The sequence below is a fragment of the Falco punctatus genome, assembly GCF_963210335.1.
Source record: "Falco punctatus genome assembly, chromosome: 2".
Lineage (NCBI taxonomy): Eukaryota > Metazoa > Chordata > Aves > Falconiformes > Falconidae > Falco > Falco punctatus.
Window position 1 is genome coordinate 2,173,688 of NC_137581.1, and position 140,313 is coordinate 2,314,000.

At 49.2% G+C, this 140,313-nt stretch overlaps 2 protein-coding genes across 4 annotated transcripts; one reads left to right on the plus strand and one right to left on the minus strand.

Moving 5' to 3' along the window:
• Nucleotides 1–46,840: 46,840 nt before the first annotated feature.
• On the minus strand, nucleotides 46,841–116,854 carry SLCO2B1 (solute carrier organic anion transporter family member 2B1). Of its 3 annotated transcripts, XM_080376114.1 has the most exons (15): nucleotides 116,317–116,854; nucleotides 102,334–102,436; nucleotides 90,787–90,924; nucleotides 90,524–90,686; nucleotides 88,785–89,012; nucleotides 87,623–87,721; nucleotides 84,503–84,633; nucleotides 74,585–74,693; nucleotides 67,786–67,950; nucleotides 66,000–66,192; nucleotides 64,992–65,148; nucleotides 59,732–59,901; nucleotides 57,834–57,898; nucleotides 57,037–57,157; nucleotides 46,841–55,981 (listed from the first exon to the last, which is right to left on the minus strand). In XM_080376114.1, exons 1-15 carry the CDS (start codon nucleotides 116,688–116,690, stop codon nucleotides 55,807–55,809), a joined length of 2,391 nt encoding a protein of 796 aa, XP_080232240.1. In that variant the 5' UTR covers nucleotides 116,691–116,854; the 3' UTR covers nucleotides 46,841–55,806. The 3 variants fall into 3 exon arrangements, with proteins under 3 accessions (XP_080232240.1, XP_080232241.1, XP_080232242.1); XM_080376115.1 differs by lacking the exon at nucleotides 116,317–116,854; XM_080376116.1 differs by lacking the exons at nucleotides 90,524–90,686; nucleotides 90,787–90,924; nucleotides 102,334–102,436; nucleotides 116,317–116,854 and adding an exon at nucleotides 89,548–90,495.
• A 15,114-nt stretch (nucleotides 116,855–131,968) lies between these two features.
• OR2AT4 (olfactory receptor family 2 subfamily AT member 4) lies at nucleotides 131,969–136,882 on the plus strand (the record flags this gene model as incomplete). Its single annotated transcript, XM_080376074.1, is given in 3 exon segments — nucleotides 131,969–131,986; nucleotides 134,441–135,261; nucleotides 135,263–136,882. Coding segments are annotated over 3 exon segments (1,014 nt in total). The 3' UTR covers nucleotides 135,438–136,882.
• Between the last annotated feature and the right edge of the window lie 3,431 nt (nucleotides 136,883–140,313).

Below are 140,313 nucleotides of genomic sequence, written 5' to 3' on the forward strand. Positions count from 1 at the left end.
CAGGGACCCCGATGGAAACATCACAGAATCACTGAATAATTGAGGGCAAGGAAGGTCTGGCTGGTTGTTCAGGACCTTGTGCTTCCCCGGTCTGAGCATTTCCAGGGATGGAGAGTCCACAGGCTCAGACTGCTTGGACTCCCACTGCTCCTGCTCTGCCAGCACAGCTGTCTCTTTCCTGTCCCAAGAACATGCTTTCCTGGGAGCATCTGGGAGATGCACCTCCCTTTTTATTTAAGAAAAACAAAGGCATCATTTGTTTTGGTTAAATTTGAATTGTTGCAGACCTGCAGGCTGGAAGTAGAGCTATCAGCAGACAGCCCTACTGCTGAGGGGCACAGGAGAGCTCAGTGCCAGTGGCAGAGCTGAGAGCAAAACCCTAACTCCATCGTTCCTTGTGTCTTTTTAACCATGAGAACATTTTTCCTTAAAAAATGTTTGAAAGCATCAGATGAACTATTTGATCCATCAGTAAGCAGGGTAGAAAGGGGGGTCCCTGTGTCTCCAAATCTGTGGACACAGCAGAGGGATGCGTTGGGGTCCTGCTTTGTCTTTAGCACATTTGTATCATTTGGAGCCTGTTTTCTGGGGACATCGCTCTCCTCCTCTTTTCCTCTTTCAGAAAGCAGAGCAGAGAGTACAATCTACCTTGTAAATACCTTCCAAATTCAGCTTAAAAAAAAAAAAAAAAGGGATAGTGTCCATCCTGAGAATGCTCCAGGCTCTGAATATTCACTTAAAAGCCTGGCAAAGGAGGAGAGTTCAACTTTCAGCCTCATTAACTAACGAAGCTCCCCACAGCTCTGCTGTCGCTCGCCAGCCACCACTGCCCAAGAGGGGCAGGTCCTCGCCGAGGCGTCGGAGAGGGCTATTTTTGAGCTGTGCTCCTTGTGCATGTTAATGAAGCTCAGCAGGGGATGTGAGCTATTTATTCTCTCTTTGGTGGAAATGCAGCCAGCCTGTGGACTGGATGCACTTGGGCGGATGAATGCTGGGAGCACATTGGAGAGGTGAATGGATGCACCAGAGCTCATTTCTCTCCCCTGCCCCGTGGGGAGAAAGCCAGCACTGCTCCATCTACCAACACTCCACCATGAGTCTACCCTACCCTTGGTGAACTGTCCTCCAGGTGGGAAGGTCTCAAGGGTCACCCTTCTGGAGAAGCCGAAGAGGTGCATGTAGACATCATGACCTATGTCCACCAACAGCCTTGGAGACGCTTGGCAGCTCAGCATGCAACGCCCCTTGGCCATGGTGCCCCCAGAGATGTTTCTGATGGGAAGCATCCCATCCATCCCTGTGGAGTTTTGTGATGTGCTGAAATGTTTTCGCTTTTAGCACAGAACGAGAAGTGAGGTTTTTTATTGCAGGCTGAGGTGACCCAAACTGAGTCACTTCTGTTTGCTGAATCACACTCCTTTGTTTTTAAGTCAGTTTGACATTCATCATCAGCAACATTTGCTGTGAGGATGTCAGAGGAGATGAGGAACTTGGCGCTCCTCTTTACCTCCTCTTGTAGACCAGGATGGGGACCTGGCTGGTCTGCAGTGAGCTCTGTGTGATGATGTGGTGCACTCTAAAAAATAGAGAAAAGCCCAGAAAAGTTATGAAGCACCTGAGCTTCTACTCCTGTGACTTGCTGGAGCAATCAGAACAGTTTCATTCAGGACCAAATAAGCAAAACTCAGACTTTCTGATATTGCTTAATATTTCATCCTTGTCCTTCTGCTCCATGGGGAGTTTCTGTATTTTGACATTTTCATTAGGTAGGAAGGTGGGTTGGAATGAAGGTCGGAATTTCCCAAGGGACAGAAATTCTCATTTTCTCTCAGGCCAGCCCAAATAATAAATCTGCAACCAATTAAACCTCCCACTTATCCCTATTCCATGAACCATGGCCTCTTGGAAGTTCATGGCCTCAGCTGAGGTGAAGCCCCTCTATTCCTTTCACTCCAATGGCAGAAGCTGTTGACCCTAGGAGACACCATTTTCCTGTCTTTTGGTGATTTCATTCCAGGCGTTCACCTGGTCTGCTTGTACTAGCTGTAGTTTCTAGCCCATGGCTGCTCTGGTTTGTCTTTACAAGGCTGCCAGCAAGCACTCTGGATTATTCACACATATTTTGATTGCAAACATCAATTAGTTTGGTCACAGCCAGGCCCTTGTAATCATTATTCTTGCAAGGACCAGAAGCTTTTAGCCTGCTTTGTTTGTTTTTTAAATGTCAGAATCAATGGAGTTTGCAAACATGGAGAGGGAAAGCGATACACATGGCCCGTCCTGATGTCAAAGTCAGGAACTAGAAGTAAATTTAGAGACTTACAGGTTCAGAAAAAGGGTTGTGGGTGAGAAGAGGACAAGAGAGAGGAGAAATGGTGGTAGTATCTGACAGAGACATGGAGAAAATTTCCTATAGCAGAATACAGTGCAGATAATTGCTAGGCCCACCAGTAAATCCCCTGGCACTTTGAGAACGATCCTTACGATCTTTGCACTTAACGAGGGATTTTCCTCTTAACAAGTTCTCAGCAAGTTCACACTCGGCAGGTACCAGTGCTCTGCCCCTGGGCAATGGCGAGGTGCAACGTGTCAAAAATGCCCCAGAGCATCAGATGACTGAGCTGGAACACAGAAGCATATATGCTGATGGCAAATATAGAGGCATAGTGCTGAGTCCCCCAGTGCTTGAGGTGTCAGCAACTGGGATGGAGGTTAGGGCAGAGCAGGGAGAGCTATTGATAAAAAAAAGAGGCATGAACAAATGGAGAAATACTACTTGAAAAATGGGGCTGTAAGGTGCTATTGATGAGCCCCTGAGACACTCAACGCTCTGCATTTATAAGTGATTGCTTGAAGACATCTCTGTCAGAATCGAGTGTGGAGATGGAGCGCACCCGCAGTCGGTTTGCAGATGACACCGAGCTGGGGGCAGTGTGACCTGCTGGGGGGCAGGGGGCTCTGCAGGGGGTCTGGGCAGGCCGGGCCGAGGGGCCGAGGCCAGTTGTATGAGGCCCAACGGGGCTGAGTGCCGGGCCCTGCCCGTGGGTCACACCAGCCCCCCACAGCGCTGCGGGCTGGGGGCAGGGGGCTGGGAACTGCCCGGCGGGGAAGGGCCTGGGGGGGCTGGTCGGCAGCCGGCTGGGCACGAGCCCCCCGTGTGCCCAGGTGGCCACGGCGGCCAGCAGCGCCCTGGCCGGTGTCAGCAGCAGCGTGGCCAGCAGGGCCAGGCAGTGCCCGTCCCCCTGTGCTGGGCCCTGGTGCGGCCGCCCCTCGAGCCCTGGGCTCAGCGTTGGGCCCCTCACCCCCAGACAGACCCGGAGGGGCTGGAGCGTGTCCAGAGCCGGGCAGGGGCTGGGGAAGGGGCTGGGGGAGCTGGGGGGGCTCAGCCCGGAGAACAGGGGGCTCAGGGGGGCCCTTCTGGCTCCCTACAGCTGCCTGGCAGGAGGCTGCAGCGAGGGGGGTCGGTCTCTGCTCCCAAGGAACCAGCGGCAGGACAGGAGGGAACGGCCTCCAGCCGCACCAGGGCAGGCTCAGGGTGGGCACGGGGAGAAATGTCTTCCCCGACAGGGTGGCCAAGCGCTGGCACAGGCTGCCCGGGGACGGGGTGCAGGCACCGTCCATGGGGGGTGTCAGAAGAAGTGTGGATGTGGCGCTTGGGGACATGGGTTAGTGATGGACTTGGCAGTGCTTGACTTAAAGGTCTTTCCCAACCTAAATGAATCTGTGATTCTATGATTCTGTGTAATCCTGCTAGCAAATACCTCTGCATATGCATATCCTCTGCAGGTAAGCCTAAGAGACCCCTCTCAGGACCGAAGCAGCAGCTGGGGCTCATCCTGGGTTGATATCTTGTCTTAGGGTCATCACCGGGAGAAGACAAGCCATACCTCCTTTTTGCAGAGAATCAGGAATTGAGATGGATCCCTATAGGGAACTGTCATCGATTCTGGGGCTGTGTCATACCAGAGGGAGAACAGCAGTGTGTGGCTGTAGTCCTGTAGCAAGTGCGGGAGGAAGGAGATGAACCTGACTCATGCACTGCTGCTTCTGCTTGCAAATGGGAGTTCACGGAGGATGCTCAGGAACTCAAAGAATTTGTCGAGGCAGGCAGCTTGGACCTGGGTTGTTAAGAAGATGGATGGGGACCATATGCTTTACTAACATCAGGGACACAGATGAGCAGGTTTGAGGCAATGGATGGCTGTCAGCTCTGTCACAGTGTCAGGCAGTCTCACGTTTGAAGGATTTCAAACCCATCCTTTATTTCCAAGTAAATAGTAACACCAGATGGGTACCCTGGCTTCCAAATCATCCACCTCCCCAGCTCTTTCTGGGTGTTCATGGACGTATTGTACAAGCTGTCCCCTTGTGAGATGACTGCAGGTGCCTTCAGACCTTTCTGATGTTTGCACAGGGTGAGGATAGGAAAGGACCTCCAGGAACAATAAGGGAAAGAAAGAAATCCGGCAAGGGAAACAACTGCAGGGACAGGAATCAGCCCAGGAACATGGGAAACAAGAAGAACCTAGATTGCTTTAGAAATTATGGAAGAAGCTTTGCCTGTGCAGAAGAAGGGGTGCTGGTGGGGAGCTAGGTGGGCTGGGGAAGTGGGCAGAGATGCTGAGAACCCGTCTGTTGTGGGATCAAAGTCTGCAGCATGGGCTGTAGGGGATAGGTGGGTGCTTGCCTTTAGATCCATTTTTTCCCTTTGAAACTATATTCCTGCTGTGGAAGGTCTCAAGGGCCGATTACTGCTATGGCTTGAATTCACTTAGACTTCACGGACTTGCTGTGCCCAGGGTGGGAAAACATGAGACCTGGAGACCTCCAAGGCAGCTGAAGAGTAGAAAATGGTGCAGCTGGTCCTGCTAGGAGAGGGAACCTATCCCAGGGAACAGACAGCTACGGAGATGGGGATGTTACCAGCACCATTCACCTCACAAGATGGCACTGGGCTACAGCGGGCTGCTGGATGAGGGAGATCTTGGGTGATTTTATGAAGAACCTTGTCACCGTGGAGAAGGAGGAACATGTGCCCCTTGCATATACCTCCAGCGTTGACTTTAGTCAACAACAACAAGCATCAGTAGCCTCTGAACAAAGTTACCACCAAGAAGTCTCATTACCTCAAATACAAGCCTTGCCATTCAGCCCCCATTAAACTACACTATGAAATGTGGCTGCCCTGATTCCCAGCAGTGCTGCATGGTGGAGCGAGCGCTGCGGGGTCTCCTAGAGCTTCCTGACATTTGATTTATCAGCCCAAAATGCTGCGTCACCATGAGCAACTTGCGGTTAATAACTGATGCAGCAGAGCACTCGGGGATGTGCAGGTGATAGGTGTCATGAATGTGCAAAATGGGACTTTGGCTCCAAGGTCAGGGCTAAGTAAGGCTGCGAGATGTACTGGGGAGCTAAAGGGCAGAGGGACAACTCCTTTGCCCTCTCTCTATTGCATTTTGCAAGATGTAGGCGGGAGTGTGACTCTGCTCAGCACAGGTTGACTCTAAGCCATGTCTCTAAGGTTGCAGCAGTTCTGCAGAACCTGCAAAACATCCAAGACAGTTTGGGGAAGGGCAGAGGGATGGAGGGAGATGACAGCTGAGAAATCACAGCGAGAAGATCAGGACTCTCAAGACACAATGGCTCCAAGACTCGTGTGGAGTGCCCAACTCACACCCCACCCTGCAGGCAGGGTGACCCCCAGCTGTGAGCTGCCTGCAGGGGTAGGAATTCATCGCACCCCAAAAGTCACCAGTCCCAGGCTTGTTTACACAGGCAGGACCCAAAGGAATGGATTTGGGCCTCAGAAAATTGAAATTAAGGTTGTAGAGTGTTCTCATTTTTTTATAGCCTTTCCCTCCCAATCTTTAATCAAATGTTTCTTCAGCTTTTTATATAGTTCCTATCAAAAAAACCCATCTGTAGAACAAAATTTCCTTCATTTCTAGTTTATTTTTTTTTTTTCTGCGAGTAGCAAAATGTTCTTGTCTGAAAAATATTTAATGAATTTTCCACTGTCGCTTGCATTTATTAGCTGTGATTTCCTATTTCTGGCAACATGCTCTGCCATTCCCATCTTCCAGAGCCCACTAAATTATTCAACCCATTTATTTCTGACTTTGGGTATTGTTCTGATCTGCCAGTATGCACTAGTCAGATGGTAATGGGGAAGCTTTTCTTCCTCAAGCTGGGGAATCAGCCCAGGCAGCACCCGATGTGAGTGCGCAGGGACACTTCTCCCCGTCGCACTGATTTTTAGCAGCTCCACTGCAAAAGTCTCTACCATGCTCAAGTCCCTCCTATGCAAGAAACTGTCCTGGAGTGGCAAGCAACGACCCTGCCCCCTCACTCTCCCTGATCCCACTACCCCATGGTCGGAGAAAGCTTATCCTGTACGCGGGGACTTACCCAAGGCATGGATATTTGTGGGAACAGGCTGGCTTTAATGACCTCCTGTATGGGAAAAGCTCCTCCAGGACAACTCTGCCTTGTGCTATGGAGAAATCCACTCTGTCTCCAGTTTCCCACAAACACAATGTCGTACCTGCTCCGAAAGTGGACTGACCTGTTAGTATTTATCTGGTGCAAGGGCAGGGGGGGTTAACGGGGAAAGCAGCCCACATGTGGGAAAACTGTATTTTCACACAGTGCCTTTCTAACATTTGTTTGCCAGAAAAGAAATATACCTCCAGGCATGAAACAAATTGGTGCTATTTATGCACCCTCCACCCATAAAGCAATCATTTCCTGCCTAAAAGCTCCGTGCTGTTGGAGAAAAGGACCTTATTATTTTGGAAAGCAGGGCTTCTGGGGGGAGATCATTATCACAGTTTAAAAGCTGGATAGAGACTTATCCATTGCTAAAAGTCTGGTATTAAATGTACTTCTGTTTACTGATATTCATGCTTTCCACCTGGCAAAAAAATCCCCCACCAAAAATCAAAACCAAAAATCTCGATTTAGTAAAGGATATTGGTATATAAAGTATAAACCCATCAAAAAGATTTTAGCTGCATGCTCCTTTTGATTGCCCAGTACCCAGCTTTTCACCAAACATACATTACTGCAAGCAGGTGACTGAGGGGGGATATGCTGAGAGAAACTGGGAAACAAGAGGTCACTGGTCCTGTTTTTCCCTAAAACAAGGAAGTCAAGAACTACGTTAATAATTGAAGATGTAATTCAGAGAAAGTGTCACCCCTTGCTTAGGGGTTTGTGGCCCCAGACCACAGAACAGTGGAGTCTTCTCTGCCAGGAGTGCCTTGCTCTCACACAGTCATTCTCTGCAGCATCTTTCCTGCCATTTGGAGATATATCAAGGTCTATTCATCTTGCACTGCTTCACAACAGCAATTAGCATGTGTCACACCTCAGCCATCCCATAACGCTGCTGCACCATTTCCCAAAGCTCTGATTTGACTACTCTGCCTCTCCAAAACACTGTGAGCTGCTCCTCCTTGGTTTAAGCCCCTTTGTTGTCTGTCTCTGCACTCCATACCATTGCTTCTCCAGCATGGGAAGACTGGCTCAGCTTGACCTGGGAGATGGCAGGCATGGATGAGTTTCTGGAGAATGTCTTTTTAGGTTGTCTTCCATTCTTTCCTTTACTTTGCTGGATAAACTTCAGTACAGCCACATCCTTGGTGTCTCCTAAGTCCCTCCTCGGCTAAGTCCCAAGCTCTGATGCCTCCTGAAGTTCTAACAGCATTTAGGTTCACAGGGTTTTATGACCAATGCTCCCACCAATGACCAAAACTGACTTTTTGTAGTTCCCCCTGGCTGAAGATGCCATTTCCATCCATCCAGGACATTAGCTGCCCATTAAAACAATACTGCTTTTCTATCCAGCATTTGCACAGCACCTGGCGATGGCATCGAGTCCCCAGGGCAGCTCCTCAGCACTGCAGCAACAGTAATAACTGCACCCTCTGTTGTCCATGGGCAGCTCATCTTGCTTGAGGCTAAACCCTGCCACAGGTGAAGAGAAGTGCATGCTATTTTGAACGCAGGAGGGCTGATTTTCTCTGCCCACAGGGCTGTTCTGCCTGGGACATGCTCAGGTCTGGCTACGGTGCAGGCCCAGCCTGGAGAGGCTCCCAGAGGTTCTGCATGGCTTTGGAGGCTTCCGTGGCCAGACCACCTGGAGATCTATGCACGAGGTCCTAGGAGGGCTACAAAACTGCACACACTCATCAGTGACTCAGATAAGTTTTTATTTTTGAACCTGAGCATCTTCTTGTGTTTGCATGATGCAATATTTGAGATAATAAATCCTCTAGGAGCAGGGTTGTACTGCAGAATACACCAGTGAATGACCAGGCTGGGTCTGGAAGCAGCAGAGCTTGTATTACCTACATTTTTCCTCTTATTTGCAGAATTCAGTCTCCTGTTACCCTGGATGAAAGAGAAGCTATTGCAATCATAATTAAATGTCACATACATTTAACAGAGTGCAAGTCTCTATTCCACAGTCCCTCTTCCATCTGGCTCCAGCACAGCTGAGATCAGACTCTTCACAGCCTGTGAAATGATATTAGGGCAGTTTCTGTTTATCACAGCCATGATTGATGCCTGCAGTCAGCTCATGATATAATGAAGGGAGTTCAGGCAGTACAATGGGGGTGTATATTTAGAAGATTAAATAGTACCTTGTGAGCCATTAAGTATCATAACATTAGCACTGAGGAGGTAAATAAGAAGCGTAACATAAGGGTTGGTGAGTCACCGTATCAGGGAGTTGCTCTCCGTTCAATAAAGTACCTATTCTTTTTTAAGAGAGAAGAGTTGGAGCTGGATGACACTTACTGTGAGCCCTTTCATACCACTGCCTTTCCTTCTGCAAGCTCTGCAGATGGCTCGAACGAGTGAGTCTTTCATTTCCCTGCACCAGATGGGGGCACAAGCTTGTGAGGGTGGCTGGTGAGTGGTTTGGCCCCCAAAGCTACAAGCTTGCCAGTGGCAATGTTCTCCAAACACTGCCAAGCCTATCTGCCAAGGGGAAGAGAGCACATCTCCACAAACAGAGCCTTCCTGGGATGCCCCATCTCCTGCTGGATGGCTGTTTGCTGATACAAGCCATCATGCCAGACAGAGATGGATGGGGGTTTCAAGCCGTATGAGAAATGGGCATCTTTTCAGTATGGGGCCAAGGAAAGTGCTATGCAGCCTGGCAGTGCCATGGGCAGCAGCTAGTTCTGGTAGGACCTATATCCAGGGATGAAAACAAGCTTGAGCGAGAAGCCCAGGGAAGTTTACCTTCTGCAGGAAGATGAAAACGATAGCAAGGAAAAAAGATTTGGCTGTTTTCATCATGGTTATTTAAGTAAGGAGTTGTGCAGCCAGGCTGACATGGTAGGACATCTCAGATGTGTGATGACCTTTTTGGCTGAAGCTCTGCTCTTCCTCATGCGTGTCCGCTTCTCTACAAGCACTTGTCTGCTGCCAGGGTGACTTGTGCAGCTGTGGCTACTTTTTTGGTTGAGACCTCTCCTAATGATGGTATCATGATTATGGTATCATGATGGCCTGCATCTTTGTTTTGGAAGTAGTGCCAAAGGCTCACACTTGGTATTGAGTCAAACATCTGCAGAAGAAAGCAGAAATGATAGCACAGCACATCAGGTGTTCAGAAGGGTATAGTGTTTTTGTGAACATCATAGGCCACCCCTGGGATCATGGCGGGGAACCACAGCCCTGTGCTTCACCCAACATCCCAGATGCATGCTGAGCCCACACTATAGATATTTCCAGGACAAAAGTGGAACCAAGCTTTACTTCATTTCTGATTTGCAGTTGCCCTGGATGGATAACAGACAAGAAGAGGAAATCTCTCAGGATCCTGAGCTTCTGCTGAGCTTGCAGCAATCCCCTTGTGTTGCCAACTCAAAGCCACCAGTGCTGGTTCAGCCCTGTGTTTGCCCGGGACCGGACACCCTCCATAGGTCCTCCCGCAGTCCTCAGAAACCTGGCATCCCCTAATCCCGGAGAGTCTCCTGGCACTTCTGTGCAACCACCTGTGTCCTTGTTCCTGCCAACAGCCTTGTTCAAAACTTGTTAGATCAGGTCTGCAATTAAGTTCAGCAGGGGCTGGTTTATGACAGGTAATCACTGGGCTGTTGCTCATAGGTAGTGACAGACCTCACCGATCACAAATAATTTTGATGTCTACCTTGCCGCATGCCAGTTTGTATCTTCATTTCAGCTGCAGTTTCCCTATTTGAGCTGACAGCAGCTCTCACCATCTGGAGAGAGGTGTGCTTCTCCTTGGACGAGCTGTTTAGCATGGAGCTGCCGGAGTATTAGCAGGCATCAGAAACTGGAAAGCGTCAGGTGTTTATTTCTCCACAAGCTGTTCTGGGATGTCTATAAATAGAAAGTGTGCTCCAAAGTGACCTGAGAGCAAAAGCATGTTAGATGTCTGTGTCTGGGTGACCTGAGAGCAAAAAGATGCTAAAGATCCATGGTTTGGTGGTCCAAGAACACAAAGCATGCTAGATGTCCATGATGGTGGCTCTCTGACTAAAATGAGGCTAATGCTGACAGCGTGGTCCAAAACCACCTGTTCAAGGGAAGTCCTTTCACTGGTTGAGGTGAGCTTTGCAACAAGTCCTTAATTTCTACGGGTGATGTTTCACAGTGAGCTTGAGCATAATGGTAGCAGTGTGTGGAGAGTAACGGGCTCTGCCTTCGGAAAATCTCCTACCCCGCCATGCCCTGGCCATGCCTCCCAGACAGTCCCTGGTCTGGTGCAGGGGTTTGGTTGGTTGCATGACCCAGTTTGGCCAGAGACCATTTTTCCAACACTGTTCGTTCAGACAAGGTCTGGGGGACAGGTCCCTGGGCAGCCCCATGGAGAGGAGAGGGGTACAGCAGAGGGCAAGTGGGATTCCACTTTTGGGGTATCAGGTTGTCTTGGATATAGCAACCTGGAGAGCCCATGCACAGAGTCTGCCTTGGAGTGTCATGGACCCAGAGGAACCTTCTGCTTGGCTCTCCACCTGGGACAAAGGCTATTGACTTGTCCAAGCCCACTGGGCTTTAGAAGAGGTCTTTGCCTTGCAAATGTCTTGGTCAGAGTGAAGATATCCCCTATAAACCACCTTGTAGCTGGAAAAAAGCAATACTGTATGTCTGCCCACCAAGAGACTGCAGAATCCAAACGTCCATGGATTTCCTCTGGGGCGGAAGACAAGGTACCGAAAGATGGAGGTGGAGACAAGGTGACCCGTTGGATCTTTGCCATCTGTGATAGGAGATGTTGCAGAGCCTATTTCCATGATAATGCTGGCTCCATCTAAATACGGCTATGTGAAAAAGCTAATCAGAAATGTTCATAATGATCTCGTGTCTGTAGGGGAATTTGGGCTCGTTCAATGAGCAACATTTCACAAATATGTTTAATTTCAACAAACAGTTGAAAAATCCCCAGAGTGGAGTGTTCTTGTAAAGTTGAAATGGAGCGGGCTCATTTTCCCTTTTGGAACTGTTTTCAGGGGTTTTAATTTAAGCATGTTATAATTAAAAAAAGTCCCAAACCAGGCCAGAGTATCATCCTCTTTAAATCAAAAGCAAAACAAGACCATTTGCCTTCGCAGGAATTTTTTTTTAAATTATTCTGAACAGGGAAAACTACAGATATATAGAATTTCATAAAATAAAATAAAACAGGCTTTGTCCACATCTGGGGTTGGGTAAGACCTGTGGGCTGGGGGATTAACTAAGTGATTTTCCAGCATCAACCATGAGACCACACAGAGATTTCCACAGTGTGGATTGCTACTCAATTCAGTGCAGAAAAGTGAATTATCCCAATCATCAGTGTCCTTCTGGCTTTATTAAAGGCATCAAACAAGGAACCAGCATTTCTGAACTACTTTGTCAGAGAGAAGAAAACCTCCTAGAGCAGGAATATCGACAGAGTTTATAAACTCTGTCCTGACCTCACCTCCTTCACATAAACTTGCTGGCTGAGTCAGGACGATAAATCTGCTGCATCTCATTCAGGAAGGGAAATGATTATCCATCCCTCCGTAATGAAAGAGATTTTATTCTGAAGCCTGCTGTGTTGGTGATTTGCAGACCTTCCACGCTATGGGAAGGGATTTACACAGCAATAATGCAGCCGTGCATCGGTGTGCGGCTGTGTGGCACTTCCATGTCCCCCAAAAGTCATCCAGATGATTGTGCATTAATGCTGGCCACGGGAAGGAGAAAAAGAAGCAGGAAGAAAGATCTCAGCTGAAATCTAGAAGCAGATGGGATAAGGATGAGGCATGGAGGGATAAAGTGCACAGCATGCTGGCTCCAGGGCTGGGAACAGGGATTTTGCACCAATACACAATGATCAAACACAAGGGCAGACAAAGGGAAGAGCAGCGGGATCTGTTTGGAGATTACCAACACTAGTTCATTGAATAAGATGGTTTTGCACCTTTTGCAAAGGTCTCTCGCAGGGCCTTTGAGGAGTGCAGCAGAAAATGGAAGATGTGCTCACTCAGCCTGGCAAAGCCGAGGTTATACACAAGGGCTTGAACCAAGGAGCTCTTCCCATGCTGGACGCAGCCTTCCTGGACTAGGGAGGCAGAAGGGTTAATTTTCTCCTTGACAGCAAGAACCAAGAGCTTATTTATGATGGACAGCAGCTTAGTGAGGCCATGTTTAAACAGCCTTATAAAGAGCAGAAGTGGTTTGAAAGCTCTGAATGGAAGCCAGTCAATTTTATTATTTTTTTTTTAAAGGCTCAGCAGGCTCTAAGCAGAGTTTGGCTTTGGTGCATGGCAGATGGCTCAGGAGATGTTTCTCTGCTCTATACATAGTAATTTTTGACCTAAATCTACTTTTGCCTCTTCTACAGAAAGCACACGTATTTTTGCCGGTATGGGAGATTTCCAGACCCCTTCCAGGCCAGGTCTTCTGGGAAAGGAGAGGGCAAAGCTCACTTCCATCGAACCCTGGCAGGACAACAGCCCATCCCAGAGACCACACCAGGTGCTCTGAGTTAGTAGGGCCAACAGCTTTCCCCTCTTGAGGACATGGGTGCAACTGGGCCAAATTCATTGCACCACTTGAACATCTTTCTCCATGTTTTGGAAGCCATTTCTAGGGTACAGTTCAAGGCTGTGGGATCAAAACAAGCTTGGAGTCTGGCTCAGCAGAAATACCTGAAGTGAAGCTGCATTGCCTCTGCATGTGCACCTCCATAGCAGTGTCAATGATGGATATGTCGTGATGCAAGAGTGCCTTTGCTTTGGCCACAGAGAAGCTCAGACCAACACCTGGCAAAATGTCTGATTAAAAGCAAGATATGTATGAAGAAGACGAATACTGGACTTCAGTGCAGCTGTATGCAAGATGAGTAAATCCATGATCTCAGGAGGAATTTTAAAACCTATTAAAATGTAATGCTTCTTTCTGCTAGCAATGCCTTTTGGGCTGGTACTGCCACGGGTTTATTTCCAGTCCTAGTTGCTCATCCATGAGGAGCCCTTAGAGATGAGACAGGATCTGAGGCCACCTTCCTCAGGCACAGATGATGTAGGGTTTATTTGAACCATCAATCCCCAGACCCCAAAGCAGGAGGGTGTTACAGGGCTACCTGCAGTGCTCCTGGCAGGAGATCAGGACCGGTGGCCAAGGCTCACCCTGCCACACCACTGCTTTGCAGCCAGCAGCTATGTGCTTCCACTCTGCAGGTTTTCATTCCCCTACTTTTGCCAGTGTTTAAAGAAGGAAGAAGAAATGAAGTCATCAGGGATTCTGTAACACAGGAATCCTTCCAATGTGCTAATGCACTTGCATTAGCGCTAATGGGCACCACCACCAGCAGGCTCTTGGGAGGAGGGAGGGTACAGAGCCGAACTGCGCTGAATTCCTCTAATGCCTCCTTAATCCAACTGTTCTTTAAAAGTGTAATGAAAAGAGCTCCTGTTTACAAATAACCAGGGTATCGCAGAGGTTTGTAGCCATCTTTGGACTGTCTCGCTCTTTGCTGAGACAACAGCCCTGGGCTGCGGGTTTGTCCTTGCATTGCATTACCAAAGCCCACCCCTAAAATCAGAAATCAGAAGTGTGTCCAGTTATATGACCAGGCTGCCTAAGCTTGGTCTGATGTACAACAACAACAACATTTGCAAAGTGCAAATCGCGCTGATGGTTACGTAACTGAATTATCCTTCCATATGCCAGACAGCAATTCTACAGTTAATTGATTTTAATCTAATCATTTGTAGCCAGCCGCTAGTTTTAATCAACCCTGCCCACCCCCAGCCCATCGTTTTGCATGAGCCATCTTTCCAGCAATTACTGTATTTAATTATATGAAAGTCTGGTTACGTTTCATTAATTCTTGTCACATTACCACAACCCTCTATTTCCACATCCAGAGTCCAGCCACCTCATCATCATCATCCATTACAGCATACAAGCAAAGGCAGATCCTGGTTCCAGTTTCATTAGATTTTGAAAGCTAATTAGCAAGATTCAGAGGAGGCAAAACATGGTTACTCACCCCTTTTCCTCTTCCTCCTCTTCCCACAGCTGGAGCAAAGCCACAGCCTGGCTCCAGCATTGAAGACCTGCTGCTTGCCTGGGGGCATCTGGTGTGGAGGCATCTGAAGCAGGGCAGAGCCCAAAGCAGTCTCTATTTTCCAATATGCTTCATTTTCCCTTGAGGAAAGGCACTTGGGACCTCCCAGGTGAGGGGGATTATCCTGTTCATGTATGCTATTCTAATTCCAGCTCTTATTAACAAGCATTAAATGCATCCTTGAGGATGGGCAAAGGGAAAGGCACAAAACCTTGTACTGGTTTGGGTGCAAACACAGCTGCGAGTCGCTGTGCAACAAGGTGGATGGTCTCTATAGGTGGTGAGTGATGGAAAGCAGGGGCAGGGGAAGAAGGAGGAAGAGGAGGGAGAGTGGGAACTGACCTCCAGGAGGATCTGAGGGCAAATTACACACCACAGACCAGGCAGCACCTGCAAGTGCAGGCAAGAGCTTGGATTTGGTGCAAGGCCGGAGAAGTGACTGTAATTGGGGTCAGTGGGATGTATTTGGCTAGCACTCAGGATGTGATCTGTGCCAGGGCAAGAGGCAAGAGAGACAAAATTCCCCGTTCAGCCTGGTTTGGCTGACTCCGGAGGCTCAGAAATGGTGGCCCAGCACATGGCCCAATTTGAATGGCCAGGGTGTCCGTGATCCATTAAGAAAAGCCAGATTTGGCCAGGAAAATCGCAAGCAGAGCCAGATTTTTAAGCAAGTGTGAAGTTCAGGGTCTCTTGGATGTTCAGAGATGTTGCTGGAGTGACGTCTGCTCCAACCTGAGCCCAGACTCAGGTCCTGACTTTGCATGATTTCAATACATTGGATTATGAAATGTGATGCCCCTCAAAAAGCAGGCACTGGATCCCAGATGCACAAGCGGCCAGTGCCTGTACAGGAGACCCCAGCCTCCTCTTCCCTCCACAGAGTTCCATACTTGTCCCTTTCCAACAGGGACACAACCCCACTGGCCGATGGGGTGGGCCAGGTAGATCACCAGAGGTCAGACCTGTCACTGCTCCTGTGGCAGGGAACCCTCTTCCTGCTCCCATCAGTGACAAATGACTAAGTGATGCTGGGATGGAGAAACAGGAATCTTCCCGAGACTGGGGTTTGAGGAACATGCAAAGGCATGGGAGGATTTTGGCTTTGGAAACGCTCTACCTACAGGCTGCCCATTTGTCTGGGTGAGTCACCCCAGACATGGGGTCCAGTTTGTTTCTATTTAAACAAAAAAATACCTAATAAAAATGAAGGATTGTTCCATGTCTAGTTGAAAACCACAGCAAGCCCTGCTATTCACGTAGGAATGTGGATATTTCCTTCTCCTAAAGCATTTTTGTGAGAATCCACCTGCTGCAGCCTGCCTGGAATTACATGTGGGGGAAAGGAGATGCCAGGGGGTGTCACAGGGGGTGTCCCTGCATCCTTCTTGCCATCCTCCTGCCGATGCTGGGGAGATGTGGGCTCTGGAAGTGTCCGGGCCATGGGGCTGGAGCATCTCTGCCCTGTCCTGTGTCTCTCCGGACATAGAAGGGCAACCCCTCAATCCAAGGAGCAAACCCAGCTCAGGGGGACAGAAACCCCACGCACCCAAAATGGGTCAGAAAAAGAAGACAATCACTCCAAATAAGGAGATGTCACATATAAATAATGTATTACCAGCAGAATTGTATAATGAGGTTTTTATGGACTACTAATAAAACAAACCGTAAAAGTCTCATTGCTGTCTGAGGTAACACAGCCAGCATGAGCAAGTAATTTTGGCTCTGGGGACAATTTTGTGTTTAATCCTTTGTCTCACCATTTAGGCCAGCTTTAGACAGATATGAATTATTGAATCCAGCCAGACCTGTCCTGCACTCCAGCTAGCCGTGATCTCAGTTGCTGAAGAGTTGTAGTAACACTGGTACAACCACAGCAACAGTACTCTCATAGGGGCTTCTGTGTGATGAGCTCATGAGCTAAATGAGAGAAAATTATATGTATCATAGAATCACAGAGTGGTTTAGTTTGGAAGGGACCTTCAAGACCACCCGGTCCCACCCCCTGTTCAACGGCAGAGCCCCCTCCCCCTAGCCCAGGCTGCTCCCAGCCCCGTCCAGCCTGGCCTTGAGCCCTGCCAGGGATGGGGCACCCACAGCTGCTCTGGGCAGCCTGGGCCAGCGCCTCGCCGCCCTCACGGGGAAGGGTTTCTTCCTCACGTCCAACCTAAATCTCCCCTCTCTCAGCTTCAAGCCATTCCTCCCTGTCCCACCGCTCCCTGCCCTTGCCCAAAGCCCCTCCCCAGCTTTCCTGTCGGCCCCTCCAGGCACTGGGAGCTGCTCTAAGGTCTCCCCGGAGCCTTCTCCTCCCCAGGCTGCACAGCCCCAGCTCTCCCAGCCTGTCCCCACAGCAGAGGGGCTCCAGCCCTCTGACCAGCTCCGTGGCCTCCGACGGGCCCGCTCCGACAGGTCCGTGTCCTTCTGATGCTGAGGACCCCCGAGCTGGACGCAGCGCTGTGGGGGGTCTCAGCAGAGGGGAGCAGAGGGGCAGAGCCCCCTCCCTCGCCCTGCCGGCCACGCTGCTGGGGATGCACCCAGGGCACGGGCGGCTTTCTGGGTGTGAGAGCACATTGCTGGGTCATGCTGAGCTATATGATAACTAGAATGATATTACAACCTTGATGCTGGTAATTGCATAGATTTTCATATCACCTCTACATGTAATATGAGCATTTTATACACATCTATGATGCTATAGATACACTTGGTATTAATTACTCATAATTTCTATGATTATCCAACATAAGGCAAAATAGAGAGTACTCCAGCTGAGAGCTGACATGGGAGGCAGACCCCCAGCCATGTGGCTGGGGCAAGGTGGGGAGCACAGAAGCATTCTTGTGTTCCAGAGGGAGCTTTCTGCACATCCAAAGGAAAATGCATTATGGTGTCTGCCAAGCCCAGGATGATCTTGATTGCTCGGAGAGGCTTGTCAGCTCTTTGTTGCAGAGAATCTGGCATGACTGGAGTGTAGAGTGTTGCAGATGATTAGTGATGGAGACTGACTGGGTATGAGGGAACATGTTTGTGCAGGAGAAAGAACCACCTATACCTCTGTGTCTTTGGAGGGTTTTGTGTTGGACAGCAGAAAGCCCCATCAGTCTCCTTCCCTGCCTTTGCCAGACCCTCAGATGTACTGAAGCCACATGAACCCATTTTTAAAGCAGAACTGCTGGGGATCCAGTGATTCTCTCCTAGCACACTGATCTCCACCGACTGTGTCCACCTCAGACTTTCAGTCTTAGGTTCTGGAGAGGTGGCCAGAGCTGGTGAGGAGCAACAAGCCCTCATCCCCATGTGCTGTAAGTCCGCGGGGCTGGATGGGTGGACAGCAGAGGGCTCTCAAGCCTTCAGCAAGAACAGTCGCCCAGCTGGGAGGATGCCCCATGTTCGCTTGGCCGCTCTGTGAAACTCATTTGGGCAGGCTGCAATGAATCAGCTGCTGGAGATAGCGATGGTGTTAATAGGAATTTACTTCTGCTGTGGAGGAAGCTTGTTCCTTGATGAAATGCTGCCCCTGTCGCTGCCAAAACAGAATGGTGTGATTAAGTACGGCCAGGTTTCCCTGCTGGCTCCACTTTTGCCTGGCTGTATTGCTAAAGCTTTTCTTGATAACTACCCGAGGAATTAAGCATCTTTTGGAGATAAAAGGGGGGTGAGGGGGTGGAGAGAAAAATAAAAAGCTCTGTTTTCTAGTGCAGAGAACCTGTCTCTGCAGAGCAGTGCTGTGGGTGATGAAGCGCTGGGAAACTCTTTGAGATCGGGCATGCTGGGTCCTCCTCTTCCCACCCCGCAGGGACTTGTCATCAATCTGCCTTTGGCACGAATCTGAGCAGGGGAAGGAGAAAACCCCCTCTCTCCAGATGGGTCGGGAAGAACCTGGAAGGTTATTTTGGTATTTTGAGTGGGAGTTGGGATGGGGGAGGATACCAGGCTGGGTTTTTCATCTTTCCCACATTCCCCATTGGAAAAAAAATGGAGTTTGCCCCCCTCCCCCCCCCCCCCCCCCCCCGCCCCCCGAGGCAGGAAGGATGTACAAAAGAAGCAGTGGTGGGTTTTCCATACCGGGCTTGGGATTGCTAACCCGCCAGGGATTCACATTGCCATTGTCATCCACATCCCTTGTGACCCTGCATCTTCACCATGCACCGGGTCCCATCTATGCAATGAGGACAAGGATACATTTGTTTGTTTTTATTTTTGAATGGCAATGGCTATTTAGGAACCCAGACCAGAATTAGGCACTGTTCTGTGCAGGCTCTGCCCCGTGAGATGCTCAGGGATGTCGGCCAGTCCCTTGAACCCACAGCACAGGCAGCACCAAGGCTCTGCCATATTCTCTGTGCACATCCCAGTCCCAGAATAAAGCTGTCCCGTGCAATGGGACTGCAGAGATCGTGTAGGTTCATGCCATTTCCCAGGGCCACATTCCCTGCCTTGGTGGGGTGAGAGTGGGAGAAGCTGAGGGTTATCTCAGCCTTTGCAAGGCTGGGAAGGAAACTGCCAATAACACCTTGCCCCTTGCCACTGCTGGCATCTATTGTGGAGATCTGCCTTTTTCATTTATGTGTAAATAAGCCCTTTTCTTTCTGACACCGAGCAGTTCTGCAAGTAACTCAGGGTAGAAGCTCATCCTGTGCCTGGGCTGACTCTGAATGTGCAGGGGGAGTTCAGAAGAACAAAAGGCTTTCAAAAAACCCTCCTGTCTGGCTAATCCCATATGACCTGACATCATCCTCAGTGTGGAGAACAAGGTGGTGAGCTTGGCTGCCTCTGAGCACACCTATTAAATTGTGTCCGCTCCGTCATGAATTATGTATCTTTACATTTCCATTTCACCACTGCCGCTTGTTTGATGAAATTCTTCTCTGTTGATAAAGATTAAGCCACCTTCTTCAAAGTACAACGTTGAAGCAGCCCTGTGTTTAATAAACCGGAGGGAGAGGGAATTGCGTTCCCGGGGCAGGGTTTGCACTGCAGCACTCCAAGTTTGCAGCATCATCCTCTGGTGCCTCCTAGAAGCTGGGAGAAGAGGCGAATGCAAACCAAGGGTGGGTACCCAAGTGTGAAAGGTTTAACAGAGGTGATGGGGTTGTTTTATACAGTATGCAATGCGTGGAGGTGGGCTGAGGGCTGGCAGACTTCATCCTGAGTCTTCCTTGTCTAAACACCAGTGCTTGATGTTGCTTGAGACGCCCTGTAGCAGCCAGCCCACTCCCCAGCAGACACACCAGGAGCAGAGAGGCTTCCCCTGAGCTACCTGCAGCCCTGCATGGTGAACAGAGGTGATGATTAGCTGCCTGCTTTCTCATCAAACCTTGCATGCAGGAGGGAAGTGATTTACTCAGATATCATAACCTGAGAGGCTGACACAAATCCCATCACCATCTCTGCCTCCATCTTGTCTTTTGTCTTTTCCCTGGGGAACAGCCCAGAGCCCTTACAAAAACCATGGCTCTGATTCAGGCAGGGGGCAAGCCTGCCTCTAAACCACCATGAGATACAGCACCGACTGCAACAGCTCATGGGTTAAACAGCTGAGATGTCATGCAGCCATTTGCAAATATTGGTCACAGTCAAATACAAACAGCAGAGCGCATGTGGACCTGCTGCTCCCTGTAGTGACACAAGCTGGGGATGGTTTGTCCTGGTTAAACACTGTCAGGAATGCAGGAAGGTGTGTGCATGTCTGGCTTGGACATATTTGTAAGGTATGTGGTGTCCTAAAAGGGGATCAAGGATGGTCCAGACGCCAGTCCTCAGGAGTTTCCCCTGGATACTTTGAGATCCCAGTGTGCAAAGGCAGGAGCATTTCTATAGCAGATACTACCAAGAAAGCTCTCTACCGGGTCAGGGGCTGGAAAGTACTCAGAGAAAGAAGAAAACAGGGTCAGAGTCAGGGAACACTAGCAAAAGCAGTAGTATTTTTGTGGAAAAAGGTGATCACTTGTGAAATTAAGAGATCAGGAGGGTTAAGTTCGTGATGTTAAAGCAGCAAGTGCATACGTCATCTGGTAGGTCAGCACTGTGCATCCTCAGAGCAGCATGCACTGGCAGGGATGGGGGTGTCCACTCACTTCTGCAAGGAGTCATGCAGTCTTTTCCATCAGCTTGGCAGCTTCCATCCCAAAAGCTTAACAGGCTTTTTCTTTGGGTTTTGTCCTAATACTCTATCTGGAGTATAAGAAGAAGCTACCACCTGCCATGAGTGGTTTTACAGAAGGTAAGAGTGGAGAAGAAACATGTAAATGAGATACAAACCAAACCAGGTTTGGCATCACCCTTCAGGGCAGCGGTAGCCCAGGAGGAGAGGACACATCTCCTGCCTCCTCATTCCCCTCAGAGCATATATTCCCAATGAACAGCCAGGGTCCACAGCAGGCTCACAACTCTGGAGGTGCAAGTGGAAGTGGGAATCTCTGGGAATGGCTGCCTTGAGCCATGTCCACACCACAGCATTAACTTCTTCAGGATAGATAATTATTCCTTCATCGAGCATGCATCTTCCCTGCTCCCCACCAGCTGAGTTCCCCTGCCTATCCCCTCTCAAGACCTCTCACACGTCGACCCAGGCCTATCTGAAATGCTCCTGCTTTATTTCTGCCTTTCTCTGATGGCATCATGACATAACTCTTTACAAAATACAACACAAACAGGAGCGATACACCCAGACAGCCCCATTCTCCATTTGACCAGTGAGCCAATATTTGCTTTGCTGTTTCATTTTCTGAGAGGAGGGAAGATTGATGGGACAGCAGGCATACAGCAGACATAACTCCCTTTGTCTGCAAAGCCCATCTTCTTCCTCTGCACAGGTGTGAGACACACGCAGTTTTTCCTGGGCTGGTTAGAGCAGAACACCCCTGCACCCCCACCTCACGAGTCTGCTGCTGACCCAATAAACCTTTCAGGGTGTCATACCCGCCTTAGGGTTATTTTCCTGCTGAAAAACAGGTTACTGAGGCTGGATTTCTCTTAACCCGGATCATTTTGTTTCCCTGGTCTAACCAGCTGCCATGAGAGGTGAGCTGCAAAGAAAGGGTGAGCAAGAAGAGCCAAGCAGAGGACAGCCTCCTAAATAACCTTTGCTTTCAGCTTAAATATTGAAGGCATAGTCCTTGCACGGTATTCATTACTAGCAAGTCATGAATCCCCAAAGCTCTCCAGGGTGTGCTATAAGTGGTTATTTTGGCTGTTCTTAGCTTTTGAGTGCCTTGCAGCCTTGCTCACACCTACTCAGCCTCCGTGGCTGCTTTCAGTCCCCAGCAAAACTTGTCCTTCACCTCTCCATGAAGCTTTTCTCTCCTGGCTGCTATTATTTGTGGACTTGCCTCCTCCTTTTTTTTTTTTTTTTTTTTTTTTTTTGTACCAGAAAGAAGCATAACTCCTTTGTACACTGTTTCTGAAGATTATAATCTGTACTAGCTTGAGCCCACAGAGTAAGAATATGGACGCCTGCATAGTTGTCAAGTGCATGGTCAGTAGTCTCATTCACATGGATAACATCTGCATGAACATATCCTCTCATATTCATCAAAGGGTAAAAGGTTTGGAATGAGGGTAGGGATTTTACAAGGACATGTGGACATGCTGTCAGATGTTTCTGTAATTGCTTGCCAGCTAGCTAGCCATTAAATCAGCCACCAAACTCTCTCTCTTCAACAAAGTATGGGCAGTTTTCCTTAATGAACCCACTAGAAGATGAGGATGCTGTGTTTCTGGTGGTGTCTCTCCCTGTCAGCATCTTGTCAAGCTATGCACAGCTCTGGTTCACCCCAGGAACTGGCTGGAGCATCTGCCCAACCCTGCCCTGAATCTCACCTGCTGTCCTAGGGCCCTCACTGGGACTGGAAATGCAGAGCCTGGAGACAGACCCAGGACCTGCCTGATGATCCTTTGCTCACGTGGGCAGGGAGACTGTGGGTGGATGGCAAACTGGAAGGAGCCTGGGGAGGGACTTTGGCAAAGCATGGGATGTGGATGCTGGAGACACACCAGGGAAAGCTATGGATTTCCATCTGTATCTTGGAGCTGGTGGTGGCCACCATAAACAACCCTGTAACAAGCATCCTGTATTCCAAAGCATAAAAGCATTTGGTGCAGCCACAACAACCCTGATGCACAAAACTGCCCTGCTTATCTCCTTCCACTGCCCCATCCTGCCAGATACCAGGCACCAAGCAATCTGAGGCCAGATCCACAGCATTTAGATCACTGTGGACAACCGCGTGGTGCAAAGGTGAGGAGCAAGCTCACCCACAGCCTCCTCACTGTGCTGTGGCTCCAACTGCAGAGCATAAGCGCCTCTTTGCCCAGCTGCACCTTGCAAGAGGGAAGGCAGGGCTGAGTCAGGCCACGGTGCTGCTGCCCAGAAGCTCAAGCAAGGACTGTCCTTGCAGCCAAGGGGCTTCTAACAGAGCTGTGCCCTGAAGGTCCTGATGCAAGTGAGGCTGCTTGGATGATTTACACTGAAGGTTATGAAGCTCTGTAGCCTCCAGAGGACCTACCCATACGGGATAGCTGGATGAATTGGCTTCCTTTATCTCTGCTTTCTTTCCCCCAGCAGTTTGTCAGTAAATCAGAGAGATGTCAGATGTTATCAGCACTTGCAACTCTTTTTTTGGCAGTGATACAGAAGTGCATAGGTGACTTTCAGAGTGCTGAAAAAAGGAAACAAGAGGTTAATAAATCTCCTTCTTAGAAGTATCCATTCTAATGTCCTTACCCCATTCCTGGACTTGCACAGAGATGTGACACCCCCTTATTCCTTGGCCACGTTGCAAAGCCCTCTTTGAGCTCCCCTCTCTTGCTGAAGGAAGGAGAGGTGAGCATGTCTTGGGAGAAGGGAATCACTCCAGGGATGAGTTATTGCAGGGGAAATCTGATCAGGCTCCCAGTTCTGACCCTCTGCTCCCTGTGCTCAGCGCAGCCCCACACTGCTTTTGATGGCACCATGTGGATGTACAGCAGCTCAGCTCCAGGGAGGTGAGGGCAGTTCCCCAGAGCAAGCCAGAATTAACCTGTCAGGGCATCTGAGACAGTAGCAGGGAAAGAGGGGAGATGGGACAGACTCTGCAGGGCCAGGAGTGATGCTGGGTACCTGGCTTAGGCAGCTGCATCCCACCTGGGGCTGGCAGTCAGCTCCCAGCGACAGATGCCCCAAACAGGAGATGTCCTCCTGCATTCCATCTGGCCTCCAGCCAATCTAGCTAGCATGGCTCATGTCCTCATCGGTCCTGTGTCCTCTCTGCCACCCCTGTATGGAGGGAAGGCTGAGATACCTCAAGGGGTCTCACATGGTTTCAGGTGCTCATATACAGGCAGCTGGGCTGAGCTAAGGGATTTAATGGCGTATATGAGTGTCTGGAGCTGTGTTGGAGATGCCCCAGGTGTGGAGGAGACCTGGAGGCAAGGAAGGATGCTACTGGCGGCTGAACTGAGTCCAGTGGAGGATTGGGTTGCTGGTGCGTAGGTGCTTACTTTAGGGTGAGCAGAATTGCTCTCCAGACTCCACCAACAGCAAAGACTACATCTGCACTGAGTATAACAGGAGGTTAGACGCTGAGCACACACACAGGCGTTTCTGCCTAGACTTCTCCATTCATGTGTCTACATGCTGGACACAAACTCTATCCACATTTTCCACCAAAATGAGATTCCCCAAGACTACCCCATGCCATAAAAAGCTTTGAGTGGTGTTATAGTTGATTCCACTAAAAAGCTCTCTCTACTACCTCTGCACCACAGGTCTGACCTGCAATATATGGGGCTGCCCCAGGTCCACAGAGCCCATATCCAGACGTGTGCTGGCATGAAGCCTACGGCCCCTTTGCTCTTGCCACTTCCAAGATCAATGCAGGCTTCTCTTCCACTTGCTCCTCAGCTTCTCCTCTCGAGACAGACATGGCTGCCCCATCCAACAGTCAAACCTGATCTTCTCTCTCCTTTGCACTTTTCAGGTTGTTCTCCAGAAGTGCAGCTTGGCACTGGAAGAGATCTGCCACCTATTAATTAACTCGGTACCCGATGGGTGTCATCATGCTGAAGGGATTTTTGAGGACAGCATTGAAAATGATTAAGAGTTAGAAGGGAGTGATTTATTGGCGGAAGATTAGAAGAGTTAAATATATAAAGCCCAAGTGAATGATGACAAAGGAGACTCTGATGCCTGTGCAGAGTGGTTTGAAGGGTATAAACACCCGAAAAGAAGTGGCATTGCTGAGATGGGGCATTTCACCAAAAGCCTCTGGGGAAGGCTCAGGGCAAGGAAAGGGAACTGCTCTCTGCAAGCCTTCAGTTATCAGGGGCCACACTTCCAAATTCACTCCTTTAATTTAAATGCAGTGAAGGATAATTGGCTCTAATGCACCAGAGACGTTGTTAGAAAGCCAGAAGCTCAGTTTCTCCTCCCTCTTCCCCAGCAGAGGCTCCTCAGTGCCTCAGATCGCTCTGTGTTCAGCACTGCTGCATCCTCAGAGCTCTGGGGAAGCAAAGACCAGCCCAGGACCTGACAGGCTTGTCCTGCTGCCGGCACATATTGCAGATGCCGGTCAACGCGGAGGCACAGAGAGCAAAAACTGCTTTCCTCTGAAGCACTGGATTTTGCTATCATAGACTTGCTTGATCAGAAACGTCAATCTGTATGTGTTGGGCAGATGCTGTCTCTGCAGAGCGAGGTAAATGCGGTGCTGGGAAGCCATAAGTTATCCATGCTGGAAAAAGCCTCTCATGCAGGGTTGTGAATAGCAAGATCCGTCCAAAGGTGCTATGGATGGGCTGTGTTTCCTTCCTGTTCACCATGAATGCCTGGGGTATATGCACATGGGAATACTTGTTCCCAGCAATACTGGTTTTCTTGCCTTCCTTCTAGCAGAGTTCACCTCTGTGTCTTAAAGGGCTGCAAAATGTTCATGCACTGTTCTGATCACAGTTAAATGATAACCCAGCTAATGAGTTCCTTGGTGCCAGCTGATGTAGCTGAGAGGTCACTGCCAAACTATTCCAGTGTCTGTGCAATTAAACATTAGGGTCTTCTCCCCAGTTTATCTGACCTCACTCTTGCATAGAGCTGCAGCAATTACCCAAAGCTTCCAGAAGGCAAAAAAAACCCAACATAAAAATAATTGTGTTGCAGTTAGTCTAGTTCTTAATAATTTTTTCTTTTAAAAGTTTGTACCTCTTAAACGAATGCTAATTATACTTTTCTTATGGGCAGCATTTTATCAATACAGCCAACTGGGACTGGAACACCAATTAAAATCAGAGAGAGGAGAACTACAGCTGTAGCAGAGCACCTGATTTTTTCAAAATTATGACATCAACTTAATTGCAACTTTCCAATCCATTTTCCCCCCAATTAATCTAAAGTGCTCTATTCTTAGGAGAATTTCGGAGCCGTGATAAAGCAAGTCAATGACCTGTTTTCTGACCCTCTGCTAAACTGCTAATGACTTTTTTGGCGGGTTTCATCTCCATTTTAATTGATGATGGACACAGTCAAAACCTAGTTAGGAAGTTGTAAGCAAAGCTGAGCTCTGCCTTTTGTGGCAGGGCCATCCAGTTTGGCTTTGGATGTGGAGAAAGAGAGTGGCTAGAAGACTCAAAACTGAGATGTCAGCTGTAAAAAAGATGAGGAAGCAGTGCAGTTAACGCTGAAAAAAGAGCCCAGCTGAACAGATTGTTCCTCTCCACCTAACTTGCATCAGGACTTTGCTGTGTGGCTCCTTAATCCACTGTGTTGGAGCAAGGCTGCTCTGTTTCCAAAGGAAAGAAGACAGGAGGTGGTGTTGGCAGCAGGGAGACGGGAAAGCCAGAGCCTTGTACATGTCCATGACCAGCTGATGATCTCTGCTGGGTAGGAAGCCATCTGCCAATACTCTGTACCTCTCCTACCTGAACCCCCACCAAGGCTGCAGCCCACAGCTCTTCTCTGTCCTGCCCCAGAGCTCAAATCCCACAGTGTCTCACCTGTTCCTCATTTCCCATTGCTCTGCCCTGCAGCCCTGGGCCTCTGTCCAAGCTCCTTCTTTATCCCAGGATATCCCCATCTCCACCAGGCTCCTCTCTCTCACCTTGCCCCGTAGCCATGACTGCTTGGTTGAGACCAAAGGTGTTCTCAGCCCAATGTCCCATGTCTAAAGCAGATGCCAGGTGAAGAAGAGGGAAGGATGCACAGTACTGCCCCCAGACAGACTGCCCGTTCCCTGCCCCTTTGCCTCTTGATTCTTCTCTGGCTTTACATGAAGAGGCAAATGCCACCTCCTCCATGGGGGATTTCCATCTTTTGCAGCTTCCAGCATCTCTTCTTACAAAAGCACACTTGAGAAGGATCCTCAGGGCAGAAGGGAGGACATGTGTAGGTCTGTAACTGAAAAAACGCTGAAAGATCCAATTCCTTTGGCATTAGTGAGTGCTTACAGGCGTCTCAGGAACGCAGCCTGCAATTATCTGCACTGCTTAATTGCTAACTCTCCTTCAGCCTGTGCCAGCCAGGTCTTAGAATCATAGAATGGTTTGGGTCGGAAGGGACCATAAAGATCATCTCATTCCAATACCTTTCACTAGACTTTCATCTTCTTCAAACAATGCCCAGACATGAAGCAGGGCAGCACAGACCAGGGATTGCTCCCAGGCAGCAAAGTGGACAAACCCTCCAGGTTTTGTGGAGGAGAGGACTCAGTGGCGTGGGCACCGCTGTGCCACACTGCCTGCCCTTGGGGCTGGTGAGCATCTCCCTGGGTTTAGCATGGGAGAGGCAGCGAGGGGGGTTCCCTCCTCCCATCTCAAGGTGCTCACGGACTTGGTGATTTTCATAAGACCATTATGATCAAGGAGGGAGGCTGTGGCATTTTGACAGCAATGCATAATTCTTCAAAGCAGTGGAAAATCTCCACATCCTTCCATAATCTGTTGCAGTGGGTAATTACCCTCAGCGTTAAAAACATGTGGCTTCTTTGCAGTTTGAACCTGCAGTGTTTGGCCCTTATCTGATAGCCATTAGCTGGCTGGAGGTAAGCCTCCCGTCCTTTCAGGCATCCTCTGCCTTCATTGGGAAACACAGAGAGCAATTTAACAGCCTCTTAACCTTTGCTGTAATAATCTCCATAGCCAGGACTTCTTTCATCTCTTGCGGTAGCGCGTGCTTTTCTAGCTCCTGAATCATTCGTATAACTGTTCCCTGCAGCCTCTCCCATTTATTTCTCTGCTCTTTTAGAGCTTGGACACAGGAACAGATCCATCATTTCAAAATGACTTCCCAAAGAGTGCAGCTACAGCTAACAATACCTCCTGGCTCCTGCACAACTTTCTCCTCTGAGCGGATCCCAGAGCTGGGTCACCCCAAAATACATGGTGCTCAGCTCACGGCCTGCTCGTAGCAAACATAGTGCAAACCATTACGGGTGTTTGGGGGGTGTGAGACTGGATTAGTAGAAAAGAAGACTGAGAAGGGACTGGCAGAGCTCAACTAGACACTCACTGTCCCCAAAAGAGGGTCAATGCAATTAAACCCCTCTTGGCTGACACCTGGCTCAACCCCAGCCTCCCTCCCTCCACAAGCACTCAGCCCCATGCGGTGTTCTCCCTCTTAGCCTGATTCTCTCTCACTGTAATTTCAGTCCATGACTTCTTGTCCTGCCCCTGGAAGAACTGTTTATTCTCCCCATCTTTGAAACGACCTTTTACATAATTGAAGACTGCTATTGTGTCTCCTCACAGCCGTCCTTCCTCCAGATTAAGTGACACCAGCTGCTTCCCAATAGCTCATGTTTTCCCGGCCCCTAATTATTCTTTTTACTGTCACATGAACTCTCCCTGGGTTGCCCTTGAACTGCAATGTTGAAACTGGACCCAACTTACAGTGGTCTGTAAGTCGAGAAGAGGCAAAGCACCACTTCTGCTGTCACCTCCTCACTGTGTCAGCCCTGGAGAGATCACCCAGACATCTGTACATGCCTGAAAAGGGTAAATAAAGCCTGATGGATGCCATGGGTTGGTATTGCTCCTGCGCTCCAGGAGCTGGCTTGGAAGAATCATAGAATCACAGAAGGGTTTGGGTTGAAAGGACCTTAAAAAGTCATCTAGTTCCACTCCCCTGCCAGGGGCAGGGCCCCCTCCCCCCAGCCCAGGCTGCTCCCAGCCCCGTCCAGCCTGGCCTTGAGCCCTGCCAGGGATGGGGCACCCACAGCTGCTCTGGGCAGCCTGGGCCAGTGCCTGGCCACCCTCAGCATAAAAAGTTTCTTCTTTCTATCTACTCTGAATCTCCCCGTTTCTTGGTTTAAAACTATTCCCCCTTGTCCTATTGCTACATATCCTGCTAAAAAGTCTCCGTCCCCATCTTTCTCATAAGCCCCTTTTAAATATTGAAAGGCCAAGAGGACGCTGCGTCTGGAATTGCAGCATACCAAGTTTCCTAGCAAGCCTTAATGCTGCAAGATCATGGAGATAAATAGGTTGTGGTTCTCCAGAACCAGTTTTGCTCGGGGAGCCATGGTGACAGTCCTGAAATTACTGAGGACATTGCTGTCACAGAAAGGAAGACTGAGGATGTATGACAAGAAGGCGGCAATTAAGATGCTCCCGAGGTATTCAAAAGTGTGATGTGCCATTCATCTGTGCCAGAAGCCCTCCCATTTGTCAAAGCTTAAAGAGAATGAGACATAACTGACGTGGAGGAAAAAAACCATCAGTGAGAAGCAATTGACAGTCATACAAACGAAGCAGGTCATATTCAATTCTCTGTTCACAAAGGAAACCATGAGAAATCACTGAACCCAGGTTTTGTTGGTGATGATAGAAGGAACTAATGAGTCTGGAACTTTTACGAGCAACTGCTTGTGCTGCTGGAGCAGGCTGATTACTGGGGAGGGTATACTATTTGTCATGATAACCATACTGTATATTTGAAGGTTTCTAAAGGGGGAAAAAACCCCACTACTTACAAGCTACACCAAATTTTATCATCTTCTGTCTGTTTTCACTCCAGACAAAGATTTCTAAGGGTCAGAATTTACATACAAGCTAAGCTCTTTGTGGTACATTCACAGTATGTTAAAAGCCCCAGTGTCGTTCGGCGCCAAGCAGTCATCTCACAGGTCTCTTGAAGATTTTGGCTCCAACTGAAATTGTTTGTGCAATTATTTCTGGAAAACCCCACTGTAATAGCTGACATGCTGGCCCCAACATGGGCCAGTGCCCAGGCACAAAAGTCCCTACAAGTCTCTTCTGCACCAAGATTTCTCCTTCTTCTCTCTTTCCACTAATCTGTAACAGGGATATTATTTGCATTCAGAGAACAGAGGTGCTTAGAGCTGACTGGAGACATGACAGAGAGAAGCCAGGAAGGTAATGAAAGCAGGTGGAAATGCTGGCTGAAGAAACGGAGTGTTTTTATTCTTGCAGTGTCTCATAACCTCTAACTTCCACCTGGAAGCAACGAGGTTGGTCTTAAGGATGTCATACAAAGACAAAAAGGTCATCTGAGTTGGAAAAATATGTGCAAGACTGAGGATGTAGCTAGACTAGCCTTGACCTTAGAGCCTCTAGCATCATTGCCATTCCTGCTCACGCCCATCCAACCATGAGCACCACAGCCAGGTTGCTACTTCATCTGATTCACTTGGAAACAAAGAAAATGATGAAAAAGAAGAAAGTAAAGTATGAGGACAGTGCATGTATCTTGTAGCAACCTCTCTCTTCTTAAGGCCAGACACAGAAATTTTCCCATTTCACATCAGCTGAGACAAATACCATGCCCAACTGGCAGGAAGAAGAGCTGTACCTTCTCCCAGATCACCCAGCACAGTGGGAAGGACATCCCTGTGACCAGAGCACCACATGCCTGTAGAGCTGGCGGTACCACAGAAGATTGCCTAGCCGAAAATCTGCACCAAAGAGTGGTGGAAAGTGGTGGAACTCCCCTCCCTTCAACTCTTAGGTTGGGAGAAGGGCTTTTTCAACAGCCCTGCTCACCATAACACCTTGTTTTGCCTTGCAAACAGAAAGCAGCAAGCAACTGCATGTTGGCAAAGAACATCACGCTTCAATGTGAGTGAAACACATCCCAAGAAGGAAGGGCACAAATTTCTTCTATACCCTCCAAAAAGGGAACCTTTGCCCATTTGTTTTGTGCTTTTTTCTTCTCCGTGCTTATTATTGCCCTGGGGACCATTGGCTTGGATTTCCCCATGAACGCCTCTCAGATGTTAGGCATGTCCCTGGAAGATAGCTTAGGGTAGGAGAACCAGCTCCCATCCCATGGCTGTCTCCTTGGCCTTGGATGCAGTCCTTCAGTCTGGAGCTGCAGGACCGGGACACACACATGGGACTCACAAAAGGTGCCCTGGGCTGCAGGCTCATGGCTTTTTGGAGCATGAACCCCTTAGCTGTGCAGCCACGTAAGTTCTAATGAAAGGTTTTCCTACTTCTCTGGGGTTTTATTTCAACAAGGAAGCAATTTCCCAGTCAGTTTTAGTTCTTCTTGATACGCTGCCTTAATCTTTGGTACTTTATGGTATTAAATAGCTGCCAGGTTTCATTGCAGGAGAGCGCAAATCCCTGTACTTCTGCCCCAAAAGGGCAGAAATAAACACAAATGTATTCACAAGTGAAATCACTCTTTTTTTTTTCTGTCTCACTTATCTCTGGTACTTGAGCAAGACTGCTCCTGCGGCTTTCTTCTCCTTGATCTGGTGTTTTTTCTGTTCCCATCATCTTCTTATCCTCTTTTTTTTTCCCTTCCTTGGATCGCTGGAGGCTCTACCTTTTATGCACAAACCCAGCAGCTTGCTTTAATCAAACATAGCAATTAACAAACTCTCAATTACAAGTGTCACCCATGTCATGATTTGTTCCTTCAGGACTGTGAGGCTTCAGGATTTTGAGTTCACTCTATTATTTCTGTGTCTGAAAAAGTCTGAGGGGAATTAAGCACAGAGGATTGGATCACAAAGAGTATCAGGCCCTCTCTCCAGCATCCCCAGACTGTTCTTTCTGGGGATTCACCAGTTTTATCCTGATGCTTTTGCAAGCTGACAGGCACCAGATACTTAACAGCTTGATGGGAAGTCTTCCCTGCCCTCCCCATGGTACATGAGGAGACTCTAAGCAAAAAAGAGGATGACTCTTTCCTGGGGTTTTTCATACACCCATTTTAGTATAGAGAAAAAAGATGATGATGGAAGTCATGAAGAGAAGAGACTGTTTCATCCAGGGATGAAAACCATGAAAACCAGACCAGGCAGACATGCCAAAGCTGTCTTGGCTGAGTCAGACTGTCTTCAGCACTGCCTGTTCTCTCTATGTGCACTCCAACCCTCCTCCTCTCCAGGCTGCAATGATGGGGCATGAATAGATGTGCCAGGAAACACTCCCTTCTCTGAATTCTTGGATGGCTGATGGTTAAGGATGTGGAAAGGTTGCCCAGGGGCAGAGAGGGCCACTCACATTTCCTATGTGCTGGGAAAATCCATTAAGACAACAGGTCAGCTTCTCATCTGGGTCCCCGTGGTCAGGACGGACAGGGCTGTCTGGGGTTTCAGCCATCATTTGAGACTCATGCTCTGGAAGGATGCTAATCCCAGCCTAGAAATGCCCATGTTCTCTCTGACTGTAGGCTGGCCCATGGGTAGCTTCTCTGACAGAGATGTTTTCATGCTGTATTTGGACAGATGAATCTCCCTGCAACGCTGGAGCCATGCTGTCTGATCCCACCTGCATCTGATGGTTGTTTTGACAAAAAGATTTAATTTTGGTTGATTTGGAGGGGGACTGTAGCTTACTTTTGGGAAGGAGGTGATTCCCAGAGGAACCAATGCTGCATTCTAGAAGACTGAAAGACACGCAGTAGTTTCAGGACACAACAGGAGCACCTCCTTTCTTCTTCTTGCCCTACCTCCTTAGAAATTCGGTATCCTTAATCTAGCGTCTTCCCTTTGTGGAAGGCAAATGTACAAGTGAAACATACTATCTCCAAACCTGTAGCTCCCTCTGCACTAGAAATCAGCCAGGGATGAGCCACAGGCTCCAGGCTTTGCTCATTATCTCCTAGATTGCTTCATTATTAGCTGATTCCTGGAATGCTGTTGTCCAACCATGCCTAAGTGTGGTTTGGAGGACAACAGGGGCCAGAGGTCTGATCCAGATAAGCAGTTTGGATGCATCAGCCAGGGAAGGGAGCAAGTTCATCTCTGCAGATGTGCGGAGGCTGTACTTTTCACCTTCCTCCCATTTACTAACAGACCCAGCCTTTAGCAGTGAGTTGCACAAGGTTTTACCACAGATGTAACAGCTAGCTGTGTGATTTAGTTCAGGCAACAATTCCTGAGCAGTGAAGTGAGTGAGTTGCAGTGAAAAAGACCTGCAGAAAGATCATGAATCTATGGGCTGAGAGGCAGAGGGCTGCAGAGAGACTTCCAATGCTGGGGTTTGGGTTGCAACTACCAAGCATGTGCTTTTATCCCCTGGGGACTCAGGTTCCCCTGCATAAATGGTACTGGTCGAGTTGCCTACCAGAGGTGTCCAGAGCAGTTTGAGATGCCCTTGGGCATCCTGGCAAGACCTGAGCTGCTAGCCACCAAGGGCAGAGGTTTCTTGTAGGTCCCGTCTCCTGGCTGCTCACCCCATTCAAGAGGATTCACACTTGATCCAAGCTGCTCTGCACTTACTTAAAGGTTTTCATGCACACTCATGTTCACGTCGGACTTTTCATTCATACACATGCATAAACCACAGCACCAAGGAGTTCTTTGCAGCCACAGAACTTCAGCAATTCCCTGCACTCAGAGTGAGGGCTGGCCATGGCTGAAACTTGGGGAAGGGGGAGAAAGAAAGGTCACTGGACTTCTGGCTGGGTTATATGATGGAAAAGGCTGTTTCCTCCTTCATAGGAAATGTGCACCTTTACATTATCTCTTATAAATATGCCCTTTCTCAGGAGCTTGATGCAGCACACTGGCACTTTTATTTGCATTTTGTGCCTCTGGGCAAGAAAGAATAAAATAACCATTAAGAAATGCCAGCTGAGGAAAGAAAATAATCTCATGGCAGAATGACAGCTCTTTAGGCATGAGCTTCCCCCAGCCAAGGTCGAGGATGGATGTCTGCAGCCCTGCCTACTCCTACCTATTGCACCAAGGTGGCAATGGGATCTGTGGAGCAGGGAGGCTGGGATATGGGTTTCATTCCTAGAAGATGAGCCTTGGGGGCTTGCATGGTTCCTGACAGAGCAGGGCTCCAGATGTCTCTGGATAGTGCGTTTGCAGGTGCCCAGCACTGCAGCTGGAGTGACAGAAGTGGTTAGTCAAGAGCAACGGGGTCCAGTTCCCTGCTAGTTAAGCTCAATCAGTCTCACTAAAGTTGCAGTGAGGTATTTTGGTCCCTAAAGGCTCCTGTGGATTTTGCTGCTTGCAAGGCAGCATATGTGATACCCCTGGGAGATGGGGAAAGCGTCTGTCAGGTGCCCACCTTCACACAGACCAGGACACAGGGGGAAAGAGTGAAGCCGGTGGGACTGGGATCCCCAGCCCTGAGGATATATTTTCATGAGGATGATCAAGTTTTCAGAAAGCCTGGATTAGCTAGCTCACCCGGAAGGTGCCGCAGGACTGAGAAAGACCTGTTATCTCCATAGTTATGTGGGACGTGGGATGCTCTGGAGCTGTCAGGGATGAAGTGACTTACCCAATGACAAGGTGACAATGATGGGACAGAGTCCCAGCCCACCCTTAACTCGAGTCCCTCCAGTCCCACAGAGCCCTTGCCCTTGGCCTATGTAGTGCTGTGACCCACTATGCTGTGACTGCAGAGCCGTTATCAGTATTTCCCTGAGAGTTTAATATCTCATTGCCATCTGTAAAGAAATCTGGGTACAATTAATATTACCCCGGGTCCTTTCTTGCCTTCTCTGCTGAGTTCTCGCGCAAGCTGCTTGTCTGGTCTGCTCTCACAGCCATTTCAGTTTACTACAGCCCTTTCACTTGACAGATGCTGAGGCTTGATGATGACTTGTATATGACTGATAGACTGGGAAGCAGCTAGGAGCACTCACTTCTAGATGGAGCCCGAAATCTTCTTTCAGCTGAGTGCTGGAAAGGAGCAGGGAAACTGTAAATAAAGCTCTGGAATTATTTTCTCAGGGAATTTCTGGATATTTCACATTTTGGGTCACTCAAACCTGTCCAGGCAAAATATAGCCCATGGAGATGTTGCTCTATGAACATCCAGTGAGATCTGCGCCGCCTCACTGCTGGCATCTTGACTCATCTGGATCCTTCTGCTGGGCATGGAGAGGGGCAGATAGGTCTGGAGGACATCTCGTCCTGCCTTAGGATCATGTGTGTAGACCATCCTCTGCTTATCCCTTCCTGCAGAACCAGTTTATCAGGTACTGAACATGCAGACAGGTACATCACTGAGCTTGAGGCTGTATTGGCTGAGGCATCCACCCAAGCACAATCCCTTTCCATGCAGTTTTTCTATCCTGCTGTATAAACGCCGTATTTGCACTAGCCTAGAAGAACTGGGAAGGGTTATTTTCACTGACATGATCTATAGGCATGAAAAGCTTTATCTGGCTCTCCTCTGGATCAGGGGTCATATAAGAAAGAAGCAATAAGACCATCAACAGGAAGACTTTATTGCTTGAGTGTTTTGGGGTTGTTAGCTTTTTTTTGCTTGTATCTGAATGTCCTCACTCTTGAGGTCTGAAGCGATTGAGAAGAGCGAGCAGCAATCCTTGCGTGGTGGTATGGGTGATGAGAGAGGATGGACCAGGGTCTGGTGGAGGTGGGGAAGGCCCATGGCTGTCAGGAGCTGCAGCAGACCCATCCCACCATTCATGCTATAAGATGATCAGACACAAAGGAAGCAGCCCAGGTGCTGCTGGGAGTGAAGGGACACCAGGGTGGTCAGCAGGAAAGTGGCAGGCTCTTCTCCTGGCTATGGAGACAACCCCATCAGGGATTTTTCACAGAATCACAGAAGGGATTCATTTTTAACTAACTTCCCATGTGGACATTAAACCCACATTCCTTATCCTGAGAGGTGCTGCTAACAGGCAGAGAAATCTTCTGTAGATCTGCCTGGGTTTCACTTGGCTTGCTCCTTCTGTCATCCATGCAACGTTTAAATTGTGGCCTTTATCTGATCAAACTACATTTCTGCCTGCTTCATCTAGTAGAAAGTAAAGAGGTATTTTTTGCCCTGGCCTCAAAGCCTCTGACTGTTGCCCCATTAACAGTCAAACACAGGCGGCCCAGAGCATGGTGGTTTCCACCAGCTGCTCTTCATAGAAAATCTGCAATTGAAGTGCGGAGCGCTCCAGCCTGCCCTCGGCAAACAAGAGTTCACAGGGCCCTCAACCACCAGGAGCAACTTCTGGGAAGCTCCAAGCTAGAGTCCTAAGTCCTCTATTGGATATTTAATACGGGTGAAGCCTTGCACAGCACAGTAAAATTCAGACTTCTCTTTGTTTTCAAAGAGTTCGGTTTTTACAGTGTCAGGATGAAGACCTCAGCTTTTGGCTGCTGAAGCTTACTGGGACCCATGGATACTCATCAGATTCCCAGCATCCCTCAGAAGCTCCATGCATGTTCCACTCCTTCTCTGAAAGATCCTGGGTTCTCCAGACATGCGGAGGATGATGCTCATGAGCTTGAAAGAAAAAATCCTTCCTCCTAGGATCCTTCAGCTTATAGGGCCAGGATTCACTGTAAAGTGTACTGTTTTGCTCAGAGTTTTGGATCATCTTGAAGACCCTGTTATGCCTCCCTGCTGATGTATGTGACTATTTCCCTTGGTCCAGAGGGCAAGGTCACCCTGACAAGCCATTGCAATGCTCAGCCCATCACTTGGCTCAAGGCCACCTCATCTATACTGTTTCTCTTACAGAGTAGCCCCAGGATTCCCACTGTGCCTTCTCTGCATATGTCCAAGGGACCTTAAACCCCTTTGTCTACCATAGGTATGGGTTTAGAGGTGGTACAGCAATCAGGCAGCCTAGGAGGGCACAGAGGTCATTTGCTGAGGACTGTGACAAAAGCTTGGCTGAAAAGAACAAAGAAGGCACAGTGGCATCCCTCCTCCTCTCAATGTCCTTCTCAGGCTCATGCAGTGCCTTTCTCCAAAGCTGGAGTGGTTCTGAAGACGCATAACTGGGGTCTGGGAGGGGAAGAGGGTGTCGTCAGCATGTGAAGAGGGATTACACACAGACACACAACACAGTTCGCGCTCGTCTGAGTTCTTGTGCAAATCAGCCGCTTGCTCTCTTTTATCCCCTGGCACTTCTGCTGCTCCCTCCGATCCATCTCCACTGAACAAAGGGTTCCATGATACATCGATGCCATATTGTACTCCTTCCCAAGCTCCTCCTGTTCTGCGCCTGGGATTTCCCTGAAGGTTTGTGTTTCTCCTTGGCTTGATTTATACAGCCACATTAGATAAATGACACTCGCAACATCTATCCTTGTTATGACAGTTGCACGACATGCACCCTGCACTCATTTCTCTCCCACTGATCTCGTCGATCTTCACTGGAGTGCGCTCGGATGAAATGCAGAGGGGGAGAGCTGCAAGTACTCTCTGCATTGATCAGGGGAATATTGAAAAACGGCATGGGATCATAAGCAATGCATGTGCCTTGGTGATGGGTTGCTGTTCCTGCAGCTAATTTAAAAAAGAAAAAAAGTAAAAGGGGACAGACTTCTTAACAGGGTCTGTAGCAACGGGACAGTGGTTTTAAACTAAAAGAGGGAAAATTCAGACTAGATAGAAGGGAGAAATGTTTTATCATAAGGGTGGTGAGACATTGGCATGGGTTGCCCAGAGAGGTGGTAGATGCCCCATACCTAGAAACATTCAAGGTCAGGTTGGATGGGGCTGTGAGCAACCTGGTCTAGTTGGAGATGTCCCTGCCTGTGGCAGAGGGGTTGGACTAGATGGTCTTTAAATGTCCCTTCCAACCCAAACTGTTCTATGGTTCTACGATTATCCATTCACTGCAGAAGCCCTGAGTTTTAGGATCATAGAATAGAATCACAGCATGGTTTGGGTTGGAAGGGACCCTAAAGACCACCCGGTCCCACCCCCGTGCCCTGGGCAGGGCCCCCTCCCCCCAGCCCAGGCTGCTCCCAGCCCCGTCCAGCCTGGCCTTGAGCCCTGCCAGGGATGGGGCACCCACAGCTGCTCTGGGCAGCCTGGGCCAGCGCCTCGCCGCCCTCACGGGGAAGGGTTTCTTCCTCACGTCCAACCTAAATCTCCCCTCTCTCAGCTTCAAGCCATTCCCCCCTGTCCCACCGCTCCCTGCCCTTGCCCAAAGCCCCTCCCCAGCTTTCCTGTCGGCCCCTCCAGGCACTGGGAGCTGCTCTAAGGTCTCCCCGGAGCCTTCTCCTCCCCAGGCTGCACAGCCCCAGCAAGAAGGGGGAAGTTGAGCAGCGTTTCCTTCCACAGCATAGATAAATAGTTGTGTGGTTTCCTTTTTTCCCTTTTCTTTCTTGAGTTATAGAGAGTGACAGAGAATCTCCTCTTGCCCAGAAATGCAGTTTTGAGTATTTGCACATGCTGTTTTCTTCCTGCTGTGACTTTGATGCTGTGCTGCACAGGTGCTCTGGGTAGTTAGCGGCTTTTTCAGAGTCCTGAATCCCCACCCAAGGCAGTGGGGCATGCTGGCTCACAGAGGCACAGCCAGGACAATGGTTTCTCTTCCCAGCCTTTTCCCCTCCAACCTTTCCAATCCAAATCCCTGCTCCCTGTGTCCCCCTCTGATGTACAACACTGATGCCCCATGGCCCAGGCTCACTTATACGCATGGATTGTCCTGTGATAGGGATTATCACTCTGCTACCCCACTAAACCATTAGGTTTTGGTTTTTTAAATGCAGAAAGCACCAACGGTGTGGAGTCAGGAGGGCTGCTTTGCCCTGTGTTTGCAGTGCATGTTTCAGCAGCAGTTTCAGCTGTTCCTGATGCTTTGGCACTGATGGAGGTGGATGCTGAGCATGCTGTGGTCATCCCAGGGCTGGTGCTGCTGCAACCCAGCTGAGGTCCAGTGGGCGGTCCCAGTATGACATAGGTATCTGGGACTCTGATGACTTAAATTTCTGCCCTGCTGTGTAAGACAGAGAGCTCTGCCTTGCAGGGAGGAGCACAATTTGCTGGCCAGCAGTGTATGGAGGTTATTAATGGACGGTGTTAAAAACACTTGTACAAAGTGGAAAACTTCGTAGTCATCCTGCAGCTGTGGAGGGACATTGGATTTAAAAGCCAGATGAGGCTTTCCCAGCTCTTACTCCCCAGGTTGCTCCATCTCATGCAAGGAGTCCTCACGGGGTAACGTGCATGGTGCCATGTTGCACCTGACCCCAAATCAAGCCAGTAACCCTCTGGTTCATGACAGAGCCCCAGTAGGTGAAGCCAAGGGGAACCTCGAGCCTTCTCCTCCACAGCTGGTTGTGGTGTCCTGGATGCCATTCCACTTCATGTTTCATCTGTTCATTTCACTCTTGCCTTTGCTTTTGTTCAGTTATTTCTCCTTCCCTATTCATTATTAATATATACATTTGCTGCCTAATTTCTCCCTCCTTTTCTATTATTTAAGTATGCTCAGGTTATGGGTAGGGTCCTCTGGCTCAAAAGATGCTTTCAAATTAAAGCTGCAGCTGTGTGTGGACCAGAAGAGATTAGAGGTGTGCTTGAAAGCCTCCATCATCTTCCAGGACTCAGACCAGCCCCAGCGTGTGCTGCTTTCCAGCATCCCCAACCCGACAGGATCTGAGGGTGTTCAGGACCTGCTGCGTACTTTAAGACCAGTCCATTTGGTCGGTATGTGCCAGACTAAATCTTAACAATTACAGCAGGGCTGTTATATTTGAAAGCGTTTAATCCTGCAGCCTGCAGGGATATTGTGTTCTTCTGAATAGTTTACGTCCTGCATGATCTGGCGGAAAGAGGAGTACAGAAGAGGGACACGTGTTGGAGAGGTGGGCTGGGGACCCCGCAGCAGGATGTGCTCCAGGTCCCAAAGGGATGTGCTGGGGAATGGCCCCTTCCCATGCATTTCCCAGCACCTGCACAGACTTCTCACTCCTCAGTCCAGAAACAAGCAAAAGGACCTCTTTCCCTCTGGGAACCCAGAAAACATTTATTATTTTACATTTCTGGAGAAAAAACAAACATAAAATTTCTTTGTGGAAGGAGGCAGGGCAGGCTCCACATTAACCCTTGTTCATCCTCCTCCCCTTGTCCTCTCTCAGAGAGGCTTTGTAGGCAAAAAACATCTTGGTGCTGTGTGACCTGGTCCATCACAACTTCTCGGGCCTCTGCTTGGTGGCCCTGCAGCAATGGCAGGTCACATGCATCCATCGTTATGTGCCAGCCTGTGGGATGCTCTTGCTGGATGGGGTATGCAGGAACATATTTTAAACATTTAGGACCCCAGTGTCTTAAATGACGCTACACGGCTGTGTTTGTATAGCCGAATCTCAGCTGTAGTGGGAGCTGAAATACTCAGTACACACGGAGGCATGCGGATGTCTACGTTTAGGGGATTTAATGTGCAAGCTGAATTGCATCTGTATGGGGGGAAGGGTGTGAGGAAAGATGCTTGTGCCTGGAAAATTGTCATGGGCCTCATCAGTCACTGGCTTATTTCTCTGCTCTGCGCACAGCTTGCACTTTCAGTGTCTCCCAGCCTCAGGAAAACAGGTGTGTGAGACCCGTGAGTACCCTAGGGGCAGGTCCAGGGGGGTGCGAATGGGATGGTGGAGACCACACAGGCGATCAGGCATTGCGTTGTTGAGAGGTCTTGTTGCTTTGCAGCATGCTCCCTGCAGCTGAGACCTTGCTTGAGCTGCCATGACTCCTGGCTTTTTTTGGATACCATTGACTCCTGCAGCCTCTGTTCCCAGAACATCCTCTACAACTGTTCCCTTGAGGTATGAGGAATCCAGGAGACTTTGCAGCTGGGATTTCAGGGAACAACATTGGCAAGCCAGGCTGTTAATCACAGCTTTTCCCCAATTTCCTGAAACCTAAAGCTGTCATTTCCTCTGGGCTTGCGGGTCATTATCCCCAGGGTCCAAGAGCAGCATGTTGCCTTATATTCCTAAACTTCTTCAGTCCAGGATGAGCCCCAACTCAGACCTGGGACCACCTGGCTGTGTCACATCTCTGCTGGAGGGGACAGTCACAAGAGCTATGCCCCTTCCAACTCCAGGTGTAGGAGGTCAATGCAAAAAGACTCAATGTGAGACCTTCTGGAAGGGACAGTGATACTTGTTTCGATCCAGATGAGTTTCAGGCTTTTGCTCCTAGGTTTCACCCACTCCCCATCTGCTTTGCACATATCTGCCAGCACCAAGGTGTGTGTGCCTCAGTCGGCTCGGGATCGTCTACATGCAATGAGGTAGATCAAGACTCCAAAATGTCTGGTCCTTCCTATCGCTCATGGATTCCTCTTCATTGGAAATGACAAGCTTTCTTGGGAAAGGGGTCTGCAGCAGGTCTCTTTTGAGTCAATATCTTGCTTATTTTGACTTTTGTGAATCTTAGGCAAAGCTGCTGCATCTCCTTGCTTTGGGGCTAGGCATAGCTCCTGTCTGTCTCCTAGTGGAACAGCAGGATGAGGGCAGCTCATGGGGCATGGGCTGGCACTTCCTTGTCACCCTCACATTGCCAGAACTGGTCTGCACCAAAGAGGGTGGCTGGAAGGAGCTGTACAGGAGAGTGGGTGTTGGGCAGGCTGGGAGTAAAGTTTACGCAGTGTTCCCAGTTTGTTCATTGTTGATGGTGTCCCCGTTTGTCAGTGCCTCATCCTTATCTGCCTGGCTTTAGTGTTTCTACAGGAACTCTCACACACAGGCATTTCCCATCACCCTCCACCCAGACCACCCTCAGCATCTCTGTCACAGACCTCTGGCAAGCACAGGGTGGGATGCACCCAAAGGCACAAAGTCTGGGGTCTCCTGCCCCCGTGCTGGAAACAGAGGATGAAGAGAGAAGATCTTTCTCCATGACTTCCTTCTCTGGAGGCAGCAAGCCACAGTCACAGAATCATAGAACCACAGAATCATTTAGGTTGGAAAAGACCTTTAAGATCATCGAGTCCAACCATTAACCCAGCACTGCCAAGTCCATCACTAACCCATGTCCCCAAGCGCCACATCCACACTTCTTCTGCCCCCCCCAAGGACGGTGCCTGCACCCCGTCCCCGGGCAGCCTGTGCCAGCGCTTGGCCACCCTGTCGGGGAAGACATTTCTCCCCGTGCCCACCCTGAGCCTCCCCTGGTGCGGCTGGAGGCCGTTCCCTCCTGTCCTGCCGCTGGTTCCTTGGGAGCAGAGACCGACCCCCCTCGCTGCAGCCTCCTGCCAGGCAGCTGTAGGGAGCCAGAAGGGCCCCCCTGAGCCCCCTGTTCTCCAGGCTGAGCCCCCCCAACTCCCCCAGCCCCTTCCCCAGCCCCTGCCCGGCTCTGGACACGCTCCAGCCCCTCCGGGTCTGTCTGGGGGTGAGGGGCCCAACGCTGAGCCCAGGGCTCGAGGGGCGGCCGCACCAGGGCCCAGCACAGGGGGACGGGCACTGCCTGGCCCTGCTGGCCACGCTGCTGCTGACACCGGCCAGGGCGCTGCTGGCCGCCGTGGCCACCTGGGCACACGGGGGGCTCGTGCCCAGCCGGCTGCCGACCAGCCCCCCCAGGCCCTTCCCCGCCGGGCAGTTCCCAGCCCCCTGCCCCCAGCCCGCAGCATGCAGCCGCATGGGCTGCTAAGATGTGTCCTTGGCTATCTGACTCATTCCTCTCCAGCACTCCTCCTCCTTCTTTTCATCTCTGGAGGTCTCCATAGGCTCTGACATGGTTATCTTTCTCTCTGTGCCTCTGCCTACTCCATCCCTGGAGGTCTAGTTTGTGTCTCTATGCTAACAATGCTCTTCACATTGTCTTCTTGCTCACCATGGCAGTCTCTCACCCCCAAGTAACCACTTTATCCATGTATCTGTTTTCTCCAGGGTCACCTGATGGGAAACCCATCTGCAGATACCTGTCTCCATCTCACTTGCCTCCCTCACGTCCCACCTTCAAGGGCTCCCTTTAGACCTGTCTACGAACAGAGCTGAGGCTGAAGGACTGGGTGATGTGCAAACCCACCATGTCTCAGCCCGCCCAGACCCATGTCCTCCCTATGTGGTCACTCGTCCTCCTGCTTGCGAAGATTTCTGAATATCTCTTTATTTGTGCCCAGCCTCTGCTCCAGAGCACTCCTGCAGTCACAAGAAATCAGGAGCTGGGGAAAAAAAAAATGAGCACCGGTTCCCCAAAAACTTCCTGAGTGCAATTTGGATACATCTCGTGTCCAATGTGTAGCTAGGTCATGGCACTGGGAGAAGCAGAAGATGGGGAGGGTGGAAAGGGAAACCTCTTTTAATAGCAGGTGTAACAGCAAGGTTTCGGTAGCAAATTTAGCTGGGGAACATTTGTTCTTTTTTCACTGAAGTTTGCTCAGAAAGTTTTAACAGTGTGCACAGCTTGGAACCATCTCAGGTTCTCGTCTCTTTAGCAAATGACATTTTAACTAGAAAAGTGAGGTGAGAGGGATTAAACTGTTATGGCAGCCTTTATCAGTGCCGTCTGAAAGCACTTCTGTCCTTCAGCTCCCTGAAAGCAACAGATTAGGGTGAAGCTGGGAATATGCTCAATGACGCAGTGTCAGTTCTTATCAGATGTGGAGGATAAAGGATGTTGTTCCCTCACCACAATAATTTCAGAGCCTTCAACAACAAGCTCCCGCACAACTTTGTTATAAGTACATTAAACCCCAAAGATGAATTTCATATTTCATGAGTAATCATTACTCAACCTGTCTCTAAACACAGAAGAGACTGCCTGATTTATTCTGCTCTGTTTCTCTTGGACCTTCAAGTAAGAACAACTGGAAGAGAAGGAGGGAGGGCACTTAGCAATAAGTAGGAAAACACATTCAGTTTAGCAACAGGGGGAGTTAATTTTATGCCTCAAAGTGCAAGGGGTTGTACCTTCTCCGCATAGGACAGCAAGTGAATTCTGGTGAATGCCAATTTCATTTGAAGGAATCATATGAGCTTAAAACTCTTATAATGAAGGCCCAGCAACCTGGCCAAATCCCAGCAAATTCTGCCTTTTCTGCATTCAGGCAGCCGCCGTCAACCCCATGTCCTGCTGTGCTCTTGGCCAAGGGACACAGAGGTCACCCTAGAGAAGGTTGCATTCCATGGATAGGGCGGTCATTCTTCAATGAACAGCTTGTTAATTCTGGGGGTTTTTTTTGTTTGTTTTTTTTTCTTTCTGGAAGTATTTTTTCTTTGAGATTCAGCTGAATGAAGAAAGGTTTGTAAATGGCAGGTCCTCGGGGTTCTTTGGTGTCACAGCTCTGTAAGGAAATGTTGACCCAAGTAACTAAGGCTGCAATGCAAAAAACTGTTTGAAAGGACAGTCAAATGCCACACAGCACTTCAGAGCAGGCGACAAAGAAGGGAGTCGTTGGATAAATAGCTGTCAGGTGATTTTCTTGGTCTTGGTCTGATGGTACAATTACTGCCTACAAGAAAAGGCCACCCAAGCCATCAGTAGCATTTCATGGGGTTTGACATATTTATTTCTTGGTTCTTGTTGTCTATAAAAACAAAGCACTATTTTGGAAAGCATGGCTGTGTCCTACCTCTCCCTGCCATGCACCAGGCAGACCCCAAATGGCAGTGGGTTGTTGATCAAACCCAAGAGCAAAGCCAGCCGTTGGACACCAGCAATGTTCTCTGCAGGACACAGTCCTTTCCCCATGATCTCCTGTCCAAATAGTGGTGTTGTCCCTGCTCTACTGGTGAGCTCTCCTAGAGTCAGAGCATGGCTCTAGCTGTTTGTACAGCTGCAGTTTGCTTGGAAAAATGAAACTCTAAATTTAGAGACTCTGTAGAAAGTGAAAAATTGGGGGTGATACTTGCTATGCAGTGGAGAAGCATTTGTGCCACTTCTTTAAGTGGTGCACCAAGATATGGTTGCAGCACAGAGAAGCAGAGGAGCAGCTCAGATCCTTCCAGAAGCTGTGACTTCTTCAGCTTTTCCCCTTCCTCCTTTCACTTGGCATGATGGAAAAGGCAGGTGGCCCTTTCTTTGCAATACTTCCATCGGGCTGCAGCTGCATCAGTGTGAGACCTGGAAAGCAGCATCAGATCAGGCCACACAGGTGTGATTCAGTGATTCTCTACCTGCCACAGGACCACAGGGCCTATAAGCCCTCATACTGCCTTCTTCATGGACAGCCTCTGTCAACCAGGACACTGCAGGGTCTGTGCTGCTGGAGTGGCAGATCCCAAAATCTCCTCCCACCTCTCCCCTGGTGCTGGGGTGAGGAGCCTGGCTGAAACCCTGGAGTCCATGGGCTTGCAGCCCCCCCGGGATGCTGCCTTTCTTCCTATCCCTGGACCCAGATGTGTGCTCAGAACCCACAAAGCAAGGAAGAAATCCAACTGACAGCTGTGCCAGAGGCTGTTTTCATGCTTGCCTGCACCACGCAGTGACCTCAGCAAGAAGCATGGATTTCTCTTACACATTTCTGTGTCAGGGTCTGTTTTCTTTCTTGTCACTAGCTGGAGAACAAGCCACAAGACCAAGGCACATGTTGTTGGACATGGGTGCTGCCAGATAAAATCACAGCAGCATTTTGCATTTCCTTTATAACTTGTCTCAGATGCTGGACCACAGCAGAAACCCCAAAATCAAGCTCTCCTGCTCCCCATCTGACAGAAGATGCTTTGAAGTATGAGATTTTCTTCCCTTTTACATTTGCAACCATGCCTGATGTCATTCTGGGCTTTGCCAAGACCTATATGAATTTTACAACCTTTTAACACCCAAATAAGTCTTGGCTTTAGCTCTCCCACCTCCCAGGGAGATGTGCAGGTGAAAAAAGTCATTCTTTGGGAAAACGTTTCCTGTGACCATACTGAACATGTCACCTGTCAGGTTCATTCACTGTCACACAGCTGGCAGCACCGACATGGCGGTGATGCCGCCAGCGTTGCCAGCTCCTGAGCAGTACCAGCATGCACAGCATCCCTGCGGGGTCCCAGGACATCCCCTCCATTTTGCTGCTCTTCAGCACTTCGGTATAGTGCGGGAGGGCAGATTGGAAGGGGCTCAACAGCTTCATATATATTTTGGTCTAAGAAAAGAGTGTTCCTTTATTATAGTCACCCTTTGACTTTGGATTAGACAGATGGATACTTGCATCTCCCATTCCTAAAATCTTCCACCAAGGTGCCCAGGGCTTTACGATCTGCTCAGGCACCTCACTGCAGCTGAAGCTTTTTCCTGATCCTCCACCTACATTTTTTCCCTATCTGATAGGATTTTTTCCTAGAAATAACTAATCTTCCCTCCTCCTTACAGCTACTCTGTATCAGAGGTGGCTGCCATATCCCTTTTCTCACAGGGCAGATTTTGCACCCGAGCTCTCCTTCCTCGGCACCGCCGTTTTGCTCTTGATGTTGAATCCCAGCATTATTGATTTCAGGCCATTTCTCCAATCTGCCATGAATGATCTGAATCCTAATCCTGCCGCTGGCAGCACTTGCGACCACAGGCAGGAATTATATTAGCTCCTCTTTCTCTTATCGTCCAAGTCATTAATTAAAATATTGATTAGTGTCGGAGACAGAACAGACCTTAGTGAGATCCTGCTAGATAAAACCTTTTGGCTAGGCTAGGCAGTAAACTACCCGTAACCCCTGGAAGTGAAGCTTTCCAATTAAGCATGCTCTTTCCCCTTCTTTCTTCTCCTCTCTGCATGTTAATTTCATATGGCGGATGATCAGTTTATGACAATACAGTGGGGTAGTGTCAAAATCCTTACTTAAGTCAAGAGGTTGCGCTGCTTCCCCAGATGGGCCAGTTACCTGCCCAAAGGAGAAATTAAATGTTTGATGTGACAATTCATTACATTATTATCCAGGAGATTGTACATGCATTAGCAATTCACCGTCTTTCTGGTGCTCAGCGTTAAGCTGGATCTGGATCTGCCCAATTCCTTCGTTTTCCCTTTCCAAGATCCTCCATAAACCCCCAGCCTCTGTGAACTGTGGGGTTAATTAGCAGCGGTTCAGGGCTCCCTTGGCTCATCTTTTCAGCATCCCAGTGGGAACTTCCTGGACCTTCCTAAACTGAGTATTTCTACCTTTTTTTATATACATATTTGAATGATTTACCTTCCTCTTCCCCAGCTTGGGGACTGGATGCCTTTCGTGGCTCTGCCTCAGTCCTAGGCTGGGCCAGGCACAGCGATTCTTCGTGGTTTTGCTTCAAACTGGGTCTCTTCAACAAGCATTTTCTGGGAACGGATTTCAAGCTGCTGGAGGCAGTCTGAGCAAATTTTAACAGAAACATCCAGCGGGTTTTGATACACATTTTTTGTTGGCATTCTGCAGTCACCAAATCCACATGGGACCATCCCTATCCCCTCTGCTGAAAAACCTGCTCCTTCGACAGCAGCAGATGACCAGAAGAAACCATCTGGGCTTTGACTGCAGTAGAGCGGTGGCCAGGAGCACCATGGGGAGATATCTAGCTGAGATAAATAGACCAAGGGGATGCTAGTCTATTTAAAAGCTTTAGCTTTTCTCTTTTCCAGAGGAATGAGCATTGTGCTTGGCTATAAAGTAGCTCTCAGCTCCATAAATGCCTTGGAACCCTCCTCACTCAGACAGACAGCGAGGAATCAGGTTCATTGAATCTTTGGCAAACTCTGCTGATGTTTTTCTTCTCTAGCCTGCAAAGATTTGAACCAATTGTGAATATTCATGGGTTGAGCTGCAGCCCAGAAGATAGGCTGTTTAGTGGGAAGGGGTTAAAATGCCAGGAACGGCACCAATACAGACATCTACAAGATGCGACACATTGAAAACCCTCATGAAGATGGAGGGTTGGAGTCTGGGTTCCTCTGCCCCAAGCAAGGGCTCTAATCATGGGGCAATCAGACAAAAAAGAGAGGTGCTGTGGCTTTTCAGACAGAGATCTCCATCACACCTCCCTGGTATTTACCTCTGCTGGGTTCAAGCGGCTCCCAGTACTACATCTCAGCTTTCGCGAACCCTATTTTGAGGTGGTGGTCCCCATCCCTGTCTTGTGTAAGAGACTGTGGGGAGGGCTATCCCAGCCGTGAGTGGGTCCTCACCATGTCAAGCACTGGAGATGTAGCTGTGCCCCTTTTTGAACCTTCATCTGTGCACGGTGGTACTTGAAGGCAACCAGCTCCTGCTCTACTGCTGGATGGATGGAGTCTGGGTGCTGGCCAGGGACACCTGAAGAACTGCTGTGTTAAGCTGTCTCAATTTAATACAGTTGACAAGAGCAATTACTGAATTTGCTGCTCTCACCATTTGCACTGCCGTTTGTCACTCCTCGATAATGAAATAGGCATCTTTCTCGGCTGGGACAGTGACGATCTTCTGCCTGAGTAATTGCTGGCCTCTGGCAAGGGGCTGCTAGGAAGGACTGGGTTATCTTTCATCAGGGATGGAGAAGGTGGCCTTGGCCCTGCTTTGAGGAAAACAGACAAACCTGGGAAACTTCTCAAATTCCTCCCTATCCTCTTTTCTTTGAGTGCAAGTCTCTGTTGAGTGTTGTGCTGATCCCCACACCCTCTCTCATGCCATCTCTGCCATTTCCCAGATCCCTTGCAGCCGAGAAGTGCTTTGGGCATGCAGACCCTGTACTGGATGCAGCCATGCTCCAATATTGTGGGTTCTCCCAGCTGATGGGAACTTGGGGGATGAAACCACACTCCAGAGGTTCTGGCACTGAGTATCATCACTTTTATGCTCTGGCCCGTGCTGAGGAAGTCCCATCTGTGCCTAGCCAAGTGCTGCACTTTTGGAGGTGTGTGAAGGAATTAGAGAGACTGGAGGAGGCAGTGATGGATTTATTAAGGGTTTAGAAAACACAAGCTAGGAGGGAGAGGCTGAATCTGTTGGGTTTGTTTACTCCGTAAAAGGGAAGGTCAAATGGTAATGGGTACTTAAAAAAAAAAAGTTGCTATCAAGAGGATAACTATCAGGTTTTCCCCTGTGTCTCCCGAGAAAAGACGAGGAAGTGTGTTAATTTTGCAGTGGAGAAGATTTGAGCTGTCTGCTCTGAAGGGCTTCCCAGTGCACTGACCACTGGGCTGAGCGGCATGGGCAAAAGGGGAAAGCCAGCTCTGAGAGGGCTGGTCCAGCTTTATTTTGGTGCCTCAGCTTCTTCTGGTTTGAGGATGACAGATGGCAAATTGTTGAGATACTTTGGTGTGGTGCCACTTGGGTACCGCTGCTCTACCAGCACCGTGCTGCCTTGGCTACTGAGGGATGCTGTGCCACTGTTGGCACAGAAAGCTGGTTGGGACTGGATGAAAAATGCATGGATCTGGGTTAGATCTGCCAAGAAAATGAGTTCAGGGCTGGTAACAGGAGGAGGAATTGGATCCATCAGGGGAAGGTTATGGGCTTGAAACCTTGGGCTGTTAGAGACCTCGGGTCACTACAGCAGCCGTGCTGGTGGTTGGAGACTGCTCTGCAGGACAGAAGCACCTACCTACTGGACCGACCTGCCATTTAGGGAGGTTTGCTGCTTGCCTGGAGCCCAGATTCAGGATGTTATAGAAAAATTGCTAAGGCTCATCCAAATTTCCAGCTTTCCATGGCAGTTAACTGCATGGACATCAATCACTAACTCAGCCAGGGGACACCATCAGCAGATAAAGACAAATACAGCACCCAGGGTGTGAGACAGTGGGGATCCATGTGTGATCTCCATCATGCCAGCCAAAGGAAAAACCCCAGACAGGTAACAATTTCCCAGTGCAGATGCTAGAGGGGCTGAGTAAGGTGATGCTCTATCATGGAGAAACACTGAAAGCAAATGTGGCCACAGAGGCAGTTGGGGCTGCTGCCATCATGAGGCAGGCAAGGTCTGGAGGAAGGCAGGGAAGGTGAACAGCAGTTATGCCTCAGGGTTTCAGGAAAGCAGACTTTTGTTTGGAGACTCACTAGGCAGAATCCTCCAGGAGCAGCCATGGAAGGCTGGGGTTCCCAGCAGAGTGGGGCTGTTTGTCAAGAAAACTTTGACGAACGCAGGATAAGCCCTCATCTTGGGCAGGAAGAACAGTAATTTCAAGGGAAGACCATTAATAAGGATCTTATCAATGAGGTAAAACACAAGAAGAGAGCATACCATGGGAGTGAGGACAGGCAACAGAGGAGGAGTACAAATACATTGCCTGGGCTTTTAGGGACACAATCCCGAACACCAAAGCCCCGCTGGAGATAAAGCCAATGTGGCAACAAGAAAGGATCCTATGGGTATTCTACTAGTCAAAAAAGGATCAATGAAAATGTGATTTCATTGATGGAAGTGGAAAACAGCTGGTGTCAGATGCTGTGGAAAAGACTGAAGTTCTCAACACACCCTTTTAGCCCCTGTGTTTACATGCATATCCATCTCCTAGACCTTTGTGTCCCCCAGGATGGTTGGGGAAGTAAATGGAGAGCCCAGGGAGCAGGACGACTGCTCAGAGAAGTTGGAGCATTCACATCCACGGAGTCAGATGGATTTCACCAGAGAGTGATGAAGGAACTGGCCAACATGTTTGCAAGGTCACCCTCTATCATCTCTGGAAAACTGATGATCTGAGTCCCAGACAACCAGAAAAGGCTGAGAAGGTGTTGGCTTGTAGGCAAAGGAATGTTAGATGGGCTGAAAACTGGTGGGACTATCAGGCTTAGAGGCTAGTGATCAGTGGCTCTACATCCAGCCAATGGCTGGTAGGAAGGGGAATTGTTGATCCTCAGGGATCAGTACTGGGGCTGATATTGTCCAGTAGCTTCATCCATGACATATATGATGAGAGAAAATGTATCTCAGCAAGTCTGAAAGGGTTACTAAATTGGAAGAGGTGACATGATGAATGGGACAGCTTCAGTCCAAAGGGACCTTGAGAAACGTGGTGGTTGGGTCAACAGAAGCCTCTGGAAAGCTCATCAAGAAGTGTGAGGTAATTTGCGCATGGGTCAAAATAAACCCACTCACAAGTGCAGGCTGGGAACTGCCTGGTCGAGTAGGAACCCACTGAAAAGGATTACAGTGCACACCCAGTTGAATTTAGGCCAGCAGACCACTCTCACTGTAAGCCAAACCACACGCTGGCCAGCACCAGAGGGACCTTGAGGAACGTTTTTATCCCCTACACTCAGTCCTGGTGATCCCACATGTGGGATATAGTGTGAAGTTTGGGTTCCCCAGTTCAAGAGGGATGGGGCTAAAACAGAGAGGGCCTGGGGGGGACCTGGGGCACATGGTCAGTGGGAAGAGGCTGGGGGATCTGGTTTGTTTAGTCTACCCAAAAGGATGCTAAGGGTGATCTAATGCCACCCTACAGCTACCTAAAGGGTAGAGAGGACAGATCTAAACTGTTTTCGGCCACAAAAGAAAGCATAACAAGGGGCAACAGCCCCAACGTGATTTGGGCAGCTCATGCTGGACACTAGGAAAGGCATTTGTCACCAGAAATGTGGTGCAGCCCTGGCACCAGGGAGGCTGTGGCATCTCCATCCTTGGAGGTTTTTCTAGGTCAGGTCAAAGTCATGGCTACCTTCATCTAGTGCTGGTGATGATCTTGCTGACTAGATGACCTACAGAGGTCTCTTAGAACATTTCTGTGATACTGACCTTTAAGGCAGGACATCTGAGATCTTGAGGGGCTCCTACAATGCTACATTTAGTGACTGGTTAAACTGGAGGCTGCAATGCACTGGAGACCAGCCACCACGACCACATTAACAACATATGTACAAAGAGTGCCAGCATATGATGAAAAGATGTTGCAGACCACAGAGGAATTTGAAGGGGTTGATATGAACAGGGTGACCTGACAGCGGTAACCGCACAAAAGCGGCTCCCAGCCTTGGAGCTATTTTCCTGCAGAGCTGTCTGTTAACCAGCTTGCTGCCTCTGCTGGAACTGGTGCCACCCACCTAACCTCCTCACAACTTGAAAAGCTCTCTTGTAGTTTGGGAAATAGCCTTTGCTCCTGTTTTAATACATCCTTTTGATCCTGTGCAATTCTCGGCAGCCCTAAAAGCACTCTTCCGTCTTCAGGTCTGTGACCCCTGGTATTACAAAGTGCTGCACGGAAACATCCAGTGCATCCAGTTCCTGAGCCGGACATCTTTCCTGTACCTGCCTCACCATAGGTTATCTCCTTTAGCCTTCCTGGAGCACAAAGGAGCAAGACTGAAGAAAGTCAATGGAGTTATGGCCCAGCTGGAATGACTGATGTTAACCTCCCCTGTGCGATTTATGGCTGTTGCCTAAGACATACCCTTAAGTGCTTTGTAAAATCTATTTTAAGCTATCTCCAGGGGAATATCTCCTCTGGGGAAAACCTGGCAAAGCATAACAGCACCGGGTGGATTTTGCTGACGCTACACCTTCCTTTGCTTTCTTTTTTGTAATCCTCCTACCTGCCTGCCCCTTGCTCTCCATCAAACACTCCTCCTCTTCCCTTGGTGCTGACAACCTTTTCATATTTCCTGGGGTTTATGTCCCTCCCTGCTGACAGCAGGAACTAGCCTTTTTAATCTTCTCTTGCAAGTCAGTCCCTTTCAACAGTGTTCTAGAATAGGAGGGGAAAGGGAAAAAGTGATTTTATTTCTCTTTATAGAAACTCCAGCCCAAATTAATGGAAATTACCATGGCAAAAGCATAATAACAGGCTTATAGTTGACCACAAAGCTAAAATACACAGTTTGCAATTGCCTTGGATGCTTACCCACAGGGAACCCTCCTTTGCTGGATGGGTAATGAGAAAAGGAAGAATTCAGGCTGAACCAGTTTGTGCATTGCCTGAGAAAAATCTCTATATGATGTGATAGGAGTTTTCCAAGTGGAAAATGGATGTGGAGTCCCAAGCCCAGCAGTGACAACACGCCATGCTGGGAGTGAACTGGGCAGGCCATCCTGCGGGTTGCTCCTGCATCCATCGTGAGCCCAGCAGACCTGGCCATCGCTCCAGTCAGACGGCCGAGGGACGGTGCAGCCTGCCTGTCACCTGAAATAGCACCGCGAATCCAAGGGACATCATTGAACTTGCTGTTCATTTTTGCATGGTGCTGTTTGTGAACAAACTTATAAGACAAATTGCTGGTAAGGGTGGGTTTTCTCCCCCTTTTCCTCCCTCCTTTCTACAAGCAACACCACTGCTTTGGTAATCATGAGGATTAAGAAACAGCTGATGCAATCTGGGGGGCTTTCAGAAAGGCTGCACAGTTGTCCTTTGAGGGTGTTTTGTAGTTTAACCCCAGCTGGCAACTAAGCTCCACACAGCCGCTAGCTCCTTCCCCCTCCCCGGTGGGATGGGGGATAGAATCAGAAAGGTAAAAGTTGGAAAACTCTAGTGTTGAGGCAAAGACACTTTAGTAGGTAAAGCAAAAGCCACGCATGCAAGCAGAACAAGGAATTAATTCATCTCTTCCCATGGGCGGGCAGGCAGGCACTCAGCCATCCCCAGGGCAGCAGGGCTCCATCACGCCTAACGGGGACTTGGGAAGACAAACACCATCACTCCAAATGTTCCGCTCTTCCTTCTTCTTCCCCCAGCTTGATATGCTGAGCATGATGCCATATGCTATGGCATATCCCTTGGGTCAGCTGATGTTCCCTCCGACCTCCTCGTGCCCCCCCAGCCTGCTCACTGGTGGGGTGAAGAGCAGAGACCTTGACTCTGAGTAAGCACTGCTCAGCGGTAACTAGAACATCCCTGAATTACCAACCCTGTTTCCAGCACAAATCCAAACACGTGGCCCCATATCAGCTACTGTGAAGAAAATTACCCCAGCCAAAACCAGCATGGTCCCGCTCTGATTGATAACAGAAGTCTAAGTGCTAGGCTCTGCAAGAGCACAGCTACGCCCTGTGCCTGTCCCCACCACTGTCCAACAGCCCGGCATGGCAAACCCAGCAGCACAGGATGAGCAAAGGGTCGGCAGCAATTTTGCAGAAGGATTGCACCAGCCGATCAAAACTCAGAGCCCAGGACTCCTTGGATCTCTGCAGTGGCCACCGACCAGGCTGTGCTGCTCTGGTGCTCAGGGATGGTCTGGTCCCCATCTGAACTCCGATGTCCTAATGGTAGGGAGGTGCAACTTTTCTGACTTTATAAAGTCATCCTGCAACCCTATCCAGGCGTGTTGCTGGCAAAGCACACTGCAGCTCTTGACTTTCCTCACCGTAATATGAAATGAATTGTGATGTTATTAGTTTGTTGTGGTTTGGAAAGTACCTTGGAGTGACTTGAGTTGTGCTGAACAAGGCAGGAAACTGCCAGCGAGCCAAGGGCTTGTGCTTAGCCAGGAAAGAACCTTCTTCCCCGCCAGATGCAGGGAGGATGCCACAAATTCATGGGCTGCCGAGAGCTGGAGGGACCACTGTGAACATCGTGGACTGTCTCTTCCCTGCTTTTTCCCAAAGAACCTCATTCTTATTCCACACCTGGTAACAGTCTGGTCTAGAAACAGATGCTACCTAGTCATGGCTTGAAAACTGAGAAGAGTGCAAACCCCCCCCAGATCTGGCCTTCCAATGCTCATGGTTAGGACACGCTACTCATCCTTCCTTGAATAGGTCCACCTACACCTCCTCAGCATCCACTCACACGTCTGTCTTCTAACACCTTCTTATAAGCCAAAAGTCACTTCTGTGTGTAGGTACCCATGAACAGGGTTGTAGAATCTCTTAACCAGCTCATCAATGAACAAAAGGCAATGGACAAAAATATGTTAAAAAAGCCTAATAAAATAAAATAAAATAAAATAAAATTAGCCTCCTACTCTGAAGGATCTTAATTGGGTCTCTCAAAACAGCTGGGCAAACAGTGGTGAAATATCTAAACCAGCCACTTAACCACTGCACCTTCCACCTTCTACCACCTTACTTCTCTGCGCACCCCAGACCTTATGGTAGGACTACTCACCAGGGTGTGAGGAATTAATGAATTTTCTCCACCATGTATCTCTTTTCTTTTGCGCATATTTGGGCTGAACTTAGAATTTTTGGTTTCTCTACTGGATTCCATTCTGCAGCCAAAAAATACAAGTTACCCAATGTTCTGTGGTTTCACACTGATGGTATGAGACCAGAAACACAATTTGTGCTTGGGTGCAAAGGAGCCTTAAGATGGGAAGAATGCAGAAAATAGAGGCAGCTGCACCAAAATAAAACCAGACTTGACTTTCACCCCATAATTACAGCTGCATCTGTAACCCCTTCAAAGAGCACAGCATGGCTGCCTGGCTCTGTGGTCAAACAACTTCGCTGCAAGTTCTGCCCAGTCTGCAAGAGGGCTGGATTCAACCTCCCTCTATGGTCCTGCATTCCTGAGAAAAGTTCTCCTTTTGTCAAACTGGAAAATGGGAGGGAGCCTTAACACTCACATGCTTCAATAAGTTCCTGTGATAAGTACTGATGATGCAAAAATAAAAATTATTGTTATTACTGCAAAATGTGGCCATGCTGCCAAAGCTCTACGAGTCTGTGGGGGCTGGAGTTTCTCTCCCAGGCGAGATCTGCAGTTCCTTCTGATGTCCTCCCTGCCCAGCACCCTCATCCCTCCTCGCCACCAAAGCAGCATCTACACAGCAGCTGGGCAAAGCATGTGAGTTGATCCTTGCAAAAATCCCATCAATGTCAGCTGGTACTGGATGAAGCCTTCAAGGAAGAAAGGCCATGTAAGACTGCAAGAACAAAAGGAAGGAGTTAACTGACATGTTGGGGGCTACAGACAGACCATCATTTATGGAGATGTATGGGTTCACTAAAAAAAATTTTCTTAAAAATTATTTATTTTAAAAAATCCAAACACAAACCCTTTCAGCTATATGGTTAACACCCAGAGCTGGCATCACGGAGACCGTCAGCAGGAACAAATGCTTTGGAGGACATAAATCCAGAAGACTGCAGTGTCCAAAGGTTAATAAGTGTGGACGAATCCATGTGAAGGAGCAAGCTGCATCATGGAGGTGGAGAAGGCAGGCATAGAACAGTACATGGCAGTACAGGAATAATGCACCCCACCCAGAAGGTTAGGAAGCAGCCCCATCGTCCACATCCTTCACAGTTCAGGTGTGGAGTGATTCACATGGCTTCACCTCCCCAGACATGGATTGTAATTCACATTTTCGGTGTCACACTTTGGATTCTGGGCTCTTTCTGGAGTTTCCTGCCAGTTTCTCCTTCTCTGGGTCTGCCTTTGTCTCTGCTGCATTGCTGGCTTCCCTCTCCTGCCGTCTGAGGATCACATACACGGTCACGAAGCACAGAAAAGCACCCACCTCAAAGAAAAACTGGAGACCAAGGTACCTGTGAGGTGAAAACACAGTAAATCAGGGTATCAACATTCCTATGTGCACCAAGCACCAACACCTGATGTCCCAGGCACCCAGCAAACACTGAAGATGGGGGAACATGGGGACGGGCTCCTTGGGCACATTCAGCACTGGGCAAGCGACTGCTGCAAGCCTGGGTCCCAAGAAGGGTGGGAAGAGGAGGCAGAGGAGCTATCAAGATGCATTTGTCCTTGGTGTTACATTAAGACACCGTATCTCCTGGTAAGCAGGAGGCATATAAAAACATATCTTGGGGTTGAGGGTGAATAGGACTTGCTGCAGCTACTGGTCAGTGAGTCATTCAACAACAGTGAACTTACAATGGGGATGGAAGACCACCTACAACTCCCTTCCAGCCTCCCCACAGCGCATGGGCTGGATTTGGTGTCTTCTGCATGTTGGGCTGGGCTGTTCTGGTGGAAGATGAACCCCAGGGTGCAAGGCACCCTGCACAGACCCTGCACCACCTCACAGGCATCTTTGAGGCTGGGGTCACCCCTGCTGCTGCATTACCTCCATGGAGGAGGTGTCAGGACAGGCTGCTTGTATCAATGCTGGTAAAATGAGTAATTAGAGCATCACACAACAGCCCAGCTTGGAAGAGACCTCAGGAGATCATCTGGTCCAAGATTTTGTGGGAAAGGGAGCCTAGACGAGGTTATCTAGCACTTTGTCCACTTGCTTCTTGAAAACCTCCAGTGATGAGGACTCTACCACATCCCTGGGGAGGTTGTTCCAGCAAACGGTTGTTCTCATTTTAGTGCAGGGAGTGCTTCTGGAAGTGGACCTCTGTGGTCTGTAGCAGTAAATTAGCATCATCCTTGGGAGGGTTTTGGCCTGTACTGATGACTGTCCAAACCATTCCTGGGCACTGCTGGGAGTTAGCACAGGCCAGGGGGATGTGAGTCTCCCCATTTGCTTACCATGACATGCACAACAACTCATCCCACGTTGGAGGTGGCCTGATGCCACATTCCCCCTGGGTCTCCCTCTGTACCCTCAGCCCTTAGCCTGACTGCTCATCCCTACCTTTGCCTGAAGAGGTTATTGTCATAGTATCTGCAGGCTGCCCTCCTGTCGCACTTCTTCTCCCAGAGGATGCAGGTCGTGTCGATGGCGCTGCCATACAGAACGGGTCCCGGCATCCATGCTGGAAGCAGAGGGTCAGAGGGGACTTTCTTATGTGATGGGAGCGCCTTTCCTGGGACAGACCCAACCCTGGTTCTTTTCCCATGTGCTAAGGGATTGGAAAGTCCCACAAAGCCGCTGGTCCTGCGCAGCACGCCAAGGGCTAGCTGTGCATTTGCACACAAGGTGCAAGACAGTCCTTCTTTCTCATTGCTCTTTGATAAGGGACCATCGCTCATCCCAGGAACGATGCTCAACTCCTTCATGCACTGCGCATGCAAGCACCTTCCCACAACTGCAGTGGCATATTCCAGGGGCCTCCAAGTGAACATGGATTTTCACCATAGGAAAAATAACTAGTGGGTTCACAGGACGTGATTTGCAGCCACCTGACGGGCTGGAGGCAAACAGCAGTGTCTGAACACAGCCGAGGGCTGCCCTCCTGGACCTAAGCTTATTCCCTGCCCTCTTTTATTTAGCTGTGTAGGTGTACCCCCACAGAGATGCTCGTCCCTCCCCACCATGTGCAGCCTTCCAGGCCCTGCAGGGAAGCATCTTTCCCTGGCTTAGGACAGACTTTGGCCAGCTGAATAAACAGTACTTCTGCAGCCCTGGAGCTGCTCAGGGATAAAATCCCCATGAACCCCCAGGAGCTGCCATGATTTTCTAGGATGGCATTTCAACACATATTAATTTACCTAAAACTCTCAGCAGCATGAACTGTATCCCAACAGCAAATGATTTGTCTTCAGGATGGATGCTCCTGAAAAACAAAATGGAAATGTGTGTCCCCTCTGGCAATTCTGCAAAGAGGGATGTTTCCCTCCCTGGCATCGCACAAAGGTTTGCAGCACCTCACTCAAAAATTCATCCTTCCACCTGACCACCAAGGACCCCTGGCAGCTCCCATTTACATCAGCAAAAATGATGAAGGGCTAGAAATTCATTAGGGCTAGAAATAGAAGCTTACCACCGTCTTTTCTTAGCCTGAAAAACCTACCGAACTCCATGAGAGGCAGGGAGGAGCTCAGCTAAGTATTTTTGCTTTTAATTTAAAGAATCCACGTGAGTAAAACACAAACAGAAACCAATATAGCCGCTGGCTCTGCCAAACACAAACAATAAAAGGGATATCTTTTGTAACTGAAGAAGTGGTTTACCCATGGAGGAAGTGGCTTTTTTTGAGGTGGGGTGCCCCAGCATATATTTCAGTGGTACCACAGTTTTCTGAAATAAATATTTCAGACTGTGGTTCCTGCTGGGGCACACATGGGGGAGGACTGGGTGGCAGAGGACCTCCAGGTCAGCACACCTCCAAGGACTCAGCTTCCCTTCCCTCTCTGACTGCCTGGTGTACACGTAGCTCACTCTTGGCAGAAAAAGGAGATTTAAAAATACCTGGCCACCAAGGTAAAAACAGGCTTTAACCACAACTTTTCCCTAAAAAGCAACTGTTTGGAGTGCTTCGACCACAGAAACGTGCTTGGAAATATCATTTATAAACTAACACAGAGATTCCCCTGTGGATTTCCCCTCTCTCCCCACACAGCCCCCCCACACCCTCAGCCTTTCCTGCTCATCCCAGGCTCCAGCCCCACCAGTCTGGGGCTCGTGTGGAGGCTGGCTCCAGCCTGCCCCATGGGCACCTCTCCAAGGCTGTGTGAAACTAGAGTTCTCATAGCTTCTCTGCCCTGGCGAGGCAGGCTGTATTCAAGCAAGATCCATGAGAAGAAAGGAAGGTAATTAAACTCCTTAACAGAGAGCTGCATTAAAATGTGCCAAAGTACTGCTGTGCTAAATTAATGCCGAGTTATTGGTGCATCTCGTTACTGAGGTATCAGCTGTGGGTGGGAAGAAGGAACAGGATGGCTGTTGGACCTGGAAGTTGTGCTGATACCAGGAATAGGGGGTGCTGAGGACAACATGGGGTTCCTGTGAGCCCCACGGTGGACGTGCTGTGGGGGCCTGGCATGGCGTGACACCCACCCACCCACCGGCTGCTCCCTGCTTAAGCCTGTTGGTGAGCACCAATGCTGCCTGCAAGAGCAATCAGCCATGCAGCACTGGTGGTTCCATGGTAAAGCCTCCAGCAGCCCAAGGTCTCCGCTTGCTGCTAAACTCTGCAGGGATCAGCAGCCATGGCCAGAGAGACCTTGAAAGAGCCTCTGTAGTCTTAGGGCAGCAGGAGCTCTGTTAGTGCAGGGTCTACAGGAGCAAGTCCTGAAGGTCTCTCCTGCTTCAGGTCCTGGAAATGCTCAATGCTTCTGGCCAGACCCGCTGTGCCAGGTCTTTGCTAGCAAAGTACAGCCTGCTCTTGAGCAATGCATAGCCTAGAAGATGGACAACCACATGCACTGCCAGATGACAGGAGCAGGGAAGCCCTGTTCCCAGTTCCCTGTGACAACTCGTGCAAAACCTGTGTAAAAACAAAGGGAGGAACTGGGCATGAGGTGCAATATAGGGCTGATCTAACCTTCCAGTACCTCAGCTGGAGAAAAACTTCTTCCTCAATTCAAGGACCCCTTGGTTTTCCAAACACCACCTCTGGATGCTTTTTCTGGCTGCACATAGACCATGGCCAACCCAGTCTGCTCACCTGAGGATGAGCATGAAGGATGGCGTGTGGGACGTGCTGGCGAGGATCCCTGCCAGGCAGGACAGGACCACAAAGGGCAGGAAGAGGTGGAAGCAGTCGGTGCCACAGGTCCCGGGCTTGGCGAACCCCACGAGCCCGTTTTTGGAGATGCAGCTGCAGTTGGTGTAGTTCTGCAAAGAAGAGAGAAAACCCAAAGCTACTCGTCCGCTCAAGGCTATGGAGATACCAGGAATCGCTGCCAGCTGTCATAGGAAGGGAGGGTGTTTAGGTTTTGTCTGTAAATAATTAGCAGTAATTAGCACTCAACACTTCAGGGAGCAGGGGGTGGAAAAAAAGAAACACATACAATGAAGCTGGCTGGGGATAACAGACTGAGTGGATGAGAAAACACATATTGCCATGCCCACTTCCAGCCTTCCACACGCTGTCATCTCTGACAGGAGGTCCCAGTCCCCAGTAGGAGATATCACACAGGTGAGCACACACAGCTGATGGGGAAGCTGGGACCACCACAGTACCTTGGTTCATCTCCCTGTACTTCCAGAGGCACCTGGAAATGCTCCTTACCCAGACACATCCTTGCCCTGTTGGTGTGAGCCCCAGCAATGCCTCCCCACCCTCTGCAGCAATCCTACGCTTGTGCTCCCAGCCCCGTGTTGCACGCCTGTTGTGCGCTGAAGATGCCTACACATAATGTAAGCTTAACGTTATCGTTTGCCAGCTGAACACTTTGGCATCCTGCATAAATCTGGGGTTTTGGCATGGACAAATCTCACCCACAGCTAATAAAACATTGAAGCCTGATGTGAGCTTACACACCTGTGTTCCATCTTTTGGAGGATATAGCTGGGGAGCATCCTGGGCTCCATCACCTGTACCCAGCTTGTCTCCTGCTGAGAGACCCTTCATCCAGGGGCTACGTGTAGAGCAGAGCTGGCAACCGAGGCAGAGCCCAGGCTCAGGGGGGCACTAAATCAGAAAACACTTGCTAGGGGAAAATGCAAAATCTCACCTTTGGGAGAGGATCATAAATGAACTGGCACAGCATTAGCAAAGGAAAGATGCCCTAGGGCAAGGGATAGGGATTTTTTTCTTTTCCTCCAGAATTTACTCACAATTTTCTCTTTTCTTAACAAGAAATGTCTTTTTTTTTTTGAAAGAGACCTTTAAATAAAATGAGCAGGATCTTATTGTTGCCGGAGGGGGACAGATTCATGCCGGGATGGCAGTTTGCACAAGGTGATCTCAGAGGCAGAGGCAGCCCAGGGTCTCCCAAATCCCCATTCCTACATCACTGCCTGGGGAAGTGGCATGGGTGACACCCATAAAAGAGACCCACAAGGCTGAGAGCACGATGTGGGGGGAGATTTGGGATGAAAAGGCATGTAATTCCTCCTCCTTCCTTTAGGAAAGAAGATTTAATATTTTAAATTAAGACTGGGATTTATCTTCTTCAGCCATCTGAAATGAACTAAATCAAACTCATCATCTGGGCTCCTTCTGCAGTCATGGAGCGAGAGGTGGGTCTCCAGAGGACCCACCACAGAGAAGTGCCTATGATAGCCGAGATTAATTTGGGCCAAAGCAGTTAACAAAAATGCAATTAGATAAACTCGAACTTGCTTGATCTCGGTGACCACTACCTTTTCCAGAGAATCAGAGTCACGACATTAAGGGGACTTGTACAAAGCCAAATGGAGACCAAGGGCTGGAGATAACACGTGGTGGAGGCACAAGGCAGAGCTCTTCCCCTTTCATTCAAAACCTTGGAGGATTTTAGAGCAGGGAGCATGACCCTGGTTGCAAAAACCTCTGAGCAGCGGGGACAAGCCACAAAGCCACCAGTGGCCCATCTCTGTGAGACACATCGTCTGGGCAGCAGTGCCACAAGGCTGATGCAGCCCCAGAGCTAGGCAAACCACCCAGTGAAGTGGGGAGAGGAGAATAACGGAGAGCAGCCCTGAAACCAGGGCTGTGGTTTCTGGGCAGGAACAGGCAGCTGGGTGGCACACAGCCAGCCCCGGGTTTTTCAGGGCTGTGCGTCAAACTTCCCCAACAGTACCATTTAGCAATTGTTTTCTTAAGAGAGAAAGAGCTGCTCACACTATCCTCTGCCTGATGCTGCCTTATTTAATCCTTTTTTTTTTTTTTTTTTTTTCCCGCTGGGACCTTCCTGTATCCTAAATTTGGGGACCAGACCAGACCAGACTCAGCTGGCAGCAGAGGGACGTCCCCACTCCCATCCATGGCAATGCACGATGAAAACGGAGCAAGGCTCAGAAACCCAGGAGCCCATGGCACAGAGATTCCTGCAGTCCTAGGGGAGCTTCCGTGGCCACCTCACTCCAACAGGTCATGCCGGACCCAAACAAACAGCAAAGCACTAAAAGGCTGTCACTGCCAGGGGGCAAAGTTTGTAGGCTCCTGCTGTTGCCCATGAAATTTGGGGACATCGGGCAATGCAAAGAGCAAATTGCTTTCAGTGCACGAAGGCTTTCAAATGAGAGTATTAAAGCCAAGCTTGCACCATGCAAGCCTTCTCTGGAAGGGCTGCAGCAAAGCTAAGCACAAAATTGTAGGGTTTTCTGCACATTGGGAGGTTTTCTAGAAACCCAGGCATTTGGGACACGGAAAGCAGTGGGCAATGAGTGCCGCAGGTCCCTGCTCTGGCAAAGAGGTGCTGAAAATGGTAAGAACAGTGTAATGCAGCAGAGAAAGCAGGAGCTGAAAGAATGCCATAACCTATTTTTTTTTTTCTTTTATGCAACAGGTACTACCCAAGAGGGTGTGAGGTTGCTCTGCAGACACCTGAGCTCAGCTCCTAGTCCAGCATGATAAAGGAGCAGGGCTCAGCGTCTGTAGCCACATCACTGCATGCCACGAGCTCCCATCCCAGGCAGGTGCAACGTGCTCCAGCTACGACGTGCTGGCACATGGCTCAGTATTTATACCAACCTACCAAGACACAGTCCCTGTGCAGGAGAACCTCTCACACAACTCAGATTGGGTCAAGCTGCATCAGTAGGTGGAAAGAAGATTCAGCAAGTTATCTTAGTGCTAAAGTAAGAATTAATGCTGGCTTTACCAAGTAGCGTTTGCATGGCACCATCAAGGGAGCCCTGATTTTGCTCTAACGTGTGGCTACACATAATTATATGTATAATGAGTGCAGGAGTGGGTCACACTCAGGAGCACAGGATGCCAAAGGGCTGGAGGCATCTTTGAGGAGGAAGAAACAGTTGAAAAGGATCTGCTGTACAAAAGGCAGGTACAGGGATGCATAAAAGTATGTTTGGGACTAAGGTCTGGCAGAAAATGTAATTGTTATTAAAATGAAGTGTTGTTAATTAACAAAATGCTGCTAGAAAGTGCCCAGACAGTCCCATGCTGCCACGCATATCCTGTGCCAAGAACACAGCGGGAAACTACTCACCCTATATGAATTGCTAACTTTTTTCAGATAGGTATTTGAATTGGCAAAGATTTCCATACTATTTATTTGTTGAACCGTATTGACTGGAGACCAGACAGACAATTGGCACTGTGAAAACTCAGCTCTGTTGGGGTTTTGGTAGCAGGCAGGGAGGAGCAGAGAAGAGAGAAGCACAGGGCAGCGAAATAACCCTGCCGGGTGTGCAAATCAAGGGTAAGCCAAGAGCAAACCCCATTTCTCTAGCCCTTGCATCGGGACTCTCCTGCTAAGTTATCCTCTCATGCAAGACGTGTGCCTTGACAACTGGCACTTGGGGAGGGGATGCACGCTGCAACTAGATCATAACTTTTTAAGCTGCGAATCTGCAGGCTGAAAGGTGGATTAACATTGCTCCAATGAGGCCCCCCCAGAGCATTCACTGGAGGTCTGCTAAATGTCACTGCTGCGTGCACTGGGGCAATGGTCCCTCCACGCCTGGTTTGCCCAGAATATACAGAGTTGCTCCCAGAGTCTCCAAAAGCAAGATTTATCTCCTTTCTCTTGATCTATAGATGTAGCATAGCTAAAATGAATTATATGATGGAAACACCCAGGCTGCTTCTGCAACTGTAGGTATCAGTTGAGCGTTTTCAGCTGGTATTTCCCCTCACTCTGCAGGGAGGGAGTTTGGACCAAGTGTAGTTTTGCATTTTGCTTCAGCAAAAAAATTTAAATAATTAAATTATTCATTCTAGGCTTTGAACAGTATTTTAGGTAAAGGCCAAACAAAAACTATGGGGTGAGCACTATGGGTGATACCTGCTGCAAGACATCAAGGTATGTGAAAATGTGTACCACATGCACTGATATTTTGCCTTCACAACCCTCGAAAAATGGAAACACTCGGACTCCATCGAGTTTCAGGGAAGTTCAGGCATGTGATGCCTTAATTGGGAGCCTGGTTTCATAGAACCACAGAATGGTTGGGTTGTAAGGGACCTTCGAGACCATACAAGTCCCTACCAGGGGCGGGGCCCCCTCCCCCCAGCCCAGGCTGCTCCCAGCCCCGTCCAGCCTGGCCTTGAGCCCTGCCAGGGATGGGGCACCCACAGCTGCTCTGGGCAGCCTGGGCCAGCGCCTCGCCGCCCTCACGGGGAAGGGTTTCTTCCTCATATCTAATCGGTAGGTCAAGGATCACAGATGGGGCAATTCATAGCAGGAGCCTTCTGGAGGTGGGCTGCCTCACCCTGCTGAGAAACATCCACTTGAGTGGAGAGCATGGAGGAACATCCACAATCAACATCCCTTGAGTACAAGAGGCATCCATGGATGTGAGGTCATGCTAGGTGCTGAGATTGGCCCTTCCATACCGCCCATCCTCCTGTCCCATCACAGGAAACACAGCTAAGAAAGGTGACCTTGTTGGTGACCGTTTAGGGGTGAAGGGAAACAAAAGGCAAAAAGTCCACTCAAACTGCTAGGTAGCAAGGGAGATACTGAAGCTAGGGTTTGTGGAGCAAAACTTGACCTTGAGAGGAGCAGTGGATGGGGGAGGACACCTTGACATCCTCCAAGGCTGGATACCTAAAAAGGTTTCTGCTTGCTGCCTTGGCCAAGGACCTCTACTGGCAAGGACTGCATTAACCTGGAGAGCGCTAAGAGACACCAGGGTTTTCCTGGGACATTCTCAGCCTTCCCCTGTTCATTTCAAAGGGTCATGCCCAACACCAGGAGCTTGTCCAATGCTAACAAACATCAGAAAACCTAATTTCCAGACTTGAGTACTGCATTGGTCATCCCTCATTAGCCATCCCAAGGCAGGACACGAGCACAGTGGAAATTACTCACCAAGACCGAGTTGTCTGCATCGATATTTATGACTCTGCAGCCGGCAGAACAGGGTGAGATGTATTCAATAGCGTTAGAGCCGCAGATGGGGTTATAGGCTTTCTCAGGGCAGTTACACTGGAGGTTACACTCCAAGGTGTGGTGTCCAACTTCAGAGCTACAGCAGGAAGAAAATATTAATCCATGGTATTGAGCATCATTAACATGCATCTTATACAGGAAATATACTGCACGTACATTGAGGTTAGTAAAGAAACACTTGATTGTTTAACAAAACCTTCCCCATATGCAAGTGATGACCCACAGAAATTCCACTTTAACCCCACAAGCCTGTGCTCTGCCTGGGCAACACATGCTGACCACAAATGGTTAAGGGAGTCACTCACTTACTTCAACAGTTGGGCTCGGTAATCTTAAAGGCCTTTTCCAACCTAAACAATTTTATGATTCTGTATTTGGCCCCAAATGTGGAGCCTTGGGGTATTTGCAACAGGACACTGTGGGAGGCGGTGAGCTGAGGGCTTGGATAAGCTTCCACCGAGACCACGGGATGCTGAACGTGTGATTTTACAGAAGCCATTCCCTTGAGGGAAGACAAGAAGGTCCTGCTGGTGTTTAACGGTAGAGAGAAGCAGCCACAGCTCTGAAGGTGTGATTCCAGGGCTGGCCCCTGCCCAGATTATTCACCTGTGAGTAACATGCCACACTTGCCAAGAAGAAATTTTAATCTTGTGCTGTTTGTGCCAAAAACCATGTTCATTTAAGGTTTCACAACCAGTCATGAAGTTAGAAGGAGTAAGGACGCAGCAGATTAAGTGTTTATTCACAAAAGCATTAATTTTAGACTTATTTTGTCACCATTAACTGTTTCTCATGAAGGAATAAACACATTTCTGGGCATTCTGCTTAACTCCCACCTCCACCCTGAGGAGTGCAGCTGGGGATGGGGTGTCCCCACAGCCCTGGGAATGACCCACCCATGCCCAGCCTAGCTGGAGATGTCGGTACCTCTCGCTGTAGGTAATGCCTGCGACCTTCTGCGTGGGGCAGCCGAGGAAGAGGAGGGGGAAAGCCATGAGCAGGCAGAGGAACATGCCGAGGACACATATGGCGCTGCATTGCCTCAAGGACATCTGGAACCGCTTCAGGATGGCACCACCCACAATGATTCCAACCATCGCCCCAGGGATGTTCACAGCACCTGGGGAAAGAAAGGTAGGTCCTACACCTTGTTTTCCATCCTCCAAGCTGTATCAGTCCCTTCATTATAGCAAAGGCCTGGAGGATTTGTTGTTGGGTTCCTCTTTTTCAGCATGGGTGATCTGGAGGGGATCAGCGGTTTTGCGGGGACTGCTGGAATAATGCTAAAAAAGAACAGCTTTGCCAAAACAGCAGGATCCCACAGCAAGCTGGCTGCCTTATGTATCCATGCGTGGAAGATGTAGAGAGCAGTGAAAAGCTATGCTTCAGCCAGCAAATGTGATTTTTTTTAGTGTAGACAGGAGAAAATATCAAGTAAACCCAGAGAGGATATGTAATTTCTGTGTAATGCAGTAATGTGCCCACTTCTGTGGCCATCATTGTGAAACTGTGAAGGTTTCCATGACAGGCTTGGCATTTTGCAAAACACACCTTTACAACGGGATACAAAAGCGCAGATACAGAAGTGCAATCTGTTTAATTCAACAAAGGCTCAACAGGGAGGTTGCTTTGAGCCCATAAATACCCACACAACGAAGGGATTTCCAACTACAGAAAGCTTTTTGATTTCACAGAATAAGGCAAAGCAAGATTCAGTAGCTGGGAGCAAAAGCTAGATAAATTTGTCCAAGAAATATGGTGCATTTCCTCAACCGAGCAGATAAATCAAGCCTGGGAACAAGTCAGCGGGGCAGACCAGTGGAGGACACCACTGCTTCAGCATTTAACCTTTCTGCCTGTACTTAGCCGGGGTTGCTGGGCTCTGCCAGTCTGCTCCGCTCGCTTTCTTCTGACTTATTCATTGCAGACTTCAGAAGACTCTTTCTCTGAGGATGCATGCTGTTTGTTCAAAACTATATTTTAAATACTTCTGTGTCTGGGCCTCTGAACTCTCCAGCTGATTAAAAGAGTAGGATTTTATTCTTCATATTTTTATTACCGTGAGAAGATCGCACAGGGAGACCTCAGGCTCGGACAGGATATTCTGGATGTTACAATACAAGCAAAAGCAGTCTGATGTGATGAGCACATATCCTGCTTAATACTTGTTATTTTCCTTCAGGACACTACCAACAGCAAGCAACGTTACAAGTCTGACTACAACAAACATTTTGAAGAGTTCAGACACGATCAGGACACCATCTGACTGGCCTCTTGCTGCAAAGCATCTTCAAAATGCATGCATACACTTCTGCAGCTTTTAATTTTATTGACTATCCACTTTTTAAAGGACCCTTAACCCAATGATCGATGTAAAGTAATCCCTGCTACAGAAACATGCGCAGTTCCTATCTGATCCTTCTCTGCTTCCTTGATGCAATGAGTTGGTTTCCTCTTCTTGATTACAGGCAACAGCTTTAGATAGCAAACATTTCTCTGGGTCTGAAAAGAGTTTTTTTCTAGCAAGCTCAGGCTGCAGTGTAAAGGGAGGAAAGTAGATAGTAGCTGAAAAAGCATACAGGCAAGGGCCTCGTGCCACGTCTGTCTGAGGCAACGGAAGGAGACTGGCAGCTCCAGAGGTCCTTCTTAGTAATCTCTAAATTATTTTCTAAGAGGTACTCAAAAACTGGCAAGCCTTGACAGCAACACTTACCAATGATCATGTTGGCCAAGGACGCCGTGAGGGAGAACTGTCTCTCCAGGAACTTCCCCATGAATGTTGCTAAACCAGCAACCATGGCAGAGAGGTTGACCTGAGCCAACACCACCAGCAGGTAGACAGGATGACGCAGGTTCCTCAACAGGACCAGAGGAAAATCTGAAAGAAAAAGAAGAAGCCTGATGCACAAAGACGAGGTGTACAGCAAAATACTAATCCATGGAAAGTGGCAAAACCTTTAATTTCCCTACATATTTTTTGTGCAGAATTAACTCTTTCAGAGTGGTGAGCTCTTCTGACTGTTTCATTTACAAAAAAGCAGGATGTGTGCTTTCAGGGATTATTATTTCAAGGCTCAATTGCGTGACCACTTGGATATTAAAAAGTCAGGATGAAGCATCAGGACACTGCAAAAAAGGGTGAGAGAGGGAAGCCAAAGATCCCTCCTGCCTCAGGACCAGCTGTGGGATGAGTGAACCAATGGCAGAAGTTAGTTGTTGTAGGAGATGAAGCAAAAAAATAGGGTTTTCAGTGTAAAGCATGTCCAGCCTCAGAGTGAATGCCAGAAGAGAGCAACTCCTCTCTGGACATACCCCACCTCCGCAGAGCTCACCTTTGTAACTGTTAATCCTTTGGAATTGTTGTTAAAGGTTGGTCACACTTTCTGCTGAATGCCCGTGAAGTTGAGACTGGGAACTTCCCTAAACACATCGTCACACAGGCAGCGTATAAAGGGTCTGTGCCAGTGCAATAGGAAACTGTTGGAGGCATCAGCAGCGCAGCATAGCATAGCACAGCATAGAGCAGAGCAAGACAGGACAGGACAGGACAGACGGATAGAGCAGGACAGAGCAGGACAAAGCAGGACAAAGCAGGACAGGACAGGACAGGACAGGACAGGACAGAACAGAACAGAACAGAACAGAACAGAACAGAATAGAATAGAATAGAATAGAATAGGCCAAAACATTTCAGTTGGAAGGGATTCACAATGATCATCTCGTCAACTGCCTGACCAGTTCAGGGCTGACCGACACTTAAAGCGGGTTGTGTAGGGCAATGTCCAAATGCCTCTTAAACTCTGACAGGTGTGGGGCAACAACCACCTCTCCAAGAAGCCTGTGCCAGGGTTTGGACCCCCCCTTGGTAAATAAATGTTTCCTAAGTAAACTTTAAATGAAGTATCTTGACCCAAGAAAATCAGTATCTCACACCAACACTTGGGTGATATGCTCAAGCAGTCCTGAACCTCTGCTAATGCAGAATGCCTTCTGCAGCAATACCTCCTGCTAAGCTCTCCTTCAGCTGCCAGCATCTTACGATGCTTTAGGAGAAACACAAGTGGCTCTGCAATAGTTTTTCAGCCTCAGCTGAACCTCTATAAATACTGTCTGTATCTCCTGCCTTCGATAGGTGGACTGTAGCAGGATGGTTGAGAGCAACATGGAAACCTGCACATCTTTCCCCGGCCACGCTACAGTGTGATTACAGGGGTTGATACAAACACACTTGCCCCCAGTAAACACAGCCTCAGCTCCTTTCCCTGAAGCTTTCTGGCAGGGTTCCTGATGAAACAAAAACAAAAGTAGTTGGGAAGTCATTAAAATTTAATTTATGTGTTTGCTGTGGTTGCAATTTCAATGGGTTTTTTTTTTGTTTCAATCGTAAAAATGTACTTTTTTATTATGGGCAAGAAACGCTCTGGCAAATTCCCCTGTGGCTGGACTCTCACTGCTTGAGGAAAAGATTTCTTCAGCCTGCCCAGCACAGACAGCTGCCCCATGCCATGGGAATCGGGATGCCCGATGCTGGCACCCGCCAGCTGGGAGGCTGCAGTTCTTCAGCCTGCAGTGATTCCTCCTTTGTGCACACCCTGAGCCCACCTTCTGCTCATGCCCTTGCTTCCCCTGAACTATCGCCTTCCCCCGTGCTTTGTACAGCTTTGCAGCACGCAAGCAAAGGGCGTGCAAAAGGGCAACTTCCAGACAAACAGATGATGAGTTTCCCAGATGAGGGCTCTGAAAGCCAATATGCTGAAGCAGAGATAAGGAATTAACAGGGAGGATTAATGCAAGGGCCTGCCATAAATGAATGATGTCGATTCTTAGAAGCTCACAAACAATTGGGACAATCTTTGTATCTGCTCCAGCACAGAGGTGCTCGGAAGATCGTAGTGGGGAGAACTATCTGGTGCTTGTCTGGGAGTTGCCCCAAGCTGTGTATTTGCTTTAGATGTCCTGAAAAGTCATGTGAAGAGCGAAGGTCCCTCTGTGGATGTGAGGGGGTCCCCCACATACGAAGGCAAAGCTCTCGCCCATAGGAGTATTGCCTCTCCAGCTCAGCACTCTGCTCTCAGGGTTAGGCAAGCAGCTGAAGACGTTGGGGAGCAGCAGACACATGGCACTAGAGAGGGTCCAGGCATGCAAGGCTCATTGAAGGACCCTGAAATACTGACACACTGGAGAGCCTGGAGGCTAGCAGTCAACTGGAGAGGGAATGAGCTGCGATGATATCCCTGCCCATGGCAGGGGGGGCTGGAACTAGATGATCTTTAAGGTCCCTTCCAACCCAAACCATTCAATGAATTTTGTGGGCTAGACCAAGGTGAACCCCAAAGAGAGGAGGTGGTTTTGCTCTTAAGTATCAATAAAGGTCTTTCTTTTTAAAGCATATTCCTAGTTTACATACTGGAATATCTCAGACACATTGCAAATATGAAACCTCAACTTTCACCCTAAAAGATCTCCCAAGAGTTAATCCAGCCTTTTGTGGAGGTAGTAGGAATCCTCTACCAAAAAGATTTATTTTCCCTAGAGTTCTTTGGTCTTACCAGTCACACTACAGCCCCTCTGACACCCCAGATCACAGCTATAAAGCTACAACAACAAGCAGGTCTCCTACTTCATGGTGGGAGGCAGTGAAGTTGCTGTCCTCTGCAATCACCATCTCACTACTAATTTGATCTTCCTTACACCTCCAGAAAGGAAGCTGGGCAGATACTAAAAACAAGTGGAAACTTCAAAATAATACTAAAAAAACATCCTTGAAACCATCTTTAAGTACCACAGAGAAACAAACAAGTCACAAGCCCTGTGGTTTCATTTCTTTGATCACCTTTAAGGGATTAATTCCCAGTATGCGTAAGAGAAACTGCACACCCACCCAGGTGTTTTCAGCCAAAGCCTAGAAATCACTCAGGCTAGCTAAATCCTGCTTTCTTGATTACTGCAAGCAGGTCTGACGCCTGCAAAAGGAGCACTTCATGAATACCAGAAGCAGGGTGCAACCCAATGTCACGCAGAGCATCTGTGCAAGAGCCAAGATCATTACCCACAGTACCGTCAGCTTTCCTACTTTTGAACAACTCCAGTGCATGGAGCCTGCTCCCTTCTTGGGTAATTGACCTCATTCTCTGGAAATGTCCCCAGTGCTTTGCCTGAGTATTTATCCTGAACACAGCCCCATCCTGTTATTGCTGATTGTGCATAGAAAAGCTCTTCCTGTCCTTGAGGTAGTTTCCAGGGCTCTGCAAAAACTGTTCTCTGCTCGTTGCACCTTGCCCCAGAAGCAGTTAAAGCTTCCAGCGGCTTCCAGAGAAATGGAGAATGTGAAGCACCTAATGGGATGGGGTCTAAACCATCCTTATTTTGTTCTCAATAAACTGCAAAAATTCCAGCAAGCCTTATTTTGCTCTCAGTTATCTCCATGTGCACTGAAGCAACAGAACAAATGACAAAATGTATTTCCTTCTCCATAAACATGCTTCATTTTGCATCATTTAGGCTGAAATAAGTGACTAAACAGCATTACTGAACATCTTGCTTCTCCAGGTCAGCTTAGTAATTTAAGGCTTGCCTCTGCCAAACCCTTAAGAAAATTATGAACTCTTACAGGCGCTCTTCAGCCTTACTTCGCTCAAGGAGCAGCCTCAAGGTCTTTGCTGAATCATAAACTAACCAGGCAGTGTCCTTCTCATCTGGAGTTTGCCCCAAGGCTTGGGCCAGGTTTGGAGCAGGATGCTGCATTTTTCCCACCCGTCAGTGCCAAGGGAAAGCCATCCCTGTTCCCTCCAGCTCATAGACAAAGGGACACTTGCCAACAGGAGACACTGCCTCCCTCCCGGGCAAAGCATTCCTGGTCCCAGGTTGAGTTTGCAGCCATCCAGCATAGGTGGCCCATGTGAAAGTATGAGGCCGGTTTGCAAAACACTTTAAACCTAGTGATGAGCCAGTTGTCCAAGTGTTGACTCAATTGGCTCCAACCCCAAGTGCTTGTTAGGGCAGGCCCAACACTGATGGTGCAAAGGACCTTCTAACTGAACGTGGATGAAGACCTGCAGATGAGCCAAAAAACAAAGCACAGCCCTTATCTCCAGGGCCATTTTCAACACCTCAGCCAGAGGGAGGACTCTGTTTTACGAGGGATGCAGTAGGAACAGGACTGAAACATCATATGGAAAAATCTGAGATCTTGTGTGGTTCTCGTTTGATCCAGTCCCTGCTGGTATCCTAATGCTTTCTTTCATCCCACCCCAAAGAGGGGACCCATAGCCATCAGTGACTTTCAGCTCACTCCAACAGGGGACCCAATAGCCATCAATGACCTCCATTCCACCCTGAACAGAGGACCCATACCCATTAACGTGGAGCAGCTCTGGGGCTGCCTGTCCCAGGGACAGCACCAAAGCACCAGGCAGCTCTGGGAAGGGAGCTATCCGTAAAAGCTCCTTTGCCCCTAAAACTGCATTTTTACAAGCAGTGAAAAGGTTTGATCACAAGACTGAGTTAATACACAGGTGGCTATTTCTCTTGTAAGATACTCTAGGAATCTGCTTTGTGTCATTTCTGCTGGTGGACTGGCACTGCCCATCTGCTAAGTGCCCATCTCCTGCCTTTCTGCAGAGCCTCCTGCTCCCCATGCTGAACGCAGAGATGCCAGATGCAATCACAAAAAACAAGGAGGTATGTCTCAAAGATTTCACAGCACAGCCCCATCAGGTCCAGCATGCTGAGACCAAAGTGGGACCCCTCTTCTTCAGAAGCCAGGTCATCCTTTTTTACTGGGATGTGGTGCAAAGAAGGCTTGCTATGAACACGGCACAGGGACCAGATTGCCCTACAGCATTTCTCCATCACGTGTGTTTCATTCTGTCTCTCTTTTTAAACAACAGAAGGTAAAAAATCGCAAGGTGATTCAGGCTGGAAAATCTTCAAAAGCTGTTTTCATAAACTATCACGTAGAAAAGAATAATAAGTATGGAGAGGAAAGAATGTTTGGTGATGGAAAGAAGAAACAAAATAATCAGGAGAGTCACAAAATGGGAGGTAAAATTCTCTTCCTGGTGACTTGTAGGTGAGCCATCACTAAAGCCTCCAAACTTCACCCAAACTGTCTCCGTCTAACCATCACACATTAGCTACCCTCCAGTTTCTGGCTCTGAAAAGAGTTTTGTATTAGACATCCCGGTGATTTCTGCAAGATTGCTCTCCTGACAAAAAATACAGACACTTCATATTTTTCAGGACTGGACTTTAGGGGATAAACTCTCCGAAATAATGAATTTATTAGCACAGCTCCCATAGCCCTGACAGCAAGCCCCGAGCCCGCAGAGGGAACGAATTTCCTTCTGTCTTCACCCAGGAGCAGGGAGCTCAGTTATATTCATTTCTCAGAGGCAAAGAGCAGAGCATCGGTGTGAAAATCCCATCCGAGCACTATAAATCCATGCCCACACAATCGCTTCCATCACACGGGTTTTTGAAATGACAGTGCAATGAGGTCAGTGGGGGAATAACCCCCTGACTTGTTCCTCTAATTCAGCATTAGGCCAGCCAGCAAACGGTGCAACTAGCAAAATAAAAACCTGCCCACGCTTGTCCAGCTGTGCCTGCCCTGCCCTTCATAAAACAGAGAATTTCCAATAAATTAAAGGGATAATATTCAGGAAATATGGAGGAAGCTGGCATGGGTTGACTTCAGAAGGTCACTTTTCTTGAGCATTTGCCAAAGTGTGGAGTGTTTCTTTCAAAAATACAACAGCCCTTAGCAGAGGCCTCCATAGACTAAAGCCCAGCTGATTCCCTTCAGCACAAAGAGCCTACTCATTGCTAAGCTAATTGCACTGGATTAAAATCACCCTGAACAAACATGCATTTGATTTTAATTGCTCAGACTCTGGCTCCAGGCAGCACTGGCCATCCTTGGTGGGACAGGGAGAGCAGCCTGGCTCAGATATTGTCACCAGCCTTGAAAGAGGGGGTCTGAGGAGGCTTTTGGGGGTGAGGAGCTGCCAGTGCTACTGTAGGGGTCTGATTCCTGTTATGACCTGAGAGCTGAGCAGGAGCAGGTGGATGCACCCAAGCTACAAACACTAACTGCGGGGGTGGGAGGAAGGTTCCCCTTCCCGTGGCCTTGCTCCAGGCTCGCGGCTTGCATCCCTCTTTCCTGCCTGACTTTGGGTTCTGATGAGGTTTTGGCTCCTGTTTCCCACTGCCCCGATGAGCCATAAAGCCACGCAACATCGAGAGCTACCAGCCCCAGCTTCTGAAGTGGCATAGTCTGGACACGATGGCAAAGCATCTGCTGTAAGCAGACGAGGAAGAGATCTAATTAAACCCAGCAACATGCCTAAACTGCATCTTGAGGGCTTATCTAGGAGGCAGGATGAGCACAGGGAGGAACATCCCTTTTTCTTACCAGCATTGCAGCCTATTGCATTGCTGTTGCCAGGACCTATGTTTGCACAAGTGGAGAAACCTCATCCAAGCGGGAGGTGGGGGATGCACACACTTACGTTTGATGAACTGGGTCAGAGAGAGGTTTTGCATGCATTCAGAACTCGACCTGAGCTGGCTGAGCACATCCTCGCTCTTCTTGCTGTCGTTCTCCTTCCCACTCGCCACCTGGGGACAGACGAGAGGCTGTCACTGCACCGACCATGCCAAAGTTTCCCCTGAAGTCGCTTTTTCTCTCCCAATTCATGACGGGCAGCAGCCCATGCTTCTTGCAGACGGAGTTTGCAATGTTTCTGGGCTTGGCCAGCACTGTCCATGTCTAGTGTGGGACCTGTAGCCACCGCAACCTCCCACCTGCAGCTGCTGCTGAGTGTCCACACTGTTGGGTTTCCAATGGTGCTGAGAGCATCCATGCCTGTGTCTGTGTTATGGGGTAAGAGCCAGCCTCCCTGCCTTTCCCAGAAGGAATGAATCACACTTCAAAAATACCAAATGGGGCCGTTACCCAGGTACAGCGCGCTGTGTGCTCAGCTCACACGAAGGTGGAAATTCAGGAGGTGTAAGCCTTTGCATTAGGAAAGACGGATATCCTCAGGGAGGTGCTTTTCTACCCCAGAGGGCCTGTTTTACCTCTGGGTCGGGGTGAAGTGGGAAGGAGCAATACACCTAGACCTCCACCCAAAGCAGGTTTGCACACTGGTTTTGGATGGAGGATAAACGTTTTCCCTGTGTCTCTTTGTGTAACAAGGTGCTGCACACGTGCCTTTGCCCCTACTACCAGCAAGGACAGCAGGCAGAAATTGTAGGAGGAAAAGATCCAGGTGAGGAGAGGGTCTGGGAGGGAAGTAAAATATTTTTCATCTCCTAAACCAAGGCTGACCCAGAGCAGGGAAGTACTGTGGGGAGCAGCCACATACCCCTCACTTCGCCCAGCCCCTTTCTTCTACTGCTCCTGGAACTCCCAGCTGAATTCTAGCAACTCCTACTCTCTTTAATGCTTTTAATTTCTTCTAGCCTCATCTTTCCCACTGAACAGCAGCAGTATGGAAGGGACATCCTCTCCCACCCTGGTCCATGGGAGGGGACAGATCCTGCAGCTCCTTCCTCTTCTTTCTTCCCTATTCAGAGGAACAACACTTTGCAGCTGGAGAACAGATGGGTCCAGGCGTCTGCTTAATTTAGCCTCAGCTTGTGCTTACAGCTCTGCAGGACACTAACCCAAGTGCTCAGTGTCACGCTGCTGCTGCTCAAAAGCAAAGAGCTTTTTTGAAGAGGAGAGGTGGAAGATGGAGGGCTTGGATCATCTAAGGTCCACTGCAGGTGCATTTGATGACTGCATGTCCAAGGCAAGGGTGTGACATGCAAGGGCACTGTCACCCCCTCAGGATGCTAAGGGAGAGGAGAATTGCTTGGATGTGCATCAGATCCCCTGCTCTGCAAGGGTTTTTTTGAGAATCACTGAGATGGAGGACATTAATCAGATTACATGCGGTACTATACATGTGTATTAGCAGAAAGTGTTCAGCAGGAGTGCAGTTTTCATGGAAAACCACGGTGTGTTTTTAGCCAGGCCAGACCCAGCAGACGCTTCTCTGACATCCTACATCAGCTCAGCAACGCCGCTGTTGCAACTCTTGACACACATTTAATGAGTAAGACAAACGAGTTAGTTCAACAGAAATTAGATGTGCTTGATTCACAGAAGAAACTGGACAGCTCTTTGCCTGATGCGATCTCTTCTCCTTTGAAACCAAGGCTGACTATTACACATCAGAAAGGTCAAAATGTCCCGTGCTGCGAATGCCATATTCTCTTTTTGAAGAAGGTCTGCAAGGCAAAAGCAATAAAACTCCTTTCATGGTTTTTATTGCCAGAGCTCAGCATTTAATACATTTTTCAAATGCAAAGATAAGACCCAGCTTCTATTCACTTCTCAGTTAGGTTACAGGTTCTCTTCTCTCTGCTCAAAAAATGCAGTGCTTTCCAAAAATACATCCAAGCTGCTACTGACTGCGGCTTTCTTAACTTCCAGTTGTTTATACTTCAGAGAGTTAATAGTCTGCTGAGCACTGTCTGCATATGGGGGGGAGGGGGGGGAGCCCCAAATCCCCCCATATGGGATGCCTCTGCGTGAGTGTGACCCTCGCAAGCAGGATGTTTCTCTGCACATCTTCTGGCTTAGCACTCACCCGAGGGGCAGCTGCTGTTTGCACAGGGAGCAAAGCCATCAAGGAGGAGGAAAACTCCTCTCCCCACGCTGGCTTGGCCCCTTGGTATATTTTTTGCTGCCTGAAAGGATCAGGGAATGCATTCCTCTGGGATGAAGCAGGCACACACCAGGAAAGCAAGCTGCGGAGGGACCAGCACAAATCCTGCCTGCTCGCTGCAGGCAGGGGGGCGAACGATGCTGGTTCTACTGTCAGAGATGCTCAAGCCCTGCCAACGATGCCACGCTCCTGCCACTGGGGATTTTAGCATTACTCAGAGGAGACATTTTGGCAAGCCAGAGTCAGTAGGTGCAATATATATCGTGGGCTGGCTGCTCAGCGCTACCCCGACTGTCTGCCACAGCACCGTGCCAAGGAAAAACAATTGTGGGAAACATCTTGCAAAATTCCCCCACACTTGGACTTTTCAGGATGGTCCCTTAAAGGGCTCAGTTTCCTGGTGCACGTCCACCAGTGAATGGGCTCTTGTTGCATCTCATGATTTTGAAGTGGGATTTTATCTATCGCTGTCGCTGCCAGCCTCGTGGCGGGGTGGAGGAGGCAGGGAGGCTTTTGAGGAAGGAGGATGACGCTCCCTCATGCTTTGCATTAGGAAGAGCATCCCTAACCTGATCTCAGCCTGGGGAAAGCCCCCATTTCCCTGCACGGACATGAATAAAACAGGTATGACTGAGCAGGGCTGAGACCTGAGCATGCTTGGCAGGACAGGTAAATGAAAGCAGCTTGCCTGTGAGCTTTCACCGACCTGTTATTGCACCTGTGAGAAGGTGCTGACAGTCTGGTTTTATTCAAATACACCACTGCAAAAAGGGATAAATAACCTGCTCTGTGACAGAGAGGTTTTCCTTGCTTCATTTGGGGCTTCCACAGAGTTTCCCTCCGGCTGTGCAGAACCTGGCGCTCCCATCAGTGAAAAATAAGGTCAGAGAAGCTATTTTCACATTAAACAAACCAAATGTAAAACCTCATGGCTTGAAAAAGAATTCTTTTCCTCCTACGAGGTCATGCTCCCTACAAGCACTTCATTATGTCTCTTCCAGCAAGTGTGGGTCCCAGCAGGGACTTTATTTCCTAGAGCAGTAAAATAACCAGCCAACAGGCACCTTGCTCACGCTAAATGGGATGATTATTTTTAGCCACTGTTTGTGCCTGTCTTTAAAGCTCCCTGGGGAAAATCCAAACGTGGAGACCACCTCATTCCTGTAACATGCCAGTGGCACCACCACGCCCTGCCATTGGCCCCCAGTTGCTTCCCAGATGGTGCCCTGTATTTCTAGACTGCCTTGGATGGTGCTTGAGGAGCTTTAATGAGGCAGCCTCCAAACATTGCAGCCCCAGGAGCAAATCTTTCCAAAGGATTAAGATTTCTCTGTCCCTGCGCTTTAAACTTTCCCTGCTAACTAATAACCCGAATTGGAGCTGGCAGTTAAGAGTTCCCCATCGGTTATTTTCATTTCAGCTGTTCACTTGCACTGGAAGCACACCGGGTCACTGCTGAATAAACATGGGATGATCTGTATAAATGCAGGCAATCTGTACCCAGGCAGGAACCAGAGAAGTTATTTTTCACTTCCTCAGCACTGTTGCACAATGTCTCTGCTTGCACAGAAGGGTCAGGTTGCTGCCCCAGCTCCATCCCACCACGCTGGACCTGGGATGTCTGTTGGGACGCCTGGAGACAGCCCCCAACAGAGCTGTCAGCTCTTTGCACCCTGCAAACACCCTGCACGGGTTGGGAAGTCCCCAGCAACCCTGGCAAAGGGCAGGAGGCTCCTTGCAGGCTCAGGCATGCTGGTGCAATCCCGTGATGTAGCTGAGAGCAGCACCAGCATCCACGGGGCAACCTCAGGGCAGGGCAGGAGGGGTCCTGGCTGCATTTGACCTGCAGGAGCTTCTCCTCATCACAAACATTCTGCTTCAGGACCAGAGGGACCGGCGTTGCCAGGACCTTGCCAAGCAATGGTGCCACCTCCAGCGGGAATGGCGATGTCCAAACATTTGAGATGGACATCTGTAACCACACATGTCCATCACAAACGCATCTCTTTCAAGGTTCTCTGTGCTCGCAGCCCACTCCTGCCACTGCACACCAGGTGCTTTGGGGGATAAAATAGGTTGATCCAGCCTTCCCGCTGAGGTCCTAAACTTGCCAGCTCCCCACTCCACAGCTTGAGGTACTGCCCGGAGAGATGGGTTTTGCCCTGGGCAAAGGGAGGTGACCTCTTAACCCTCTGCTTTGCCAGGATGGAGCTGCATGTCCAGCTTGGCGTTCCCCTCTTTCCCCAAGCATCTACTCCAACTATCCGGCAGAGCAATTGAAAGTAAAACCTGGAGATACTGTACAGATGACAGGGGACACGTCCCCCACCATCCCAGCAGAAAATCCCATCAGACGCACTTTGCTAGGCCATCATGAGTCATCGCATTTCTGCACGCCCTGAGCACTCCCACAGCTCACATCCCTCCAGACCCACCATGAAACACCCCCAGAAATCCACCTCCTCTGTTCTGCAAAGGATTTCATCTCCCAGCCTCTCCATCCCATCCCTTGAAGCACAACTTTGCCCCTTCTACCTCCCCCATTAGCAATGCCAAGGATGGAGTGTGGCTCCTTTCCACTCCATTTCTGCACATCTTCCAGCTGAGGTGCCACGTGTGAAGCTTTGAGATGAAGGACCCAACATGGAAGAGGTGTCATCCTGCTCACCTCTTCTGGTTGGCACCCACATGACCCCCAGATGGACGGGTACCTTGGGTTAGGGACTGATGGATCAGCAGCAGCCTGTTCTCCCTCCTCAACAACACCAGTGATTTAATAAATAAAGGCAATGCGGTAGGTCCAGTCTCTCCAGACCGAGGCAAAGCAGAACGTGCAGCACCATATGGGAAACCATTAATTACGCTGGAGAACATGAACATTAGGAGGGTAAACACAACATGGCTAAATGGGAGGAAGAGAATGGAGCGTCCCAGAGGGATGTACTGAGCTTCTGTGAGGTGCTGGTGGCTTCCTTGGTGCTTTGGTGCAGAAGCCCCAGCTAATATTTTCAGAAACCCCCTTGGTATAGTGAGACGTCATGTACTACTTAATCTGCAGAGGAGAGGGAAGGTGGGAATTGTCCATGCAGAGGGGGCTGGGACACCATATAGGAAAAATAGGCAACTAAAGGGCTGAAATAACAGAAACCGAACCAAACAGTGCAAAGGGCACAGCCACGCATTCAGGGTTTAAAACTAATTTCCACTGCACAGCTGGAAATGCTGGAAATGAGAGGAGGAGGAGAATGAGAAATAGCTCCAAGTCTATCTCTGCATAAGCATCTGGTGCAGCCATGGAAGGAGTCAGTATGATGTGAGGAAGAACTGAGGACAGTGTTTCCAGGAGAGCTGGGGAAGTGCAGACTCTGCTGTACCACCACTGAGGACCAGATCCAGACTGATGCAGCACTGGGAAAACCAGCTTGTGGCTGGGATGGGTGACAAGCAGGGCTGCTGGGATGGAGAAGCTCTTTGGCAGCAGAAGACTAGCTAGCTTCCCTCGCCCAGCAAAAGGAAGGGTTTCTATAACCACACCAATATAGCAATGATTAGGAAAAAGTATTTAATCGGGATTACGGGCAGAATAACCAACTAAAGAGTAAAATATAGGGTGGAGATTAGGCAAAGCTTTGCAACATGCAGGGAAATAAGTTTTTGAAACCTGCTACCAGTGAGGCTTAGGAGGAAAGCACTGATGGGATGGACCAATATCCAGTGTGACTGTTAACCGGAGCTGCCAGGGCTTGGACACAACTGGGACATGTAGATCTCTTTCCCATAAAATCCAGCTGAGTTTTCACACAAAGGCATCTGTTTGCAGATGACATGTGCTGACATTACAGGGGAGGCTTTGTCAGGGTGAGGAGGAAGCGTCACTCACCCGCTTTGTGCAGCGTCCAGGGGACGTTTGGTTCTACGTGACTTTGGAGTGTCACAGAACAAAACCTGAACTGGGACAGAGTTGGGTATACAAGACAGATCTTGCAGGTGAGAAATGCTGGGGGAGGGCAACGCCACTGCTTTTGTACAAGGTCTTCCTGAGAGCACCTTTCCCCTTTTCAAACCCTTTTCACATCACCCGCGGAGGTGCAGGGACTGGGGAGGTGCTTTATCAGCTGCGATGCAACAGCTGCTGAACCTGCAGGATGGGCAGACACCGTGGCCAAGCGAAAGCACAGGGAAAGTAGTCAGAGTGCAACTGCCTGCATAGGGATGCAGTAACATCGCCAGCAACAGATGGTAAAGCATGAGCTAAACCTTGGCTACTCGGCAAGTGGAAAACGCTGAGACACTGTAGTTCCCCACAATCCAGGACACAACCCCAAGAAATGGTTCAGGCACATGAAGGCAGGATTAAACTGAAATTATTGGGAAAAAAATGATCTTGGAAACTGGAAACAGTTTGTCCAGTAACAGCCTCATCCTCTCATGCCTCCCTGAGATCATGACAACTTCATAGCTTTGCTGGGATCGTTTCTCAAATAGGATTATTCAGGATACTTAGGTGCTAGAAACCTACTGAGAAGTATCAAAGCAGAGAAATAAAAATGTTCTGGGTATGGAGTGGCTGATTTATGAAAAAAGATCAAAAGAGCAAACTCTCATTATCCCTAATGTTAACATTAAGTGCACAAGTCATTCCAGGAACTTCAAAGAAAGAAGCTATCAAATAGAAGGGAAGCTGAAATATCATTGCAGAATAAATAATCTAGATCCGTCTCAGCTGATGGGAGGAGGCAAATAAACCTCCGAAGAGGCAGAGGGCTGTGCTGTTATTCAGTGTTTGCTGGCTGGCGCCCATTGAGGAGGATGGTCCTTGGTCTAGAGAAGCCACCAAGGGCTCAGATGAGTTGTATGGAGTGAGGCAGGAGGAAGAAAGGCACATGAAGGTAGGATGAGAATCAGAGAAGAGAAACAGTGCTTTTGGCTGCGAGAAGTACTAAGACATGGACCAGCCTTTGCTACTGAGATCTTGTTTGGTGGACTCTGCAGTGGGGAAACACACCCACAGCTTGGTGTGGACACATTATTCCCAGACAGCCCCATCATCTACTGAGACATCTGTGGTCCCAGAGGTCTGCAGACAGCAAGTGGCAAAAGGACAGCTTGGCCTGGGGCACCCGAAATTCCTTTTGGGCCTCCAGAAATGAAGCCCACAGCTGGTGGTGCAGAAACATCTCAGCTTCTTCTGTGGACAGAGCAGATCTGTGCTTTTCCCATGTGTTGTTACGGCTGCTGTGCCTGGAGGTATTTTCTGTGGGTTCTATACCGTGCTGGGGCTTTTACAAACATGGTGGGAAAGCCCTCAGCTGATGCTTAAGTACTTGCAGCTTGTGCTTGCTCTACTGATAGCTTTTCGTCCTGCTTTGGACAGGCAGAAACCCTGAAACTGAAAGCAGCCAAGGAAATGCTGACCACTTGAATGAAATGAAGCTGCAGCTGTATTTAGACAGGGTTGACCCAAAGGTTATCACAATGTCCATGCTTGCTGGTCTGTAAAACCCTGTGCTGACCCCATCCCTCCCTTCCCTTCTTGCAGCATGTCGGGGATGGGGCTTTGTGCCGCAGAGCTGCCACAGGGGTCCCACCTTCCCTCACTGCAATGCCACATCTCCCCCTCTCCATCCCAAACCAGAGCCGAGCACAAGAAGAAACAACAGCTTTGCTCTGTGTAGTGAGAGGACATTGCAAGCAACCCTAAAGCCACAGCAGGAGCCACCACAGTGCTGGGGACCTACAGGAAAAGGGTGGCTGCTCCTCCGGGGGCAGAGGCAGGTAACATTGGAGTCAACACTTTCCCAGAGCTGAGCTTTGTGCACGACACACATTACCCTCCTGCGCTGCATGTCTTACCAGCTCTACCCATCCCTCCTGCACGGTTTTGAGATTTATCCCTGGCTGATGATCTTTTGGAGGGGAACCATGCCTCTAACACGCTCTAACTCGGTGGCCTTAGAGAGGCTGCTGCCTCCAGCTCACTGCAGGGGGTTGCCCTTCGTGATGGAAAAGCGGTCGCACTTCTACCCTTAGCCAAACCCTGATTTACCACAAAGGCAAGCAGGAGAAAGTGATTTACATTTTCCTTTCTGCTATACCTACAGAAAATCACCTGTGATAATGCAGATTTCCTACAAAGCTTTGAGTGCTCCCACCGCAGACAGATGTTTGGCCCAGAACTGGCAAAGTTGCTACAGAGGTATTTTTTTGTTTTTTAAGCAGAGCCCCTTGCTGCTGCTGGCATGGGATGGGCATGAGCTGGCTTGGCTGGCCCTGACATCTCCTGTCCTGCAAGGGGGGCAGAATGTTGCCATCGTTTAGGTAATTTTCTTATTATTGTTTTGTTAGTGTAAGCAGTTTCCAAAAGCTTTCTGGGGGAAATGGTATAATGGGGAGAAATTCAGTAAGACCCGGGGTGCAAAGGGTGCTAAGGTATGTGGGACTGTTCTCTACAGATGTCAGCCAGCAGAGTAGAGTGAAATCTTCCTGATTTTTTTTTAAAATCAATATCCAACCAATCCTTCCTTAAACTCTTCAAAATTGCTCGGGCTGATCAGAGTGCAGCACTTGCAATAAAGCGCAGTTGTTCTAGTTCAAAGTACATTATTTTCTCTCAAAAGCCATTTATGAAATTAATATTCCCATCAGCCCTAATAAAGAACCTTTCTCCTAAGATGTAATGCACCCTTGCACGCTGAGCAGGTTCTGCTAATATACATCATCCGTAATGACCTTAAAGCAAACCAAGCTTCACAAGGATAAATCAAGCACGTTGCATTCAGTATCGCCCTCGTCCCACAAAGCTCTGAGCACTTTCCACCCCATTACCTCGCAGGACTGCAGCACCTCTGCAAACCTCACAACATATATAACTTAGGAGTAGATCGTTATACACCTAGAAGTGTAACTGGTATAACAGGTCACATTTTCCCAGGCAGGTGAAACCCAAATCTCTCTAAGAGTTGCTCATTCCTGTGGAAATTCAGGCAGCTGCAGGAGAAATGAAGAATTATTCTGCACCAGACAGCACACGGACTTGTTTAGGCAAGAGAGTTTCAATGTTGCCCCAAGGTAAAATATACGTGAAAGGCAATTACACAGGCTAGAATACAGCCAAGGCATCCAGACGAGCACAATTTCACCTACTAAGCGCGTTCCAGCAACTCCAGGAACATTCAAAACCATAGCATGATGCCTTCTCTAAAAGAACAATTTGCTTTGTGGCATCCCTCACAACACGCCGGGACCCGCAGCCAGCAAAACACTTGGGAAGCTCGCAAGCTGTTTTGTATCTTGGCATGAGCACTGAAGCACTCAGGAGGGCTCTGTAGAAGTAGAAAAAAACGCCAACTTGGTAGTAAATACAGGAGGGTTGCTGTGAGAAGAACCTCAAGCCAGACAGAGCTTTCCCGGTGTTACATGTTCCTACACAGATGAATCAACACGCAGGTGCTACTTCAGTGCCCCACCAAGGAAATTATCACATCCATTAAGCTACCTGCACCATGCTGGTACTCATGAAGCATCAGCTTAACATACAAGAGCCTCTGACACGGGAGATGAGAGCAAACTACAGCTCACATCTGACTTCGGGATGCAGCTATAAACCGCATGCCCACCTTGATAGTCACGTGTCCCACGGACGCAGCAGCTAATGCTGGTGGTGAGGGAGGAACATGGAGATAAATCCATGAGGGATTGCTGTGCAAATACCTCTTTTGGCATTTCCCGTGGGAAGAAGAAATAAGGCATTGCAGACAGGGCCACGAGACTGGCTGCGACCAGGAAACCGAGCCACCAGGCACCGACCCACCGTGGGTCTTTATTCATGAGCTGGACTTCATCTGCAACACAAATGGAGAAACGGGCATTAAATCAAAGGTGAACAGAGGGAGCCCAGCGCACCAAAGGGATGGTGATGGGTGGCCCTGCTTACCACAAATTTCAGCCAGCTCTAAAGTGGTGTCTCCCAACCTGGGAATCAATGGGTTTGGGGTCTGAGGAGCATTTGCACCTGATGCATCCAATGGTGCTAAATCACATTCCATTCTTTGTTATCACCAGGGGTGCCTAAAAACCCACTCAGCCCTTTGATGGAGGCAACTAGGACAGAGGGATGTCCTAGAGCCGGAAAGGCAAAGGAAAGCATCCCCATCCCAGCTTTTTCAGAGAAAGGATACCCATGTTGTGAAAAGCCTGGAAATACTCACTCAAGGGGATAAATTCATGACATCTACCCATACGGAAGGGAAGAAACTTTCTTAAGATTAAAATCACAGAATTGTAGAACCATAGAATGGTTTGGGCTGGAAGGGACCTTCAAGATCACCCGGTCCCACCCCCGTGCCCTGGGCAGGGCCCCCTCCCCCCAGCCCAGGCTGCTCCCAGCCCCGTCCAGCCTGGCCTTGAGCCCTGCCAGGGATGGGGCACCCACAGCTGCTCTGGGCAGCCTGGGCCAGCGCCTCGCCGCCCTCACGGGGAAGGGTTTCTTCCTCACGTCCAACCTAAATCTCCCCTCTCTCAGCTTCAAGCCATTCCCCCCTGTCCCACCGCTCCCTGCCCTTGCCCAAAGCCCCTCCCCAGCTTTCCTGTCGGCCCCTCCAGGCACTGGGAGCTGCTCTAAGGTCTCCCCGGAGCCTTCTCCTCCCCAGGCTGCACAGCCCCAGCTCTCCCAGCCTGTCCCCACAGCAGAGGGGCTCCAGCCCTCTGACCAGCTCCGTGGCTGCCTCTGGGCCCGCTCCAACAGGTCCGTGTCCTTATACTGGGGGCTCCCGAGCTGGACGCAGTAAAACGGAGTTAACTACCGTTAACTCTCAGCAGCCAAGAGCAGTGGTTTAGTTTTCCGCAGTCTGGCTGCCCACAGAAGGACCCCCTGTTCACAGCAGGACTGGGACCCCGGAGCTGTGCCCACCAGTCTGGTCTGTCAGCCAGTACCTGGTTTGCAGCTCAACCAACAGAAGGCAATTGTTAGAAATGCCTTAATAAGGATTATATCCCTTTCTTCTGTCTGTCTTCCCTCAGCCGGCCCAGCCTCCCCCACTGCCGAGCTCAGGGCACTCTGCCAAAGATAACATTTTCTGTGGGGAGGGTACTTGGTGTAAATAAAACTGGATATGCAGAAGCCGGAATGCAAATTCACAACAGGGTGAGCCTGAACCAAGAAATATTTCTACAGAAAAAGGGGATACCTGTGGTTAGATAGTATTCACGAGCAATCCCAGGAAATGAGTCCTCCCAGAAACCTCTTCCTTAGCTGTGAGGTTTAACACAAACGAGCTATTCTCACTGCAGGGGTGCAATTAAAACTGCAGTCAGTTCACTGGCTTTCGGTAGCGTAGATACTGCCACATCTAATCCCCCATCTCTGGAAGCAACAAATGGTAGGTCAAAGAAATTTGATAATATCTTCCCTGCAAGATGTATGAAGCAAACTGGAATTTTAAATCCCTTCCTGAACAAACACCAATATTTTTTTTCTAGGAAAACATGGGGTTACATTAGATTCAGCATTAAGCAGCCACAGCTCGCTAGCTTTTCCCAGCAGGCTGAAGGTAGCTCTAAAACTGGGTGATCTCCAGTTCTGGCTACTCAGGCACATTTCTCATTCAGCATCCATCGGCAGCAGGTGGCCTAGGAGAACCGAGCACCAGGGTGTGCAGGCAGACAGCAGACCCTAATCCCATTTCTTCATCCTTCAGAGGCAGATGAGTAAAAAACATCTCACCAAGACTCCCCCACTGAGGAGGATGGATAGCTGCAGCAATAAGCTTGGACGTGGCAGTGTCAAGACTAGACTGTGCTCTTTGTGATGCAAATATCATAAATGTGTATGTTGACAAAGTGCAGGTGAAAAAAAAACTAGTGAAGTCAGTGAGCGGGAACGAGCTGGAGGCTCCGAGAAGGAACCAAAACTAATGCATCTGTAGCGTCAACAGCCACTGCTCATCCAGCCTCAGACCTGATGCTCTCTGGTCACCACCCGAAGGAGCCTGTCTGCCCTTTTTGTCAGATGAGGATGTGCAGAGTTGTATAATGTGTGTTTGCTCTGTTAATAACCAGGAAAGAGCCAAGATTCAAGAGCAGCCAAACAGGAGACGACTACAAATACTTCAATAGCACGGCTCAGGAAGAGACATTTGAAAAGGAAATCCCTTTCACGCTCCTTCCTTGCCCTATTCAGCATTTCCCTTCCACTTGTTTTCACCTTCCTTCCTCCCGCCCTCCCCTCCCCTCTGCTCCTTCACACCCCAGGGTGCTGGTACCCATTCTCCATTCCTTTTCTCTTATTATTTTCCCTCCATCTTGCTCTTTCACATTTTTTTCCAGGTTTTTCTCGTCCCCCACATCCCCACTCTTCCCCGCTGCTGGCTGACAGCAGAACAGTCCAGCTGCTGCTGCTGGCATATGGCAGAAAATTCACAGAAGAATGGACATCAGGTCTGCTCTAAAAGCACAATGCAGATGGACAACCCTCTAATCAGACCTGGCAGCAGCCCAGGGGTGAGGGTTCCCCAGGTCTGAAGGATGTTATTAAAATATGGGATACCATGGGGCTAGGTTTAACCCTGCAGATGCGTGGTCAGGTGGGAAGGACACATTTATCTGGGCCACCCCCCTCCAGCGCTGATGGGAGCGGTCTCAGAGCATCCCCTGGTGATGGAATTGATTTAAGAGGGGAGACAGCAGGCAAAGGGAGCCAGCCCCTGCCCCACAGGTTGCACCCTCATCACTGGGGGGTGGGATGCCCAGAGTGGGGCTGGACTGCTGCTGGCCCAGTAAATGGGATGCAGTGTGAAGGGTGCTGGCTGCCTCTCTGAGGGCACGTTCACTCACCTCCAGTGACTTTGTCGATGTCGACGTAAAAACGCAGCATGGCAGAGCCCAGCATGAAGCCCACCCCCGGCCCGATGACGGTCACGGAGAACAAGATGCCTGCAGAGGGGTGAGAGCAGAGAGGGGCTCAGCCCTGTGTGAAGGGACCACGGGGGCAAGAGATGCCTTGAGGCAGGACTGGGCTGGACCAGTGCCCACCACATCTGCCTCCAGCACAGGCTATTTCCCTAGCAGCTTTCTTATCTCATCCCTTTCAAAAGATAACAACCCTATTTTTTCCATGCTCCGTTCACAAGAAAGGTTTGCAAAACTCAGATCTTTCCTGCCACTTTTCTTCAGCTTCCTAGAAAGACTGAAATACACCCAGGAACAAGATGTGCCCCTCAGCATAAAAAATCCAAAGGGTTTTTTTACAAGATGGAGATAAAAGTGAATTACTGATGAAAAAAATAAACAAATCTAAGATTCAGCTCCTTTCTTAGAGATGATCATTTCAAGTAGGTTTGGAGCATCTACTAGAGCTACATTTGATGCAGTAATTCCAGTTTCTTGACAGTAATGGCCTGGGTTTGAGCCACCCTTGCTGTCCCATTCAATTCAAAAGGCTGTCACAGTTAACAGCTGCAAAAGAGTTAGAAGGACCTGTAAGGACCACCTCATCCATCCCACCACCCTGAGACATCCCTTTTAGGTGTATCTTCTCCAGCAGCCCTTCTGCTGAAGGATACTTGCCTACCTCCCAGATGGTTGATGCTGCTTTTTTAGCTTCCTGTAATATTCCCTATATCTAAACAAAATCTTCATGGCTGCATCTGCAGCCCATAGCTGCCTCTTGTGAACACAGAGATCAGATTATTCCTGTTCTCTTTGTTGAAGCCTTTTTTGGTGGAGGACACAGTCATTACGCCCATCTCCAGCTTATCACTCTCAGGTCCAAAGTCCCAGCATCTCCCCTAAATCATCTTTTCCAGCACCCCTGGTCTGTCTGCAGTTTGACTAAACTTGAAGCAGATGATAAGCTATTTTTGTGGAAACCTTCCTAGAGCTCGGTAGAGCAGAAGGGCTATAGCCAGCTCTGTTCTCATTAATGCAAATTAGTCATCTGGCCTTGCTATTAACTTAATTCTGATTTCCCCTCTTCCCACAGCAACCCCAGCCTTACCCAAATAGAGGGGGGAGTTCCTCTCGCTTGCAAAGTCGTCGATGTAGGAGATCCCAAAGGGCTGGATGGGGACACCTCCAATGCCCAGCAGCGCCTGGGCGGTGAACAAGACAAGGAGAACCTCGTGGTTCTCTCTGGCAGCGTGGGGGGTGCAGCCAGCATTGCTGAGGTTCCCCCAGGACCCCGGGACCCCAGGCTGGCACAGGTCGGTGGTGTTGCTGAACATGCCTGCCATGACAAGGGGAGCAGATCTAAGGAGCTTGGTTTGGAGAAAGCGTTTCCCTAAGACAGCAGCAAGCGTGTAGGTATGCACCTGGTAGATGTCAGGTGAAGGAAAATGCAAAGAAAGTGCAGAGATTGCTGTGCAGGTGTTCACAGTGAGATGGGTGCATGTGCCATGAAAAGCCACCTCCGCTGAAAATGCAGAGCTGAGATCACTTCCAGGACCTTTGATAGATCTTGCAATAAAGGTAAGTGAGAAAACCTGCAGATTTTGTGAATAGCTGCTCAGGAAACCAGAACGCGTTTTACCCAGAAATGGATTGCAAAGTGAAAGTGCTGATTCTAGCAGCTTTATCTTCCTTAAAATGCTCAGGGAGGCGGTGGTGGTGTTTGTAGCAGGATTTCCATGGTTATGCCCCAAATGACATGCAACTCTGAGTGCATGACACAGGGCCACCCGCACCAGCACTGCTGAAACATAGCTAATTGTTCCAAACTGTCCTTAGCCGCTGACCCCTGTTTGCAGACATGAATTATTCACCTATTTAAGTCTTCCTTTGCTGTATGCAGCTGTGTGAACCAGCTGTGCTCTCTCTGAAGAGTCAGAAAAAAGCTGTTTAATGAAGGCTTCTAAAAGATTTGCTGGAGCTTCATGGCAGGATTTGGGAAGGTAATAGAGAGTGAAGGTTCTCTTTTTTTTCTTTTCTTTTTCTCTTCTTTTTCTCTTCTTTTTCTCTTCTTTTTCTCTTCTGTTTCTCTTCTTTTTCTCTTCTTCTTTTTCTTTTCTTTTTCTTTCTCACCCTTCACCTTCTTTCAAGGACAAATCCCAAATCCACCCTGACCTGTTCCTCCGTGAGTGATTTAGTCCTGCACATTTCTCACAGGAGGTTGATTTTCTGGTGGGATCCAAAAACTCAGAGCGTTCCCTGAAAGATGGCTCAGCTAGACAGAGGAAGATGGGTGGGTGAGGTGCCCCACAAGCAGCAGAAGTTAGGTGTGAAACTGATGCTCCCTTATTACACACAACAGCATTTCACCCCCAAAGCTGCCCCCGACATTGGGCTGAGTCAAGCTCCTTCCCAGACCTCTCATTTCCCTTCTGCAAAGGGCCTCAGGTGACAGAGTTTATGAGACTTTCTCTTATCTACATTAGGAAAATAAGGGAGCAGTTCACGTGCATGAGGACAACATGGCTCAACTCGTGGAAGCTGAGAGCCCAGATGGCTGGAGAAGACCAGAAGTACCCGGTGTTTGCCTGCTGTGTGGGTGTGCAGAAGGCAAGGGGAACCAGAGGCACAGCTTACGTTTTGATTATTTTCGTGCCCTTGCCCATGGTTCCAGCTGTCCCCTGGCTCTGCTTCCCACCATCAGTTGTTGCCTCTCAGGGCTGAGATGATTACCTTCTCAGAAAATTAAAATTTCTTGAGGACAAACCTACAGCTTTCAGGTCCCAACCCCTCCAGGGAAAGTAATTCCCTTTTTCTGTTACAAAAGGCATATATTCCTAGAGTACCTACTGGCAACGGACCGGTCATACTCGTAGGGTCCAGTTATGAAGTGGGGGAGAGACATGAGGAACCCAGCCAAGGAGACGAGGATGGCACCGCAGCCGATGAAACGAGGTCGGTGCACTCGGCTCCCGAAGTAACTTACAAAGACAATCAGCAACGTGTTCCCAACCTGCAGCAGGACACACAGACCAAGAGGTCTCACAAAGGAATGACAGGAGCACGGGGACAGCGTCCACCAGGTAGACTGGGAGAAGCAAGCTGTTTTTCACCTCGTTGAAGGAAGCAAGCAGCCCCGATGTCTGGCTGGAGAGGCCGTATCGCCTCTCGATGGTCGATATGGAGCTCTTCAGATAGCCGGAGACCAGGAGCTGGGACAGCTGCAGAAGCCCGTGGCAGAAAACGAAGAACTGCCAATACAAAAAGAGAGTGTCCAGCACGATTACTGGGAGCTGCAACAGAACCAACTGCATGTCCCACACAAAGGCACGATTACTGAACATAAAACCTTTGACCATGAGCCTCTGAAATGTTACCCCTGCACCTGCCGTCAGCAGTTTTCTGAAATCAGCTCAGGGCCATTAAACTGTGCTCGGGCAAAAATTACAATAGGGTTAGTATTTGCGAGGAGAGTCTGCTTTCTTCAGCTGACAGTGGCTTTGGACAAATGGATCATTTCAGCTGGGATGGTGCTAGTTTGTGTTGGCCTTGACCCTGAGATCCAGCAGCAGAAGTGGGATGTTGCACAACCTTCCCGCTCCTGTCCAGCCCGAGTCAGGCAGCCATCCCCAGTGCTGGCAGCAGCTCTTCTGGGACAGGAATGAGCCCTTCCACACACAGCAACAAACCGTTTCTTTAGAGAAAGTCAGGAGGTCAGCGAGAGTAATTCAGACCTTCTGTTTTCCTTTCCTTCCTGGGAAGCCCTGGATGTAAAGGACTTATCTCCTTTCAGAAAATGTGATGGTTCTTTTCCACCTGCAGAAGGAAACCTTATCAAAGACTGTCATCCCCCAGAAAATCATCTGACCTCATCTCTTCCAGAATTTGGGACATACTGGTGCTTTGCTTCCCACGTGGCTTGACCTGCCACACCATTAGAGAGCAGTATCCATCTTCCTGCCCCTCGTGCAGAAGCATTTTGCAAATGCCGAAAGAGGGATGGTGACCACCTCCCCTTCATCCAGAGCTCTGCAAACTACTCAGCAAAGGAAAGGAGCTGGCAAGCTGTCTCCTTCCCCGCTGCCACATGGCTCTCCATAGGCATCCTTCCAGTCCCCAAACGAGTTAAAACAAAGTGAAAAACAGCCGGAGCGTGTCCAGAGCCGGGCAGGGGCTGGGGAAGGGGCTGGGGAAGGGGCTGGGGGGGCTCAGCCCGGAGAACAGGGGGCTCAGGGGGGCCCTTCTGGCTCCCTACAGCTGCCTGGCAGGAGGCTGCAGCGAGGGGGGTCGGTCTCTGCTCCCAAGGAACCAGCGGCAGGACAGGAGGGAACGGCCTCCAGCCGCACCAGGGCAGGCTCAGGGTGGGCACGGGGAGAAATGTCTTCCCCGACAGGGTGGCCAAGCGCTGGCACAGGCTGCCCGGGGACGGGGTGCAGGCACCGTCCTTGGGGGGGGCAGAAGAAGTGTGGATGTGGCGCTTGGGGACATGGGTTAGTGATGGACTTGGCAGTGCTGGGTTAATGGTTGGACTCGATGATCTGAAATGTCTTTTCCAACCTAAATCTGTGGTTCTATGATTCCGTGAGACAGACCACTCTACTGAGTGCAGGACAGGCAGTATCCCTGGGTCCTTTCAGAGCTTCTACCCTCAGCCTTAGATGCTGCCGAAAACCACAGGGTGTGCTTTTGGTAGAAGTTTTCTCAGTTGCTGGCTGGAGTGGGGCATTGCTCCAGCTCCATGTGTTTTGCAGCCAGCTCTCACCAGGCAGTAGTCTTGCCCAGAGGAGCTGCTCAGCCTGGCCTGGATTTCTGCTATGTCTTGTTCTGATCCAGGGCTGAAGTGGGGTCGCTGCCGAACTGGACTGCTCTGTAGGCAAAGGGACTATTTACAGCACAAAAAGGGAAAAAGAGGATGGTCAAGCCCCCTTGGCTCCCTGACAACTGGAAAATTGGGGTATGGGTATCACCACCAGAAGTGATGCACTGGCATCATACAAAGCAGGATGCAATCCACAACCTTCCCCCTTCCAGGCTCATGCCACCACTGAGAGATGCAACAAGTTTTGACCAAGAAACCATCAATGAGCCTAAGGAAAGCTTTCCCAGAGTCAGCTTTGCTAAAACTCCTACTTTCCTGCAAGACGTGCTGACTATGTCCAGGTACTGTTTCCTGAATACACAAGTTCAGATGGAAATGCTGAAGCCAGATTCATTTTTTCCTAGGCACCCACAGCACACAGGCCAGCGAGTACCCAAATCCAAGACCTTCACAGCATGTTGGCCTACACCAGCTCAGCAGCCTCACACCCTCTTCAACACAGGAGGTCAAAATGGTTTGGGAATCTGGTATTTTACTCTCCTCTATCTGGGCAAACTGAAGCACAGAAAAGAGAGATGGCCCTGCAAAGGATTTGCAGTGGCTTGGTGTCAGCGCCAGGCATCTGGGTCCAGGGGCTGTTTGCTGCTCGCCATCAGATCACAGCACGGCTGGTGACCCGTCAGGAAAAGAAGGAACAGGCCCATGGACCATAGATCTGCTGGAGAGATGTATGTCCCTCTTTGTCTTTGGCTGCACACATGGTGATGCATTTTGTCCTGCAGCAAAACCCACTTGTTTACAGTTCTGTATCTGACCACAACATCAGGGTCTCTAACTTGTATGGTCCAGAAAGACAGTCTTTGTGCCTGGAAGATGAGACCATTATTGACACCAGCATGACCCTGGTAAACAGAGGGGGAGATTTCCCTGAGGACCAACTGCTGCAGAGCAAAGCTCAGCTCTGCTTGAGAACCACAGGGTGTAATTGCCTACAGCACCTCCAAGACACCAGAGGTCATATGGACAGGCACACCAACAAGCATTTCTGTCCCAGGAGATCTCAGCAGGGCTAACCTTACAAAACCTGCTTTCATCTAAACCCTTCCCTGCCAGCAGAGCTGGCTTCTTCATGCTTGCAGCAAAAGGAGGGAGAAGCAGCAGGCAGCAGCGCTGTTACACATGAAGGCAACACACTACAATCAAACGATGCCTGCTTATCAGCTCCCAGGGAACAAACGCCTCAACCCAGAGCATTCCTTTCCACCCTCTCAAAGTACAGGCTGTGAATCCTGTCCGCATCGTAAGCCTAATGCGGCCGAAATGGAGTGAATCAGGTCACCAAGAGCCATGAATCAGGTCTCCTCCCTTCAAAGACAGTTTTGGTTGAATCCCGAAGGTTGAGTCTATACTTGTAAATGAACCCAGCTGGGGACCATTCTCTGATACCCAGGCCACTGGGAACAGCAGCCTGCATCCATCTCCACCAGACTTCAGAAGAGGGCAGTTTCACCCAAAACACTTGCTGGGAATGGTCCCCAGTTCTCAGCTTCACAGTTTTTGGGGAAAAGTAGCAGCTGGCCCAGGGCCAAGTCATGGAGTAGGTGATAATTCAGAGGTACAGCCAGGTGAGCTGTTTGCTGAGGTCTGCTCAGGGTCTTGGTACACAAAATACCCCTCCTCTCTTGGAGGAACTGATCCAGGGACTGGCATCAATGTGTCTAGCTGTGGTTCCCCAAGCCTGTGCTGGGGTGAAGGTCCAAGGGCGGGCTTGGTCCTGCCTTTGCAATCATGGAATCAGTTTGGGCTGGAAGGGACCTTCAAGACCACCCGGTCCCACCCCCCGCCAGGGGCAGGGCCCCCTCCCCCCAGCCCAGGCTGCTCCCAGCCCCGTCCAGCCTGGCCTTGAGCCCTGCCAGGGATGGGGCACCCACAGCTGCTCTGGGCAGCCTGGGCCAGCGCCTCGCCGCCCTCACGGGGAAGGGTTTCTTCCTCACGTCCAACCTAAATCTCCCCTCTCTCAGCTTCAAGCCATTCCCCCCTGTCCCACCGCTCCCTGCCCTTGCCCAAAGCCCCTCCCCAGCTTTCCTGTCAGCCCCTCCAGGCACTGGGAGCTGCTCTAAGATGCCCAAGAATACAGCCACACCATAATGTTCATCACAGGAGGATTATAATTTTCTTGCAGCAACCTGCTGCTTGTAGCTCCAGTCATCCGGACCAAACCCCTTCACTAGAAGAAGGTTCCTGCATTTTCTACAGCCCACAGAGCAACCATCACCTGTCTCCAGCACCACCACACCACCACCACCACCCCCCACACTCAGGTCTGGGGGATGCCCTCCATGCCACAGTCTGGAGGCCAGGACTTCAGGGGATAAACATCCTGACGTGGAGAGCAGAGAGCTCCTTCACTGAAATCTGCAGTGCATTTTGATAGACTTATCTTTCCCTTTTCTGGAAAAGAAAAGCAGTGTTGCAGGTTCTGGGGAACACAGAGAAGAGCACAAGCCTGGGTCAATGCAAGGGTATGAGGATATTGTTGGTGTCATGACATCTCAAGGGGATTGCAGCAGCCTACGGACACCAGAGGTGGAGGACAGGGCGCCTGGGTAACTCCAGGAGCTGGTGGGGTGGTTAAAGACAGCCCAGAAAGAGCCCTCAGGGATGCACCATATCCGACCAAGGGAGCAAGGGCGGTGAAAGAGCTGCAAAGGCATCCAACCGCAGTGCAAACAGCAGGAAGAAACAAAGGGAAGGAAATCCCCATGGGCTGCCGGGCAGAGCTTCCTAAGATCAAGCTATCAATAGCAGTTTTTAATTTAATATTTCAATCTCTTTTCCTCAATGTGGGCCTTTTCTAAAAATGACTGCTAGCAACCAAACACATTAGAGGGGCCAACATCTAACATTTCTGCGCTGTGTGTGTTGAAAGAGCAAAGACTGAAAGATTTATGAAAGCCTGGGTACCCAGATGGTGACTGCACTAGGTGCTGCACAAACGTTTTCAGGCACAAGTCAGAACCCCAGAGCAAGCAGGGAAACATTTTCAAAGTCAAAATCAAGGTAGAAGTGGTTGAGAAGGAAGAAACAAACAAGGAATGTGAAGACCGTTGCCTGCATTTTCTCCAACTTCTGCAGTGACTATAAAGCAGCTAGTTTGGGGAAGATGTCACAGACACTTGGCTTTTTGCAGGATCTGCCAGACTTTCTGCATTTCCCATTTCTCTATGATGGTGATTTGCTTTCCTAAGGTAGCAAAGTGGGAGGTCTTGCAATTAAAGCTCTGCAAGGCCAAGTCTCCTTCTTGCTCCTCAGGGAGTCATTGCGGGCAACCGCCCTAACCATGGGGCAGTTTTAGGCTGGGGAATATTTTAATGAGTGCGAAATAAAGTAATTGTTGTCATGTGATTTCCAGTTTGCCCCATCATAGCTATGATGATGGTGGTCGGTGTTTGAGACCCAGCAGTGTGTCTGTCACGGGGCTCCCCTGGAACCTCCTGTGATATTTGGTGTAGGGCTGACCACATGCAGACTCAGGTGCCACTCTACACCTTTCTCAGCTAGATCTGGGAAACAGCCCATGCCACAGGGCAGGCAGATCCTATATAGCATCACCTTTCCATGCCATCTAGTTACCTCTCCCAAGGACTCGAGGCTGGAGTTCCTCCATGACTGGACTTGGGACTGGTGCGATCAGCTGGCCTAGGTCTGATGGGCTACCACAGCAACAGGAGAAGATCAGAAGGTGACCTGGGTCTGCAGATGCTAGCCTTTTCCCCAAGACCTGAGTCCTGACAGCAGGACATATCCACAGAAAGACAGGAGCAGCCCCAGAGCTGGGGTCTCCCAGAAGCAACCCCAAGCCCAGCTCTCTGGCACCTCTTTCCCGTGAAGGGCCAAGCCATACTCATAATTTCACCCATCTACATCAGTAGAATTTAAAAAATTCAGAGAATCCAAACAAGCACTTGCATAGGCTGAGGAGGAAGGAAGGGAGAGGTTTTTAATGGCTTTTTTTATATAAACATATCTGAAACATTATTATAAGAGTCTGCTCAGGCTCTCCGTTGAGATAACTCCAGATGTTGCACTAGACCAGGGACCGATGTAGCCCTGCCAAAACCAGCACCTTTGCAGTGCCAGGGTGCAGAGCAACCTTCCTCCTCTGGAGCTGTGCCACCACCACTTCCCGTCACCAGTGAGGCATGGAGAGTGCCTAAAAGGGCAGCATCCCTGCCAGGTCTGTGCTCAGGTGCCCTCACCCGCAGGCAGCGATGTCCCAACCCAATGCTTACACCCTCCACAACCAGCACTGGGATGGGTGCATCCCTGCTCTACCACACGTCAAAGGAGGAGCTTCTCTGCAATCATGCACACCAGAAGGAACTTGCTGCTTTTCTGCTGTTCTCTATATTTTTTCATATATTTTTGCAGGCTTTGCTCTACTAAGCTTGTATCACATCAGCAAGCTGCTGTTGCTCCCTCTCCCGTAGTGTAAGAGAATAGAGAAATGTACTCAGTCCTAAACAGCCAGTAAATTGCAGATCTGGGGGTTGAACACAAATACCCCCTCTCTTAGTGGTATGCAAAAAAATTCTTACAAAGCTTCCATTGTGTTCCTGGTGTTGATCGTGCAGTTTGGCAACAGATCTTCCATGTAAGGGCTCTGAAAGCCGCGCACCCAGTCTTGCCCCCGTTGTCAGAGGGAAGTCCCTATCACGCTGTTTCCATGTGTTTGGGAGACTTTTGCTGCTATTTTAAGAAAGGGGTTTGTGCCTTAGCACATGATAAAATCCCATGCACTAGGCTGTGCATACAGAGAGGGGAAAATGGGCCTGGGAGGAATCAGTTTTTTCCACTTCAATCAACACCAGTTGCATGTAATTGGGCACGAGTCCCTACCACTGCATAGATCCACTTGTAATAAAAGCTCGGGGCAGGGTCAGCTCTGGTTTGTTCTTGAACTAAAGCACAGAGCAGAAAACATCAAGGGCTGAAGCTCCCACAGAGAGTGAATGTCCTCAGCCAGCTCCTCGATGGCTTTGGGAAGCATGCCATCCCTTGAGGAGGGATGTTGGATTCACAGCTGTGTCTGCTAATGAATCTGGAAGCCACCTCTGAGTCATTAACATCATTGGGCATGTCTTCAAGGTACAGGATGGCAACAGGCAGGGTCTGGCAGGGACGAGGAACATGGTCATGGGACCATGGCATCGCCCTGGGGCTGCTCACCTTCCTACGTGGGCCCCTACCAGGAGGGGTTTCACTGACCACATCAACACACAATGCCTGAAAACATGTGCACCTTAAACAACCCAGCAGTGATCGCATTCTCAGCCACAGTCTTCAAATGTCCAAGTGGACTTTCATGTCTCCCAGGTATCCCAGTTTTACTGGACAAAACCTCTTTATATTGACTACGGTGGCTCACACCACGGACTATGCTTTACTGCCAAGCAATTAGTCACTTCCAGCCTGCTTCCTCTTCATCTGCAGGTGAGATGTTGCCATAACGCACACATAGGCCTTCCAAAAAAGTTTCTCCTTCTGTAGCAGTCTCCATCAGAGGATCCCAAACTACTTCGTGTCTACACGTAAGCAGTTCTTCAGCAGAACTGCTCCTCCCCAAACTTGTGTGTCCATCATGAGATGCTTAATGCCAAGCTTGAAGCCAAGCCAAGACCTTGGACTTGAAGAGAAGCAGCAGCTGACTTAATTTAATCTGCTCTGATGGATTGTAGGAACTCATGACAGGTATCTCTAAAGGCTCAGAGACCAACAGCCCCAGGAGCATTGCCCAGAAGGACAGTTTTGAGTTATGCCTCTGAGTTGCATTTTGACACACGGCAACCAAAAATGGAGAGTTTTCGTGACAAGCTCTCTCTCTGGAGATTTTTTATAAATTTTTTAATTAATTAATTAATTAATTCTAAAAAATTAAATTGCAGTGCTGTGATTTTTGGTCCTTCATCCACTTCAAATGCATAAACCACATTGTGCAATGGGTTTGTGTTTCTGCAAGAGCCATTCAAACCCTGGACTTGACATTATGTTTTCTGAGGAAGTCATTTAGAAACTGGATAGGGTGACCTAACTTCTTGAAAGCAAAAAAAAAAAAAAAAAAAAGATCTGGGGAAAACATCCTGTGCTGACTATAATTGTGTGTTCGGTGACATGCGTGGTCAGGTCATCTCTGCCTTAGGGAGGAAAACAAGTTCCTTCAGCAGTTTAATGTGAAACATAGAATCAGAAGAGAGGATTTGCTCTCCTTGGTCACCGGCTGCAGCCAGGATAACACCTGGCAATGGCTTCATCGTGGCTGCTCCCAGCCTGCTGTGATTGCAATCATCCCTGCAGCCTCCTGCAACGCTGCTCTGCCCTGGAGAGATCAGTCAGGGATTCCCTGCTGAGCTTTCCAAGCACAAACCCAGCAGTAGGGTGTCTATCAGAAGCAGAACTGGTGTCCACCGTATCCTTTACTTCTGCCCTTCTCAGGGTGGGCTCCAGGGACCCTTCAGCAAGCAGCAGACTCTATCAGGCATGGGTGGTTTCAGAGTTGCCCATTGCCCTGCCCAGGACTCGCCTGCAAAACTCCCCACCAAGAGTTTCCTCTACATCTACCTTCACAGACACCTTTGCTCAGCAAAACAGACGTTGATTCTGCTCACAGATCCGAGCTGACTTTGCATCTCAGCAGCTTTAATCTTTGAAGTTTCAAACCTCTTTAAAACATCTCCACAAGGAAAAATCAATGGGATTTTATTTTAAAAGATAATCTTGCTGGTAAGTAAAAAAAAAAAACCTCAAAACCAAAACAGCTGAATGGACTGAAAAGAGGAGTGGGGGAGAAACCTGAGGGCCGTACGGCACCGAGCTCTCCCCTCTCCTGTGCCTCCAGCCTCTGCAACTCTGGTAGCCCTGTGCCTTGGTGACTTCTTCTGAGCTCATTTCACCTCTGCCACAAGGGATGAGGTGGACTAAATTTACCGGCATTTGTAACAAAAACCCCAAACCCAAAAGCTTCCCCACAACAGTGACAAAGAAATCTTAAGCCTTTAACACTGGCTGCAATCTTTTCTCTACAGCCTGGTGAGACTCTCTAACGAGTCAGGTAATTGACTTGCAACTACACTGAGCGTAGCAATAGACAATGATGCGATCACTACTGAAGAAGTACAATTATTCGGCCAAAGAGAATGAACCAGATGCTGCAGGAGAGAGGGTGCCAGCCCAGGTGCAGCCCGTAGTTCTGCAAAGAGCTCCTCTTCGGAGAGGACCTGGGATTGCACAGAGTCCGGCAGGACACTTACAGCACTGCGTTGCCGTAAGACACAGAAGGACACGGCCCTGTTGGAGCGGGCCCGTCGGAGGCCACGGAGCTGGTCAGAGGGCTGGAGCCCCTCTGCTGTGGGGACAGGCTGGGAGAGCTGGGGCTGTGCAGCCTGGGGAGGAGAAGGCTCCGGGGAGACCTTAGAGCAGCTCCCAGTGCCTGGAGGGGCCGACAGGAAAGCTGGGGAGGGGCTTGGGGCAAGGGCAGGGAGCGCTGGGACAGGGGGGAATGGCTTGAAGCTGAGAGAGGGGAGATTTAGGTTGGACGTGAGGAAGAAACCCTTCCCCGTGAGGGCGGCGAGGCGCTGGCCCAGGCTGCCCAGAGCAGCTGTGGGTGCCCCATCCCTGGCAGGGCTCAAGGCCAGGCTGGACGGGGCTGGGAGCAGCCTGGGCTGGGGGGAGGGGGCCCTGCCCCTGGCGGGGGGTGGGACCGGGTGGTCTTGAAGGTCCCTTCCAGCCCAAACCCTTCTGTGATTCTGCGATTCTATAACTTTGAAGAAGCAAGGTATATATGACTGTCTCTGGCTTACATTAAAAATTAAATGAAAAGACAACAGGAAGAATAAGGAATCTGGTCTCCCAGCTTACCAGGTCACTACCAACTCTCCTAGGTAAAGGAAACTATAATTTTCCACACACGCTTGCAGTGGCATGCTAGGAAAAGCCCATGTTAAACCATGTATGTAATACTGCATATTACATACATGTAATATGTATTACATATTACAGAAAATCCCCAAACCTGTGACTGCATAGGAACAGAAAAAGCATTTTCCATCTTGCTCTCCATCTATTCACTCAGCCGTTTTGGACCTGCTCCCACATCATACCACCTTTGGCTCCCTCAGACCTGTGTGTCTCAAGCTCCCACTTCGCAGTAGTCTGTTCCCATAGCAAAGCACTCCCTGGCTGTCGTCTGCCTGTTTAAACAAGAGCATCTTGAAAGCTGATGTTCACCAGCCAAACAACATGCTCCATCGAACATAGCATCTGCCATCCAGCCAGGCCAATACCTGGCTTATTTTTAGTTTCCTGCTTCCTTGTGACATGTGAGAAAAGAACGCAAAACTTTCAAAATGTCCTTTTTGTGGAAAAGAAGACAGATATATGAACTTGATTTTGATGCAAGCTGAGCACTTGCTTTTCCTGACATCACTGTGGTCAATACTGGTTATTATTTCCACTTTGCAGATGTCTTATCAAAATGTTTACACCCTTTTTTTTCTTTTGAGTGTCACTACACGTCATCAATAGTACCTTGCGGCAGACCACCAGTCACACAAGTGGTGTGATCATCATCATTACATGGGACTTTTTAGAAAAATACTATTACCACCAACTATACAAAGAGAAAAGGATTCCCCACCACCTCCACAGCCAAGGATCATGGATCCTCCTCTGCAAACAACTGAGCATGCAAACAACAAGCTGAGGACCCCCGCCCCTGGCACTAACACAGCCATGGGTAGGAGGCGAGACCATAATACCTGCAGGCAAGCTCAACATCAACATGCTAATCCCAAACAGGCAGCAGTGGCCCCCCCACCAGAAGATCTCAGCTGCTACTGCATCCAGCCTCACGCCACTTCCTAGCTTTGATAAGGGGCGAAAAAGGGACCTTCACCCAGGGTTCCCCATGGCTCAGCGGTTTGGGTGCTCCAGGACAGGGGAAATGTGGCCTCCCGCCTACATTGGCAAGTCAAGCTGGTCCTGTGCCTTCCCTGGGCAGCCCTCCGACCATCAGATTGCTGTGCAGAAGTGACCACCACCACCTGCTGTTCCCACCACAACCAGCTCTTGGGGCTTTTGCAAAGGGCTTAACGAAGTCCACTCGTCTAGCTGCCTGCACTGGGCCTGGCAGAGCTCTTGGGTGGAGGTGTGGAGGAACCGTCTCCCTGCATGGCCCCAGACACCCAACAGCAAAACAAGGAGGAGCTGGGTGAGCTCGCGTCAGGGTCAGGAGGTGTCGCAGGGCGGGTGGCCTGAATCATTGCTTAGGACATACATTTTCCATGAATAAATTCAAGCAAGGGAAGCCAACTAGATGCCATTCCTTGCCTAAATGGTGACTAATACCCAAAGTTTTGCAGGCTGCTGTGTGCTAAGCTTCAAGCATCAATTCCCCCTTTCCTCTATCTCTGCTGCCACCATTACATAGAAGCATTTATCATGGGTATCATCAAAAAAAATTATTTCCATGAAGACCGAGGCTCATAGCTGCTTTGAGATCTGGGATTTGTTTCTCTTGGAGGTTTTTTTTTGGGGGGGGGCTGCGGGAATTTCACTGACAGTTGTTAAACACTGCAGAAGCTGCAAGTTAAACTTGCACTGCAGCATCGCTCTCCCACCACTTGATTTTGGACGGAGCTGGCTGCACATCCAAAAGCACTTCTGCCGCATTTTTCAAATACATTTGGTAAACAGAAGTCTTATCAATGCCTTCTGCAGGAAGTTAAACTCCTCTTTACCAGGCCAGTAATCCAAGAGGGGATTATAGAAAGCAGGAGGTATTTACCTTGATACTGAGAAATGGGTTCCTGCAGAGCGTTTTCCGGGAGCGATCCGAGTAGCTGCTCTTTGTAGCGGTACTTGTCATCCTGTCAGTCTGCTTTATCCGCCTGCCAAAATAAATCATTCAGCACAATGCTAAGTTGCTCTGCCTAAATTCGCCTTGCTCAGCACAGCAAAATCCTGTCGTGCTTGCAAACACCCCCACAGCAGGCACACAGTTGTCGTAAGGAATTGTTAATTATTCCTGGTTTTCATTTTCTCTTAGCACTTCACTTCGACAAAGCAACACAGCAGCATGCAAAACACTAATGTGCTAATTTCAAAGGCACCTAAGAGGTTAAAAATTATCAATCATTTCACTTCCAAGGAACAAAGCAGTTCTGGGCCAAGATCCCAGTATTTCAAAATCCCAGCCATACAAGAGCATATCTGGGGCCAACGCCTTCCAACATAATGATGGACGATGTTCTTTAAATATTATCGGGGTGAGTCCTGTTTAACATCCTTTTCAATGACCGGAGTGATGGGGCAGAGTGCACCCTCAGTCAGTTGGCTGGAGATACAAGACTGGGAGGAGGAACTGACAGAGCTGATGGTTGTGCTGTCATCCAGAGGGACCTCAACAGGCTGGAGGAAGGGACACCCAGAGGGACCTCAATGGGATAGAGAAAGGGGCACCCAGAGGGACCTCAATGGGATGGAGAAAGGGGCACCCAGAGGGACCTCAATGGGATGGAGAAAGGGGCACCCAGAGGGACCTCAACAGGCTGGAGAACCTCATGAAATTCAACTTCATGCAAAGTCCTGCCCCTGGGGAGGAACAACCCCAGGCATCAGCACAGGCTGTGGGCTCACCAGCTCTGCAGAGAAGGACCTGGGGTTGAACGTGAGCCGGCAACACTTCCTCACGGCAAAGGAAAGCCAGATGGGCTGCGTTAGGAGGAGTGTTACCATGATCTCCAGAGGTCCCTTCCAACCTTCTTCTTTTCTGGAGACATTCAAAACCCACCTGGACATGAAAGTGCAACCTGCTCTAGGAGAGCCTGCCTTAGCAGGGGCTTGGGCTGGATGGTCTCCAGAGGTCCCTTCCAACCCCAGCCATTCCGTGACTCTGGTTCCGTAATCTCATCTATTCTGCGATCCTGATCCTGTAATAATTATTTCAATACACATAGAAGGGATGTGGGCAATTGTTACTGCCCCAAGCTATGGGAGTCTAATTGCTCTGATCAACCCCTTCATATCCTTGAATCACACGAGACATCTTGTCTTCTTTTTGTCTGCTATCAGCCACCTGCCTAGATTGACCATCTAAATTAGGAAACAGATCTCCAGACCTCCCCTAATACCACCTTAACCCCAGCCACAAAGAGCATCTTAGGGTCTTCACACAATGCATGGGGCAGGCTCTGGTCTCCACCGTGCTGGTGCAAACCCCCTTGAGCCATATTCTCCTTCCATGGTAGCTCAGCCCCACAAACCCCAGATAAGCTCCTCTGATTTGGTTAGATACATCTGAGACCAGGATCCAGCCTCTGCGTTACATATTGCACTGTATCAAGCTGTCTGAGCTTTGTAGGTTTGTTTGCAATATGCATTTACTCACTGACACTATAGCTGACGGTCAGTGCTACAGAGTGAGAAAAATACCCACAGCACTGGAGAGATGGGAGAAGAGGCTGAGAAGAAAAACCCAACTGTGCATTAGCTCAGCTCTTGGATGGTGCTGGAGCAGCCTTAGGCCAAGTGTGAGGGAACTGCCCAGACATGAATCACAGAATCATAGAATCAGAGTCATTTAGGTTGGAAAAGACCTTTAGGATCATCAAGTCCAACCGTTAACCCAGCGCTGCCAAGCCCACCACTAAACCATGTCCCTAAGCACCACATCTATGTGTTTTTTAAAACACCTCCAGGGATGGCGATTCCGCCACCTCCCCAAGGTGAGGTCAAGCTCACCAGCTGTGGCTGAGGTCACATTTGCTGCTGCATGTCTGCATGGGGTGTAAGTGGTTTCAGCTCCCCATCACACAGGGCTGGTGGCTTCATCAGGGCATGGTGTGCAGAAGTGTGCTCATGAGATCAAGCGGCTTTGGAGATGCTGGCTGGCCAAATTGCCTTCCCAAGAGCTGACTACAGCCAACCATCGCTCTGCCTAAATGAAGGTGGGGGCTGGGGACCTCCCTACAGCCTCAGAGGCAGAAGCTCCTGCCTGCAGGAGCGGGGCTCGGCAAGCCCTTCTCCATCCCTCCATACGCTGGGTCTGTGGTGGATTAAAGCCCTCCTTTCCCACCTCTCATTTTCACCCATGGTGGTTTTGCATCTCCACTGGAAGAATCCTTCCACGCTAGCTTTCTGGCTCCCAACCACCACCTAAATTTAACCGTGCAAAGAAATGTACATGAGTGGGAAGCCACCGTTCCCCTCCCTGCCCCGCTGACCTCCTTCCCTTTGGACCTGTGCTCCCTCCTCCCTTCTCACCTGCTATGTCTGTGGAGTGAATGATGCACGGCAGGATGACGTCTTTGTTGGGTTTTTAGTACCCAGGCTTCCTGCTCAGGAAACTGTATTGTTTGGAGGCACGTTAAACACATTAGGCTTTAGCTTGTTCAGTACACTCTAATAGATGTTTCCACCTCAGTGGCATCTGCAAGCTCTACAGCAAATGGGGTGAAAGGTTTTGCATTATTATTTTGTGTAATTCTATTTCCCCCATGATGAGAGGCAAAGGAGCACATACCACAGACTCAGACAAGTTAAAAAAATGTTCAGGTTGATGTAAACTCTAGTAAATGTAGACTGCCTTAACAATGGCATTTATACAACCCTTAAGTGCAGTGCTCAGAAGTAAATTCAAGAGGGGGACCTGCACTCCACTGAGTTACAAGCTCCACAGCATCCTCTGCAAAAAGCAATTGCTGCCCTCAGCCCCATTTCAAGAGACAAGATATTGCTACAACAAAATACAGGATGGGATCAATAAAGTAAATTCGATCGTAAATTAAAGCATCCATGAAAAGCTCCCTGGAACCTCTGGAGGATTAAGCAGCACAAGAGCAAAAGCACCTGCCTCTCTCCAGACCATGGCATCCAATATTGCCTGTCTCTGGGAGCAGCGCTGTGATGAATTATTTACAGCTACCAAGTTTGTTGCTGGAGCCTCTTGAAAGCTCAGGGGTGATGCAGGGAAAAGAAAAAGGGATCCAGGGTAGCAACGGGGGGAAACTAAAAGGAGTCTGAGCCTGGATTTCCAGGGATGGGCACGCTCATGGAGTTGGTAATCACTGTAGACTTAATGCCCTTCTTGCCCTGGTTATCTGTATTAATGTCTTTGCTAGCCCTCTGCACCAAAGGTGCACTCAATTAGACCTGGAAACAACAAATCCTGTGGTCTGGAGGAATATTTTGGTCCCCCTGCCCATCCTTTCCAGGACCTTTTGTAAATGTGTGCATCCTTTAACACTTCATAGTGTCCAGGAAGCTGCTACACCTGGAATTAGTCCAACTTCTTCCCTAATCAGCTTTCATAGTCTTCTCAGCAGAAGAAAATGGTAGAAAGCACTGGTAGAAATGTTTTCAGTAATCCCTGCCCAAGCAGGGTATGAACGTCCCTCACCCTTCACCGTGCCCCAGATTCACCACAAATTTCTTTTGTGTTAAGGACAACCTGCAATCATCTGTCAGCAGCTGGTGGCCAAGGATGCACAGCCACATCTGACTCCATCCCACCACGCACACCTCCGTCTCACCGCCAGCGAGGTTTCCTGATTCCTTTTCAGTATTGCCTGGGTGTGTGCACTGCCTGTGAGAGAGGGAGGTGGGAGAGCCCCGAAAGACTGTGAGGGGAAACACTCAGCGGGGATCTGAGATGATGCAAAGGTTGCCAGCAGCTGAAAATGAAGATAACCTATTGCACTTAGATACCATCCATCCACGCTTCTTTAAGAATAAAATAAAACAGAAAAGTATTTTGATCCAGCACAAAGGAGAACGAGCAGACCAAATATAAAAGCAGATAAGACTTAGTTGATTAAAAAAAATAATAATTTGCATGAAGGTAGCAGCATGCTGAGGTCGGACTGGTGCTTATTGCCTTCGTCTGGATCGAGCCCAGCTGTGGCAGCACCCTCTGGGGATGGCATTTGCTTGGCAAGAGCTGCTTTTTTCTCCTAGCGGATGGACATCTCCAGATGGAAAGAAAGACTATTTTCAACCAGTGCTATTTCTCCTAAGTAACGTCAAGAGGTCTCACTAAATCTGCTCCTCTGCAGGAAGGAGGCAGAACTGGTGCTGCAGGCTGGGTACGGCAGGGGAAGGAGGCAGAAAGAAGGGATGAGACAGCAAATGCTAGAACATACACCCATGATGGGGTAAGGGCAGAGGAGAGCAAAAAGAGCAAAACCCAGTGGGACTGGGGCAAGGGGGGAACTTGCCTGGCCCAGGTCTGCAGCCCTCAGGTCCCTGATGGCCCAAGCCCCCTCCGGCACCCCAGGAAGAGGATGCGCTGTGGGAATTCCTATCCCTGCCTTGCTCCAGGCATCCCAGCGCATTGGCCATGGTACCTGTGGAGCGTGCAGGGGCCACACCAGCACAAAGGGGAAAGGTAAGGAATAATCAGTCCCAGAGTGCCACCCCTTGATTCTGGAAAACCTGACCCAAACCTGCTTCCAGCCCAGCCCTGCAAGACCAGGACCAACAGCACCCCACTCCCAGGGCAAGCTGCTTCCCATCTCTGTGCCTCAGTTTCCCCAAGAACAAGCCAGGGAATAGATACCACCTGCCTCTATAAAGTGTTTGTGGAGCAGTGGATAAACTGGGAGAGGGAAAGGCTGTGGGCTGTGGCAGCGGGGCTGTGTTTTTGCAAGGCTGAAGCATTTTGCAAGGCCTTTCGGCAAGCAGTGGTGCTGCTTCTACAGCACTGCAAGGAAGGACCTAACTGGAGACCAGGCTCTTGCAGATGCTGTGAATGCAGGAGGCCAGCACCCTTTACAAGCACAAGCCCAGAGTGGCCATCCCACTTATCTTTATTAGCTACTCGAGAGCAATTAGGCTGTGTTTACACAATATACCATGATTATACAACGTGCTTAATGAGAATCAGAGGCTGCATTTTGTGGCTGTCTAGAGGGCTGGGGTGGCTGGAGAACTAGGCTGTGGCCACGGGCAAATCCCTGCCTGCAGGAGTGAGGGATCCGAGCTGCCTTCAGACCACAGGGTAGCCTGGCAGCACCCCCTTCCCTCCCGAGCCCCCTCCAACCAGCCCCAGAGACACGGTTTCTGCATGTTGGTCTCCTGGTGCTGGCAACGGGACATTTCTGCAAAGCTAGAGGAGGTGTCACTGCTTGACTCTGCTCTAGGAGAACCTGCTTTACCAGAGGGTTGGACTAAATGGTCTCCAGAGGTCCCTTCCAACCCCAACCACGCTGTGATTCTGACTTCAGTCTTCTGCTCCTGGTGAGACACAGCTCAGGAGAACATGGCCACTGGAAGCCTGCCTGGTGAGTTACTGGCCAAAGAGGATGAGCTTGGCCCGTACATGGATGGGAAGGGATGTCTAAGAAACATAACAGTGGGGCAAGGAGTAAGGGCAAAGGCACGTTTCTCCCTGAACACCTCCCGAAGGAGGTACCTTCACAGCAAGGGTCTCCTGCTCACGATGGTCTTCACCATGGATGGCAAGCAAAGACAAACGCAGCCAGCATCTGCTCCCCATCACACCTTCGCATCTCCCTAGCTCCCAGGGCAGCAGGCTGCTGCAGTTCTGCTATGAGAACCCCCTCTGAGCATCTTCATCCAAACACTTCACTGCTCATCCTCATTTCCCCTCCTTGACCATGAGGAGTGAAGCCCCACGACCAAGCAGCTGCTGTGGCCAGCCCCACCGTTTCTGCACTGCTCTCCTGTGTGCAGCTGTACCCATCAGCTCCGACACAGCTGTTTTCATCTGCATGCTTCATCAGAGGGGAGAGGTGCTATCTCGGCCTGCAGAGGTATTTACAATTCAGGCACTGCTCTGCTGGAGTGCTCAATGGCGCATTTCACCTTTCCTACCCCAAATCACAGGAGTGTGAAATTCATTTTCTAGGGAGACACAGACACTGACAGGCTGGCGTCCGGCGGGATGCAAGGTGACAGGCAGAGGTGGCAGGATCCGTGACCACAACCGGTGTCGCTGACCCTGGCACAAAGACCTTTAAAGCCAGCGCTGCACCCTGATGAAGCAGAAAATTGCTTCTTTAAAAAACCTGCGAGTAAAATCTCAAGCAAAATTGCTTCTCCTATAAAACTCAGAGGGACTTTCCATGCTCAACAGCAGTGTTTGGGACTCCAGTGAGGTGCACAGGTGGCCAGGTTTTACCTAGGGTGACCTCTGGGAGATGGATGTTTTCAGTGCAGGGGCTCAGTGAAGCAGCTCATGCGGCAGGACCCCAAGCAGCAGCCACCAAGCACCCATGGGTTTTACTTATATACTTCAGGGAAGGTGATGGATGGATGGATGGATGGATGGATGGATGGATGGATGGATGGATGGATGGATGGATGGATGGATGGCTGTTCAGTGAGCAAAGGTGCCTGATGCTGCAGATCCATCAGCTGATACTATTCCTTCAGCTGCAGGTGACGGATTTCTGCTCAGAGCCCTGTTTTCTCCACCGTTTTGTCCTGGGTCACAGCACCCCTCGGAAAGGCAGAGCCTGGCACAACAAGCCCCGGGTGTTGTGGGCACAGGGAGCTGAGCTTGGATGTGCCAGCAGGTCAGTCCCACACCGACTGATGCTAGCAGGCTACGATAAAACTTTGCCATTAATTACAGCCTTGCTTGCCTGACGTCTCATCTCTGCTCCCAGGAGATAGTGACCCGCAAAGTGGGGGGCTACAATGTGGGGAATAGCCCCCATATGTACAGAACTTGGCCAGATAATCTCATAAGCCTTTGCAGCACAGATTAAGATGCTCCACTTGTCCCCAGGCCACACTTTCTTTTACAGCAGGCCAGCAGAAGTACCCTAAAACCTCCCAGTTTCTCTGGGACTCGCACAATGGTCCTGGCTGCCGTAGCAGGGGACCAGGCTCAGTGGCACCAGCGTCCTGTCCCATTCCTGAAGACATAAATCTATCACAATGCCTTTATTAATAGCAGCATGGCTCCTGCTAGCTGAACGAGGAAAAGCACAGGCTGGGCTCAGCAGAGCTTGGGTAAATAACGGCGAATGTAACACAGCAAATTAAATCCCAGCAGGGGAGACAAAATGCCAGCAAATATCCCATAATCTGTCTTCCTTCTGCTCAATAAATCTACAATCACATCGGTAAGACTAGAATAGTGTCAGTGTGTGTATTTATATGAGCGTGCCTGTGTTAAATGGGAAGCCGGTTTGGAAAATGTGGGTGCAATGATGTTCGTAATACAACACAGGGAAAAGACAGTGTATACACATCATTTCCTCCATGGAAAAAAGATTGAGAAATAAAAAAGGATGTGTAGATGTTCCCAAAAGCTGTTTCTGTCTTGCACCAACTGGCAAAAAGAAAGTGAAAATGAGACCAGCTTGGTAACTCCTTGCAATGAGAAATGTGCCAGGGATAACACGTCGCAGAAACCTCACAAGAAGCTAAGCCAAAGGAAATCTGTTACCAAGAAGTTAAAAGATTAGAAGAAAGAGAAAGATGGGTGTTGAAACCCATGAAACACAACCATGGGTGATGAGGAAGAGGCAGCAGCCCTGCTTTGGCATGGGGCAGGGCCGGCTGCTCTCTGGTCCCTGCCAGCCCTGACCCCTCTGACTTGGGAAGGATGAAGCCCTCCCCATTTTCGTGATGAGGTCTCACAGAGCTCCCTGCCCTCCTCGTCATGCCCTGCTGAAGCTGGAGACTGTCTTGGAGGTGTCCTCACCTTCCTCAGCACTGCAAGATGCGGTGAAGGGGTGGGAGCTCACCCATAGATGGGAACTCTCACGCCATCTCCCATGGAAGTGAGGCACGTGGAGGAGCTGCAGCTGTGGATGCTGTCACACAGCTGCAGAACTCACCTGACCCTACATCTGCACTGGGGACACCTGGCCCTGAACCACCTGCTGGACTATGCTGGCAGTCAACAGGGAGAGACCAGCACTTCCATGGCCCAACCCAACCCAATGTGGCCACCAGAAGAAACATGACAAGCCAGTTGCATCCTCAAGGTGTATTTGCTACTGGCAAAGGCAGCAACATATCCAGCCCGGGGACACAGTGCAAAGCCCAGCGGTCTGAGGTAAGGTGAGATCAGACGCAGTCGCATTCATTCCCTTGGGGGGGGACACATGGCAGGATAAAATGGAGGGGGTCTCCACACCGGAAAAAAAAAAAAAAGAGTTGCTTTTGGGTGGTCATTTTTGAGCCAGCACACAGCTTTCCTGCAGCTCTGCAGAGCAAGGCCGGCAGAGCCATGAGCACAGCATGGGACTGTCCCCATGTGCTGGAGGACCTTCGTGGTGGCAGTCGCCATCATCGTGCATCCTTGGGAAGAAGACGGTGCCCGCCGCACAGGCTGAGGTGGTCTTGCCTGCCAGAGGGGAAAGCACCTGAGAGCAAAAGCAGCTCAGAGCCCAGAGGGAAGGCATCACAGAGGGTGCAGGCGAGGGAGGCGCTGGGGCTGGGGTCCCCAGTCTCAGTGAGTTACATGAGCAGCAAGGCTGGGAATTGCTTAGTGACATGAATCATTTGCAGGGTCTCCTTTTCAAAGGCTGCCAGAGCTATGGGGCTGTCGGGGTCCAGTACCCCAGAGACCCTCCACTCACCGTCTTGCTCCTGCTGCCTCCCAAGCTCCCATGGGATGCATCCCGCTCTGTGCAAAAGCAACTTCTCGTTAAACCTCACCGCGCTCCTGCCCTTGTTCCTCCCCGTGTGAACTATGGGTTGGTTTGTGCCAGCAGCTGCGCTGCGGGTGAATGCAGCTCAGCTGAAGGACGTGTGGATGTGTAAGATTTTGCCAGACAGGAATCTCACAGCTGTGCAAGTTTTACTCCTCTGTAAGAGCTTAGGCAGTGTATTGAATAGAAAGTTAGCCCTCTCCTCTAGACCGTGCCAGATGCTGAGCATACTCTTGTATGGGGGACGAGCAGATGTGGCGTGTAATACCAAAAAGTGATGCCTTGTGTCCTCGATGGGGATTTCCTATTTTAGCACCACCTCCTGTGTGTTTGGCAGGGACACAGTCTCTCCTCCAAGCAGATCAAGACCCCAGGATAGGAGTTAAAATGATGAATGAAATATGAAAAAAACTGTTCCCCAGTGGGGACCTGCCTTTCCATAGGCTGCAGACACACTGCTTGAGCCTGTGGAGAAACATCTGCTGATAGAAATCTGAAGGAAGGTGACCACAAACCAGAGTTTTTCTAATCTGGGGTTTTACATACTGTAAATACCTTCCTGGTACTTTTTTTCCTCCATACGTTACTGATGCTTGGACAGGAGGGAAGACATAGGGAAAGATGAGTATTTTTAAAGAGCTGTAGGACTTTGCAGTGCCGTTGGCAAGGAGCAACTGGAGGAAATGTATGAAAGCAAGAAAAAGGCAGGGGCCAGGGGGGCTTCAGTGACTGACAGATGCAGACAGGCTCTGATGAGAAAAACTAACTTTTTGTAGGGGAAGCTATTGCAAAACGAAGAGCAGGAGACACTGCAAAAGCCTCGTGCCTTGAACGTACAGCCTGAGTGAAAGCCCCAAGAGCTTCCTTGTGCACAGCCTTCCTGGAGCAATCCAGATGTTGTTTGCTATATATAATATACATATATATATATATATAATCTACAACTTCTACAAAAACCAAAAACACCCAAACCAGGATTTTCCATCTGCACACATGGTCTGCCCAGGACCATGGACCTGATCCCCCACGCTGACGTGAGTATTGCGTGAGGAGCACCTATACACCAATTTCACTTACTTCCTACCCATTTGTTTCCATGGGACATTCAAGAGCAGCTCTTTTCTCTCTCCAGGCTAATCCATTGATTAGCAGCCAAAGTGTTGCCAGATTCCAGGAGGAGACCAGTAAGATTTACTTCACTAGGAGCTGGAAACCATGCCGGCCACCCGCACGCGAGAGGGATTGATCGAAGGGTAGGTGCAGAGAAGTGCTGCTATGAGGAATGGGGAACCGAGAGTAGAGCTTAGGAGAAGTGAAAAAATTCCTTAGCCAGCAAAAGAGAGCTGAAGAGGAGCTGTTTATAAACACCCAGGAGGAAATGCTGTGAGTAGAAGGGAGTTGGTGACATTATGGGACTATGTTGGGACCAGAAGCAAGTGCTGGAGCAAACAAACCCTTGAGGGGGCTGGATCTGGCAGGAGAAAGGGAAGAAACACTGATATTTTGGGCAACAGGGGAAATTAATTCATGTCACAACTGAGTGTCCTTCTTCCATTATTTAATATTAATGGACTGCAGAATATCATCTTTATTATGGAGGGCTGTTGCTTCTTTTCTTTTTGCTGCCAATTTTTTTTCCACCCTGTGGAAGAAGCATCTCCTGCTCACCTCGAGAGCAGTTATGGGCTGGCGTGCTCAGACAGATCAAGGAAGCTCAGTGAAAATGCAGATTGTTTTCTGGAAGTCCCCGGACCTGCAGCTTGCCCCGGCCAAGCTGTCTGTCTGCAGCCCGGTACCCAGCCAGCAGTGAACCCTCTCCTACATCCCTGGGAGCGATCTTGTCCCAGGGTTTCTCCAGCCATCCACCCAGTACCAATTTCTCCCAGAGGATATTTCAGAGCCTTGCAGAGTTTGAATCATGTTTCAAGCCAGAAATTCCCCATGCCACTTGCTGCTCTGCAGCGTCTTACGCTGCTGTCTCCACTTCTTCTGAAAATCCACAAACCCTGGGGCTAACGACAGGTCCTGAGATGGGTAGTGAGGCTCCCAAGCCATCCCTCAGGTCCACATTTAGCAAGGTAATGGCTCCGGACATGGAGCATTTAATCCACCGGATAGGTTAAGCCAGGGCACATGCAGGATAAAGGTCCTGCATGGTGCAGACCAGCACCCCCAGGGAAGCACTGGGACCAAACTGAGAGCCAGGAACCACATTGAAAGGGGAGGGGTGAGGATCTATTTTTGACCAGACCAAGGTCCCCCAAGACCCCTGGGTTGCTGCTGCAAACCAAGCAGCCCAGCAAAGCTGAACAGCTGGGTAAGGAGTGCTCGGGTGAGCCAGGACGAAGCATTTCAGAGCCTGGGAACACCACCCACGCCCAGCAGCATGGCTGGCAAAAGCCAGAAAACTGGAAGAGTAGGAGGAAAAATGAAGATAAATTAGAGTACGTTGCAAAATAACCAAATAATAAATAACAAAAAGGAGGGCTGGGAGTCAGGAGGGCTCTCACAGCAAGCTTGATGTCAGTGGTTCCCCTAACAGCCTTTCAGAAACTTTATGAGGGAATTAGCCAAAGCAGAGCACAGCTTTGTACATGTCTGTGCAAACAAGGTGGGGGAGCAAACCCCCACTCAGGCTACACGGCTTTTCAATAGCTGCTGCCTCTTAGTGCATGGCAAAGCAGATGGGTGCCACATGGATGCCACAGCAGGGAGGTGATGCTCCTTTCTGATGTTTCTCACCTTTCTGGCATCTTGTCCCTGAGCACAAGACACCGTGCAGGGAGTGGGGAAAAAAAAATTAAAAATCAGTCATGAAATTTCTGCACACAACTGATAAAAGGTCCTCTGGAATGGATCGATATGGCTTGGACCACTGTTGAGAAATCAGATCCTGATGGGAGCTTGGATAAAGCATGCTCCATTGCCCGCTGGAGCTGTACCAGCAACTGCAGACAAGCTGCACTGCATTGCCTCAAACGGATGCTGGGTAAGGTTGTCATATGCAGCTCACAGGGTGAAATATAGACATGAATTTTGATAAGCTCCTGAAGCAGCTCAGCTCTGGCCTGTTTTTATGGCTGGGTACCCTTGGTGCTGCTCATAACCAGCCCTAAGTGTCTCTCTTTTTTGCCTCATTTGCTGTTGCTCTTTCATAGAATCACAGAGGGGTTTGGGCTGGAAGGCACCTTCAAGACCACCCAGTCCCACCCCCTGCCAGGGGCAGGGCCCCCTCCCCCCAGCCCAGGCTGCTCCCAGCCCCGTCCAGCCTGGCCTTGAGCCCTGCCAGGGATGGGGCACCCACAGCTGCTCTGGGCAACCTTTAATTTACTCCAATATCCTTGACTGGGATTTTCCTTTTTGCTCTGGAACTGGTGCACTAAGCACAACAGTAAAGAGCTCAGAGCCTGCTCGGGTCAGACATGAAGCAGCAGGACCTCAGAGCATCATGGTTCCAGGGATCCCACCCATTTCCCAGTGCATTGCAGGGGCTCCAGCTGGAGAAAGCCCATGGCACGGCTGCAAATCCATGCACGCTGTGACAAGGTGCCTTAGACACATATCCAGGTGAGACAGGAGGGAGGGAGGGATGTGCCCTTCTGACACAGGAATTGCCCAAAGCCACCGGAGATATAAGAGACCCAGGGTGCACCCATACACACCTTGCAGGGAGCCTTGGGCATCACGTGCCTCTTAAGCGAAGAAAAACCTGCGCAGGAACTGGAGCAGTAACAGGTTCTACCACCTCTGCACACAGACATAAAGCATCCTTGAGCAGCCCTGAGTCTGTGCCCTGAGGTCGCCCCAGACAAACCTCTGCTCCCTCTCTCTCCAACCTGGATGTGCTGCCAGGGATGGGTCAGCCTTACCCCTGGCTGACCAGGTCCACAGGGGTTGGAAGAAGAGGGGTGCAACAGCCCCCACCCAGGGTGGGACACCTCCCCATCCCATCCCAGCACAGCCAGCCTTGATGTCCCCATGCCCACCAGGAACACTACAGCCAAAATCAAACAGAAGCAGCAAGCACGGCCGACGCATGATCAGCTGGGCTGTGCAAAGCCCGGTGCCTGCTTCCAGCATTTAATCCCACCTCTAACCTGTTAAAAACCAGGGTTTTCAGGGAGGACAAGCTGATCCCACAGCCGGCTCCCAGGAGGCTACCCCACCTCCAGGTTGTTAAGCACTGGACAGTTTAAGGGACACATCTGCTCCAACATTTGCAAGAGGCAGAAGAAACCAAGAAGCCTGATTCACTCAGACCAGACCAGCTAAAAAAAAACCCAGCAGGATGCTGGCGGGAGCAAGCAGAGGCAGCAGCTCAGCCCTGAACACAGGGCTCCCCCCCAGGCTAAACCCACACCTCTCCAGAGCAGCAAAAGCACATGACAAAGAGAGTTGCATTCCATCACCTCGATCAATGGGCAGTTTGCGTCTTCACCCCCAGCTGCAGAGCTGCGCAAAGGCTTTCCCTCCGGCATTAACCCTCCCCTGCTCCCTCCACCGATTTTCTCAGAGCCAGGAGGTCACATCGGCTTTTTGTAACCAACGCTGTGATCCTGCTTTGGGTCAGGGTGAATCGGTTCCTCTCCCAAGGAATGTGCTGCCGGAGAAGCCTGGGTTTGGCCAGGGTCCCCAAGCGGCACCCACAGGGTCCCAGCCCAGGCCAGGTCCACACATCCTCCCCGAGAGCCTGCCAGGACCCGGGGTGAGAATGGGCACTGCTGTCAAAGGAGAAGCAAACCTGTAAGACAAACCAACAGTGGCAGCCTTGGGGAATGGGAAAACTCCCTGCAAAGGGAGAAATAAGTGGAGCTGCCTTACTGGAAAAAAAGACTCAAATAAATAGACGCAAGCAGAGAGGAAGCGACAAAAGACATGTGCAGAAAGCTGGCACGCAACAGGCGCGCAGAACATTTGTAGTCGCTCCTTTTTTTCCCCCTTTAGCTTTTAAGCTGCTGGGAAAATCCAGCTCCTAAGCCAAAAGGGTTCAAGGAGTCTTGCAAAACAACTCAGGAAAAGCAGCGTGAGAAATTTCGCATCCAGCAGACCCCCAGCCCGCCCTGCCGCTCGGAGGCAGAGCTCGGTACCAAAGTCATCCTCAGCATCTCCTCGCAGAGGGCAGCTGCTGCCATACTCACAATTTCAGGACTCTCCCGATCCCAGTCCCACTGCGCTGGGAGCAAAAGTTTTCCTCTGCCAGCGGCTGCTGAGGCCATTCACTACTTTTACTTCCCAGCCTGGAGGTGGGGATGGGTGTGTGGAGGTGGGGCTTAGGCTGCAATTTCAAAAGCCGGAGTACATTTTCACCAAAACTTTTGCAATCTCTGTCAATAGGAATTTTTTTTTTTTTTCGTTTTCCCTTCTCCTGAAGTTGCAATCCAAAAATGACAGAGCTGCCCATGTGGTTTGCTGATACAGGGCTTTGCAAACCGCTTACACAATAGTCCCAGTCTCCAAACCGGTCTTTGCTTTCTTTCCATCTCCTGGCTCTCCTCCCTGCAAAGGGTCCCATCCCTCTAGAGCTTTTTCTTTACATTCATTTTCTTATTCCATTTGCTTTATCTGCATTTATTTCTTTAACTTACGAAGCTGTGGTGTTAGCCTGGGATTTGTGATTGGGAGCGTTTGTTTATATAACCCCAGAGTATTTATTTTTCGATATCTCTCCCCATTGTTTTTTTGCACTAATTACTAAGGCACTTCCAGATAAGAACTGGAGGAGTTAACAAACAGCCAGCCCCCGTTAAAGCTGTCAAAGGCAAACTGGAATTTGTCTCTTTGGAGTTCTGGTGCTTTCTCAGCCCCACCAGCCTTCGCTGTTTGTTCCTCCTCCTCTCCCCTGGTTGTTGGATTTGCTCCATCTGCTGCCGGCTGGGATGGGGACGTGGACCCGTGTGTGCCACGGCTGGAGCTGGCCCTGGCCATCTCTGTGCTGCAGAGAGATGGGGGAGATGAGCTGCTGCCTGCACTTAGACACCATGAACAGAGGTGTGGGGTGAAAGCAGACAGAGCTATCAGCTTGTTCTGGAAATGCATTGGCAAAGAAAAGCTCGGTTGTCCCTTTTGTGTGAGCAGAGGTACAGAGGTTGTCCTACAACCTGGAATTGCTGGGACCCACTGCTGAGCACCACCAGAGAGGCAAAGCTCATCACAGGGGGGTTTAGCTCATCACAGCCTGGGACACCTGCAATCTTTGGGTGGAGGCAGGGGGATGTAGTGTGAGGATGTGGTCCTCAACAGGAGCTGGCTGGAGGTGCTGCGTTTAACCTGTGGGCTTGGAAATACATCCAGGCACCCAAGTGAGGATGCTCATCTTTACCCACTCCGTAGGCTCGATCCACTCCAGGATGTTGTTCTCCGTCACCTCTGCAGAAGAAGGTGATGGAACCACCACGAAACACAGCTGGAGATATTTCAGGTTCTCCAGAGAGCGGCATAAACTGCCTCTCTCAAAACAGGTCCTGGATGTTCATCCTCTGGACCTCCGGCCTCACTGGCCTTTTGCAGCTTCAAAATTCAGTATTCCCACCATTGACTGGGAAAATTGGCTCTCCCCACAAGCCCTAACTCTGCCTATATATTTCTCTGCTCAGAAAATCCAGGAACCTCTCTGTGACCATCTGCAGATGCACTAGCTCAGATGCAGAGTTTGATTTTATACAGCTTTTAGGTGGGACTGGGAAGACAGTCCATCTCCAGCTCCCTGCCCTTTCACTCTCTGCCTGCTACTGTGCCATGGTAGTGGGAAGCCCAGAGGCTGCTCAGGGACCTGATAACTTGGAAAAAGGTCAAGAAAGCAAAGGTCTTAGCAGAACAGCCTCAGTTATGGATCCTTCGAGGCTCATGCCCTCGGTCCAGGGGAGCACAGGTTTGGTAGGGCTCCAGGACTGCTGTGGCCATCGTTACCTCCCTTGAATTTTGAGGGGATGAAGAGGATGCCAACACAAGGCTGGCATGAGGTGTTTGGTCTGGACAGTTAATGCTGAATGTGTTTTACTGCTTGGCTTGATAACCCACAGTCCCTGGAGGTAACATTTTCAGGATCAAATACCATCAGACTCCATGAGCTGCTGCTCTCTCAGTGGATCATACACCCTTACCCTGCACGCATCTTCCAAGATCACTGTATAGTCTCCATAAAAACCATTTGAGTACATCTTTTTCAAAAAAAAAAAAAAACACCAACAACAAAGAGGTTGTTTTGAACATCTTCCAAAACCTGGATTTCAAATTCTAGAGGACTGGATTCACCCCTTCACCTGCTGCTGCCACTCGGCCAGAACAACACACCCTGCCCCGGTGCTGCTGCTGGTCCCTCCCGCTGCCTCTCCCAAGGATGCCTGGGTGTACACGGCCTCCGCTGCCCTGAGCATCGGTGTCTGGGGCTGTCTCAATTGCAAACAGGTGCACAAACCCAGGCGAGGTTTCCCAATTCACACTTGTATTGCATGATGTTGCAGCCTGGGAATCAGGACAGCTGCAAAGTCACATCCAAGGAGAATACGAGTACTGGGGGAGATGGAGAGATCTTTGGTGGGTTCCCCATTCTCTTTTCATCCCAAAAGCCACAAGCTCCCAGATGGAAAGTCCAAATGGGATATTTTCCAACTCAGGGTCGTGGTGCAGCAGCAGCTGAGAAAGGTGCAGTCACATTTTCCTCCTGGTGTTTCTTGATGGTGTCTGACAGACGGGATGCCCAGCCATGGGAAACGGGGCACGCTGGGCGGAGGGGCTTGATGTTTCTGAAGGGAAGATTATCTGTTTTCCCCACACAAGCTCATTAAATAGTAATTAAACAAGCACTTTATTAGCCCTAGCAGCAGAGATGCATTTTGCTAAGTAGGAGACAGCCAAATCAGTGCGTTCAAAAATACTCTTCGCCCAAGTGACCCTGAGCTGTCCTCCCGAGCAGGGCTGCATCAGACAGATAATGCACTGCAGAGAAAATAAACTTTATCAGCTCTCGTCGGCACTGCAGTATCACAGGAAGGCATTATTAGATCTAAAAAAACCTATTAATATTTTACAGCTGCATAACTCCTTTCTTTCCAGAAAGGCTGTGCAGCATACACAGGCAGTCCCCCAGGACCCACAAAAGATGATTAATTTGGGTGTAGGGGGTCGCAGCTCTTTGACAGGGGGGAATAACCCGGTGGGAAGAGGACACTCTCCAGCTGCAGAGGAGCAAGGTGCAGACACCCAAAATGGCCCAGACAAGGGGGTCATCAGCCCCCATGCCCAGAGAGCAGCAGGGAAAGGTGGACACCGCTTCCAGCAGCAATATCAAGCTGCGATATTGCACGAAAGAAGAGCACCATCTATTGACTCCTTTTACTCTTTTTCTAGCTGCTGTGAGCCAGCAGGAGTTTTCAACGTGCACAAGGCTGCCGCTTCACCCCAGGACCTGGGTGTTTGGCAGAGCACCCTGGAAGGCAGAGAAGTATCACCTCCTTGCAGCAAAACATCCTTGCCCCGATGGTCCAAGCTGGCTGCTCGCTGGCACAGCACCAGGTTGCATCTCCATGGTCAGACAGGTTTCTCCTGCAGCCCCAAAAGCTGCTCACCCATCTTTTCCTTTGTAGGGTGCAAAGAGCTTTCTGCAAAGCATTAGAGCTGAAGGGGAATTTGGCTGTAAGCTAACAGATGCCACAGGGCATGCAGCCCGGCCATGGCCGTCACACACAGCCCAGTGCGAGGAGGGGACAGCAGCCACCACCCCCTTGGGCTGTGGGAATTCAGTTAGCTATATATGCATTAGCTATACATGAATTAGCAATATGATTTGGTATTGCATCATGTGGGAATGGGATGCAGGCGAAACACTGGCAGAGTCGCCCAGAGCAGCTGTGGGTGCCCCATCCCTGGAAACATTTCAGGCCAGGCTGGATGGGACTGTGAGCAACCTGGTCCAGTGGAAAGTGTCCCTGCCCATGGCAGGAGTTTGGACTAGGTGGTCTTTAAGGTTACTTCCAGCCCAAACTGTTCTAGGATTCTAAAAAAGCCCATGAACTCCTTGGAAAGGGAGTGTTTCTCTGGGTGTGCTGGCCCGGTGGCTCCCAGCCTGGTGCTGTCTCCTGCCTGCTGCTGCCACTCTCTGACCAAGAGCTTTCCTGCAGCTCTTCCAGCTTTTAGGTCGCTGCAAGCCTTTGACCTTCAAATATTTGCATATGCAGACCCTGAGTGCGTCTCATGTAAGTGAAAAGGATAATTCCTATGGAAAACCAAGCATTAAGGGAGTCCCCGTGACTACAGCCAGACTGGGCTACACAAGGTGCTCCCACACCAGTCTCGTTACAGCCACTTCAGCGGCGTCAAACTCTCTGGAGGATGCGGTGGAAAAAGTGTTTCTTGGAACAATTAAAACCAGTTTGCAGCAAACGACAGCAGCATTTATCCTGTGCAAAGGCATGATAAAATCTCCTGTTTCTGAAATTACAGACATCTACGGATGAATAAACCAGGACTTCCAGCCTGGGAGAGGCCATGTTAGTGAGCTCCTATCTGCCCAGGCTCTGCTGGTTACTCCAGCTCTGCTCTTGGTCCAAGAGTTAAGCTGGGCTTGCAAAGGAGCAGCTCAGTGTCCTGCATGGGAGATGGAAGACATCACCTGTGGGGCTGAAGGCTGACCCTTTTCTGCACGTGGGGCTGGGAAAAAACAGCTGGACTAGGGCTGGGATTTTACAGTTCAGCTCAGAGCCAGCCAAAATCCAAGACAAAAATGTTTTGAATTCTGCAGAAATTGGTTGCAGAGCTGGGATCTAAACGGGGTGGCTGGAGTCCACTGGTGGTAATTAGCCACCTTGCTTCTATACATTTTGAAGCTGCTTTCTGAATCCCTGCCTTGCCTTTTAATGCGTGCAGGAGCGCACTGAGGGCTGTCAGCAGCTGTAGCACAGATGTTGATGCAGTTTGAGTTCAGAAGAGGAAAGCCAAAGACAAAACCAGAGGCTGAACTCATGGTTCCTTTCCTGTCTCTCAGCCACGGGACTTCCATTCCTGTCCTGAAGAAAGAGGAATCTCACGGGTTGTGCAAACGCAGTGAGAAGTATCCTTATTATTCTGCTTCCAAACTTCATCCTGGAATGCTTGTAGAGCAGCAGAGGAGGGAAATCTCAAGGCATACATATATTCAGCTGATATTTCAGTTCTTATGAATGGGCACTGCTATAGAGACACATGGGAGAGAAAATTGCGACAGAACTGGGTTTCGACATCTGCAGCAATAACTAGGAAAAGGCAGAGAGAAATCCTGCCTTGGGTAAAGGAGGAGGAAAACAAGAAAGGGAAAAACTACAACTTTCCCCCATTCTGTTCTTGCAAAACTGCCAGCCCGCTCCCTTGGGCATAACTATTTTGGGACAGCATCGCCTGTGATGTGTGAGATGCCTTCAGTCATGGAAAGTCTTTCAAAATATGGGGTTTTATGAATAACACAGAAGGAATAATGTTTCCTGAAGGATATGCTTTGACTTGAAAACCTTCCAGCAGGAGATTAACGCCGCACTCAGAGGCTGCCTGAGCTCAGAGCATTTATGTTCCTGCATAATTGCACAAGATGCACTTCTCAGAGAGTTTCAAGTCTATTAATGCACTTCACTCCTCGGGGACATGGTGTCAGAGAGACTGTGATTTATGGACAGAGGCCATCATGCTGTTTGTGATTCAGTTTTTTTTAAAAAAAAAAACAGCTTGCAAGTCATGATCCTTTGCAGTCTGGTCCAGATTTCTACCCCTCACTACATCTGAGTGCTACGTGTTAATTGGAAAACCTAATGGCATTATGTAAAGGCTAAAACTTGAGTACGCACATAGCAAGAATGCACTGAGAGGAACATCTGGTTCTCTATTTTTTTCTGGGTTTTTTTTTTGTTTGTTTTGGGCGTTGTTTGGTTTTCTTTATGAAGCACATCATACAAGCGGGGCCACCGTGGAAAGCAAAGTCTTCCCTTAGTCGAGGATGTCCACTGGGTGAGCACTTACAGCCGCCACCCTTTCAGCACGGCTTTAAAATGCAGAAGGTACTTTGCAAACACCTTTGTTGCCCACGTGGTCTTTCTGCTGAGGCTGTAGATGGATACTAATTAACGGTGTTCGTGATGGCAGCAGAATTATTGAAGCTGAATGCATGGGAAACAGCCACCTGACCATGCCTAGTGTGGGCAGCTTGATCTACATCTAATGGGGAGAGCAAGGTCCTGCCATCTCCTGCCATTCCCTAAAGCTGTTCTGTCCATGCCGGATAACAATTAGCCTTAATTGCTTCTAATGACCTGAGTGCCCACAGCATTGCTATGAGGGGGGGCAGGGTTTCTCCTAAGAAGGATCTTATTGAAAAGTAATTAGTCCCTGAGCCAGACTGCAGCGAGTTCAAGGCAGGCACCACCGGGTGCTTAATAATTGAACGAGTTCTTGCTTCTTGGAAGCATTTGTAATTTGCAGTTATTATTGAAGTGAGACTTTACATGAATTTATACACAGAAATCCTTAGAAGAACTGTGCCTTTATCAGCCCTCAAAGTTATCTAAATTTTAATACACTTTGTCTTTACTACAGTAAGCTAAATAAATTGCTAGGCAAGTAAATGCTATTACAGCCCTGCTAAAGCACTGAATGCTTCCCATTTTCACCAGCACCCTTTTTCTTTTTTTCTGAAGATTTTTTACTGTCACCTACCAATTGAAATGTAATCCCACCAAGGCCAGACCCAGCCCAATCTAAAGGGATGAGAAAGAACTGTGGTTGGTCTGTAGAATGGGAAGGTCCTCGGGAGGCAAAGCCAGGCTGTATGGCCCAGCAAGGAGAGACATCCTGTTTGGGCTAAAGTGATTTAAAAAATCATTTTGACATTGCAAAACTCCATCTGGGAGAATTTCAGTCAAAAATGTGTGGGAGTGAGAAATATGGTCCTTCAAGAAATGCAGCCCATGAGAGATGACAACTCCAGGGGGAAGAGAAGGGTTTGGGGATTTTGCTCTCCATGATGCCACCAGCTGGATATCGCTGAAACTGGAGAGTGATGCTGCAAGAATGCAGGGGACAAGGAAGGGCAGATCAGTTCCAGCAGAATCCAAACAGGATTCCCCCCAATACTGCAGATTAAAGATTTATTTCTTTTTTTTTTTTTTTTACTGTGTCCTCACCAGGAAATTCCAATAATAACAAAAGTCATCCTGAAATTGCTCTGCCCTAGCACAGACTTTGCTAGGGAGAAGGAGGCCAGTGGAGATGTGAGAGGGTTGCATGATGAGCAGCTCTCCACACAGACACTCACTGGCTTTCATCCATAAATCCTGAATGAGGAGCAAAGGCAGCAGGCAGGGAGAGCAGGGAAGGAGCAGGACCCAGATGAGGACCTAGACCCACGCAGAAATAGGGTTAGTCCTAAGAGGGGTTAGCGATGAAGATGATGATGGGTCAGTCCACCCAGCACCCCAGGTGTATCTCAGTGCAAGGAGTGTGGAGGGAAATAGGAAGAGCTGGAAGCCTGGACTTACTTGGGTCAATGTCTCCTACTGACCCACTAGAGACCCAGTGAAACAATTCACGTAACTCAAATATTAATAGAAAAAGGACTAATGTTTTCAGGAAGGGCAGACAGGGGCAAAAGAGGAGTGTGATGGCTTCGGTACCATCACAGAGGTACAGATTTATTCTGGAGTTCAGACCACACCAAGGATTACACTGGCTACAAGCCCCTAGGAGAAGGGACAAGAAAATGAATGCTGTTGTGTGGGTCTGCTAGAAAGCCATAAAGATCAGGTGGAGGAAGATTTGCAGGCAGCTAACAGGGTCAAAAAACCTGGAGTTTACAGAAATGAGGGATTTTTAATTCAAGGGGAGGATGGAAAGTGCTGTAAGAGCGTGGGCTGGTGCTCTGGCTTTGAGCCAAGAAGGAAGCCCAGGGAAGGTGGGAACCAGGTGAGATAGCTGGGACAATACTGAAGAGCAGCAGGAGCACATAGCAGGGAGCCAGCCAGCAAGGACAGCCACCAGAGCTGCAAGGATGGCCACCAGCGCACAGAAAGGAGGAAGCCCAGGGAGGAGCTGGTCTTCTGCTCCGTTGTGGCATTGCCAGCCAACACAGCCTAATGGCTTTTTTCACATCAATGTTCACCGAAAGGTCAACAGCAGCTGCAAGCAAAGTGGACACCTACAGTGGAGGGGAAAGGATGGAGCCACAAATGGTGAAAGAGGGGTTTGGGGAGTGCTTGGATAACTTCAGTATTTTAAAATTACTTGGGCCTTATTTTAGAAGACTGAAGGACAGTGTCATTGCCAGTGCTGGGTTTGGAAAGTCATGGCAAGAGGCTGTAAATCTGGAATAGCGCAGAGCAAAAGCAGCTGAGAAAACAGGCAGGAGCCACACTAAGCCCCGCTGTGCCAGCTGCACGCGGAGATAAGCCAAGCTTAGAGCCAGCTACTGCTGACAGCCAAGGAGGGACAGCATGGGCAGCACCGCAGTGACATTCAGCAAGCTCCGAAGTCCTCTCCATCACAACCTTTGCCTCAGCAGGATGACACGGAATAACCTCAAAATATTGAAGTTTAATTTTTTTTCCTTTGATTTCCAAATGATTGAGTCTCACAGGAAAGCTGACGTGCTCCATCATTGATCTCTGTTCTATGCCAAGAGAGCCTCCAATGAGCAGGACACTTGGCCACCTCTCCAAAGGGCTGAGCTCAGCTGCAGCAACATCAGAAAAATACCTCCCAGGCACAATGGCCCCTTCTCATCAAGTTAGACTAATTGGGTTTTCTAAATAGGAGAAGAAAATGTCCACATCTGAGCAACCGTCCTGCTTGCAAGGAGCTCTCAAGGTTGCAGGAGCAATTAAGAAGAAGACACCCATGTCCAGGCGGCCAGCAGCCCACCCCTGAGATGGTCCAACAGTGGCCCCAAGAGTATAATCATTTACAGTGCAACATTCCCCTGAGTCAGGACGGTCACTATTTAGCAACCTTGACTTTCTTTTCCACTGACATCCCAGGTCCCTCCTTGAATTTGTGTCAGCTTTATCTTGTAGTATGCCATGGGAGGAGTTTAATGACCGGATGGATGGGACTCCTTATGAAGAGCCACCTCTTCTTGTTTGCTTTGACGGACCTGCTGGTGGCTTCATTGGATGTCCCTGGAGTCACAGTGCAAATTCAGGCATTTAGGTTGCCTAATGAGAGGTGGTAGATGCCCCATCCCTGGAAACATTCCAGGCCAGGCTGGACTGGGCTCTGAGCAACCTGGGCTGGTGGAGGTGTCTCTGCCCCTGGCAGGGGGGTGGGACTGGGTGATCTTGAAGGTCCCTTCCAACCCAAACCCTTCTGTGATTCTATGATTCTAACATGAGGTCTGCAGGGCCCTGATCAATGCACATCTCACTATAGGGCTCCACCTGACCAAATGGAGATTCCCACCTCCAGGTAGCATCTTTGGGCCCAATAGAAAAAAAAACAAAACAAAACAAAACCAAAAAAACAAAAACAAAAACAAACAAAAAAAAAAAAAAAAGGAGGCTCTGAGGACATGGTGCCTTGAGCCATGCAGGTGACAGTCCCGTTCAGAGGAGGAGGCTTGACTGGTGGCCACAAAGGTTTTTCCAGCCAACCCATCCAGGGCCTGCACCGTGGGTCCAGGACAGACACTGCAAACCCTGGCAAGCCTTGCTCCACCAGCGCATCGCTGCAAGTCCCTGTGCTAGGCACGGCTGTGCTGACAGAACCCCAAACCCTTTCTTAGCTCACAGTGCTGCACTAGGGGGTGTCAAAAGCGCGTCCATCGCTCACGAATCCAGCCATAGAGGAAAACCTGGATGCTGTATGCAGACAGCGGGCTTGTGTGGCTGATGGACACTGCAAGGAGGTAAGGCGTGAGGGGCTCCCACCCAAGTGCCAGTCACTTGAGCCATGTATCCCCCCAAAATAACGGGGGGTGCGCTATTTACATGCTGAAAAGCTGGTGGGAACATGCAGAGCATCAGCTGGTAGTTACCACTGAAGCTTGGGATGGAGATGGGTGATAGAGGGGATGGGCAAGTGGGCGGATGGATGGAAGGAAGGATGGATGGATGACCTCTTCTGCCACCGGCAAGAGAAGAGGAGGAATCGGGCGGGCCCTAGGGACACTGGGCCCCCCCCAGGCGGGGAACTGTGTGCTGGTGTGCCGGGGGGTGGCAGTGTTAGAGCAGAGAAGGAGGACGCTCCCTCCATGCGAGCAGGGAGCCTGCAAAGTCCCGGAGTCCGGATGCCCGGAGCATCCTTAACCCTCAGCTCAGCAGCTCTCCAGAGACTCCTGGGGCTGGGAATGAATTTTATTTCTGTGCACATCTCTGGGCAAAGAGAGGAAATAATTAAAAGAAAAATAATTTAACTGTCAATTTTTAGCTAGGCAAAAGGAAAAAACAAACAGCAGTTCTGGGTTCTTGCTGCTCACAGTTTTGTGTGAGCTAGGACTGCAGCCACCTGCATCTGGAGCGGGTCCTAGGGACATCTCGGCTTCCTGCCAGTCTCAGTTTCCCCATCTGCAAAGTCAGGGCTGTTCAGATGAATTTCCCAGTGAATCAAGTCACCACCACCCACCTCTCAACCTACTGCACAGAAAACCCCCAGCCCTGCCTATAAATCTGGGGCCACTCACCCGAAGAGCAGCTGGGAAGCTGTGGGGTACAAGCTGCATAAGACCGTCTGTGCTTTGGGGAATCACTGACTCTTTCATCCCTTCCTAATAGCATGGCACATGCCTCGTGCACAGACAAAACACACTGGGGGAAGGAAGGTGTCACCCTCACCCTGCCCCAATACCCCTCTCTGTTCTCTTTTTTGCAACTTGAGCTATGGGGACGATTTGTATAGGATTCACGCACTGTAGGGAAATGCATTTTTATGGCATCCAAATACTGATTAGATCTCACTGTGACATTCACCTTGTTTGTAGCACATCCATTTATTAATCTTTCCTTATCCAGCTATTTTATTAAGAATTGATTGTGCACGCTTGGCAAAATTGTGTAGCTGAAGAGTGACATCCAGTGTTTTACGCACACAAAGACAAATGAGTATTTTCCTACCCAGAACTTTTGGAATTCAAAATCAATGGGGTGGTCAATAATCTTTTAAACTGGGTTCATTATTCCAAAAGCATTGGTTTGCTCCTATATAGGATCACTCCCAGCTCAAGCACGGAGGAGGGCGAAGAGGATGGAGATATGGTGGACGCAGATCTGATATGTGAATCCACACAACAGCAGGACCAGGGGATGCTCACTGAAATCAGTAAAGGAATAGGTTATAACAGGGAAGTCCTGGTTTTATGCAGCAGGCAATGAATCTTGGGCATTCGCAGCCCATGAGGCTGTAGAAATGCAGAGGACCAGCAGGTTAAAGGGGAATTTACAGCCCACAAGGCTGTAGAGATGCAGAGGACCAGCAAGTCAAGTTGATGGACAAGTGGTCGATGAACAGATGGTGAAGGGGCTGTGTGACAGTGTTGGCTTCTGGGGCAGTGTGAATGCAGAGGAGCCCAGGAAGGGGCTTTCCCCATCAGCATCTCCACTGTGAACAGCAGATGGGGTGAGCTGGGCCATGGTCTGACACGGCTGGGCACCAGCTGTGCTCCTATGTTCTTGGCCAAACACTGCTAATTTATTTTTTTATTATTATTTTTATGGTTTATTTTAAAAACAGAGAAATAATGAAACAGAAAGAGTGAAATCTATTTCAGATAGCATCCATGTAAGAAATTTTTGCATAAATGAATTCTTCACTGGAGCTTTTCTCTTTAAATCTAGCATATATATGAAAATGAAAGTATTTGCCGGCAAGTCATAGTTAGGAGAATGAAAGCACTTGTGCTGCTCTGGGACATCCACAGGGTACAGCGGAGTTTGCTTATGGGAGAACGAAAAGTGGCTCCAGGGTGACGCCCCACCTCTGCAGAGCAGCCCAAAGTGTAACCTCTCGCCACAGACCAAGTCACCCAGAACTTCTTAATGTGTCAGATCTGCAAATAAACAAACCAAAACAAAAAGTTTAAAACTTTAAAGCTCTTCCTGCATGCTCACTGGGACCCAAGCAATCAGAGGCTCAGGCTCCCCGAGGTTTCAGCACACTCCAGCACCAGCCCTGCAAGCCCTGATTACGCTGTCCCCAGATATTAATTATTCTGAAAAACATTTCTAAAACCCCAAAGAGCTGCAAGCCACGGAGAGACCAATTTCGCTGTTTTTACCAGCATTGCCACCCAAGTGTAAGAATGAGTGTTTCAAAGCAAACACATTTGGAAATGCAACTTCTTCCGAATGTTCACGGGGAGTATTTTTAATACGAGGACCCAGGAGCTCTGCCATCAGGGGCACCACGTCCACTCGGATGCAATCAGAAATTCAAGTGGGAAATTGTTCCCAAAAATGTACGTTAGAAAATGCATGGAAACAAGCAGAGTCATTACCTGCCCTGTTTGCGCTAAGCATGGCCATGGCTTAGTGTTGACATTACTTGTTCTCATGTCCACGGGGCAGGGCCAGATCCTGCCCCCTGCATGGCAAAAAGTGGACACATGCCCCTGGTCTTCTTGCACCAAGAGGTGCTCCAAGAAGTGACCGCAGAAACCAGATGACCAGAGATGAGCGTGCAAGGGGGGACAGGGTAGGAGTGGCAACCGCGTTGGTTTGCAACTTGTCAGTTTTTGAAAAATTGCAGAACAATTTGCCGATTGAGGGAAGGCGAGGGTGGGACATGTGGTGTCTGGGCTCTGAGCAGGGAGTGGAAACCACAGGGAGCACCAGTGAGACCCATGCAATGGCAGACAGCAGAGGAGAAGCGGTTCATGAGCTGGAGGAGCAGTGTGGCAGTGGGAGAAGGTAGCTCAGACAAGTCTGAAGGCGAAGGGAAAGAGAGGGTAGAAAAGGAGACGAAAAAGTAATGAACTGAGCTGAACTAGCATGAAGCTTGGCTCTTCTGCCACACCCTAGGAAGAGTGGGAGCTCCCAGGTGAAAGGACTTGGCCTTCAAGAAGCACCAGGGTCTCATTCAGGAAGGTCTGGTCGGCTTCTGCCTGACAGCTTTGCTGCCCTGTCCCACACCTGGCCAGCTGTGCTTGGGAAGCAGGGATGGCACGGGAAGGCTGCTACTCAGTCAGCCGTAGCACAGGGAAGGGATCTGTCCCCCACCCAAACCCTGGCACAGGTTGCTCAGAGGGGTCGTGAAGTCTCCATCTGTGGAGATACTCAAAACCTGACTAGACAGAGTCCTGGGCAACCTGCTGCAGGTGACGCAGATGATCTCAAGAGGTGCCTTCCAACCTCAACAATTCAGTGATGTGGTCATTTGTCTTAAAGCATTTAGCAGCCTCCTTTGCTGACATCTGCCAGTCACACTTGAGCAAGTCCCTGCAGCTTCATGTGTAGCATTTTCATGGTGCAGCTTCTCCAGCTGTTCCAGATGTCTGCTTCCAAATGAGATGAGCTTCCCCAGGGGAGCATCTCACCCATCATAGCCTTGGGCCAGAACAGGGACCTCAAACCTGATAAGGTGTAAGCATTTGTGCTGACCTCTCCATCCTCCCGCCACCATGGCCATCCCACCTCGGCCAGCTGCAGACACCATGGTGGTGACAGCACTGGGGTCCTACAGATCTGCACTCCCGGGAGGACATCTCTCACATACCACCAGACATTGGTGTGCTCAAGACCATACAACATTCAAGTTAAGCAGACTGTTGCAAACCAACACCTTGAGTGACTTTGTCCTGTCCCCAGGGAAGCCAGTGATGACATTTTAAGCCGGAGCCGCTATTAGTCCTGAGGGTGAGGGTGTTTCACAAAATTGAGGAGTTTAATAAAATTGCCATCCTGAGGGAAGGATTGTTGTCCTGTAACATTTTTCCCCATCAATTATCTATCAGAGGCTAGATAATCCCAGGATCACCTATAGCGGGTGCATCTGAAGCTACCTGTAATTAAAAATTAAATTACAGCTGACAAGATCACATCTGGAATGGTTTATAGTAAGCAATGAGCTCCTCCTCCGTGCCATACAAGAGATATTTTATCACCTGTTCTTCTAGAAGAATATCAGAACTATATGTTCAAATGACTAAACGTAGGGGAGACTTTTCTCATCCCTACTCTAAGCCCAGGAAGCCACAGTTATGTGGGTTTGTCTACTTGGAAATGCAGCTGGTGTCTTCTTGTTAGTCCCTGGAGTGAGATGTGGACGGCAGGAATATATCCACAGCAGAAACATGATGGAGAAGGTGTGAAACTCACACCAAAACCTCAACAAGTGTTGTCAGCACTTGGAGGCTGTCAAGGGCACTAAGTCCATTCAGGGGGGACTTTGCACAGCTCCACCATCTTCTTGATTCTGGCTCTGATGGCTTTTGGTCAGGACATGACTGGAGAATGGCAGGGGGTGAGAAATTTAGGAAAAAATACTGAGGATTCAAAGATGCCTGCAAACCACCCATTACAGTAAAAGTTTATTTCAAAGATTCTGTTTAAAAACTATCTGGCTCACTCTGGCATGAATCCCATCTCACACTTTACACAGCAAACCACACTGGGATCCGTCTTTGTGTCCTCACATTCCCAAAAAGATCCCAACCTCTTGCCAAGCCCTCAGTGATGCTCTGCTGACCCCATCTCCCCCAGTCTGAGGATTCAGCCTCAGGAAACTGGACCCAAGGAACTGGTATCTAAACCCCACCTATATTCTGGCCTGACTTCTCTTCCCAGGGATCATTCTGGGCAAAATGATGAGGACACACTCCAGGAGCACCACCAGACCCCACCACCTAGCAGAGCTCTCCAGCTCTTTCATTTATAAAATACATGACTGCAGTTTGGAGGAATGACTGGGTCAGAGCAAAAGAAGTGAGACAGGTTTGAGTTTTTGTTAGGTATCTAGATGCTCCTGAGATGCAGGTGGGTGCAATTATTCACCAATTGCTAATATGGTAATCAAATCCATATTTTTCTGTATGGTGTCCATGGGTGATCCTGCACCACAGAAGCCTGAGTGCACCAGAACCTATTTACACAGGAAAGGATTTAACCCTCTCTAATTGCAATCCAACAGCTTTCACTGAAGACAGTTAAGGGACAGTGAAGGTATTTACGTAGGCACCTGGAGCAAGGGGATGTTTGTGCGGGAGGTCATTTGGAGAAGGAGTTTAGTTTGGTATCTATGAATTGCACCTCAAAGGGAATGTCTCCATTCATTGACCACAGAGCCAGGTGGCACTGTCTTCTCATGCCACGTGCCTGGATTTCCCAGTCCACGCAGCTCTCAAGGGCTGTCATTTTTTTCCCTTGGCTTCAGCCATGCTTGACAAAGCCTCCAAAAGAAGAAGCTGTGAGGTTTAGAGGCAACGGTCTCAGGGATGGAGAGGGCAAGGAGATGGGCTGCTCACAGACAGCTGAAGTAGTCACCTGGTTGTCCATGTAAAGGGGTTGTACATGGGCCAACATACCTAGACATACCTGAGCACGGTGTATGGAGCAGTCCTGGGCTCCTGTCTGAGGTGGAATTAAGAACCAGGGGCCAACCTGCAGGGACGGTACCCAAGGAAACTCCCAAGCGGCCAGAGATATTGCCCAGCACGTTGTCTTTGTGATTTCCCATCCTCCTACAACCAGCTAAGCCATGTACCAGGCTTGACCTAAAAATCCTGAAGAAAGGAGATGGAGCTAGACCAGATACAGCTCAGGATCCTCTGTGGTTGTGTTTGTATTCGAGCTGTGCCCGCACTTGGGAGAGCTGCTGCTGGCCCTCCCTGAGAGCGGCTCCCCTGCCTTGGCCATGCACTACGCCATCAGTGTATGCCTCGGGTGGTGTGGAGGGGGAGATGGAGACTTTTGCACCCTCCAGAGCGTGACCCAGGCATTGGAAAGGAAATGCCAAAGGAAGGGCCAGTATTGAACCAGGGGAAGCTCCTCCAGGTCTGGAAAGGAAAGACAGGTCTTCCTCCAGTGTTTCTCTACCGGCCTCAACACCACAGCTCACTTCCATCACACGACAGACTCTGTCTGGGTAGTGAAAACTCATCCTTTGCTGCTTCTGACTATGCAAATCTGTTGTACGATCTCCACCTGCTGTGAACTGCGGCATGCAGCAAGGGGATTCAAAACTGTTGAGACGCTCCATCAGGAACAGAACGTGTGGCTGTCCCAGCTCAAGGCAAGAAAACATCTTGGAGAGCATCTCTGGGGAGCATCTCTGGGTGGGGAGCAGGGCAGCACCTTCAAACACCTTCAATATCAGTAGTGGCTTTGCTGGTTGATTACTGCAGGCATTTTGCCCTTCCTACCAAAGATAACATTAAGGAAGGGGAAGACCTTGTTATAACTTCAAAGTGCAAGTGAGTTATTGTCGCTATTATTCTGTTAATACAATAATATTTGTCTGACTAATTAATTGTTTCGTTTTGATTTACTTTTTTCTCATGGGGTCCAGGATGGAAAAATATTATTGCAATACTTGTCAACAGGCTTCCAAAGAAGGAGAATTTGATCTGCTATGCCTGAAAACAACTTCAAATCAATGCTAATTTTAAGGACATTCATGCTGGCAATTTTAATTCAATACAATAAATTATCTTGGTTTTTTTAATAGAGAGGCATTGTTTATACAAATTACATCCTCGAAGCTTACCAGTTCAGAAAAAGTAATAACAAGAAAGAAATGGAGAAGGGTAGATTAGATGAGAAGTAGAGAGTAAACGAGATATCAATTGTATTTAAATCTGAGTGCGGTGGAAAATCTTTTTATCTGTAATATTAAATGGATCTCTCCTATATGATTACAGAGATGAATTTCTGGGTGAAAGGTAAAACTATCTGAAAATTGCCAGAGATTTAATGATGTTAGGAAATTGCAAAAGACCAACCATTACTCTCAACTACTTGTGGCCAAGCACAAAACATTTCCAAAGGAGTTTTATTTCCCCTCTCTTAAATTGGGATACAGAAAACAAGAAAAGGCATAAAAACTTAAATAAGCTGCATGTCACCTTTTTTTTAGCATAAACCTAATGAAAAAAAGGATGGGTTTTCTTCTGAACATTATCTTAGTCTTGATTTACCCAAAGTTAGAGAAAACAGATAAATTCCAAAGGAATCTGTGCCTATGAAAGCGCAGCAATTGTTTCATGGATTGAACAGAAGATGCTGGAAGTTTCCAAAATGTTTATTTTGCTGCAGTAAACAAGCATATTCCATAGGGTTTGGGCAGAATAGTCCTTTCCGACTTGCATTAAATCTTTATGAGCAACAAAGGAAGTATTTCTATTGAGAGGAAAGAAAAACTTTGGAACTCAGGAATCTTAAAAGCTCATCATGTAAAATGAGTGGAAAAGTACGGCACGGTCTTTCATACCCATCCTGGAGAAATCCAAAAGGTATGACAAGTTTATATGAATAATGCAATTTCAGAGCTACATTACGTAAAGTGCAGACATGTGAGAGCTTTAAGTCATCACACAGTGTACCCCTCCATCTGAGCTGAAGTCACTGATAGATACTTATTCCTAGCTTTTTATTACAGTGTCTTTGAACTTTATGAATCTCTGAAACATTTCTTACTATGGTAAAAGGCATGATGCTGACCTACATTAGCCAAAAAAATTACTGTGAAAATTCCTTTCCTTTTATGTACCAGGGAACAACCTAGAAGTCAAAAGAAATTCTACATTTTCATCTGAATTTCAGCGACAGCAGCTGATGTTATCCACGTGCTGCAATGGCTGTGGGAAACACAGTGAGCCACAAGTAGCCAACCAGAGGTAACACAGGTATGGAAAACGGTGATTAAAATGACTTTGGGTGGCAAAGGTTGTAATAACCTAGCAAAAGAGAGATGGATGATTGAATACTGCTGAGTTAATTCCCTACATTCCCTTAGAGCAGAGAAACGGGCGTTTCCATAGTGCGGCTCATCTCCTCCTTGGTGCAGAATGGGACAGAGGAGCTGCACGCCCCAAAATCCCCTTTTTCCCTACAGACCAGAAAAGGGACCCAGGAGGACCAGTCCAGATGCAGGGGTTCTGCATGGAGACTACCCAAAGCTAGGTGAGACGAATCCTTGCCCTCCACGCCCAAAGCTGAAGAGCGTGCCATCTGCAGACATAATCTGCATCATCAACAGAGACTCCAGATCATCTCAGTTGCAGGTTAGAGACAAGAGGGGCTGAGCTGTGTGCTCACAATGTGCTCAGCTCTGCGAGATTTCATCCAATGTGTGTTTTCCTTGCAGAACCTCTGCAAAGCTCCTTAGAGATATGTCTTCCTGCACATCAGCCTACTTCCTTACTCCTTCTTAACCCCTGCAGGCGTTTTGACCAGCCCCACCACGGAAAGCTGCAGCAGCAATGCTTCCACTAAAGTCTTTTTCTTGGTGGGCTTTCCAGCTCTCCAGGATTTCCAGACTTCCCTCTTCATTATGTTCTTGCTATTCTTCCTGCTGGTCCTGGTTGGTAATGCTGTCATCGTCACCGTGGCTGTGGTTGACCATACACTCCACAAACCCATGTACTTTTTCCTGATTAACCTCTCTGTGTTAGGCGTGCTATTCATAACCACCACCATCTCCAAAATGCTGGCAATGTTCCTGGACAATGCTAAAACCATCTTGTTTCAGGGCTGTTATCTGCAGATGTACAGTTTTCATGGGTTGATGGTAAACAAGGCGCTTCTCCTGCTGGTCATGGCTTATGACCGCTATGAAGCCACCTGCAACCCCTTTCATTACCCAGTCAAGATGACAAGAAGAATGAACATCCAGCTGGCAGCGAGCACCTGGATCACTGCGCTGATAATACCCGTGCCCATCATCATGCAGACCTCTCGGCTGGCTTATGGACACACAGCCAGGGTTCACCACTGCTTTTGTGACCACCTGGCTGTTGTACAAGCCACGTGCTCAGACTTCAGTGCCGATTTCCAGACCTTCTTGGGGTTCTCCATTGCTATGACAGTGTCGGTCATCCCTCTGTTGCTCGTCACCCTCTCATACGTCCACATCATCCTCTCCATACTAAAGATCAACTCCAAAGGAAGACGCATGAGAGCTTTTTCAACATGTACTTCCCATCTGCTTCAACATGTACTTCTCTGTGGCGTATGTGTCCTACAAAGCAGACATCCCCGTTGATGTCCATGTCATGAGCAACATTGTCTTCTCTATTTTGACTCCCTTGTTAATTTATACATTACGGAACAAGGAAGTAAAATCCGCAGTTAAAAAGTCTATCCTGAAAATCTTGCCCCTTTAAAAAAAACACAGTTTATGTGAGTAAAATTTACAGCAGTGCAGAAGCCTCATGCTATTTATTATTTCAGTCCTCTGGTTAATAAAGACATTGTCACCTTCAGAGTTCTGTCTGAGCTGTGGCATATCCTACGTTCACGTATTTCAGCCTACTTCTGTGAAGTCTTCAGTAGACTTGCTGTAATATTTATAATTTTCCAGTCTGGTTTCTATCCTTCAGTGACTAAATCACTGAAGCACTAAATAAAGCTGTGCATGCACTAAATAAAGCTGAACTAGAGCGTTACCATGTTTCTTTACGCTTTCCCCTCCGTGGTGCAGTGTGGAGGATGCATTATTTTAATCCCTCCATTAAAGACTTTCAGGGGTGGAAGCAGTTATTTTCCCTACAAATGACAGAGGTGACCCTAAGCTGCTGCTCCTGGGCAAGGAAAGTACAAAATCACTTTCCAGGACTGCAGAACTGAAGAAAAAGTTAAAGATAAATTAAAAATGCAAATTCAATTAATGAAATGGTGTCTGTGTGCAATTCGGGGCTATCAGCCACCTCTTACATCCCACCACATGATTCACAGGTTCCTGCACTAGGAAAGCCACGGTGAAGCAACAGACAATAAAACACCATGAACCTCCAACCTGAGGCAGAGATGTTACCAAGCATTGTAAACTGTCATTTTTTATCTAGAGCTTATTTAATTCATTTTTTCCTCCAGAGCAGACAGATAGTCCAGTGCAAATGAGCATCTCTGACCTTTTGAGACATGCCTGTTTTTTTCTAAGAGTAACATACTGAAATATATCTTTCCTACAGCATCTGTTTAACATAACCTTCCAAAGCTCGTTAAAAGTGTTTGGGGTTTGCAACACAGATTCGGGGGAAGTCTTGGGCTAGCTCCTCACTTGTTCTTCACATTTTTAACTCAAGATGCAGATTCAACCCATTGCTTTGACAGCCCATGTTAGACTAGACGGGTCTCCATTTCCAGTGCACTAACACCTTCAGCCTCCTGTGACCAGCCTTCAATGCTCTCGGCTGCCTCTGAGCGGAGTACCAAGGGAGCTGAAGAGCAGAAAACTGCCAGGCTGTCAAGGATGTGGCATGACCATTCGCCTGCACTGCCCACCACCAAAAATGGACACATACATTGGGAATTCATTGAAAGATACCTAAGAAAGAATTCATCTAAACATAGCGGTTGATTTGGGTGGAGGATGTTGGTTTTAAAATGTTTTTTAAACATTTCCCTATCATGCAGAGCAGAGCATCTTCTCCATCATGAGCATGTGAGCAGGACCTGTGAGCTTGTAAGAGTCACCGAAGGCCACATTCATGATAGGGAGGATGCTCTGCACATTGGCATGACATTGTCTTGGTTGCCTAAAAGTGGCCACCATGCTTGGGCATAGGTCTGTACTCCAAATGAGGAGACACCATGGGATCTAGGCAGATTTGTGTGCTAACAAGCACACAAAAAAAGCAGTGATCCCTCTTCACAAGACAGGAGACCTGCACACATGTCAAGAAAGAGGTTTCCACCAGGTATCTTGCAGATGCACTAACGAGCACACCAAGTTCAGGTGCCTGAAGAGCTTTTGTGGGACCAGGAGGTCTCTAATGAGCTTTGAGGACTTCCAGGATTAGATTCTGTTTGAGAGTAGGCGCCAAAGACCATTAATTTTCCCTTGGTCCCATCTTTTGCAGAATCTGGGCTTTGGGTCTGGGAGAGCTGACATTTCCTTGCAGCACAAAGCTCCACCACTTCTAGTTTGACTTGAGTGGAGTTTTCAGTTGAGATCTCCTCCTAACAAAGCATTTAGCAGTGAAGAACTGTTCACAACAGCCAGTAAAATGTTCTTTTTTTATTACTCTCACTTTAAAAACTTAATCCTTATTTCCACTTTGATGTTACTAATTTCCCACCATAAGATCTTGTTTCATTTTTTGTCTGACAGCAGATCCCTGTTGCCCATGTAAATTCACATACAAGACGATCAAACTCTTCCTTAATGAAGCACCCAGAGGCTCTCACTGTAATACACATTTTCCAAACTTTGAACAATTCTCAAGACTTTTCTCCCAACCCTCTTTATGTTGTAACATTCTTCTTGAAGAATAATCATAAAACCAGGATACAATAATCCTGTATTGGCTGCACCATCATCAAACAGAGATATCACTACAGAAATGCTTCCAGCATTCCCCTCCTTATACAGGATTGTTCTACTCCTCTCAACAAATCATTTTGCAGAGACAAGTGTTCATGAGGAAAAAAGCCCTAAATATACAAATTTTAGCTACTATTTTGATTGCATGGATTTTTCCAAGTGCCCTGAGGATGGGAAGCAGCCAGCACATCGAGCAGGGAGCTGTGCAGAGCCCGGCATCGTGGAGGTGCCAAGCCCAAACCAACCATCAGGGCTTGCGTGCCTTTTTCATCCACAGCTTGGGAACTCCTCCCAAATCCCTGCGATGGAATGCTGGAAAGGGATTACATATCCAATGCAATCCAAGGGAAGAGGGAGCATGGTCGATGCAGAAATGGGGAGTGCTGTGCTCTCCCCTCAGCTGGCCATCAGGAAAAGAAAAATTGAGCCAAGGAGAAAGGATGCATTTGGGTTTCCCACGCCAGCGGGTAGGTAGTTTTAAACTAAAAGAGAGTACGTTTAGATTAGATCTTAGGAAGAAATTCCTTGTTGCGAGGGTGGTGAGGCGCTGGCCCAGGCTGCCCAGAGCAGCTGTGGGTGCCCCATCCCTGGCAGGGCTCAAGGCCAGGCTGGACGGGGCTGGGAGCAGCCTGGGCTGGGGGGAGGGGGCCCTGCCCCTGGCAGGGGTGGGACTGGCTGGTCTTGAAGGTCCCTTCCAGCCCAAACCATGCTGTGATTCTGTGATGTTCCCAGCTGTCATAACAATCCTGTGGTGGTCTTGGGTGATGGCTCAACCACAAACCACAGTGGGCAACCAGCCACTGCAGCCACAGGCATGAGATGTTGAGACCCACCAGCAGCACTGCTCCTCACCTCCCAACACCTATGGGCAAACTGGGGTTAAAAAGCCCACAAAATGAACAAAAAAATGAACATCACCTGTCACTTCTTAGAAGTTTTTTTTCATTGTAAGGGAATGAACCTCCTCCAAACCCAGGTGTCCCCTCTGTGTCCTTCACAGGAGCCATCTACAGGAGCTGCACCCAGGAGGCACCATTCCAGCATATGCACCTTTATCTCTGGAAATTATTAATATGAAGCCATTACTTGGACTTCTGTCCCCCCTTGCATGCTGCAGTATTGCCGGGACTTAGCCTCAAGGAGGAGGGGACCTTTCTAGAACCTCCTAAGAAGAAGCAGAGCTTGCAACGAAGGGGAGAGCCCTAGCCCAGCACCTCTCCGCCAGCTTGACTATATAAAAGAAGGAAATCCACCCAAGGGATTTTATCTCTTTTTCAAATAGCGTTTTCCCCCTGTACACTGTGACCTGTGCATTTACTTTTAGGAACTGGACTTTTTTTACCTGGGTAAAGCCTGATGTTCTTGGCTGCTCGAGAGGGAAGCAAAGACCTCGGCTGGCTCTTAACATCTGCATTCAAGGGCAAGGTTAGAGCAGGCAGGGTAAAGGCTTGCAACCAGCATTCAGAACAACATTACAGAACATAACTACCAAGATAGGATGCTAAAGCCTTCTCCACTTCCCTCATTCATCACATTTGACAATATAATATTTTTGCCTAACAGCTAGAAACCATTTCCAGCTAATATTATTTGTTATCTGCAGCAATAGCATTATACTAATATCCAGAGGATCACGCAGCTGCCTTTTACAAGACACTGCATTCACATAATGTGTTTTCTGCTCCAAATCTCTCGGTTTTATATGAAACAAAAAATAAGAATTACATCAAGCAGAAGAACCTGCAGACTGAGCACCGGTTTTCCAGATGTAGCTGGGTATTTCCGAGCCATGAGATGTAGTCTGTTTATGAATAAGAAACCCCAAATCCTTCCCGTACCCAATTTGTATGTCGGCCTGAACAACACTGCATAATACTTTATTCTCCATACAAGCAGCAAAGTTTCTTACCTAACACTCATCATTGCCCTTAAATTGCTCTCCACCTCGCCTTCGGGGATGTCAGCCCCCCTTCTCCAGCCCCTCCACACCCCAGCAGCTCAGGCCACTCTCCTTTTTCAACAGAAATCTTGCAGGAAAACCACAATCTGATTTTTTTCTCAATTCAAAATGAAAGAAAATCAGAAAATCAAATCAAAAGCTGTCTGGTTTTGCATCTGTATAAAAATATATGCACCCCAAGGAGCTTATTAGTGCCCACATCCATCTGATGGTCTCCCCCTGCATCACGAGAGCCCTTTACCCCTTTTTGCTGCTGTTTCTTCATGCCAGAGATGCCCTTCCCAAGTGGGTCATGGGCTTATATGTTGTGCAAATTATGTACAAGTGGATGTGAAGCAAAGGCCACACTGTTTCAGGTGCCATTATAATAATAACAACAGCTTAAAATGATATAAGAGTTTATATAATCTATCTTGCAATCAGAAATCTTCTACATAAAGTTTGTGTAAAAACAGATGTTCTTTTTCCATGGTCCCTTCATGCTCACCATCGAAATCAAAAATACATTTGCTTTCATTGTTTGGTTTGGTCTGATGGTTTCTGCATGGTGTGAAGCGAAAGCTTGCCTCACCTACCACAGCGCTCCACGGAGAAGCACCCCAGGGCACCCCCATGCACCTCCTTCCCCCCCACAAAAGCGCAATGTTCACCAGGGTCACTCAAAGCCTCCAGAAAAAACACTGAGTGCCACAAGCAGCACCCCATCCCCCCCGCAGCTGATGCTCCCCCCTTCTCATGCGTCAGGGCCAAGCTC

Bases quoted from the DNA above. Each gene is read 5' to 3' on its own strand.
- SLCO2B1 (XM_080376114.1), bottom strand. From the start codon at position 116,690: ATGGGACCCTTTGCAGGGAGGAGAGCCAGGAGATGGAAAGAAAGCAAA. The intron at 102,437-116,316 runs GTGAGTATGGCA...TTATTTTGGCAG, and splicing joins ATCGGGAGAGTCCTGAAATT to GCGGATAAAGCAGACTGACA. The intron at 57,158-57,833 runs GTAAATTAATAT...CTCTGCTTCCAG, and splicing joins CATGCTGCTGAGAGTTTTAG to CATGGATGCCGGGACCCGTT.